Raw genomic sequence first — 144,179 nt, 5'->3', positions numbered from 1 at the left:
GCGCACATATAATACTGCAGAGAGTTCAACAGGGAGCGCGCAGCTCTTAAAGGGGCCACACCTTATTTACACTCTTACAGTCTGAAATAAAACAAGATGAGAAATTAAATATTCCCAGCGCTTTCTATGATGTAGTATGCTTGTTTATCAAAGGAAGTAATAAGAAATGACTCTTACATTAACAGGATGTTGGGGGAATCACTTTTTTTCTCTTTTTCATCAAACCGCAATTTTTGCAAGTTCCCTCAATTTTTGCAAATTCCTGCAATTTCATCGCATAAAATTGCATAAATATCCCGCATATTCCATCGCATATTTAAAGAAAACGGACCGCATAATCAATCAATTTTTGCCCTCAAAAAAAAAAAAAAAATCCAAGTTTTTCTGGAAGGACTGAATACTAGTATGGTAAATGTTAAATATAAATCGCACCTTTTTTCACAAATTTTTGGAAATTACCACCACAAAATCAGTCAATTTGATCGCAAAAATCACAAAAAAAAAATCGTGAAATCCTGGAGGGATTGACATGCATTTATTCAGAGCTTTTAACAATGTAGATTGTTTACAGTGATAATAGTAAAACAAAAAGCACCAGAGATGTTTTCCTGTCAGAAACGACACATGGCGCGGCCCTCCGTTCTTCTGTTCGGTCTTCCGGTTCCACCTCGAGGCTCGTTTAAGTCGGCTCATTTCCATGCCCTAAAGAGCTCAAGGCTGCTGGCCTGTAATGAATTATTTTCCTGCTTTCAATCATTTAAGGCCCAGATGCTTTAGGAACTGTTTTATTCAGCGCTGATTGATCTGCCCTTGGTCTCTCCATTCATTTCATGCTTTCTAGTTTTTAATATAACGGGGGGAGTAAACAGTATCGGCCCGACTTCGAGGCAACTAATCATTCTGTTAATCTGAAGGATATGAAGTCTGCCGAGGTAAATGCTGATGCATGACGGGTATTGTGTGGAGACTGAAAGAACAGAGCAAGACTGGCATTAAGAAAAGCCATTCAAACAGGAACATGGAAGATTGAGTGAGAAGGTCTCGCATCTGTTCTGTATGTGCATGTGTGTGTCAACGTCAACAGGAGAATAATAGCAGGTGCGTGTCTTGTTTTGTGAGAAACAAATATTTCAATAACACACATATTTCATTATGGCAGAGGCTATTAGAGCAAAGCGAATGAAAAACAGAACGTGACCGTGAGGTTGCTAACGGTGTCCTGACGTTAATTATAAAATGGTCATTTTTGGGTGGACATAAACTTCATTTCATCAAATACATTATTATAAACAAAAGTTGCATCTATAATCCATAAATAATCCCTTATATTATTTAATGGACCCATGCGATGAACGTTGTATTTTTATTCACTGTAAAAAAAAATAAAAAAAATCTTTTCATGATTAGTAATCATAACGTTTTTTCTTTTGTCAAATCAACTTAAATAATTTATTTAGTTCAGATAACATATCATTTTAAGTTTCTGATGATTAAATCATTTTCCTTCATTGTATTAACTCACTTTTTCCAGTTCAATGAACTTAAAATTTTAAGGCAACCAGGTTACTTACTTTTTTTAAGTTAAACTAACAATATTTTTTTTTGTACAGTGGTTAATTCTAAGATTATTAAATCCTGTAAAATAGTGAAAATTTTTAGTTATTGTTTGATTAACTTACATTAACTAATGGGACCTTGTTTTTAAAAAATATATATTTTTATGAAATTGTAAGCATTTTTTGACATACTTGCATGTAATAATCATATAATTATGTACTTACAATTAAATAAATTTAAAAAAATAGTTGCTGCCTTACAGTTAAGTACAATCAACTTGGATGTTTTTGTTTAATGGGTTGAATCTTTAATAACTTTAAAAACATGTTAACTTATTTTGATGAGTTGAAGCATTGTAAAAACCAACACATGTTCATGATTGTGGCAACATGATTGTACACTGTTAAAAAATAAATAAATAAATAAATAAAAAATATATGCATATATATATATATATATACAGTATATATCATGATTTGTTATCATAACTTTTTTTCCCTCTGTCAAATCAACTTATAGATAATTTATGTGGTTCAGATAACATAATATTTTGAGTTCCTGATGTTTAAATCAATCTCCTTCATTGCATTAACTCAATTTTTCAATTTCAATACACTTAAAGTTTTAAGGCAACCAGGTTACTTCATTTTTTTAGTTAAACAAACAATATCTTTTTACAGTGTGCCAACCCTACCCATCCCTGCAGTTTCTACACTGTAAAAAATATCTTCAAGATTTGTTATCACAACATATTTTCTTTTGTCAAATCAACTTTATAATAATTTATTTAGTTGAGATAACTTATTATTTTGAGTTTCTGATGGTTAAATTAATCTCCTTCATTGTATTAACTCACTTTTTCCAGTTCAATGAACTTAAAATTTTAAGGCAACCAGGTTACTTACATTTTTAAGTTAAACCATCAATATTTTTTTTACAGTGTACACAAAATGAACACTAGCATTAAAACAGCAAACACTTTTGATCATTTTTACACACAATTATGATCACAGGGATTAATAAAAGACTTTTTGATTAATAAAGACTGTAACCTCAAAACACTTTTTATGATTTGTAAACGAATATATTTTAGAGTTTTCATCACGTGCCAGGGATAAACAAAATTATTTACGCATGAAAGGAAGATATAGTAGATTTGTGTTTTGCAAAAATGTCGCCATATGTTATCATAACTTATTGTTCGTATTTTACATGTAGGCTACAGTATGTATGATACACTCTAAAAAATGCTGTTTTTTTTAACCCAATTTTGGGCCAAATATGGACAAACTCAAAAATGTATTGTTGTCCATAAAATGTCCATATTTGACCCAAAATTGGGTTAAAACAACCCAGCATTTTTGTGTGTATGGCGACATCAGTTCCATTTGTTTCTAAATTCCAGTGTAAGCTAAAAAGTAACAAATACACAACTTCCAATAATACCCTTTTAAAAGTAACGTCCCCTAATGCTGATCATACAGTATCGTGTGTGTGTGTGTGTGTGTGTGTGCCCTGCCCGCACAGGAACGAGTTTTGCTAGCAAAAGTGTTGCAGTGAAATCTTGATTGTGCTGACTTCCTCTGAGTCCCTGCTGAGTTTCTCAGTCCATGAACTAATTACTCTAAACCTATCCAGCTTCCACCGCTGCCGTATTATTCCACACACTACTGAGGCCGAGGTCTCCGGAGGCCTGACCGGGAGAGAGGAAAAATGAAATGGAGGAAAAATTCATGTTCGAGAGAGGACCTTTAGGAAGAGACTGGCTGATTTTATTACAGGCATTGAAAGGCTCAGACATTGATGGACAGAAGAAGAATCACATGTCCTCAGCATTGAGAACCAAGTCCCTGGTGTGGGTCATCACTTAAACAGCACACACACACACACGTCCAGACTAAACTGATGAGATAATTGCGGAATAGCCGGGTTGTTCCATCTAATTACTTCTGGGGGGAGTTCTTGGTCGAAGGGGATTAAACTGTTCGAAGACACTGGTTATTTGTGCAAAGCATGAAATCGATTGACTGATAACCAAAGTAGGACTGCCTCTCTGCGGTCTCTAGAGAAGTGAAACGTCAAACTCTGAATCTGGCCTGCAGACAGCACACATGAGTTCGCTAAATAGCTAAATGTTTTCCGTCACTGGCTTTGACAGACGGGCACAGACTGTCCCTGTGTTACTCCCAGTCCATTCGGTTTCATCGGATGCTTCTTTCTGGAGACGTTTATTTACGTAGCAATGCTGCTTGCCGAGGTTGAGCATCACTAGTAGCCTGATTAATATTCAGTAATATTATCCATTTGACTACACGATTGAGATCGACGGTGACGCCTTTGTTTTCTGGTTAGTTTCATAATTGACTATTTTGCAATGTTAAAGTGACTCAAGCTCAAGTTAAAAACGTAGCTAATTTAAAGCAGTCAATAATTGTATCGCTTAAATCTCATCTTGATCACCAAAATTACGTATTAAAGCATTATTTTCCTTGAAAATAAATTTCTTCATGCCTTAAAAGAGCTTGACTGCAACTCGACACCCTTGCCTCATTTAGTATGTGCGGTTCTATGAATATGCAAATGAGCCCCTCCTCCACTCACTCACTGACGATCCTACACGAATTCGTACGAGTGATTCAAAAGTGGCTAATTGGTACTAATTCATATGACCTCACTCGTACGAATTTGTACGATTTGTCTAAACCCACGTGATGGTTATGTTTAGGGGCGGGGTCAGGGGTAGGTCATTCGTACGAATTCATACGAATTGGCTAATTCGTAAAATATGTACGATTTAGCAAAATCGTACTAATTCGTACGAGTGAGGTCGTACGAATTGTTGCGAATTAGCCACCTCGTAAAATTCGTACGAATTCCCGTGAGATCGGGTTGGACGATCACACGTTGATCTGGGGTGCGTTTCCCGTACAACGACGTAGTTCACTGTTTCACTACCATAGTACGATACATCGTTAGAGAAATCAACTAGCTAGTCGCGACTGTTTCCCGAAACCCATTGTCGCAAATTATCGTTCAACCACGCTGGTTTCGTACGTGGTGGAGTAATAAATACTTTTAATGAAACTGTTTGAGATCCAATTAACGCAAGATTTGTTAATATAAATTACAGACATGTCATCTGAGGACTATTTCTGATTTTTCTCAGTTATTTTGCTTTATTACCAGGCTCGTTCTTACATAGTAGAGCACATTCGCACATGCGCTCTCTTCAAAATCGGTACTTTAAATCTTTTGACAAACTAAAAGACGTAAATTCAATTTGTATGTATTCTAAATAAAAGACACAGGTTGCACTGAATGTCAGCTTGCTTTTTTGCTCAAGATAAGGATTTATTACGTCCAAATGTGATGCAGTGTAGAAACGATGCCTCTAACAACACGGCGAGAGGTTCAAACCACACAACTTTGCGATGCTGTTTGCGAATGTTCGTTGGAATGATTGTTTCGGGAAACACGACTCGTTGAACTATGCCGATGACGACGGAACTTGCGACCATAGTTGGCTAACAATGCTTTCGGGATACGCACCCCTGATTGGTTACAAGGTCGTTTGTGACGTCAGAAACACCAGCGATTTCACACCGTGATTTTGAGACTTTCTTTGTAGAAAATACTCAGCAAAGCTGTCGACTTATGAACTTACACATGGTGTGTCTTTAAGCGTATTAAAAACACCACACACACAGTTAAAGCTGGATTTTCACCACAGGGGGACTTTAAGTGTTACAAAGAAGGATCAGAGAAAAATTTTGTTGTCAGAAAGATTGTCATGTCTGATTTATTTGAGAATATCAAACGTAGACGACGTACTTTTATGTGTCAGAATTAGTTTTCATTTTTGGTTTCATTAGTTAACCTTGTAATAGGAAAACAAAATTGGGTCTGAACCAATTACAGAACAAACAGGGCTTAAAAAAATCTCCTTTGAACACACAACAGAGTAAACGCACATCCCAACCATCACACAATGCAAACAGGCCTTCTCAGCTGAACATTTATGCATGTATGCTCTCGAAACACACTCAAACAAACAGTCTGTGCAAACTACTTTCATAATGCGGCTGAGAAGCCCATTAGCATTCAGAGCTGTTTGTCTATTCACCCATTGCCGGTCCAGGATAAACACCAGCTGGGCTTCGAGCTCAGGTGAAGAGAGAAAGGTAGAGAGATACTGAGCTAGAGAGTCACTGTCGCGGAGGGGAGCGCGAACGCAATCGATTTGAGCTCTGGAAGTCAGAATATGGACACAAAGAGACGGACCCCTGGAGGAAGATCCAGGACAGAAGCAAATGCAGAGCGGAAATGGGCATGAAAGGCACTCTATAACACCTTGAAAGAGTCCAGATCAAATGCGCCACTGTGGTTTTCTGTCAGCATTACCCCGGCACATGGCTTTCTGCTTCCCGTGAGCCTCCGGGCTCTAATATCTGTGCCGTGTGTGTTCGAAATGCTGCGTTTTGCTCTCTGTACTTGGAAAGTGCTATTTTCTGTCTCGAATGAGGCCGTAACATCAATAATGCAGGATCCGAATGGCCGGCGACCAGAAACTTGTTAGAGTAAAACTTTGACACATCATCAACGGGAAGAGTCTGCTCCCCCTCCAGAGGAACCTGAGGGATAATTACTGTATACTGTGTGGGCGGCAGTGGCTCAGTGGTTCATGTGGGTTGTCTACGAACCGAAAGGTTGGTGGTTCAATCCTCGGTTCCACCTGACCAAGTGTCGAGGTGTCCATGAGCAAGACACCTAACCCCAGCTGCTCCCGACGAGCTGGCTGGCGCCTTGCATGGCTGACACCGCCGTCGGTGTACGAATGAGTGTATGAATGGGTGAATGTGAGGCAAAATGTAAAGCGCTTTGGTGGCCATTAGGTCTATGAAGGCGCTATATAAATGCAGTCCATTTACCATTTACCATTTACTGGCAAGAGCTGGAGTTTCACAAGTCGTGGGATGACAGAAACTGCAACAATCTGTTCTTTATAAAGCCTCGCGGACACGTATAAACACAGCTGAATATTCCTGTTAGTTACTCCTGTGGAAACTGCACGATGAACAGATCTTTGGGTTGAGCTGGTACTAAACTAAACCATCTGGCTACAAAACGCATCTTTCTCCATTGACGGCCTTTGGAAAGTGGCTGTGTTTGTGAAATGCATTGTCTTACTCTGCACTGTAAACAAAATATTTTCATGATTTGTAATCACAACATTTTTCTTTTGTCAAATCAACTTATGTAAACTACAGAAATGATTTGAGTTCCTGATCTCCTTCATTTGTATTAACTCAATTCAATGAACTTAAAATTTTAAAGGCAACCAGGTTACTTCATTTTTTTAAGTTAAACCAAAAAAAAAATTTTTTTGTTGTTGTTTTTTTACAGTTTATTTCCCCATCATTGATGCAAATTCATGTTTTCACTGTCGTGAGTGTAATATTGCAGCTTATGAAAACCCCAAAGTCAAAATTAGGATATTGTGGAAAGGTTGTCATAAGCTGTAAGCCATCAAAATTAAACAAATAAAGGCTTGAAATATCTCACTTTGCAAGTCTATATAATATATTAGTTTCACCTTTTAAGTTCAGTTAGTGAAACGATATTGCACGATATTCTATTTTTTCGAGTTTCACCCGTATATAATCTCTGCACTGTAAAAAAAAATATTTTCATGATTTGTAATCACATTTTTTTCTTTTTTCAAATCAACTTAAATAATTTACGTAGTTCGGATAGCTTGATATTTTGAGTTTCTGATGATTAAATCAATCTCCATTGTATAAACTCAATTTTTTCATTTCAATGAACTTAAAGTTTTAAAGGCAACCAGGTTACTTCATTTTTTAACTTAAACCAACAAAATGTTTTTTTTTTTTTTTACAGACATGTTAGGAGAACGTTGTGCGCTTTTCCCGATGTGTGAAATGCAGATTTCACTGCAATAGATGTTTGATTGATCTATCATATTTTTGCTCCTCAATTAGTTGATTTGTTTGTACAATATGTTTTTAAATGATCTGTAGGCATTACAATTACAATTCAGCTCAATACTCAGTTCAACAGGTGGACCACACAAACATAAATTGTATGTTTAACTCTCCAAGTATTCTAGATCTCCTTTTTTTTGACCGTCAATCCAAACCCTTTCAGAGCGCCCTGAAGAAGACATATATAAACACATAGTAGTGCCATCGGAAGCCAGTGCTTGCTGAAGTGGAAAAGAGCGACAGTGTTTTCTTTCGGGTACTTGAGTTCCATCATCGCTCGTTTGTGTGAAGCGAGTCCAAACCCCGCAGTTCAGAAGGAACCGTCAGGTCAGAATAAGAGACGCACTCGTCTTCTTTACCTATCCATCCCATTCTCCATCCGATTCCACCTCTCTTCTAACCTTGGATTGATGTCTCTGTGTGTGTGTGTGTGTGTTTACACAGACACGGTGTGTGGATTGATGTGTGCTGTTGACTGCGTCGCAAGGTTCATTGCGGACAAGTTAATCCGGCAGCGGCAGGGCCAGGGAGAATCACCATTAATAACGCATGGAAGGAACAAATAATATATAATTCCACAGAGCGCTGGCTTTACTGCTGTCCTCCTCAAAGTCAACAGAGACCGGTGTCACTCAAACAGAGACTTTGTTTGGGGGTATAGGTTACGAAAACCGTGACAGAAAACAGTTTAGTTCATAGGGTTGTCAAACCTACACATACTAATGCTAAAACAGAACAAATTGTTGACCGTATCATCAAGAATTGGCTTTCAAATAGTCTCGTTTATGCTAGAAGTCTGTGAGCGTCAAATGTTTATTTACAGCATGTTACCCAGACAGCAAACTGACATTGAATCAACGTGGAAACGACGTCTCTTATGACATTGAAACAACGTTGATTTTGCTCATCGAATTAACGTTGAACCAACGTCAGACGCGGCATTCTTCAAAGCTAAACGAAAATCGAAAATTGGTTTGCTTTCATAACGTTGAAACAACGCGTTGATTTCAAGTTGATTTTCCGTTAGTTTTGAAAGAATGACGCGTCTGACGTTGGTCCAACGTTAATTCGATGAGCAAAACAATGTCAGATCAACGTTGTTTCTATGTCATATTTCCACGTTGATTCAATGTCAGTTTGCTATCTGGGTGAGCATTGTAGCCAATCACAATCATATCTGATGAGCATGTGAAAGCACTGGCCAATCAGGTGCTATCAGTAAATTAGTCAGAATCCTGTAAACTAGGCGTACCAAGGCATCATACACTCTCAGAAAAAAAAGGTACAAAAGCTGTCACTGGGGCTGTACCTTTTCAAAAGGTACACTTTTGTATCCAAAGGCATATTGGTACCTTAGTGTTATATATTAGCACCTAAAATGTACATATTAACACTTAAAATGACCATATTAACACCTAAAATGTACATATTAACATCTAAAATGTACATATTAGCATTTGAAATGGACATATTAACACTTAAAATGACCATATTAACACCTAAAATGTACATATTAACATCTAAAATGTACATATTAGCATTTGAAATGGACATATTAACACTTAAAATGTACATATTAGCACCTAAAATGTACATATTAGCTTTTGAAATGGACATATTAGCACCTAAAATGTACATATCAGCACCTAAAATGTACATATCAGCACCTAAAATGTACATATTAGTACCTACAATGTACACATTAACACTTAAAATTTACTTATTAGCACCTAAAATGTACATATTAACACTTAAATTGTACAAATCAGTACCTAAAATGGACATATTAGGACTTAAAATGGACATATTAACACTTAAAATTTACATATTAGCACCTAAAATGGACAAAAGTTTACCTTTTGAAAAAGGTACAGCCCCAGTGACAGCTTTTGTACCTTTTTTCTGAGAGTGTATACTGACGCTTTTGCCAATGTGTATACATCCAATGTACATCCACATGGCACCCTTTCGCGTCAATAACACACTTCGGTTATGGGTAGGTTTAGGTCTGGTGTAGTGTTAGGGTTAGACCACTAGGAGGCGCCTTCTGCCCCATATATATCTGCGTCTCATATTGACACTAAAGGGTGCCATGTGTGTTGGGTGTCTACGCATCGGCAAAAACGTCACCTATATGATGCCACGGGATGAGAACGGGCTGGTCTTCTAGTGTGTTGTAATCATCATTGAAGTTGAGCTTAACTTGACTAGTCTGTAAATATATTGATGTGTCAAACAATAATAAAATAAACTGTGGCTGTTTTGATTTCTAGATGTTTCCGAATGACCTGGACGTTTGAAAACAGAATTCACATTCACAATAGCCCCAAAAATAAACAGTTTTCCAGTGAATATCAGCATCACAACACTGTGAACACAGATGCCCTGGAGATTAGACACAGAGAAGAGGAGCAGCCATGAAAGAAAAGGAGAATTACAGAGAAAATCTTCTATTGTCTAAATTGTGTGATCTATGCTTACAAAAAAATGAGACAACAGTCATGCATGAGTCAGCAAAGAAAACCCTGTGACACATTTATGGAGGAGGAAAGTAAGAAAAGCAAGGAAAGAGAGCGAGAATACGCCGTGCATTAAAACGGATGACAGGTGAGATGAAACAAATATTTAGGAGATTATATTTTCATGGCGTTCCTTTCGTCAATGCCATTGAGAACAATTAGATTTTCAAACCTCTATTGCATGCCACCAACCTTCTCTCTCTCTCTCTCTCTCTCTAATAATCGTAAGAAGAGAGGGAATTTGACATACAGTACATGTCTATTCCCAGGAGAGATAATGGCATTCAGGTTTTCCTCTCTGAGAGGTTGAATTAATCTCCAAGGTGACACTGGGTATAAAAGCTGTCGATAGGTGGCCAGAGATACCCTGTATGAAGCATACTGAGTGGATGCCGTAAGCCCGGCGCATTCACTCTCTGAGAGACGGATCAATTTTTTACAAGGAGCCTGTAAACAAATCAGAGATTCACCTTAAGAAAAGAGCTGAATATAAGCGGGAATGAGGAGCCGAGGACATTCTGCCTTGATATAGTGTGAAGATATCATTCACTTAGTTGGCATGGCATAAAAGCGTTAGGCTTTGGACCGTATGAATATTTAAGTATGGATATATTCTCAAATAATGCGTTTCTGGACTGATTAAAAAAACACAGTGAAAGATAATATAGGATTTGTTTGCATTTCAGCATTTTTTATAATTTGCTGTTTATGATATTTTGGGACGAGTACGATTATTTGAATGTTTTTGAAGGAAGACTCTTATGCATATTTTATATTAAAATAGCTGTTTTCTACGGAGGCGTATTGCATTCACTTGAAGAAAAAAAATCTACTCTGTTTTTCTGAATTAACGAGTTAATTTTTCATGAGAAAAATTTTTTTGCTCTGTTTTTCTGAATTAATGAGTTAATTTTTCATGAGAAAATTTTTTTTTGCTCTGTTTTTCTGAATTAACGAGTTAATTTTTCATGAGAAAAAAATTTTTGCTCTGTTTTTCTGAATTAATGAGTTAATTTTTAATGGAATTTTTTTTTTTTTGCTCTGTTTTTCTGAATTGATGAGTTATTTCAGAAAAACAGCAAAAATAAATGTTCTCATTAAAAATTAACTCATTAATTCAGAAAAACAGAGCAAAATTTTTTTTCTCATGAAAAATTAACTTGTTAATTCAGAAAAACAGAGCAAAAATTTTTTTTTCTCATGAAAAATTAACTCATTAATTCAGAAAAACAGAGCAAAAACTTTTTTTCTCATGAAAAATTAACTCATTAATTCAGAAAAACAGAGCAAAAACTTTTTTCTCATGAAAAATTAACTCATTAATTCAGAAAAACAGAGCAAAAAAATTTTTCTCATGAAAAATTAACTCATTAATTCAGAAAAACAGAGCAAAAACTTTTTTTCTCATGAAAAATTAACTCATTAATTCAGAAAAACAGAGCAAAAACTTTTTTCTCATGAAAAATTAACTCATTAATTCAGAAAAACAGAGCAAAAAAATTTTTCTCATGAAAAATTAACTCATGAATTCAGAAAAACAGAGTAGATTTTTTTTCTTCAAGTGAATGCAATACGCCTCCGTAGTTTTCCATGTGAATCTATAGTAAAGTGTATTTTCAGTCTTCAGTGTCATGATCCTTCAGAAATCACTCTAATATGATGATTTGATGCTCAAGACGTAGAGGTTTTAATATGCTTACGGTGTCTCTATTTACACATTTACATCAGGCCAAAATGAATTGTTCATACGGCCACATTAAGGAAACATTTCATTTCGCTAGTGTCCGTGTTTAACTCATCCGTGAAAGCCCAGGGTGACAACTTCATAATCACATGCTTCACTAAAGCACATTTGAATGGAGCTTTAATCACGGCCTGTTAGACGATCCCTCTTAAGGGCATAATCATGCGCCATCCATTAGATGTCACAGGAATCCTGATGTACATTAGGTGCCGTCATTATGTAATTCGCAGATAAACCTGAGCCCGCGTTCGCTGGAAAACAGTGGCATTTGCGCTTAGACATTTTCACCCACTTCACCTCCTCTTGCCCGTCCGTGACACAGAACAAATTATTGTAATGCCCCCGACAGGGCACAATCACTATTTCTCGAGCTGCTGATTGGTGAAGTTATCTTTAATTGGTTTAAACTTTGCCCTAGCTGCCTGGGGATTGGCAAGCTTAATTTCAGCAAAAGGTCAACATCAATAAATCCAGCCGAAGAAGGGAAAGCGAGAAAGAGGGACGGGGAAAGAGATAAGAGAGATGGTGCCCATTACCTTAGGAGGCAGAAGAGCCAGCGAGTGAGAGTGTGACCTCTGACCCCACGTCAAAGTGCAGACGGAAGATTCGAATCTCCAGCTTAGTGGCTCCACCTCCGTGTCACCTGTTTATTGGCACTGACCCCTGGCAAGATGGGGTCATATTTTCATATAATGGCAAAGCTACTCCGACAGTGCCCATCGCCAGCCATATAATAAGGCTCAAATGAAAAGGACACAGGCACGGTGGAGGACAGGATCAAGAGACGAGCGAGCGACGGGTAGTTGACCCAGAGCTAAAAGGACAGCTCCGTTTATTTTGCACGGAGATATATGAGGGAGAAATTCAAGCCAACAAAGACATCACTTCTATTAACCAGCACGTACACATATGATTCCCCTGGACAAATCATTAGCATTCGTGCACACCCAAGTAGGCAAAACAGTTTGCCTTGATAATAGGCCTCGACTCGGGATGAGTGATGCCCCAGAATCGGCACAAATACACTCAACACAGTTATAAACAACCCGATCTCACGACCATGTCGTACGAGTTCGACGAATGATTAAAAAGTGGCTAATTCGTAACAATTCATACGACCTCACTCGTACGAATTTTGCTAAATCGTACATATTTTACGAATTGCCCAATTCGTATGAATTCGTACGGATGACCTACCCCTGACCCCGCCTCTAAACCTAACCATCACGTGGGTTTAGACAAATCGCACAAATTCGTACGAGTGAGGTCGTACGAATTAGACACTTTTTATTCATTCGTCAAATTCGTATGAATTGGGCATGAGATAGTGAATACACTTTCGTTTTTTCCCCCATTTTTCATGCGCTGAACTCAAAGATTTAAAGTTTCAGTACAGACACAAAACAGTCAGTGACAATATCATGTTGACTAAATATAAAGGCCCACTGAAATGCCTTTAACACTAGAAGTGCCAGAATTCCAAAACTACTAGAACGGCCACAAACGGTCATTTTGACCGTTAGATTCAAAACAGTGTTGATGAATAATTTTCGTAATTATTTTTGTCAACCACATTTTTTCAAAGACGAAAACGAGACAATAACTAAATAAAAACTAGGTTGAAAATGTTAGATAGTGACGATTTGCGACGCGGTCAAGGCTAATAATAATAATAGGACTCGCAGAACTAGTGAACAGCCAATGCAGCAAAACAAACAGCGCAGGACAGGGCAGCAGAGCTCACCACGATCATCCGACATGAATGGACCATCTGGATCGGCCGTGTCTGATGATAGCAGCCGTCTCTTTTTCCTTGATGTGGACTCTGACTCTGAATCACTCTCTGATGAGGAGGAAATGTTAACTTGCACCCAGGAAACGTCGCTGTCACTTTCCACCTCCGATTGTTCCCCTGCATCCGAATTATATAGATAACTGTAGTCCGGTTTTATTTGCTTATTTCTGATCAACAACTAATGTAGAAATTATTATATAGCAAACACTGCTACAGAGGTGATCGGACGGACGATTCTGTTGACAGTTGGGAGAGAACACGATCAACCGCGGGATATTTAACAAAAAAATACCGCAAAATTCAGTGCGGTCAATATGACCGTCTATGGCCGAAATAGGTAAATATGTTCATTTTTTTTTTGTTTTGCCTTACGTTTACATAACTTAATTTATATGAAAAGCATTTTAAATGAAAATACAGACAATTTTAGGAAAAGTCAGGTACCAGCAGGATTTTATTATTTTTTTCAACAAAGTTATTGTAGATATAAAATTCAAAACGGTCAAAATGACCGTTGTGGCCGTTCTAGTGTTAAAAGTGCAGCATCATTCAGTGTGTAGACGTGATGAGACAGGACGACAAGGCGGGACATATCGATCAGCTCCTCCCCTTTTTTAAATAGCCAATAGCTTTTTGTTTATATCACAGGTCGGCAAAGCCACATTTGACAGCTACACTCTTAGAAGAAAAGGTTCTATATAGAACCTTAAAAGGTTCTATCAGCGCTACGTATTTGGAACCCCTAAAAAGTTCAATACACTCTTAAAAAAGGGTTCCTCTGGGTTCTATATAGAACCCTGGGGTTCCATACTTGGCCAATAGAACTTTTTACCAAAAAAAAAAATGGTTCTGTATATAACCATTTCGGAGTTCCATATATGAAGCGGGGGATGGAACCATTTCTGGTTCGAGTGTAGAGTCTAATAGATCCTTTTAGTTTCACTATGAAACTGTTATTAAAGCAAATCATGCTGAGGATGTGTATTAAGTGTAAGTGTAATCTTATGTACTCATCAGTGTATGAATCGAATTGAATCGTTCCCTGCCCCCTATGTAGTGCACTATGTGCCATTCACCAAGTAGAAAACAGCAAACGTGTGAACCAGTGACCGATTTCATCCGCAGCTTCAGCGTCTGTTTATAGTGAAGGGGGCGGAGCTTCAGAATCTATAGAGCATTTGATTGGACAGGAAATCTGATGAGAAGCTGATGTCATTGATTCATATTGGCTGAAGTGAGAGACTGTGGGAGTTTTGAACGACTTCGAAATATGAATTTTGTCATTGTTTTGCAGCACGCCCTCTTATAGATAACTTTAAGGAGAACACATTCATGCTAGAAGCCAAAAAACCTTAAAGGAATAATTCACATCATGTCCTCAAACCTGTATGAGCTTCTGTAAGGAAGATGTTCTGAAGAGTGTTGGTAACCAAACCTCGGGGTCCATCAACGGTTTGGTTACCGACACCCTTCCCTTGTGTCATTCAGGTTTGAAACAACATGAGGGTGAGGACACTTTTAATCCTTTAACGGACAATTTCATTAAAAGACAAATACTAAAACTGTGTAAACTGCACGGCACCGCCTCAGAGCGTTTATGTAAGCGTTCCGACTTGCTTGAGTAGAACAATATGATTTTAACAAAACGTGAATCCTCTAATCAGCTTAAACGGGGCGGATCTCGTGGCCCGTCCTGCTTCGACCCGGAGCCTCTCTCCAATTCACCTGGAAACTAAAGAGGGATTTCTCTGTGATCTGCACGCCGCGGGGAACTGTCCCGTTTCAGTCGGCAGAGCGGCTGACAGAAATTCCCTCCAATTCGACGTGGCTTTTCAGATGAACCTGCCACATCAGTGCGATCCGACAGGTAGAGGGAACGAGAGGAATCCTCGCTCGCCCGGGATAATTCATCTCCTCACGCTACTCAGTCTACTCTCTTTACTTCACTTGTCCTCTCCCGCTTGTTTTCCTCCTCTTTTTTCATCATCTCCCTCCTCCTTGGTTAACTTCAATCAGAGTCCCTGTTTTAATCTGCATCTCACGTGTGCACTCACCTGTCTTTTCCAGGGGTGGATTTAGTGATTTGGGGGCCGCAGGCAAAATATAGGAATGGGGCCCTTTACTAACACATTTACACTTTATACTTTAAACCAAAGTGAATGTATGAAATAACTTGCCGTGCCTTACTCGGATCATCCTTGAGGTTTTCTCTGATGCTCGCTGCTGCACTGCGGTGTCCCATAGTTGCCCGATTTGTCATGTAGTTTACAGTATAAAGGCTTTTATTCTTGTTTTTAGAGCCTGAAATAGCATCAGTGAAATGGTGAAATCACACATGGAACTGTCCGGGTGTGTTTTGCCTTAAAATTGTCATATTGTAATCTTCCCCCCAGAGCAGTTACAGTATTCACGTTAAACAGGTTATATCAGTATTCACATACAGAGTGATCTCATGAAGTAGCGTTTGTATGACACGCCAATTCGTATTTCCATTTTTGGCGTGCTATCAACACGCATAATCGCTTTTCAGCGTGTTTATGAACGCCGTTGACTTAACGTTATTACTGTATATATAAATATATGACTTACCTCAACCCCGTCCCTAATCATACCCGTCACTGGGGTTAATGGCATTTATGAGTGGACATTTGACGGCGTGTACAGACACGGACGTTAATGGCGTAGACATACACGCGGATAGCTTAAAATGCGTAGAGATAACATGCCACTTGACTCGAAATTGGCGTGTATGTTTACGCTAAAGTCATGATGCCATGTTGTAGCATAGGTTGGGCAATCGGTGGTGCTTCCTTAGTTTACAATAAAAACAATTAAAATTAAATCGAAACGATCGTTTAACGCACTTAAAGAAGTAGTTCGCTTTAAATAAAAAAAAAACTTTTAATGACAATTTACTCACCCCCATGTCATCCAAGATGTCAATGTCTTTCTTTCTTGAGAACACATTTTCAGCAAAGGTTTATTTAAAAGTAAATTACTCCTTTAAATGATTATTCTAAGAAGTACAAATATGGGTTTCACTTTATTTGAATGGTCTCTTTAACACATTCAGTTAACGTTGCACCTACATCTCTACTAACTCTCACTAGAGTGTTAGTATGTATTAGTAGACTGGTGGGTTAGGGAATAAGTTGACATGTAGTTGCAACGTTACTTATAGTCTGTAGAATGTTTGATCATAACAATAAAGAGTTGGCAGATATTAAGCAGACAGTCTACTATGAGAGTTAGTTGACATGTAGTTGCTTATAGTCAACAGAATGTTCAAAAGGGACCATCAAAATAAAGTGTTACCCAAATATGTGTGCACATTCAATGGGGTGTCAGAGTTGGGGAAATATTGGGGGCCCAAATCGGTCGGCTACCTTTGCCTAGTGTGCGTCTGGTCTTATCAGTGCGTTCTTAGACATAGACCGAGACAGCGGAGTCAACGCCGCCGCTATTCTGAGGTGAAAGCAAAAAGATCTCTCAGCACTTCTACGTCGCTTTATTGTGATGAGGAGAAGTTTGCAAAGAGATAGAATCGCTCAACTATTTGCAAGCATGCAGACATCTAAACGTATCTATTTTACAGAGCTCGGATCTCCATTAAAGAGTTGTCGTTCCTGGCTTCTATCTCTTTTCCTCGCTCTCTTGTGTGGGCAGTCACCGCGGTCTTCTCTAACTCAGTCTGACATGAGAGAGCATTAGGCCAGGAGCTGTTGATGGAGTGGTTGATTGGACCTGTCACCTTTTATTGTGGCAGCGCAGCTGAGCCGCGGCAGAGCCGAACTGTCACCGACGCCGCACGCTTTCCAGCGCCTCATACCACGCGTGCACTTTAACCTTCGACCTCGGCCTTGCACAACCAGTCCCTGAAGCTCACAGTCAATGTGGATGACAATCAATCGATGGCTGAGGGACAAGCTTGAGAGGCAAGAGCAGGGTGCATGTTTGCTGAATCTGCTGTAGTGAAAATCGAAATGTTATGAGTTGCACGGTGATTAGCATGTGTCAGTTAGCCCCTTCTGGTGGATGCTATATATAAAAAAACTACTTTTTTTCTCCATTTACTGGCTTTCGAAAGTAGCGGTGTATACCAACCCGATCTCACAGGAAAAAGTGTCTATCTTACGAGGTGGGGATTTTGTGTAATTTCACAAAACGTACATTAAAACCACACTGGAGTCACCATTTGACAAAAGGATCTGGGTTACACAAAAACTAACCAAACACTGGGTAGTAATGTCTGACCCAGGATATTGGTTACACAAAAAACAACACAAACATTGGGTTGTTACCTCTAACCCAAGATCTGGGTAACACAAAAACTACCCAAATATTGGGTTGTTACGTCTGACCCAGGATCTGGGTAACACAAAGACAACACAAACATTGGTTTGTTATTTCTAACCCAAGATCTGGGTAACACAAAAACTACCCAAATATTGGGTTGTTACATCTGACCCAGCATCTGGATAACAAAAATACAACACAAACACTGGGTTGTTACGTCTGACCCAGGATATTGGTTACACAAAAACTACCCAAACATTGGGTTGTTACGTCTGACCCAGGATATTGGTTACACAAAAACTACCCAAACATTGGGTTGTTACGTCTGACCCAGGATATTGGTTACACAACAACTACCCAAACATTGGGTTGTTACGTCTGACCCAGGATATTGGTTACACAACAACTACCCAAACATTGGGTTGTTACGTCTGACCCAGGATCTGGGTTACACAAAAACTACCCAAACATTGGGTTGTTATGTCTGACCCAGGATATTGGTTACACAAAAACTACCCAAACACTGGGTTGTTACGTCTGACCCAGGATATTGGTTACACAAAAACTACCCAAACATTGGGTTGTTACGTCTGACCCAGGATCTGGGTAACACAAAAACTACCCAAACACTGGGTTGTTACGTCTGACCCAGGATCTGGGTAACACAAAAACTACCCAAACACTGGGTTGTTACGTCTGACCCAGGATCTGGGTTACACAAAAACTACCCAAATAGTGGGTTGTTACGTCTGACCCAGGATCTGGGTTACACAAAAACTACCCAAACATTGGCTTGTTACGTCTGACCCAGGATCTGGGTTACACAAAAACTACCCAAATATTGGGTTGTTATGTCTGACACAGAATATTGGTTACACAAAAACTACCCAAAATGTGGGTTGTTACGTCTGACACAGGATCTGGGTTACACAAAAACTACACAAACATTGGATTGTTACCTCTAACCCAAGATCTGGGTAACACAAAAACTACCCAAATATTGGGTTGTTACGTCTGACACAGGATATTGGTTACACAACAACTACCCAAAATTTGGGTTGTTACGTCTGACACAGGATCTGGGTTACACAAAAACTACACAAACACTGGGTTGTTACGTCTGACCCAGGATATTGGTTACACAACAACTACCCAAATATTGGGTTGTTAGGTCTGACCCAGTAGTTAGCTGACACAAAAACTACACAAACACAAAAAATACCTCAATGGCTCAACCCAGGATTCGGGTAGAAAAATATCCCAAGATTTTTAGTGTTTCTTCCCCTTACGGTGTGTGTGGTGATAGTGAAGGCCATGTTGGTGGGTTATTATCCCCCAGGTCAGGTTTCCCGTCCTCTGACTCGTGTGCACGAGGCGTTTTCTGTGTGCAGAGGTCAGTGAGACAAATGGATGTATTCTGCTGTGTTTTTCACAAACCTCTGACTGCACCCTAAATAGAGCACTCAGTTTCACAGAGGAACGACAGCAGCGCATTATGTGCTCTGTTACGAGGAAGGATTTTCCAGCGTGTGTGTGTGTTTGTGAGCACCTAAGCTGATGCTCAAGGCTACGGACAGAACTGGCTGACTGCGAGCGAACAGATGCATGCCTGTAGCAGCGATGACAGGCTTGGAGAAGCGCTGAAGGAACGCCTACTGAACACTTTCCTGTGAGAAAAGTGGGATGACTTCCCCTTCCTTCAGCCTGCATTACCAGGAATATCCTAGGGGGCAAAACAGCAGAATAAACCTGGAACCGCTATTGTTATGTGTGACCACTGGTATTTCACACACAGGGTTCTCCGTAACGTCGTGCACCTCTATAATTTGGAATCTGATTTGGTTTAGAGCACTGCTATTGGATTTCCAGATGCAAGCTGAAAGTAAAACTTTTCACCAGATATTATTCACCAAATATTTGGTATACGTTTTGCATTTGTTATTCATATTGATCCGCTAAGACAGGCTCTATGTGCACCCTGCGTGCATTTACAGTATTTCTAGATATTAAGTATTAAATTCTGTTTTGCATTTCTGTTATTCTATATTGATTCGCTGAGGCAGACTCCAAGGGCAAGGCCAACATGCATTCATTCCATTTCATTTCTGGAGTATAAAGAAAATGAGATTGAATAGTTAATTGAAAAGGGTCAAATTGAGTTGAGTCATCGTAGTTTATGAAAGGGATAGTTCACCCCAAAACTGTGGTTTCTAACCCAAATGAATTTCTATCTTCAATTTATTATTACAGTTTGTATTACATTTTTGAATGTGATTATTTATTATTGCGATTATATATTATACAAAAATTGTATTAAATTTGATGTGTTTTTGGTCATTTTTAAATCAAGTTAAATTAATTGAAAATGACAAATGATTGTTTGGCACTCATTTCAGTAAAATTAAATGTTATTTAAAGTAACAATAATATTTTTTGAAAAAAAAAAACAATAATAATAAAAACAGGAATGAGCCTTTAAACGCATTGAAAAGCCCTAACGGTCTCTATTGTTATGCGACGTCTAAAGGTAGCATATTCAATTTAAGAGCTTCAGAGGACAACAAGATTCCCAGTGGATAATATCGCTAAATATTGGACTATTAATATTTGAATAGTTCAATATCTTTATTTTTCATCGTCACACAAAGCTATCGTACGCATTGTGAAGACAAGAAATACAGTGCATAGAGCGCTAGCTCAACATAATGTGGAAAAGAGCAGCTAAGACAATGTTACAAATTTCTTCTTCTTTGTTGCGTTTGAGTATATCATATCATATCATATCATATCAATTATTTTATAGACCTATTCTGGAAAAGATACATGCACAAAGCATTAGACAATCCCCACTGCCTCCATTCCCCGAAATCTGTGTTTAGTTGCTGTAACACCAATGGCAGCTTCAGTCAAAAGCCGATCTAGCTCGTCTGTTTCCTTTATTTACTGAAGCCAAGCCAGGTAAAATGAGACGTTATCTAAGCGGAGAGTGCTAGAATGACACAGCATCCGCACTCGTCTCCATAGCGATGATATTGAGTGACACCTCGGCCTTGATTATGTTTGCTCGAGCTGCGAGTGAATCAAAAGATGCCGGCACCAGTAATCTGCACTTCTCAGTCAAACACCCCGTGTGTCAATCTCCACATCACATCCTATACATCATCATGCACTGACATTGCAGTCCGGTTTCTGAAGCATTACATAACTGGCGTAACGTTGAGTTTCCGGAAAGGTGCGTGGCTCTAAAGGAGGATCTGGCTGTGTTGGTGGGTCTCCTGCTGAATGAGGAATCAGGAGCTTCGGCTCGTTCGGGGAAGCCGAGGGTGATTGGTGATGCGCAGTTCGTCCTCGAGCTTCTCGGCATCAGGGCCAAGGGCAAACGAGGACCGTGAGGACAGGAGGACACACTGATTATCCATAAGGAAGAAGAGTGGCTGGGCGACCTCTCTTTCTCTCGCTCAGCTGCCAGTAAATGCTCCCAAATAATCACTTACATGTCTAACCGTCCTGCAGAGGCACTGAAATAACATCATGGCAAGCTACTCGCTCACACACACATCTGACGAATGAGGAAAATGAGCTCAAAAAATGTAAACTGTGAAGTTCAGGTCTATAAATGTGGGGAGGTGAAATAAAGCAATTAGTCACTTGATGTTGTGTGTTATAGTGATTTTATCATTGCTTGAGCTATTCTCAGTTCTGTAAAAAACATAATTGTGGTAAAGTCACTGTAATGCATATGGCTGCGGCCTTTTAGCTGGCTTAATGTGCAATGAAAAGTGAAATGTTATGGTCCCAATTTTATATTTCAAACCGTGCACTTATAGGTTTACATTCACAGCCAATCACAGCAGTGGGCGTTTACACTGAAGTCTCACAGCCAATCACAGCAGTGGGTGTTTACACTAGAGTCTCACAGCCAATCACAGCAGTGGGCGTTTACACTAGAGTCTCACAGCCAATCACAGCAGTGGGCGTTTACACTGAAGTCTCACAGCCAATCACAGCAGTGGGCATTTACACTGAAGTCTCACAGCCAATCACAGCAGTGGGCGTTTACACTGAAGTCTCACAGCCAATCACAGCAGTGGGTGTTTACACTGAAGTCTCATAGCCAATCACAGCAGTGGGCGTTCACACTGAAGTCTCACAGCCAATCACAGCAGTGGGCGTTTACACTGAAGTCTCACAGCCAATCACAGCAGTGGGCGTTCACACTGAAGTCTCACAGCCAATCACAGCAGTGGGCGTTTACACTGAAGTCTTACAGCAGCCAATCACAGCAGTGGGCGTTTACACTGAAGTCTCACAGCCAATCACAGCAGTGGGCGTTTACACTGAAGTATCACAGCCAATCACAGCAGTGGGCGTTTACACTGAAGTATCACAGCCAATCACAGCAGTGGGCGTTTACACTGAAGTATCACAGCCAATTGATTTTAGCCTCTGATTTGAACAGTCTGTTTGAAGAAAGTCTGTTAGTTTTTATTTATTTTTAATATTTTTTGTACTTTTAGTACATCACTAAATAAAAAAAAAATGCCAGCTAGTTGAAAAAAAGGTTTATTTCTATTATATTACAGCTGATTTATATATATATATATATATATAACCCTGCTTTATTTTTTGTTGATCTCATGTGTAAAATTAAAATGAAATAAAACACCTTCTCAAATGTTCTGAAAGACTCACGTCTTCATACTTCACATAAATATTGTGTTAATTTAATAATGATGTACTAACCCAACACTGCATATTTTCTGCAACAGAAATTCCAAATGTATTTCCAAAGCATTCTTGTAAATGCACAGCAGATGCTGATGCCACAGGTCCAGTGTTCTCTGTGTTGCTCTTTTGTGAGTTTCAGGGACTTCACTAACACACACTGCGCCACCTTGTGGAGAGGAGAATCACAGCTTTGCAATAAGAAAACATTATGTGTGCTTCATACGCGCTGTAAAAGAGCATGCAGTCGCTGGCGAATAGTGCGCTCTGGCTGTGATGGACGGCGGGCTGTATTTTGACAAGGAAACAGGAAGATCGACCGGCCGGGTCCCTCAAGTTTTGGTTTATGAGAAAAAATAAATCCTCACACACACTGAGACACGTTGGCTGTATCTTGGCGCGCAGCAAGCCAGCCAAACACTGACTCGTCTAATAAAAAGATACTTGATCTTGAAGTATCAAATAACTGGACTATGATTGCTCAATGCTGTGTAAACAGAAGTGGTCAAATAAACTCCCACTAGACTCTCGCTTTCTTCTTCTCCAACACTCTCTCTCTCTCTCTCTTTATTCCCTCGCCCTCTCTCTGTAGTACCACATTACCCGAGTGATTTCCTCTGGAGGTACACCTGTGAAAGCACCAGCGTGAGGCCCTGCTAGAAAAATATTGCGTTCTATAAAACTTCCCCATAATCGGGCCAGGTGCAATAAATCCGGGACAGAAATATTAAGTGGGGCTGATATTTCCTTGGCCTCGCTCCAGCTCCGCTAGTAAAAACCAGCAGTCAGAATGACCTTAGCGTTGAAGAAATATCATACCGACAGGAGAGGGACGACCAAGGCAGTCAAACCAGTGTGTGTGTGTGTGTGTGTCGATGATTCTTCAACGATTGCAAATGTGCTACAGCAGACTCCGTTATCAATGTTCATTAGACACCAAATTACGCTAAACAGGATTATGGATGACTGTAAAAGTGTTTAAGAGACTTTTAAAGGATCGCAAGGACATCTTTCTGTCATTCAGCACTACGAACACTTCTACACAGATCTGTGAGAATAATGCCACATCAGCCTCACACACACACAGCTACACACATTGGCATTACGTATAAGCGAATTCAAGCACCCGAAGCATTATAGATAATCTTATTTCACAGATACGTAGAGCCTTTGGAATGCATTTGCTTTTGGAAATGGAGAATTCACCCATCATCACACTCTTCATAGCTGTAGATCAATAATAGACCCTTAATTAACCCATTATACACCCGTCATAGCTACTGTAGATTAGAATTTCCTGAAGAGAATATCAGATGAAGCTCAAATGAGGTACGCTTTAAAAGGTAAGTTTAGGTTTCGAGCTTTTGTTCTGCTGGATGGTTAAATGAATACGAGAAAGAAAGACCTGCATATGAAATGTTACATTATCAACTAAAAAGGTTTTAAAAATCCCCAAATAAGCTGCAATGATCCCCAAAGCACAGGGTGAATTGAGTGATTGCAGTTGAAATGATTACAGAAGAACAAATACAGAGAAAGTCAATACAGAGCTCAGTGCGCCGACTCTAAACATATGTTTGATGCCAAGTGTGCACATTGTGTTAATGTGCAGAGGTTATGAAGGGGGAAATGTTTTATTGATCAAAGAGGAAGATACAAAAGGGAATATTTTACTCAGCATCATTTGTCGGTGCCTGTGAGTGGCTGGAGAACGAACATAACACCACAGAAACCCTCCCAGATTTGTGCATAATACATACTAGACAAAATATTCAAAACAGGAAGTTTATTATGTCTCAAAAACACTTTGTTTCAACCCAAATTTGGGTCAAATATGGACAAACCCAGCCAATGGGTTAATCTTTCATTGCATTTTTAACCCAACGTTTGTGTTTGTCCATATTTGACCCAAAATTGGGTTAAAACAACCCTCTATTTTAAAACGTTAAAGATGTTAGATGATGATGTTTTTATGAAAAAAAACAAAAAACAAAAAACAAACAGAAAATGTGTACTGTGTAAAAAGGGCTGTATACCATACACTAGGAGAGGGAAGGGTTATATGCACCCATAAATAAAATGGAGGGCTATGAATATACAGACTACAGTGTGAGTCTCGCTACTGTCTCTTTAAACCGGTCCCTCCTCTCACCCCCCCTCAGAGGCAGTGAGAGAGCCGTCTCCACTAGCAGCCAAAGCCTGTCCATAAACTCCAGCCTCTTCCTCCCTCCATCTGGCAGGAGGGACAGAGAGAGAGAGAGAGAGAGAGAGAGAGAGAGAGAGAGAGGGGACCAGTGTGCGTGTGAATCCACAAGGTTTCAAATCAGAGGCAAAGGCAGCATCCCTCCATCGTCACGGCGACAGGAGGTGTCAGCATCACCGGGGAGACGGAATGCGAGACGGAATCTAGTGATCGCCGCGGCAACAAGGAGTTCCAGGATTCCACGCAGGACTGAAGAAACCAGGGCTCCAGGAGAGAGGGGAACCGGGGCCAATCTCTCCTCCTCCTCCTCCTCCTCCCACTGAAGGACAGATCTGAACGAACCCTCCTTCTGACGGTGGGCGAGTGTGGCTGAACGGACAAGTGAAAGGAAAGACATAAAAGAGTGGGATTGTGTGTGGGAAAGGGAGAGAGAAGTGGGAGGGAGACTGATGACTGACGACAGGATGATCCGAAAACTGTGCTCCTGCCGTTCCTTCTCAGGAGCGAGGAAAGGCAAACCTGCACATCACTGACCAGCGGAGAGACCACTGTGATATGAAGACTATTTCCACTGGGGCTGGTGCGATTCAATTTGGTGAGCGTGTTCATTTGTATCTGTTCTTCTTGGTCTCTCTTTGCTGTCTGTAATTGATTCTGTGTAGTAAATTGAAGCCTGAGCACGGTTAAAAGAGAGACTCAAGATGTGTGTCTGAGAGAATATGACAGGGAGAGAGACGTGACCAGATACACAGAGAAATTGCTCTCCTTCCTGTCTTTCCAGGTGTTGTGAAAAATTGCCTCCTGCCAATTTTGTCAGCAGGAGAGGTTCTGAAGGGTCAAGTTGTCCTATTTCTTTCCCTCGGAGCAAAAAGACATGGAATTTACCTCTTCTGATGATTTCCATCCTTTTTGAGGAACAAAGCGCTATTCAAAAAGGGCATGAGAGATTGTGATCCGTCTCCATTTAAGGAAATGTGCGAGAAATGCGTCTCTGACCCGGAGCGAAGGATGCAGCGTTTCGTCTGACACCCCGTGGGGGGTTACGCGTGAAACATCTTCGCAACACTTATTTGTAAGTGTGGTTGTAATTTTGCCGAGCGCTCTGACAGCATTAAGTCGTTTGCCTTGGTTTATCAAATGCGCAAGGACAAACATACGTATAATGTAGAAGGACACTGTCTGATTTTGACTGGACTAACATGCCACCCCTCTCTCTCTCTCTGTCTCTCTCTGTGTCTCTCTCTCATTTTATTCCAGATCCAGTTCAAGGAAAATGAAAGTTGGAATATTTCATCTTTTGGTTTGACTTTTTTTTTGTTACTTCAAACCCAAGCAAAAAATACTTTTTAATGCAAAACAACTTTGGGAGTTTCCTTTTTCTTCCTAAATTGGATTTTATGAGAGTTTGCCGTGGATCAGCGGCTGAAAACAAGCATGTCTTCATGCAAAAGAGAAATTCTGCGTCATAGACCCCAGCTTTCCGTCCAGAATCGCCCGTAAGGACTACGATGAAATGAACCACGTTTTGTTTCTTCCCCCTGGAGTGTGTATTTCTCGGATATAGCGTCCTTCGATGATTCCAGCATCCCCCGTCCCATCCGCGCCGGTCTCCCGAAGATGCCCCGTCGTACACCTCAGGAGGAGGCTTGACCCCAGACCCAGCGAGGTCTCTCGGCTGCCCAGGCGTATTTAAGATGTTGAACCCTTCCCGTGTGTCCCGAGCCCCAGATCGGATCAGTAGCACTGCGGCTCCCGGAGGCCCCAGACATGGATCGTGGCTCGGCTCGGCCCTGCCCTCAGCGCTCCGTTCCCCGGCCCGTGAGAAGCCTGTGAAGGATGTCCCAGAGCGGAGCTCAAGCCCGGGAACCCTCTGAGACCCGCAGTCAGAGAGAACAGATCCGCTGCCACATGAAGATGGTGATCGAGCAGCTGGAAGGAATCCTCAAAGAGCTGAAAGATGTGGCACATGAACTGCGGGAGGTAAGGATCGCTACTCATTTCATCCTCAGATTCTAGTTCTGTCCTGCAGAGGAGATCGATAATCAATGCTTGAAATCCGGGTTTCCAGGCATACATGTAGCCTGATTGCACTGAAAACCAAAGCCTTAACCTGAGATTTGGGGTTTAGCTGCTCGATTTAGAAGATACAGTGGATGCACATGCTCATTACGGCTTCATGTTGAGGAGATTGTAGTATGATCCTGATGCTTTCCAGGTTTCCAGGCTTAAATGTAGCTTCATTGCACTGAAAACCAAAGCCTTAACCTGAGAATTGCGTAGCTTTTTCCGCTACAATGACGTGACACGTGTCCGGGATACTTTGCAATGACAAATGATGGAACAGTTGCAGTGATAAATAATAAATAAAGTACAGTAGCTTCTGAAAAGCAAAGCGAGCAACGGCCTTAATTTAAATTAGACCTTGATTTACTCACACTGAAGCCATCCTTATACAGTAGGTGTATACACTCTAAACAATGCTGGGTTGTTTCAACTCAAATTTGGGTCATATATGGACAAACCCAAATGCTGGGTTAAAAATGTAATTTAGTGATAGTTGAAGTTGGGTTCAATTTTTGAATGACATTTTTAACCCAACATTAGGGTTTGTCCATATTTGACCCAAATTTGGATTGAAACAACCCAGCAACGTTTAGAGCGTATGACTCTCTCAGGGTTATATAAAGAAATATCCTGGCTCTTTCCAAGCTTTATACTGAGAGTGACAATTTCACTTGAAAGTGCATCCATCCATCATGAAAGTAATCCATACAGCTATGGGAGTTTAATAAAGGCCTTCAGAATTAAGCGAAGCAATGCATTTGTGTAAGAAAAATATCCATATTTAAAACATTATAAACTATAATCACATCGATTGTGTTGAAAACCAAAGGCGAGTTTGGGACTGAAAGAGAGATACCCCGTGACAACGACGTGGCACCATTGCAATGCCTAATGATGGGACTGTTACAGAGGGGTCATGCTGGGAACATAGAAAGGGAACGCATACGTGAGAGGCAGAAGGAAAAGGGAAAGAGGTGTGCAAGGTAGGAGTCGGGCTTGGCAATGCAAGAGTTATGTAAGCACTTTGTTATCGGCTGGATTCCTACTGTATTCTACCAACTGCCATGGTTACAAGATGAAAAGATTCCTCTGTGTGTGTGTGTGTGTGTGTGTGTTCCTCTCTCAGTGTTTAGGAGTGAGTTGACGGCATTGAAAAAAAGACAAGTGTGTGTCTGCGTCAATGTCACATTTCAGCTGAATAGACTTGTGTGTATGGGCAATAATTTGTTTAGAATTGCGCTTGTATGAGAGAAAATAATGAATTCTGTGAGACTCGTGTCTCTCTCGCTCCATATGGACTTTGAATATTTCTAGGCTTGTACACCAGTTACAAATTCGCCCCTCATCTTCGGAGGCGCCGGCATCTGTTCCCCTCCAGATTAGCCCGTCCCGCTCAGAACTACACCCTCGAGTCTCTCCCTCGCGCCCGATGTGATTGATGATGTGGGAATAATGCTCGCTCCGGCTATTTATAAACACCAGGACTCGGAGTCGCCCGTAAACGGCTCTACGCCCACACTACATATGGATCAGGCTAAAAATAAAGTCAAATGTTTCAAAGCTGACGGAAGAGAGAGTGTGTGTTTGAGTATATAGGATGTCTGTAGAGGTTTACGTTAAGGAGTATTGATGATCAGTCCAGGGGAAGATGTGTAGATGCTGAATGTTGGATAAAATCTTTAATTCTTTTGGCTGTTTTAGAGGACTGCCTGATGGATGGCACTCAATGCTGAATGATACTTCAGGGATGCGCAATAATGGGGTCACATCGCACGTAATGAGACTGCCTGAGTGTGTGTGTGAGAGGTTTTGCCTACATTGTACGTTCCTATAAGCTGAGGTCACATACATTTCGAAGTTATGGCCGTTAAGAGGAAAATGGCTTACAAAATGTAAGGATTAATTGACGACAGGCCGTGGAAATGCGGTCACAAAGCTATCATTAGATTATTTTTCTAATAATTCAACGGTCTGAAGTCAATTATTCCGCTTAAACTACAGTTACCACACCTCAAAACATTGTTCGGATGATGCATTTCAAGACGTTTGTCAAGTTTTTGACTTTAAAGCGCTCTCGTATGTAGGACTCATTTCTTACGCATCTAATCCCATGCCTAATTCCAAAACGTCATTTTAGAGTTAGTAACGGAGGTTTGAGCCTCTGATAGTAGACTAATGATGGGGACAAACTTACGACTCGATGAAATATTCGAAGACCGACTGTTTCCCTCGACTGTAGCTGAACACAGACTGAACGCGCTGAACACACGCTTAGGCATGATCAGTCAGAAGCAGTGTTGTAGTACTCGAGACTCGGTCTCGAGACCATATTTTAATGGTCATGGTCTTGTCATGGACTCGTGTGCATTTGGACTCGGAATTGACTCGTACTCGAACATTTTTTTTTTAGGACTCGGACTTATTCCCGAGTCCACTCGAGTTCAATTCAAAATATTTTTCATGATTATTAATGTATGTTAATAAAATATTTCTTTAAATTGATTGACACGCCCAGTGATTGGTGATTTTCTAGTGCGCAACTGCGCATGACAAATTGTAATAAAATTACTTTTAACACCACCTACTATGTGGCCTTTTTACCCTAAAACTGATCACATTTTTTAAACTCTAAGTAAATTCAGTAAAAAAAAAAAGAGAAGGATTTCTCTAAGTAAATAAAAGTAAATTAGGTAATCAACCCTCACTGGTCTCGGTCTCGACTTGGACTCGACCGTCTCTGGTCTCGGACTCGACTCGGACTCGACTCTCTATGGACTCTGTCTTGACTCGGACTCGACTCTCTCTGGTCTCGGACTCGACTCGGACTCGACTCTCTCTGGTCTCGGTCTAGACTCGGACTCGAGTGAGGTGGTCTCGACTACAACACTGGTCAGAAGTATCAAATTACATTCATAATTCAGTTATTAATGCAGGTATTTGAGAGAGAGAGATGTTGAAATAATGAAAAAGAAAAGCATGTGCGTCAATATTATTATTTTACATTATCTACATTATTAAATTCGTTTTAATTAATTCGTTCATTCTTGTTTTCTATAATTGCAGACTGATCTCATGAAGTAGCGTGTGTATGACACGCCAATTCGTATTTCCATTTTTGCCGTGCTATCAAGACGCATAATCGCTTTTCAGTGTGTTTATGAACGCCGTTGACTTAACGTTATTACTGTATATATAAATATATGAACTACCTCAACCCCGTACCTAAACATACCCGTTCACACCAGCCTAGGAAAAAAAAGATCGCTCCCCAGATGTAGATCTACATTTTGCTTTGTTTCGCGCGGACTTTTGACGGCGTGTACAGACACGCGGAATCACTCAGACGTTAATGGCGTAGACATACGTGGATACACGCGGATAGCTCAAAATGGGTAGAGATAACACGCCACTTGACTCGAAAGTGGCGTGTATGTTTAGGCAACAGTCATGATGTCATGTCTCGCTGACGACTCGCTGAGATATTCGAAGACCGACTGTTTCCATCGACTGTAGCTGGTCTTACACACCGACTGTGAAAAGTCAGTCAGAAGTATCAAATTACATTCATAATTCAGTTATTTGAGAGAGAGAGATGTTGAAATAATGAGAAAGAAAAGCATGTGCGTCAATATTATTATTTATTTGTTAATTAAATTCGTTTTAAATAATTCGTTCATTCTTGTTTTCTATAATTGACAATAGAAAACCCAATAAATGAAAAACACAAAGCCCTTTTAACAAGTTGGCCGATCAAAAATTATTTATTTGTTATATTATGTGGAATAATTACGACAATCCGTGCAGCAGGACTATCAATTTATTTATATAGCCTATTCAGTTTAATATTCTATTTAGCCTATTATAGACAGGACAACATACTTTATTTATTAAATAAATAGTTATAAATAGTCTTCTCGTTATGAATTGTATCCTGTTTTCCGTTATTACATTTAACTACACGCAGTGATATGGAGTTGCCGGAACTACTTTTAACCTGCCGGAACTACTTTAGCCGCGCGTTTCCCTGAAAATAATCGCACGCCTTAGAACGTTCTCAACCAATCAGAATCCAGCATTCAACAGCCCTGTAGTATAAAATATCTTAATTGAGCTATTCAGATGAACTATTGAGATTTAGTCGGTTAGCTCTGTGTAAAAACCGCAGAAGTCAATGGAAAGTCCCTGCTGTGTGCGTGTTTGTTGTATTGACACATCAGCAAGTAGCTTTGCTTGTAGAAACATTTGCTTTTCTCCCGTTTGGGAGCGTTAGATCAAAAGCGTTTCAGTTAAACCATCTCTACAGGCCACAGAGAACTAATGCTCCTGGTGTTCGAGAGCATATGTGTGTGTGTGTGTGTGTGTGTTCGTACCCTTTAACCCTGTTCGACTTCAAAGTGCTGCAAGTTTGTGCTGAGATGGAAAAGACTTATGTAACTCCACCAGTAACTTACATAAAGCAGCACAAACAGCTCTGAATTAGTCATCAGTTCTGTCACTCTGCAGGAGTTTAGCATCTCACACGAGTCTGAGATCTTCTCACATCTCCTCCCATTCACTCCAACCCAAACTCAAGCCCTCGAGCTTTTGCTGCCGCACTTTTTAATTAATGCGAACCGCCTCAGGCTAAGATCATCCTTGCAAACAAACGCTGTCGCTCTTCTCCTCGATGCTCAAGTCGGATCACACTGCAGACGGAACGAGGGGTTTAGGCAATGATGGCTTTCATTGAGAATAAATACAACACTTTACCATGGGCAGTGGAATCACACTACATTTTTACATTTATTTGGAGGGAGCATGAATTCTAAAAATGTTAAATTACAACTGAACTTAAATTAGAGACAAAGTTGACAGCCAGTGATCATTGTTTGATCTTTTGATAATAGCGTCATGTGAGTTTGGAGCGACAGGTGATGCATTAAAGGAGTAGTTCACTTTAAAAAAAAAAAAAATGCTGATAATTTACTCACCCCCGTGTCATCCAAGATGTCCATGTCTTTCTTTCTTCAGTCGAAAAGAAATTAAGGTTTATAAGGTGAACCAAACGGTTCAAATGAGAGTTTCAGTGCAGCTTCAAAGAGCTTTAAACGAAACCAGACGATGAATAAGGGTCTTATCAAGGACCCTTCGATGACTCGAAGAAAAGATTTGTTCATTTTGATGAACAGGAGAGTCACGAACGCGCATCACAGAACAGAGCAAGGCGACCATTTGAGCTTATAAAACTTCAACTTTGTTATTTATTTATTAAATGAGCGATCGTTTCACTTGATAAAACCCTTATTCATCGTCTGGAATCGTTTGAACAGTTTGCACTGAAACTCTCATTTGGACTTTGAACCGTTTGGTTCCCATTGAAGTCCATTATATGGAGAAAATTGAATGTTTTCATCAAAAACCTTAATTTCTTTTCGCCTGAAGACTTTTTCGAGATTTTGACATTTTGGATGACATGGGGGCGAGTAAATTATCAGCAAAAGTTTTTTTTTTTTTTTTTTTTACTACTTTAATGAACTGTCTAAATATAGACATTAATTGATTTCAGACAAACACTTTCTACACTCTAAACAATGCTGGGTTGCTTTAATCCAAATTTTGGTAGAATATGGACAAACCCAAATGTTGGGATAAAAAATGTAATTTCTTACATTTCGTTAATCACTTTCAACTGTACATTTTTTAACTGCCTTTTTAACCCAACATGTGGGTTTGTCCATATTTGACCCAAATTTGGGTTGAAACAACCCAGCATTTTTTTGAGAGTGTATATGTGTGTGTCAACATCAATATAACAATGAACACACAGTACTATTACAGCATAATAATGCTTTACGTTTATATTTACATACTGACTCATTAATAAATGCTGTTAAAACGTTGGCAAGTTCTAATGTTCACAAAGTGAAATTTAATGCAATATTTATTTACTTTTATTAATGCAATGTGTGCATGCTTTTGAGCGTGTGTTGTTGTTTTTGCATTCAAAATCCACTCGGTTTACACTCATACACACTCACTTTGAATGGAAACGCCACTTGTGATGCTTACCTCGGTGAATTTGAGCAATTAGCGGTATCCTCGTTCAGTTTGCCGATGCTTTTAACGGAAAGCGGCAGGTTTGATCCCACTTAAAGTTGATCCATTAAATACAGACCCTGTTTCGGTCCTAGCGCCAGAGCAGAACACAACACTTAACCCATCGCCGCTCCAAAGGGACTCGTGCAATTGGCCTTCAGTAAATTGATTTGGATTAAACATCTATATGTATTAAGCACATTATATTATTCACAATATTGTTATAAGATCGCTTTTATTGGGCTTTGTTTAAGCGTTGCATTATCATGCTCACGCTCCCCCTAGTCGTATATTTCATTAATGAGCCGATCCCCGTCTGGGACGGAGAACAACATGCAAAAGCCATCGATAACATAAACACTCCCATCACGGGTCCGGTTAAAGGCCGACTCCAGCCGCCCATGGATCGTCATAAAACACAAGTGCTTGAAATTAAGTGTCAAGAAGAGAGTGAAAATTGGTTCTAGGGAAGAGCGAAAGAGAGAGAGAGTAAGTAGACAGAGACAGAAAGACACAATACCAAGAAGAGACTGTGTCTCGCAGCATGTAATGAGAGGGACGAGTGTCATTTGGACAAAGAGCACTTATCTTTGCTCCAGTGCAGTGTCTAACGCCTGGCGAAGTGTGTCTGCCGAGCTCAGTAATTTGAGAGACTGGTTTATCGCACAGAAGCAGAGCCGGTGATGCAACAGCAAACATGGCTTCCCGACCGTCCACATTTCACACCAAAACACACTCGGCCTGTTTTAATGTGCTCGCTAAAATAATAATGAGACACCGTATGCTCCATAGTGGACATTCTGTCATCATCGTTCACACTCGAGACGGTCAGTGCTCTTTCTTCTTTGAAACACACAAGTAGAGATTTTCAAGAATGGTGCAAAAACACCATATATTCTGAAAGGGTGTGTGTGTGTGTGTGTGTGAATGATTTCTGAAGGATCATGTGACACTGAAGACTGGAGTAATGATGCTGAAAATTCACTGGAATAAATGACTCTTTACTATATAGAGAACAGCTGATTTACATATTTAAAAATGTAACTATTCTACAAAATAAATGCAGCCTTGGGGAGCAGAAAATGCTGGGTTGTTTTAACCCATTTTTGGGTCAAATATGGACAAACCCAGCCACTGGGTTACATTTTTAAATCACATTTTTAACCCAATGTTTGAGTTTGTCCATATTTGACCCAAAATTGGGTTAAAACAACCCAGAGTGTATAACGAAAGCATTATAAGACTCTTTATTTGCCCTTTTCGATGCTTGAAAGCTCCCGTCATCATTAATTGTAATTAATAAAAAAAAAAAAAAACTGGCATTGTATGAGTTTGGATCAACATAAGTGGGATTAAATGATGGCAGAATTTTGATTATGTTGCATATATCCATCGCATGCTGTCTCTGTTCCCATGATGCAACAGATCTAGCACTTTTAAGGCACAATCAAGCCAGAAAACGACTCGACTGAAGCAGCGCTGATCAAATAACACCGACTGCGCCGCAGGCTCATTTCTCTTCAATACCACACAAAGCGTGTCCCGTTGAAAAGCGGCCTTTACAGTAACAGCATGTCAGCGGCTGCAGTCCGAACGAAGCGCTGTCGTCGACCCGTACGATACAGGATGTTCAACGGGAATGGATTTGATATCCATCCGGAATTGATTGGATTGTAAAAAGGAGGATTTCAGAGACATCGCAAGTTATTATTTTTTTAAGTAGTTGAAGGTAGTGCGTTTTGATGGAGATAAGGTCAATCGAGATTTTATGTTGATGTAGATAATGTAAAGTCACAGAAAAACGAAACTCTGCAAACTGTGAAAATGTGCTTGTGACCTTCAGGCGAGACACTAATAACATCGTCGTTTCATGCGCTGGCGAATTTATTTTTATTTATTTGTTTGTTTGTTGAAAGTCACTCTAAAAAAATGCTGTGTTCTTTTAACCCAATTTTTGGGTCAAATACAGACAAATTCAAACATTGGGTTAAAAATGTAATTTATTAATGTAACCCAATGGCTGGGTTTGTCCATATTTGACCCAAAATTGGGTTGAAACAACCCTGCATTTTTTAGAGTGTAGTTAGTCAAATAAATACTGAGTAATATTAGTTAATAATATTACTCAGTATTTATTTGACTGTAGTATTTATTTGACTGAGTAATATTAGTTAATAATAATACTCAGTATTTATTTGACTGTAACTACATCACCTTAAATTGACCACATCTGTCTTTACCCAAACTTCAGATTTCTGCTCAGCACATGTGATAAATAAATACTTACTTAGATATTGCCTAATTTGCATATTGAAACATAGCATTTTAGAAAACATGTAATACAAAATAAATGTTTGCGATTCCAAATGTGATCAATGAGCTGGGGAAGTATACGGTCATATGTATGAGTTATGTGTGGTGCTCTCTTCACCTGCGAATTTAGATATGATATGATCACATGAGGCACGACTCGAGGCCAGAGAAATGTAATTCTATTCCAGTGGGGTCGAACATCTGAAAACACACACACACACTCACACACACACACACATATACAGCAGTAGATAGATGGAGATGGAGAGAGTGTAAAAGAGAGTGATGAGTGATGGGAGGAGAGAGTGATGACGGATAAAGTCTCAGTCCCACGGCAGACAGAGCGAGTGTGTGTGTGTGTGTGTGTGTGTGTGTGACCGGAGCGTCTCTCAGCACGGGGGGATTAAACCCCCAATCAAAGACTGTTTACTCCGTCTCAGATCCCTTCTGCACGGCGTCTTCTACGGCTACGCTGCACGTCATTCACCAGAAGCAATGAAAGAAGACGAGGTCAACACCAAACCATGGCCCAAACTACACTGTGAAAAGATGTAAATAAAGCAAAGTTCAGTGGAGTTTGCTTTAAACACCATTTCAATCCTTCTACTTCAAAATGTCACGTTTAAGTCAATGTTACTTGCCATTTCTTTGTAATAATGCATGAAATTTTCTAGCAATTTCTGAGTGAACGTTCTCCACCGATGTTTGTCAGTGCATAAAATTGAAGAAATATAAATATCATTTTCAGTTTATAGCCTGTTAACAGAGCAAGGCGAGCATTTGAGCTTATAAAACTTAAACCTTTTTTATTAAACGAGCGATCGTTTCGCTTGATGAGACCCTTATTCATCGTCTGGAATCGTTTATTCCATTAAATCATCAGCAAAAGTTTTTTTTCCAAAGTGAACTACTCCTTTAATGATGTCACGCATGTGGTGGAGTAATAACTTTCGTAATGAATATGTTTAATTTTTATGTAGATGACAGACATGGCACCTGAGGACTATTAGTTTGGGCTTTATTCTTACTAGAGCTCGTTGCACTGAATGTCAGCTTGCTTATATTGCTTGATTTATCGAGTCCACATGTCATGCAAACAAGAAACTCTGCTTCTAACCACAGGTCGAGATCTGTCGCTCACACACACACAACTCGGCGATGGTTTCGGGACACACCGAATCGTTGATCTGATGACCATAGTTGGCTGTCGATCGATGCTTTTGGGAAACACACCAGCAGCCAAACCTCCGTCTTTATCCTCTTTCAAAGACCCATTTCCATTTTCTCTTGACCTCATTTCCCTTTCTCAAATTAATTTCTTAAATTAACGAGTCAGTCTTCAGAGAGGATGACGTTAGTGTTGGCCCCGTGTGATAAGATGGCGATTATAAGATATCAACAACCCCTCGACTTCAACAAAAAACAAACTTCAAAAGGCTTTTCGGTGAGATAACTGAAGGCCAACAGCAAACAAGCCCGCAGCTACGAAACACTGTGAGCTGCCAGCTTCATTACAGCTTCTCCAGACTTGTTGAGGGTGGTATTGACCGCCTCATCATGCTGGTAAAAGCCATGGATTAGCTCCCACTCCGGCTCGCACCGGGTCCTCCATCTCTAGTGGCCATTAGAGGCTTCCTGGACACCGAGGCAAAGATTTTCACTTGACTTATAGGAATAGTTCACCGAAAAAATGAAAATTCTCCCACCATTTACTCACTCTCATGTCAATTCTAAGCCCGTAGGCACTTTGTTTTCTTCCGTCTAACACCTTTTAAAGAAACAAAAAGCACTAAAAACAGCAAACACACACTGCAAGTGGTCCATATGACTCATGCACTTTATTCTTAATGTTCAATAGCTTCTGCTTCAGTACAAATTAACCTCAATCGAGAGTATTCGTCAGTGTTGATTACTACAAAAGAACTCGTCCCTCCTTAGATAGATGGATAGATAGATAGATAGATAGATAGATAGATAGATAGATAGATAGATAGATAGATAGATAGATAGATAGATAGATAGATAGATAGATAGATAGATAGATAGATAGATAGATAGCACTTTTATTGTGTTTTGTCCTATTTGGAGCTTCATAGCCATCGGCCATTGAACTTTGGCTTTGAAACTACATGAGGGTGAATAAATGGTAACTCTTCATATTGATGGCCCCTTATGAGTTGATTCTGTTGACTAATGTTAATGTTACACCGACGTGTCAACTAACTCTCATCACAGTATTAGTAGACTACTGCTTAATATCTGCTAACTCTTTATATTGATGGTCCTCGAACAGATAATCTATTGACTGTAAGTAACTTTGCCACTACATGTCAACTTATTCTAACCTTTCCAGTCTACTAAAACTCTACTAACACTTTAATGAGAGTTAGTAGACACGTACCAGTCTATTAATAATCAACTATGTAACGGTAGTTAGTAGACATGTACCAGTCTACTAATACTCTACTAACACTGTAACGAGAGTTAGTAGACATGTACTAGTCTACTAATACTCTACTAACACTGTGATGAGAGTTAGTAGACATTTAGTTGTCTACTAATACTCTACTAACACTGTAACAAGAGTTTGTAGACATGTACTAGTCTACTAATACTGTACTAACACTGTAACATGTACCAGTCTACTAATTCTCTACTAACACTGTAACGAGAGTTAGTAGACATGTACCAGTCTACTAATACTCTACTAACACTGTGATGAGAGTTAGTAGACATGTACCAGTCTACTAATACTCTACTAACACTGTAACAAGAGTTTGTAGACATGTACTAGTCTACTAATACTCTACTAACACTGTAACGAGAGTTAGTAGACATGTACCAGTCTACTAATACTCTACTAACACTGTGATGAGAGTTAGTAGACATTTAGTTGTCTACTAATTCTCTACTAACACTGTAACGAGAGTTAGTAGACATGTACCAGTCTACTAATACTCTACTAACACTGTGATGAGAGTTAGTAGACATTTAGTTGTCTACTAATACTCTACTAACACTGTAACAAGAGTTTGTAGACATGTACTAGTCTACTAATACTGTACTAACACTGTAACATGTACCAGTCTACTAATTCTCTACTAACACTTTAACGGGAGTTAGTAGACATGTACTAGTCTACTAATTTTCTACTAACACTGTAACATTTACCAGTCTACTAATACTCTACTAACACTGTGATGAGAGTTAGTAGACATTTAGTTGTCTACTAATTCTCTACTAACACTGTAACGAGAGTTAGTAGACATGTACCAGTCTACTAATACTCTACTAACACTGTGATGAGAGTTAGTAGACATTTAGTTGTCTACTAATACTCTACTAACACTGTAACAAGAGTTTGTAGACATGTACTAGTCTACTAATACTGTACTAACACTGTAACATGTACAAGTCTACTAATTCTCTACTAACACTTTAACGGGAGTTAGTAGACATGTACTAGTCTACTAATTTTCTACTAACACTGTAACATTTACCAGTCTACTAATACTCTACTAACACTGTAACGAGAGTTAGTACATATGTACTAGTCTACTAATACTCTACTAACACTATGATGAGAGTTAGTAGACATGTACCAGTCTACTAATACTATACTAACACTGTAACGAGAGTTAGTAGACATGTACTAGTCTACTAATACTGTACTAACACTGTAACATTTATCAGTCTACTAATACTCTACTAACACTGTAACGAGAGTTAGTACATATGTACTAGTCTACTAATACTCTACTAACACTATGATGAGAGTTAGTAGACATGTACTAGTCTACTAATACTCTACTAACACTGTAACGAGAGTTAGTAGACATGTACTAGTCTACTAATAGTGTACTAACACTGTAACATTTATCAGTCTACTAATACTCTACTAACACTGTAACTAAAGTTAGTAGACATGTACTAGTCTACTAATACTCTACTAATACTGTAACGAGAGTTAGTAGACATTTACCAGTCTACTAATACTCTACTAACACTGTAACTAAAGTTAGTAGACATGTACTAGTCTACTAATACTCTACTAATACTGTAACGAGAGTTAGTAGACATTTACCAGTCTACTAATACTCTACTAACACTGTAACTAAAGTTAGTAGACATGTACCAGTCTACTAATACTATACTAACACTGTAACGAGAGTTAGTAGACATGTACTAGTCTACTAATTCTCTACTAACACTGTAATATTTACCAGTCTACTAAAACTCTACTAACACTGTGATGAGAGTTACGTAGTAGACATGTACCAGTCTGCTAATACTATACTAACACTGTAACGAGAGTTAGTAGACATATACTAGTCTACTAATACTCTACTAACACTGTGAAGAGAGTTAGTAGACATTTAGTTGTCTACTAATACTCTACTAACACTGTAACGGGAGTAAGTAGACATGTACCAGTCTACTAATACTCTACTAACACTGTGACGAGAGTAAGTAGACTTGTAGGTGCAATGTTACGTATAATCAACAGAATGTTATGTTTGACATATATTATATTCCCGGTGAAGTGTGTTGACTTGTGATGTGATGCAATCCTCTCACAGAGATTTCAGGCTTCGTGTTTTGAAAGTCTTATTTGACTTGAGTGCTTATATAAATATGCCTGCTAAATATCTTTTCATTTTTTTTTTTTGCCTTATTAAACAGGACCTCAAACCTACACTATCCGTTAGTGAGGTATTTCATTGCACATCATTCTCTCCAGGTTGTTGCATTGAGAAAGCAGAGCAAAAACACTCGTCTCTCAAGCTATCGTCCTCTCGCTCTTCTGTCCTCTTGTCCTGGCCATCGCTCTCTCTCTCTCTCTCTCTCTCTCTCTCTCTTTACTCTGTTGGTTTGCTCTGACGGACACGCACGGGACGGGTCCTGGCGCGTCTTTACGCTATGAATTAAACCACTGGGCTGGACTTAATGGGGTGAGAAATGGCAGACTGACTCTTTACATGGGCTAATTGTTTTTCAAGCATGCTTAGCACACGGAGAGGCGCAAATGCTTTTATCAGCCTTAACTACAACAGGGACTGAATGCGTAATGGGATCCGGAGAGCAAACACATTTTTCAGAGCGTAATCTCGGAGCGTCCATCACGGACGATGACTGCGTGTCCCACGACTCCATGCGATGTCCTTGAAAATAAATAAGGCTCATTCTTAAAACAACCACAGCATCTCAGGACTGCAGTATGCCAGCGTGACCCAGTTTGCAATGATCTCGTAATGTTTCTGCTGATAGAATGAACTGGAATAGCCAGAGCTTAAGCAACAGGGCAGAGGCAGCCTTTGACCTTTAAAGCCTCTCGATCGGCTGCTTCGGTCTTTTATTGCATCTACGAATGGAAAGAGAAATGTGGTGGAGATTACTGCGCCGGAGCAGGTTGAATCGTGAAATGTAGAACAGATCTGAAGTGAATTTAAAACCAAAGACATTCGTGGAAAAACATTAGGATGAAATTGAGCATATTGTTATTATTATTTTGTTTATTACATGACATAAAATTATTATACTTACACATGTTATGATATAATACCATATTATATTATTATTTCGTCTGTAAAGAATGACATAGGAAACAGCTCTTCAATAATCGTTTGTAATGAAACTCGGATGCCCTTCTGACGGCCCTCACCTGTAACAGATCGAAGTCAGCGTGTGTGAGTGACCAGCTGGCCCTGAGTGTGTGTGTGTGTGTGTGTGTCCTGTCCTCGTTCCCCATCACAGGTGTCAGCTTCAGGCACACCGTGATCAAAGAGATGCTGACCAGAGCCAAGATTCATTATTCAAGCTGCATCATGGCAGAGAGAGAGAGAGAGAGAGAGAGAGAGAGAGAGAGAGACTGACAGTGTCATCAAACTATTAGACTTTCTACTTAAACATTTAGCAGAGAGCTGCATGTTTTTAGACACGTCACCGTGATAAGCTGGTAACATTATGGAATTCTTTATGTATTTTACAGTAAAAAGTGTTTTACAAATAAAAATAGTGCAAAGCAAAATGTCTTGTTTTACTATTTGCCTTTTTATTAAAAGGAAAAAAGACAAAATAACACATTTTTTATTATAAAGTAACAAAAAAGAGATAAGATTAAAGAATAAAGATTGATTAAAAATGGTCATGAATGTAAAATGGTTTATTGATGAAGTACAGTGTGTTAGATGTTGATTTGAGTGGTCAGATTGAACATTAATGTACTTTTTACAGATCAAAAAATTGTAAATTAAAAGCAACAAAAATAGTGCAAAACAATATATTTGTATTTACCATTTATTAAAAGGAAATGAAAACGACAAAATGACAGTACAATTTAAATATATTTATTTACTATGAAGAAAGACTAGAATAAATGCAAATTATTAAAGAAATTTAAATGCTAATGATAATAAATGGATGAATCGTTAATATTTATTGATAAAGACACAGATGGAAGCCTGCATGAACCGAGCAACACTCAATCCTGAAATTAAACACACACACACATACGTATATATGTATATATAGACCTTAGAATATGTCACCAGTAAACATTTCTAAAAAGCACAACGTGTTCTGACATCTGTATTTAACTGTACGTGTGTGTGAGATTCACCACAGCAACAGCTCTCTCAATGCTTTACTGTCCTCGACTCAACTGCCACACACACACACACACACACATCAGTCATCGGCGACTGTTTCTGACAGCATGCTGATTTACTGAGAACGAGACAGAATCGTTTCTGAACTTGACTGCGGAAATCCGGTGAGGTTTGCACCATTTCTGACAAGCCCAGTCCAAACAACAGCCGAATATTGATGTGCATCTATTACGCAAACCACGGCAATCTTCTCCAGGACAGAGGAGAGATGAAGTCGGTCCAACATTCGCTTTATTAGCAGTAGAGTTATTGGCTTTTTCAGTTTCGTGACTGTAGACTGTGATGTCTGGAACATTGGTTTTGCATTTGTTGTTTTAGTGTTATATAATAGTTAAGCATTTCATTTTATATTTGAGTAAAAAACCCTGAAAAAAAAACTGTTGTTTTCAATAAAAAAAATAAATAAATAAAAAAAACTGAAAAAAAATCAAGCCAATCCACTTTTCCATGTTGATAAGAGCATTAAAATGAGAAAAAAAACTATGAAATTAAAGCGATTAAATATTTTAATCGTTTGGCAGCACTAGTATTTATAAATGCAAAATAATTATGCACAAACTTTTATTTTGGATGCGATTAATTAGTGGCCAGGTCTTGGATAAACACTGCGTGGTCTTCTCATGGCTTCATCGCCGGTACAGGGATCATCTGTGAAGCACAAGGGCACGGCTTCGACTGACCTGAAGTCAGTGACGCACCGGCTAAAAGAGCGCGAGCGTAAAGGCCTCATCAGCTGCTGGAGCTCAAATGTTTCCGAAAGAAAGAGTTTAGCAACAATATTGTTTAAACCATTGCTATTTGAAGCAGGGAACGAGCCCCAATCTCATTAATTGCTGTAAATTCGTCCCCTCTGACCCTCCGTCCGTCTGTAGCTCTGCATGCATGTCACTCGTCCAGAGGCAATTAAACCGCTAATGGGAAAAGCCACTAATTCCTGAGCTCGTTTGACTAAAAGCCTGGGCTGGAACAATAAACTAAATGGCGGATGACTGCGACCTTCGGGTAAAAACCCAAGGTTGATGGGTTTAAACGTCTAAATATTAATGAAGAACTACTGTTAAACTCTATCTGTGTAGTTTTGTGTAATTATTATATTTATTCTTTTGTTGTTGTTTTTTATCCAGTGATTTTATATTGCCGTCTATTTGTCATCAACAGTTGGGGTTTGTAAACTGCTGTATAGTCTGTTATTATGAGGAAATTTCAAGCCTATTAAAGCATGAGCTGTATTGCTGTTTGTCAGTATAATGGCTTGTGAACTTGAAGAAGTGAATCATGATGTGAAAAGCATGGCTTGTTTCAACGAGAACATGATTCTGTGTGGCGAACATACTCTCCAATGGAGAATTATGTGTGATGATGTGCTTATATTTGCCACTTAATTAAAGTCTGCCTTAATAAGCTTTGATGTATATGCCACAACATTATCTCTCCCCATTGCTATGCAAATTACAGAAACGTCTTGCTACTTAACATATCAGTCCGGAAAGATCAGTGTCTCCGAGTGTGCGCTGTTGAAGACGGAGAAACGGCAGCTCTTGCTTTACACTCTTAGAAGAAATGGTTCTATTTAGAACCAGAAATGGTTCCATATATGGAACTCTAAAATGGTTCTATATAGAACCATTATTTTTTTTTGGTAAAAGGTTCTATTGGCCCAGTATGGAACCCCAGGGTTCTATATAGAACCCAGAGGAACCCTTTTAGGGGTTCCAAATACGTAGCGCTGATAGAACCTGTTAAGGTTCTATATAGAACCTTTTCTTCTAAGAGTGTAGAGCAGATGTGGTCTGGAATTGTCTGAGGAAACTAGATTATTCTTTTTATATTGTTCATGTGTTTCAGCCTCATTATCAACCCGTGATTGCTGGCCTATCGATGCAGTTATGAGACGGCTATGAAGCCTGTGTTTGTGAGATTCGTGCGGATGTTCCTCTTGATTCTGGAGCTGGAGGCTGTGGTCGATGTTCAGAAGCGATGAGAAACCTTCGTCTCGCTGAAAGAACACAGAGTCCAAACGCCACGGAGAGCAGAGATCCGATCATTATGTTCTGCTCTTTCCACTGGATTTCAGTTCACGGCACTCAACATGATTAGGGTTGTCTGTAGACTGAAAATATTGTGTTTTTGTGTGTGTTGCTATTTTTTTAGTATTGCTTTTGGCTAAGTAAAAAAGTTAGTTTACTTTGGCCAAGTGTGTTTTTTACGGAGACGTGAACTCTGTGCTGATTTCTGTTGAACAAAACCTCACTAAACGTTATTTGTGGCACTTCCCATCCAGTTATAACTAAGCTTTGTGCTTTATTACTTTAGATTTGAAACTAAAAGTCTCAGCTTTCAAATTCATGTCAATTTTATGACTAAATTCAAGCAATAAATGTGGGTTTGTGGTTAAAGCGGCATATCAACCGATCATCTCTTCCGCTTTACCAAATAAACATGAATTAACTTAAGAAGGTGTTAAAAAATGCAGTACAACTAGAAAAAATGACTGGAGTTATGCATTACATCACATGTGTGTCAGTAACAAAAAAATATTCCTTAATCATATAAACTGGGACTTATTCATCTAGAATGGATTGGATTGTGAAAAGTGGTCATACATAACATCACTTTCATTTCAGAAGTTAACTTTGGCAGCCTTAAATGGGTCATGGAGTGGCTTTTTAAATTTTATTATATTGTTGTCTGAGGTCAACTTATGACGTTCGCTTGGTTTTTGCGTTCAAAAACAACAAAATGAATAGGTAATAAGCTGTTTTCTACCCTAGTTTTGAGCCTAGCTGAAAACGCTCGGTTTTTATGGGCGTCTCGCACTGAAGACTTTGAAGTAAACGCACACTGCTGTGATTGGATAACAGTTTTGCATATTATAATGAGTTTCGACTCACCCGTCGATGCACTTGGGGAAAATTGTTTTGAAAACGTCCGATGTTGTAAAATGGCGACCGGAATGATTCGCCCATACATGTTCGACCCAGAGTCATTCCTGTCAGATCCAATATAGACGGTTCTTTACTCTTAATCGCTCTGCAAATCTTGTTTACAAAACAATCCTCAGTGAAATGAAGCGAACAGACGGACGATGTTTTACCTCATCAGCTGAACGTCATTAAAAATAAAGTTTATCCATGCAGTCCTATTGGAATCCAGAGGAAGCTTATGCAGCGACTGTCTTCTTCCACAATATTCTGTATCGCTCGGTAGATCAACCCGGTTTGTCATCACGAGGTAGGAATCTATGTTATTTAGCTATGCGTGTAATGCGCGAATCGGTGGGCGGGGCTAAACCGGCTGTGTTGAAGTAGGCGTTGATCTTCTTCTGCGGGGGTGGGGTTTTATCCTCTTTGACGTCATAGTTCCCCACTTAACTACGAGTCGTGTCAAGCTTTTATTGGACTAACAAGGACGTTTTCAGTTCTGAAACTTACAGGATATTCTTATAATATGATGACCGCTTAGATGTCAAAAGCTCAAGGAAAATTTGATTTCTCAGTTCAACACCCCTTTACAGGGTATTTATCTCAACTTATATACAGAAAAAAAAAGTAAAATGAAAATTGATTTAAACGATAATTAAATAACAGAAACATGTTCATTAAATCTCTCTGGGAAGTCATCGTGGTCCAGATGCATGCTTGGAATCTGCAGACACTGTTCTGGTTTGCTAAAAAGGGAATTATCAATCACCATAATCATAAAGTCTGGACATAACCGCCGTGTTGTGGATGTGTCTCCAACACTGCTCTGCACCAGCACTAATTGAAGCCTCCGGCTGAGGAAAACTGACCGTGTGTGTGTGTGTGTGTGTGTGACAGCTCAGTAACAGCCGCCGGACAGGGCAGGCCCAGGACAGGAGGGCTCCTGGACACACACACACTCGCTTAAACTGCTGGAGTTTAATGGCCTTGTTTACTGTAACTATACGAGAGCAAATACATGTTCCCTGTGTAAGAATAGCTGGACAGAAGACTATAAATACTCCAAATTGCCAGTGTGTGTTAGTGATATGGTGTTGGATTCATGGCCGAACTGTTAAAGCAAGAGCATGTTTGGGGAGATTGTGCTAGAGTAACTGTAACACAGTAATCATTACTACTAGAATGCATGTATGCACATAAATCATAGAAATACATATTATATAATGTGTGTATGCATGCAAAAGTGGCCAAAAGTGACGTCTGGCCAAAGGAAATTGAGATTTTCAACCTTTATTTAAATGTTATTACAACTTTGTTAAAGATTTTATCGGCATATTGTGCTTGGAGATTGATTGATTGATTGATTGATTGATTGATTGATTCGTACTAAATTGTGGAACCATAGTTTTTGGCCAGGTTGTCGTACAAAGAAACTATGAACGCATGTAAAAACAAGAGAAAACCCACAAAATATTAATAACATGAAGCGCTTTACGTTTTGCATTGAAAAATTGAAAACTTGTAGCTGTAGCTGTATTTTTTTTTTTACTAAAAAATTAACCAAATACATACCTTTAACCAAGTTAACAGAGTTTCTTTATAGTGTCATGTTTAAATAAATTAGTTTAAAAATATATAGTCAAACCAAAAATTTGTTAGACACCAGATATAAATATTTATATTGAGTGAGTGATGAGAGCAGAATAAAGCAAACGCACATATTACACCCAATAACTCTTCACACACACACTACCAGAGACATTCACACACATTTGAGGCCAAAGATTACTCACACACTTTGAGCTGATGGTGTTTTGCTCTTTTTACACACACACTGAACAACATGAAGCATTGCTTGGTCACTGGTTGAGCTAAACTGGTATTATCTAATTGTGGAGTTCAATTGAACAGATATTCAACATAATTCATGTGTGAGAGTCCAACAGAAGGACGGACTAAACCAGTCAAATATCAAACACTGATCTGAGACCTGAGATCTGCTCATATTTATAACCATTTCATCATTATATGAGGAACGAGGCTTCATATCACTGTCTCAGGGAATAGAAAAGTAGCAATTGTAAAGCCCCAAAACTGTAATAAAAACAGTCAGATGTGGACACAAACATCCATTTGTCATTGTTGGCCAACCGAAGGATCTGATTGGCTCCTCGAGCGCACTAATGCTGCAAGATTTGATTGACATGTGGCAATATGGGCCGGCAGCGTCCTCGAGGTTGCTCTGACTTTGAGTTTATGGTGTTGTGGACATTTGTTTAGCGACGGCAGGACAGATTGAGGTGTCGCTGCAGGGAACCGAGTGTGTGTGATGCAATATCACACACTCGCGCAATTAGGTAAAACCTATCCCTCTGATTCCCCCACCAAAACCTGTCTCCGGGTTTAATGAATATGTATGGCTTGTTGGAAAACATCCCTCACTTCCAGGTATTCCTGCCACAAAACTGTTGTTTTTCCGTCACGGATGTGTCGAAAAGATGTTTGAGCGACAGTCAGACTTGTCACATGAATCTATAGCTTTTTTTTGTACATAACAAGACTTTTTTTCACACACATAAAACAAGCAAAGCAAATCAATATGAGCTGCTATTCCATTCACAAAGAACCTCTTTTATGGAAACCTTGGGCAAGCAAAGGCTATAGTATTGATCTGTGACTGAACAACACTGCTGAATAACCTTGAGCGGGGGGAAACTAACTTTCTAGGGATGCCAAGAGCTGATCAACGATCTCTGCTGTGGAAAAAACCTCGTGTTACTTTAGATCCCGCTCAACCTTTTGTTAAAAAGTTCCCGCCTGAAATCTGAAGGATATAGACTACGAGCGTTGCCAATTAAACTGCCTTGCCTGTATACTCAGTCCATCTCGCCTGAATGCACTCAATGGGGTTCTATATAGAACTCTAGGGTTCTGGACTCATTCGAAAGAACACTTCATGCCAAAAAGGTTCTATATATATGAGGCGAAAGGTATTAAAAGATTGTCAAACTGTTTTTTTAGTGATACAGTAAAGTTTACTGCAGTGGTTCTCAATGATTTTGACTACATAACAATATTTAAAGGCCCATGACGTTTAAATTTTTTGTGATTTACTGGATTTTTTTTTACCTTGGAGTCACTGCACAGGAAAGCAACCTAGTGTCGGTCCAGATCCGGTCCACATCTGGTGCAGGATGTGGGCCTGATCTGTTGCTATATGGGTGTAATTTTGCCAAGTAAGTAGGGGAGTAGTGATGGTGAACTCCCGATTTGATATTATTACGATACTCCAAGACATATGGTGAAAGGTTAACAAAAAAATTACTGTTGATTAAAATGCAAAATTTGGTATTACATTGGGTGTGTAAATGAATAGACTTAGACTTGGTTCTGGAAACCCAAAGCACATGACAATAGAGACACCAGAATAACAATATTCATGATTCTGAAAACAGAAATATTTTAGACGAATATGATTGCGCTCTTTCACTATATTTAAAATAATGTAGGCCACTTTTTTTACTAAGAATATAACACAAATATCCCCCATTGCATTATTAGGTGTTCAAGCACAAAGTGTTGAAAACCTATTGTAATTTCTAGGAGAGAAAAGAAAAAATCCCCTAAAACGCATCGTGCAGCTCAAACCTAGACTTGAAACTGGTGGTAGGGCCTCAAATTGAGGAGAACCAATCAGAGTATGAGCCCGATTGGCCCATAGGTGGCGCTCCAGCAACCAAAAGTACTAAATTGCTCATAACTCCTAGACCGTTTGACTTAGCCTCAAGGTCTTTACACCACTGTAATCCGTGTCTCAAGACGGACAAGTTGTAGATTTAGGGCCAAAAAGAAAAAAAAGTTATGTGGAATTTTGTCCAAAACCTACTTTTGCAAACTAGTCCCTGTTTTTTCGCCCGATCGGAACCAAACTTTGGACTCTCTAGATCAATAATTATCAAAAAAAAGTTGAAATTTTGCATTTGGTTGACTAAAAGAGGGTCATTTAGAATGTAGTCCCCGGCAAAATACAGTCGAAAGCCAACGAATCCCAAAGAAAAAGTCAAAAGTTCACAAAAAAATTGATGAGCATATGTGTCATAACATGGTTAGGAAGCATGCAAGGTTTTGTGAGGATCGGACCATAGGTGGCGCTATAATCGTCAAAAAGGTCTCATTGTCTCACTGAAAACCTATTGTAATTGCTATTGTAAATTATATTTGTAAATTTGGATTTAGGGCTAAAAAAAAGCTTTTGTGCTTAAAGGCCTTAAATGTCTGAACACCAATAAATGTTGCGTGCAGCTTTAATTATACATTATATTCAACATTTTATATACTGACACTCTTTCATTTAGTTTTCATTTTGGGTGAATGCAAATTGTCACTATCAACGATACATATTGTTGCATATTTGTATTGTGATTTATTGTGACAAGTATGATCCTGGATCAGCACGTTAAAATCCGAGGGAAGTGACGGGAGAATAAACTTGACATAAACTGTAAACATGTCCCTCAAATTTGATTGATTGGTTGAAATGTTGTTCCAGGATCAACAATGACGTTGTGGCGAAACAAAAAAAAAAAAAAAAAAAATGTCCATTGAGTTTGCCTGATTTTTCCCGCAAAGCTTCGACATGTGAAACGCCTGACAGAACCCGTAATGGTTCCATAGAACATTTCCTTTCAGAGCGTATCTGACACGACATCACTTTAGCGGACAGCTCGCGCTCACGTGAGGAAACGAGCGAGCCGTGTTTTCCGGACCCCGAGACCTCCGCCAGTGTTTTAGCGGCGCTTTAAAGGCCAGCGAGGCGAGCGGCTCCCGCTGAGAGGATTTGTTTTGCACGTCTGCTGTCCGCAAACCTCCAGCCAACTGTAAAATGATCAATGCCAGCTCAGCCAATATGTGAGACGCAGCCTTTGGATGCGGACCATGCTGAGTCTGAGCCCATGCTTTTTTATATTTAACATTTTTAATGCGCTTTCATTGCGTTTGCTGTGGAACGCTCTAATCCGGGTGGCTTTCTGCATTGTGACTCTCTTTTATATTGTTGCTAATTCAAGGGAAGCCAGTTTGGTTTCTCTCAGCAGGTTCGCTTGTGGGAGAGAGAAAAACACTGGTCAGAGATGGAAAAAGAGAGACGGCTTCTGCCCAAGGCGTCGTCCCAGTAAGAGGCATTAAGCTATTAAACGTAGAAAAACGGTTTAGATAAATGGCACACAAACGCTTGAAAGGATGGCAGTGTTTTGTGAGATTGTCAGTAATGTCTCCTGCTGTAGGATGACTGACACAGAGCTGAGAAACGCCTAATGGGAAGCTGAGAACAAACACAGCGGACCGGGTAATGGGGCGTCACTTTAAGAGATGAAGACCTGATCCTGAGCCTGCTGAATCACAATGTGTGTGTGTGAACAGCTGAAGAGACTCACCACAGAAAACTAACACAAACTCTGAGGATGCATTTGGAAAAATGGCAAAATGCAAAACATATCAGTGCAGTTTCTGAAAGACATAAAACAGCAAACACTTTACAAATGCAGACGTTGCCATATTCACCGTCATCTGTAAAACAAAGCACTAATTTTACTTTGAAACTGTCATGAAACGTACATGACGCAACGTATTGTGAGCCTGGGCTGGGAATAGAGTGCCGAAGTGATGACGTCACTTTGTAGGACGACTCGGAAGCTAGCGGCCGGCGAATGGGTTCCCTCGGTCGAAAAGCAATGCATTTTCCCCATTGACTTTTGGAAAATCCCCAAAAAATAAGATCTGTGTTTAACAAAGAGTTGTGACCCTTACACGTTTTGTCTAGCAAGATAATCTTTACAAGTTAATACAAAATATACCCAGACAGCAAACTGACATTGAATCAACGTGGAAACGACGTCTCTCATGACATTGAAACAACGTTGATTTTGCTCATCGAATTAACGTTGAACCAACGTCAGACGCGGCATTCTTCAAAGCTAAATGAAAATCGAAAATTGGTTTGCTTTCATAACGTCGAAACAACGCGTTGATTTCAAGTTGATTTTCCGTTAGTTTTGAAAGAATGACGCGTCTGACGTTGGTTCAACGTTAATTCGATGAGCAAAACAATGTCAGATCAACGTTGTTTCTATGTCATATTTCCACGTTGATTCAATGTCAGTTTGCTATCTGGGTATACATTTTGAAGCCTATATAAAGATTTTAAAAAACACAATCAAACACAACAAAGTTTAAAAAACACAAGCAGGTTATAACTGTGTGTTCTATGTCATCGATCAAAACGTGAAAATATTTAGAGGCTTTGTTCACAGACCTTATTTCAGGCCATTTAGCAAAAACCCATTCAAAAATCCCATAGGCTTTAGAGCGAGGGAACCGTAATGCTAAAATGCTAACTCACTTCCGCGTTTTGGCCTACAGAGTGACGTCGTAACTTCGGCACTCTCATGTTATGGAGACTCGAATCTGTGTCCACCACAACGATTCGTTCGTTCAGTTGGAAGATTTGCATTTTTGCATGTTTGTATTTGTTCAAAGCACATGATTGTTTACTTTAATATGGGGACTTTTGGGGTAATATTCTGTTTGTGGCTTGAACTTTATTACACAATATTTAATTTTAAAATCCACAGAAAGAGAGAGAGACTTTTGCGTGCAGGGCTTTATTATTCCTGTGTTTCAGTCAACATATTTCATACACATTTGGTGACAAACAATGCTGGACTGAAACACCAGGATGCAAACGAGGATTTTATTTTATTTTAATGTATAAACGAGATAAGTATTCCATCACGAAAGAAACAACCTTGTTGATTCAGTTCATCTATGAAGAAGATTCCTTGTTCGTTCACGAACGAGTTCATTCACGAGAATCATTCGATTGACCAATACTCTGCCAGTGTGTTGAGTTTATATTTGTTTATTCACAAACTAAAGATATAATTCATTGGCTCTCTGGATCTTGTTCAGACACGTTCAGGAGTTCAGCAGACGTTCTGCGAGTCTCGAGAGCAGGAACATCCACAGAACTGAGAGAGACTCGGTTCAGTTACAAAAGATCAAGCCGGGAGCTGTCTATAATCTTTGTAGCTTAAATAACCAAAACACAAATCGACCTCTTGTTGTGTTTGTGCAGCTTTCCTTGTGTAAACCTTCAACCTCCGAAGCATGTGTGTGTGTAGTAACTGCAGTGTGTCAAATAAACTAGGACACCTCTACCATCTCTTCAACAGATTAACTGTGCCCTAGTTTGAGCTGTGTGCAGCGGCTGACGGGAACATTGAGTTTTGAGGCTGTAATTTAGCGTGTGTGTGTGTGTGTGTGTTTGCTAGTGTCTGTCTGTGCCATGCGAGGACATTACTGATGCGTCCTCTGTTCACAGGAGAGACAAATTACGCTCGTCTGGAAAGAGAGGGAGGGTTTATCCACTTTCAGGTCACCTTACAAATTGCAAATAGTCCAATGAATCCTCTTCCTCATCCTCTTCATCATCCTCATCCTCTTCCTCTTCCTATTCCTCTAGCTCTTCCTCGTCCTCATCCTGTTTGAGGATTTTATTGTTTTGATTTGTTTTATTATTTTTTAATCAATCCATGTATTTTATCTTAAACCAATTATTTACACCAATATAACAATTAAATTTTCAAAATGGCCAAATGCTTGTTTAAAATTTTTTATTTATTTTTTTTTATTTTAAAATACACAAAAAACAGCCACGAGAGAGACTTTTTTGAGTTAAATTATTTTATTAATAATAATAATAATAATAATGTTTTTTTTATCTTATTTTATTTTAGTCTAGTTTAGTTTACTTTATTTGATTGATTTATTTTATTTTATTTAGTTTAGTTTAAAATCCACAGAAACAGCAATAAAAGAGACTTTGTTCAGTTAAAAGGTTTTAATTATTATATATTTAATTTTATATTTTATATAAAATACTAAATGTTCAGACAACCAGACACAATCTGAAGTTCTACTGTCTTTGTAGTACAATTACACAAGACATGCATTCATGATTCACGAAGCATCAATGGACATGTAAAAGGCCAACATGGAGAATTGGAGAATGCATGATTATATAGATATAGATATAAATGACAGGATGCATTAAACATTCTGCAACATAGCATGATTTGTTTATTCTATTGATTATTTTAAGAGATTTGAATTTCAAAATAGTTGGAGAGATGAATTTGACCTGATTGCAAAGGTGAAGTGTGTAGACTTGTGTTACAATTGCCAAAGTACCTTTACTGTAAATCTCCTGAATTTCCTGATTGGTCAGACAGACAGATAGCCCCGCCCCCAAACCCACGCCATTGGTTGAGCCAGTTCTTCTGTCAACCTGAGCACAGCAATGTTCTGAAAGCTGCAGTTCCACACACTTCAGGTGAACCGGCCTACAAATGTCTATTTATAGTCATCTCTGCATATTAATGTGGGATAAGAGAAGGTATTTGCATAGACAAAAAAAACTGCATCCCTTTTAAAAGACAGTGTATTTTGAGCATATATGTGATCTGGTGAGCAGTCAGTGTTCCAGTGCTGGCAGTGTGATGCCACTGGTCTTGTTTTCATGGGCTATATTTAGCCCGTGGCCTGCTCCTCTGCAGAATACTAATCAGGACACGGCAAAGCCTCGGCGAGGGTTGAGCACTGAATCTCACGACAGCTCCAATGCTTCATCGGCTCGTGATCACCATCAAACTATCTGATCAGGGGAAACCATTGACTAGAAATAGCATTCAACACAACACTCTGAATATCTTTATTTTTTTCAATAATGTTTGCATAATAGCACTGAGACGTTTAATGGACACCTACTGTATGTAAACACGAGCAGCACCATTTGTTTTAGTTTTTTTTACAAATCTTTTCTTTCAGACGTGTTTGTTGTTCTCCTTATGGACATGCATCCTCATTAAAAAACATTTACAACACATTTCAGAGTCTGGCCTGCAACACATCTGGATTCTGGCGGCGAAAACATTGATATTAAAGGGGTCATGGTATACTTTTCATTAGTAGTATTTATTATTAATTAAATTTAATAAATTAGAATTGAGTAATAATTAATCAAAAGTTAACCAGTAATAAATAAAAGTTAACCAGTCAAATGATTGAGAAAAAAAAAATGATAACCAACACCATCAGATAACCTTTTCTATTTGTTCATCTGACTGTTATAACTCAGGTATATCAGCCAAACAAAACTTAAAGTGAATGACCCAACTAAAACAAACACTGATCATCACAATGGTGACTTACAATGATGGTTTTCTCCTTCAGCGATTCGGCTTGTTAACATCAGGTGTCTTCGATATTGGCTTCATTCATCTTTGACGTCCATCTGTCATTCAGATATTTTTGTTTATTTTTTGGTGTAAACTTTACTTATCTTAAATGGTTAACTTTTAAGAAATTAATTTGATTCATTATTACTCAGTTCTAATTTGTTAAATTTAATTACTAATATTGCTTGTATTCTGTTGTCACAATTTCATTGATTAGATATAGCGTATTCATTTTTACACTGTGTTCGGGTTCAGGTTAGAATACATTTGTATAAAACTTCCCTCTCAACTTATACTTCCAAATATTGACTATTGTGATGTTCTATATCAAAATGCATTTAACTTAGACCTTGTTCCATTTAACACACTAAATAATAGACGTTGCAGATTTGCAGAAACGTCCGTATCTCACATATCACTGTATAATGCACTTAAAATTAGTAGTAGAAGACACATTCTCTGGCTTCAATTTATATTTAAATATATTTCAATTATCCTCCTTATTTTAAACAGTATCTTGTACCTTATGCATCAGACTATGAAGTTCGGCACTCTTCGAGTTAAAAAAAAAACGGTTGGCAAACGAGCTTTTTATTAAAGCTTAAAGCTTCTTAACAATAAGCCGCTTGAAGCGTGTCTTACAGTGAGTGTAGAACAGCTGAGGGCCGTTGAGCGCCTAAAACTTCTATTTCATTCATAAAATAAACACCAGCAACCAAAAAAAAATACGCTATAATACATGCATTCCTCCGCCAAGCAATGTAGTTCCAGAGAGGTTGCCGAGCAACAAAAGCAGCAACAAAATATCACCAACGGCAGTCGCGCAGTAACACTGATGTAATGCGCTCACAGGTGTGTGTGTGTGAAGTAATTTACAACAGCTTTGAACATGGTTCAACCAATCAGAATCAAGGACCGGAACTATCCGTTTTATAATAACATGTATATAATCCTAAAATACTGCATTAATTGTGCCGCTCTATGCAACCAAAAACTACCGTGTGCAGATTGTGCGACTGATTTACCTCCTGCTTTTGGTGAATTAGGTGCTAAAACAACAGAAATCCGAGCAGACATCTCAGTGAGAGAGAGAGAGCTGTGCTTCACTGTATACGATTGAAGTGTAACAGGATTCATGAAAGAGAGAGAGAGAGAACGAGAGACAAGTGGAGCGTCCAGGTGCTTCATCATTCAAATGACAAGTGCACAGCGAGTGTGTGTATGTGTGCGTTGGAGCAACATGTCCGGCGGTCACCTCTGGCCGAGACCCATACATCCCCCCAGCTCTGGAGAGCGTCCAGACCTCGTCTCTGAACACTGTCTGCTCCTGCGATGACCACGTACGAGAGAACCAAAGCCATTCTGTCCTTCTAACCGGTGACTTTCATTCAGCTTCGAGGTTTTCATTCACCCTCATGAACCCGTCTCCATCTGTGTCACATCAGCCATCTGGAAGCGGCCAGTGGTGGAGGAAGTACTGAATCTCAGTACTTAAGTAAAAGTACAAATAAACAGATAAATATTTACTTTAGTAAACGTAAAAGTAACACAATTACAACCATACTTAAGTAAAAAGTAAAAAGTACCTGATTTTAAATGTACTTTAAGTATTAAAAGTAAAAGTACTTGCATAACAATTATTCTCTTAATGTCTATTTTTTTTCGCAAATTCATGTTTTTTTTTTGTTTACATAGAGACGATAATGGTATAGTTTTTAAAAATGTACATTTTGAAACCCGATTACAAAAGTTAGTATTTTCAGGCCACGAAAACGTTGAACATGTGAGTTTTCTTTTTTTTTTTTTTAGAAAATAATAGATGCACATATATGCATCCAATAGATTAATTATCCTTCAACTTACTGTAAAAAAAAAATAAAACAAAAAAACCCCGTAATTTTTATTGTAAAAAAACGGCATCTGTTGTTCCCAGAACTTTACCGTTAAAAGTACGGTAACGTTAATGGTTTTACAGACTTAACTTAAAATTTACAGTAATAAACCATATTTCATTATCAAAAAAAAATGTTGATTTATCAACCTTTCGTAAAATTTATATCTATTTTGTACCATTGTAAATAAAACCCACCTGTCTGTACTTGACACAAGTTAAGTCAAATTTAGTATAACACTTTATTTTGATTGTTCGCCAAAATGCCAAAACGTAACTTTGCAACTTATTCTACTAGCCTGAACCCTAACCAAACAGTCTACTAATACTCTAATGAGAGTTAGTTGACATGTAGTTGCAAATTAATGAGAGTTAGTTGAGTTAGTTATTTGTATTGCACTTTCACAATGCATAAAAAGTCATACTTGTCATGCAAGCGATTTTTATTACAGGGCGATTTATTTATATACAGGGCGATTTCATTACAGGGCGATTTATTACAGTATAATGATTACACTCGGGTTCACATCTGGGCATTAAAAGGCAATTAAGAGATTTGAATGTTTGTCGGTTTTATTCCAATAAGAGATTTGAATGTTTTTCATTTGTGTTCTGAGCGAGGGTGTACAATACTAAAACCAGTGAAGATATGACCAGTTGTTGTAAAGTCCCCGTTGAAACAATCATTTTATCCTTTAAAACTCATCTTTGATCACCAAAATTACATATTTAAGTGTTTTTTCCTTGAAAAAGTGTTTTTGAGACTTTCTTTGCAGAAAATACTCAGCAAAGCTGTCGACTTATAAACATACACATGCTTTGTCTTTAAGCGTATTAAAAACACCACACACACATATAAACAAGATTAAAAGCTGGATTTTCACCACAGGGGACTTTAAGCGAAAAATAGCCAACAATGAGTTTACATTTCATTAACAGACACTTAAGCGACGATGTTGAGAAATGATACAGCTTTAATATCTGATTTCAGGTTGAGAATGCTACTTGACATGCCTGTGATTATAGAGCAATACAGCCGTGACCATTAGACATGTTCGAGCATGTCTGGGGTGAGGTTTGTGGAAATGGGGTCTGAATATGAAGAATATGAGGAATGTCTTCAAGCACATTGTCATTGAAAGTTGAGAAGATGTGGGACGGCAGTCAGTAGGAGTAGTGACACTGTCCAACAGCAGGACACCCAGACAGCAAACTGACATCGAATCAACGTGGAAACGACGTCTCTCATGACATTGAAACAACGTTGATTTTGCTCATCGAATTAACGTTGAACCAACGTCAGACGCGGCATTCTTCAAAGCTAAATGAAAATCGAAAATTGGTTTGCTTTCATAACGTTGAAACAACGCGTTGATTTCAAGTTGATTTTCCGTTAGTTTTGAAAGACTGACGTTGGTTCAACGTTAATTCGATGAGCAAAACAATGTCAGATCAACGTTGTTTCGATGTCATATTTCCACGTTGATTCAATGTCAGTTTGCTATCTGGGCACACACTTCATGAATCTTGCTGGGAAAGTGTAGCATGAAGGGACCCATTGCTGAAAGATCTCATATCGCATCTAGCCTGCCCAAGGCGTGCGGGACTCGCCAATTTGTAAGAGTCGTCCGTGGCTGGATGAGACCGAAATTGAACTTCAAGCCTCAGTGCTGTAAGTGCTTTGTTTAGTGCAAAGATAACACTTTGTGATGGCGGCGTCGTCTCTGTGACTGAAACACAGAAAGATGGATGGATTGTCATTTGAAATCTTACAAAAAATATTCACTTAAATACACAGTAATTATGTGCAAAGCAATTGAATGCTCTGTAAACTCGGCAGCTTCAGTATAACTCTTTGGAGTCGCTTTTGCTTACAAACTATCAATCTATTTTCATCACGAATAAATGATCGTCGCTTGTCAAAGAGAGGGAAACCACTCTGCTGGATGTTAATAGAAAAGTTTCAGATGTCTTGCCCTGGGCTATCAGTGACAAAAGTTTGAGCAAATTAAGAAATGCAGCTTGATTATGTCTTGCTAATGCTAACATGCAAGAAAGCTAGAGGAGGTTGAAAACATCTTCATTTAGGAGTCATGAACCAAAGCAACCAGAGACGAGATGATGCACAACTTGAAGCTAAAAGTAACAAAAACACAAGCCAGCTTTAATGAAGCGAGGAATACAATGCCATAAAGTATGACTTAAAAACTATACATTTAAAACTATTGGTTTAATGATCTTGATTATGCATATAGAGAGCATATTTTACGTTTAATACAAAATGTGCATATTATGCACTGGATTATTCGCAGTGCTCTGATACCAAATCATTATGCAATTTTCACCAGGAGTTCTGCTGTTAAACTCAAATGAAATAAAAAGATGAAATAATGTGGTTTGATGGCTTCAACTGAAGCAGATATGGCTGAATAACATCCTCGTAGCTCACAGTAGGTACGTCTTTAACGCTTTTGTTGTTACAAATCAATCTCATATGGAGAAAATGAATGGGATTTCTACCTGAGGGCTGGAATGGACCCACCTTTCCCCTCTTTAAAGGTACAATATGCAAGATGGTTTCGCCACCAGGGGTTGCTAACCTCTTATAATAACAAAGGCGTATATTAATGACGTATATTCCGCATTAAGCGAAACTATGGATCTTGTCAAGCCATCTCAAGCTGATGGATCTTTTATGGATGAGTGAATAGAGTGATGTTTTTAACATGACTGTAGTATGAAGCAGGGCGCGATTGCTAGACGTATACCAGCGCCACACACAACGCGAGTCCCGCGGATATAAAGGAATGAGGACATTTAATTCTACCGAACGACACGCTGAATTACTCACACAGGTCAGTTTATTAGACGAATTAAACTTGAGGTAACGCAGCGCTGCTTCACTTGCTCTAACAGTTTCACTATCACACTAAACGGCATTTGAGTGTGTTGAATGTTGTTAGTTAGGTTGTTAGGTTGAGAATAACATACAGATCATATTCTAACTTTTCATCATGTGGAACTATATAACATTGATTCGTTTATATACATTGATTTGCTCACCTGTTTGCTCAAGTAACATTCAACACTCGCGTCTCTGTCAAGTTGAAGTTAGCCGCAGACGTGGAGCTCTCGGCATCTGGAAAGATGTTGATCTTCGTTCTTGTCTCAAAGTCTGCTTGCCATGGTCCATAATGTTTGAAAAAAACCCTGCTAGGGACGCTCACGCTGTTGAGCTCGCATAACGGGCATAACCGACCCAGTTGTCCACGTCTGTCGCCATGGTTACCACTGCAGTATGAGGTCAAACCTGGCGGAAAACAGGGGTAACGCGGATATTACATCATTGACTGGCGACTCCTCACCCCTGCTCACACGCCCCGTTTCCTTGGTTTAAAATCACAATTTTCTAACGATTTACAAAACATTTGTGATATTGTGAGTAATCAACTAAACAAAACATATAACATTGGCCTAGTGGTTTTGGGATATTTTACTGCAAAAATCCTGCATATTGTACCTTTAACCATGGCAAAATCATGTTTCATATTTTACATTGTCATTGAGAACTCCCAGTTTTTGTTTAATTTCTCATATTCAGCAACAAGTGTCACAAACTTATAATTCAGCCCCTAAAGCACATAAAAATCAGTGTTTGTTCATCTTGTTCTTTTTTGAAACAGTCCATTGTATGATTCATCAAAGATTGTGGGAACGTTACTTTTGAATAATCTCGAAACGTTTGGAAACAAGTAGCAACATTTGAAAAATGAAATATTTCAGAAAATATACATATATTTAAAATACATTGTTGTGTTAACATATTGACATTACCAGAAAACTTTGAACAAACATTCAATTAGTGTTACTGGAAGAACGTTTGTTCATAACCTTGAGTGAACCTTGCCAGAACGGTCCGTGTCAGCCGGTGTAGAGCTTGTTTGTCAATGTTGGCAGAAGGCTAAACCCACAAAAATCATGTGTGAGCAAGATAATGAAATATGCCTGAAGGGAGACAATCTAACGAACTCTGTTGTATACAGAAAGAAGCAAAAAATGTATTCGGTTTATGTGTTTGCAAACATCAACTGGTAATCTTCAATGGAGCTGAGCATCTGAATTTTGTCAAATTGTGTGTGTGTGTGTAGACACTTAACTATATTTTGGGGAGAAATTTACACCCAGAAGTGACCAAAACCTCCATTTAGGGACGTCCTTGTGTGTAAATCTGGTATAAAAATAAAGTAATTATTATTTTTTTTAATGCAGAATGTTTTGTGGTAAGGTTTAGATGTAGGTTTAGTGTAAGTATATAGTTTACAGGATAAACGTCTATGAAATGTTCCCATTACAATAGCTAAGTAAATGTGTGTGTGTGTTCTGTCATTGTGTACCTCATCCATTTATATACTGATGTAAATGAAATATAAAACGAGGGCTGTTTGGTGTTGTGTGAGCACTTTGGTGATGGCTGACCCATTCAGAATAGAAATGCCTGGCATATGGTCACGGTGGGCAAATTAAGGGCTCTGAGACTGAGGAATCACATGATTCAAAAAGATATGACAGGAAAAAGGCAATAACTGTTGTGGTTGTGAGAGTGCGTGTCATGTTGAATAGGCCATTGAGTACGGATGGGGATTGCGCTTCGAGCTGCTTCACAGACTCACACACCTTCGAGTGTCGAGGAAAGGTCAGCTTTTTTAACGTCCGTGCTGAGCTCTTCCTAAAATATCTCAGGCATGCACAGTAAGCACACATTTAGCTCCTGCCCTCGAAGTCTCCAGAATGGATACTTTAATAAGGCACAATCAGTTTCTATTACCCACAACCCAGCTAACAGGGAACGTTCCCAGAACATTCACTAACGTTCTTTAAAAGTTGTGTAAATGTTAGGACAAAACGTTATTAAAATATTGTTTTCGGAACGTTCATTTAACGTTATTTGTATTTGATGAACGTTCTCATTACGTTGATAAAAAACGTTCTTAGAACAACGTTATCGGAACGTCTTTATCAGGTTATTTGTGTTTGATAAATGTTCTCATAACGTTCCAGCAACATTATGCTAACCTTAGGATAACGTTCTAACAACATTATGCTAACGTTCCAGCAACGTTCTGCAAACATTAAGACACCGTTCCAGCAACGTTAAGCAAGCTGGACATTTCCACGTTTTTAGAACATTTTAAATTAACGTTCCCACAACCAAAATGGAAAAACGTTCTCAGAACCTAACTTTGTTAGCTGGGAACGTACAAAAGCGGTGACACCAACAACAAAACAAATATGTTTTAATCGCACATCAAGTTAAAAACTGTCAAGCACAACTAAAGGAAAAGTTCACCAGAAAAAACTAAATATACATGTGTGCCCTATTTTAAGTATCTGCATGGTCTACAAAACAAGTGCACTCAAGTGCGAGTTTAACAACGGGACAAATGGTCGGCGCTCCCAGCGCTGGTCGTTATTCTATCAATGACTAATGGGTGTGTTTTGGGTGTAACGTGCAATAAACCAATCAGTGTCTAAACACACATTCCCTTTAAAAGCCAGTTGAGAAACTAGCAACGCTTCAACACACACCTGGCTCTCGACCTGCCGCCCATGAGCGCACAAATGGACGCAAATGCATTTGCTATTTAAACAATGTGGCGCAGGACGAGAAAATGAAAGTTGCGTCAGGCTGAAACTAGCAAAACACACTAGCGTCCTATTGTATACAATATATTGCATATTTTAATAATTTCAGCTAGAGACTGAGAGACTTTTGCTCCATCCTGCTGGTTCATTTTGTATTTATTTTTTTTCAGTGCCGGTGAAGGACTTTGTGTGCGCGAAAGACGTTTATCCGTGTGTAAATACGTTGTTTGTGGGATGCTCGGCTAATGTGAGCTAAATTAGTCCCGAGGCAGGTGAGTCTGACTCACGGTCTCAGTCAAGCTTTACTCTGCGTCTGAGGCGAGCGCACAGCTGTGTTCAAGAGCGGTCCTCAGATTCATGTCTCGTGTTTCGGCACCGGCTGTTGACACTGTTTGTGCGCACGCGGCGTGTGAAAGATGCTCACTTCTGATCTCTGCTCTCGGGGCTCTGCAGGATGACGCAAAAATCAGAGATACACAAACTTGCTCCCACACTAACACACACACACAGCAGACATATTTATCTAAGCACACTTAAAAGACATTTTGACTTTGTGCAAGCACACGCTGAGTGTAAAGATTTCACCCTTGGCCTTCTTGCTAAGCACATCACGGGGTGAACCGTGTCAGAATCAGTCGTGCTTGGTCTCATCTCTGTGTTTGGGTTTTATGATAATTCATTTTCCAGTCCTTTTTTATGTTTTACATCAAGAAATCAGTACTGAAATAAATAATTACATATATATATATATATATATATATATATATATATATAATTTTTTTTTTCACGTGCCTCCAATAAAATAAACACTTAAATGTGCATGTGAGACCATATCTTGAATTTGACTTCATTTGTTTAAATATACTGTGTATATATATATATATATATATATATATATATATATATATATCGTGAAAAATATCGTAAAACATATTTCAAATATATTTTTATATTTTTAAAAAAATAAAAAAATATATTTTTTAAAAATATATCTTTTTTTACAAAATATATTTTTACGATTTTTTTCACTATATATATATATATATATATATTTCGTGAAAAATATCGTAAAAACATATTTAGTAAAAAAAGCCTATATTACGTAAAAAAATTATATATATATATATATATATATATATATATATATATATATATATACTAATAAACCAGCAGGCTTATTAGGGTTCTGTCCCTTTAAGACCTGACACATGGATCCATTATATTGTTACACATGAGTTTTATTTCTCAACTGTTTCATTTTAAACATAACTGTGCATTTTTACATTATTTTGTGCTTAAGCGCAATTACAAGTAAAAAATAACTCAACATAGTTCTGTGCGTGCACTTTGGGTGAGAGTTCAAAATATGCGGGAATGAGTAAAATTATGCAAAATCCCAAGCGAAAAATATGAGTTGAATAATAAATGGTGAGATGTGATTGAGAACTGAATGAAAGCAAAAGTGACACGGCCTCCATCTGAAACTTAGAGTCTTTTCTCATATATTGCTGTACTGTATATTAATTTTATATTTGTACGGTGACTTATGGCTTTCGTCATTCCTTGAAATAGGCATTGCATCCATTTTCTTAAGAGTAAACAGCCCTGATCATATGCAGAATACATCCAGATGATATGCACACAGACTTTTAAATGTGTATATATATAAAAAAAGAAAGAAAACGACCCATCTAAACCTTGGCGGTCACTTTCGCTCCAGCGAACTAAGACAACGGAAGCACAGAGATCATAATGAGAATAACGACAGTGTCACCAGACGGAAAGACGTGGCATGAAAAATGGAATAGCATGTGGTAAAGGGAGAGAGAGAAAGATGAGCGTGAGCAGGAAGCATGCGGGAATAGAGAGAGAGAGATAGAGAGAGAGAGAGAGAGAGAGAGAGAGAGAGAGAGAGAGAGAGAGAGAGAGGAGCTGACAGTAAACCCTGTAAATCCACTGGGTTTTCAGATGCAGACGCAGAGCAGAAGAGACAACGGCTTTAGGGGCCGGAGAGCAACGGTCAGAATACTAGAGAGAGAGAGAGAGAGAGAGAGAGAGAGAGAGAGAGAGAGAGAGAGAGAGAGAGAGAGAGAGAGAGAGAGAGAGAGAGAGAGAGAGAGAGAGAGAGAGAGAGAGAGAGAGAGAGAGAGAGAGAGAGAGAGAGAGAGAGAGAGAGAGAGAGAGAGAGAGAGAGAGAGAGAGAGAGAGAGAGAGAGAGAGAGAGAGAGAGAGAGAGAGAGAGAGAGAGAGAGAGAGAGAGAGAGAGAGAGAGAGAGAGAGAGAGAGAGAGAGAGAGAGAGAGAGAGAGAGAGAGAGAGAGAGAGAGAGAGAGAGAGAGAGAGAGAGAGAGGCAAACAGGCTGGAGCTGTCAGGAATGTTCTGTCAGGAGATTATAATCAGGGGCCATTTAATGCAAAACACACATTTCCCTCATACATACAAATAAACATACACAGAATGAACACTCACCGAGATCTTCAGAAACAATCGGCTTAGAACAGATAACGCACATATTGAATATTTTCCTGCATCAACATTCAAATAATATCAAAATATGCTGACAGTGAAAGACAAAACTGCATTCATTTTACTCCTGTGACATCATCATTAGTGTTCATGCCAGTCAACTGGTTATTTTTAAATCCCGAATGAAATCTCGATCATGTCCCAATTGTTTTATGTTATCAGACAAAAGCAAAATTAGATGTTTACTGCCTCGGATAATTATCTTCTCACGTGTGTATAACACACATATTATAACATAACATACTATTACATAACATTAGTATTACATAAAAATATACTGTAGCATAACATATAACATGTGTAAGAAATAACACTCCAAAAAAAACAAAAAAAAACAACAACAACGAAGCATTACAACAAATATTTAAAACAGTAACATCAACAAAAGAGAAATGCACCGTGACATTAACATAAAAATTTAACAACATATATATATACAACTAACTATTAACTAATATTAACACAACAGAACATATTAAAATTAGCATAACATTACATAACGTTAACATAATAACTAATGATAAGCAAACAGTTGATCCTTCATAGAAATATAGCTGAGATCTCCATTAACTCTATATCTCTGAGAATAACGTGTTCCTCAGGGGTTGATTGTCCATTTCTTTTTGGGAACACGGAGACTGAACACCAAGTTCACCTAAAGAGTCTTCTTGACGCATCGCAAGGTTAACACTTATTTTTCCAATCTATCATTATTTGCCATTATTGCCATAACCTGTATTGCATTATTGTTAACCTCCATCAAGTGCACTATTGTAAAAAGGCTGCCAAAAGGCTGCCATTTGGTTAATGGTTAACGATATTTTTCCTCAACCTCATTTGCAAAGAAACTTTGCAATAACGTGCACTGGGTCACAATAAACCCATGCAGCAACATGCAAAACACGGTACATTTTGATTTCACGGTGATTTGATGACTGTGTTGAGAGTGTTGTTCTGCGATAAGTTAAAGATAGATCATGTTTCCATGGGCGTCCCAGAGTGTCGAATGACATGCATGAGATCCTCATTCTCATATACCGTAAAATAGCATCACTATACCTCACTTAACTTCAATCTCATACACAATTAAATTACCTCAGACAGCAGATATGAGTTAAGGCGGCTCGTTTTCTATCCGCTGCCTGGTTACGACGAGGCATGATGTGTGTAAAACGAATCATGCTGGTTACTGGGAAAGCCATGCATGGGTGTATTTATCTGACTTTGCACGGATGTAGTGTGTGCTTATTGAGTGGCCATGATGTCACTGTACTGCTCAACACTGATTGGTTGGATGAAGGCATAAGCTTCACACTGGCTGCATGCATATTAATAAAAAGTGAAGACTGCTTTTACATTAAATCTGTTTTGTGTGTACAGAACCAAATGGAGATCATCTTAAAGGATTAGTTCACTTTAAAAAAAAACAACTTTTGCTTATAAATTACTCACCCCCATGTCATCCAAGATGTCCATGTCTTTCTTTCTTCAGTCGAAAAAAAAAAATTAAGGTTTTTGATGAAAACATTCCAGGGTTTTCTCCATATAATGGACTTCAATGGGGTCCAAACGGTTCAAAGAAAGACATGGACATCTTGGATGACATGGGGGTGAGTAAATTATCAGCAAAAGTGTTTTTTAAAAGTGAACTACTCCTTTAATGTAGTGACGCCACTGTCTTTTAAACATGTGTGTGTCCTGACTTGTGTACAGTTTTTGACAAGGGTCTATTTCTATTTCGTTTTAACTCCTATGGTGGCCAATGTAGTCCAAGATTAACATGGCTTCCAGTTCGACCTCGTCCATGAGTGTTAACCCAAACGTAAACGCGAAATTAATGGGTATGTCCCTCTTTGGCTAATGTACTTTCAAGATGGAGGGGCAACATGGCGACCGACATTAGAACCCCTTACCCGTGTGTATTTCCAATGGCATATTATAGACTCACGAGAATACTTTATTACTTAAACGAAGTAAATACATTAATGAGCACATATATTTTCGAAAGAACTAAGTGTTTTCAGCTAAGAATAAACTAAAAGAGTTACACGGTGTAGCTTTAATAAACCTGGAACATAGTGCATGAGTCATGTGACTTTATGGTCCTGTTTACACTATGGTCCTGTCGATGGGATCACACATGGACGATGCTAATACATGAGTAAACGGGGTCTCGTGACCCCATTTGACCACTTGTGATCCAATCGACCAAACTGCATCAGGGCCTATGGTGCTTCGCAGCCTTTCTGATGACAGCATTTTTTTTATATATAAATATTTGGGTGTACTGTCCCTTTAATTATAAATTATACACCCAAGAGAATAAATCTCTCTTCACCGTCTGTCTCGGCTTTCTGTGCTTATCATATCTTTCGTCCATGACACTGTATTTTCCTCTGTCAGGCCTGGCGTTTTCATTGACTCATCCAGTCTCTCTCCAATTCCCTGCTCTCTCTCTCTCTCTCTCTCGCGCTCGTTTTTCGTCTGTCAGGCCCATCCCATCCATTGACTCATCAGCACTAGTCACTTATCTCCTTCTCTCCATCCCTTTCCCGGAAGGATAGATCTCTCTTCTCTTCCCTTTGTTTTCCTCCATCTGGGTCTGGAACTGGCGATGGCACGCGGTGTCAGAGTATTGCAGCAGACGGCAGAGACACCGAGCTCAGACCCAGACACAGAGCTATTCATTATTCATAAAGCCCTTTCTAAGAGCGCTGAGGACCAGCGTCATGCAGGAGCTCGTCCCGGACATGTCCACACACACACACACTCACACACACACACACACTCACACACACACGCACTCGTCCGATGCATGAGAGGATCCACACCACGTTCAGGACAACTGTATTACTGAAGAGATTTAAATAGAGAATCATTCATCAAACTTTATCTTAACAGTTTCGTGGCTTCTATCTATCTATCTATCTATCTATCTATCTATCTATCTATCTATCTATCTATCTATCTATCTATCTATCTATCTATCTAAGTGTTGTTTAAGTTATGTATAGTTATATAACCAAACATTCATAAGAAGACGTCTGCGGTGCAGAATATACTGTGAGTTTCCACTGCAATGGTGAAGCGCATACAGAATATTTCTGAATATCTCTTTGCAGTTTCATTTCCTTTTTTCTCTGTACCATGATTCGGGGATATTGATAATTATTGCAATTACTCTGAAAATATGACTATTAAATGTACATGAATTTTAAGTTGTCCATGTTCCAGAGGCATTGTGAGATGCAGATCTATCATATAGACGTGTCATATTTCACATCTTTCAGCTCTAATAGTCGGCTCTAAAAGTCACTCTAATAACGGCACTGAAAGCATGTTTGGCAGAATGCCGATGCCATTGAAGATTTTCAGGGGTGATAACTAACTGTGAAAGCAGGGAGCAGATGTTCAGCTTTATAAAACTGATCTTATATTAGTGATCATTTGTTATTTTTGAAGCAAATCTCAACCTTTCTGGAAGCCGAGACAGAAGGAATGAATACGTAACACACACACACACACACACACTGTATAAAGACATTGTAAACAGACTGTGTGGTCACAGTTATGAATATGAGACTATTGACATCGTCTTCTTGTTTTGTATTATTATGTACAATAAACAGAATGATTGTGCAAAAAAAGTTGATTTAAGGATAACAGCATATACAAATAAATAAGTTAATAAATAACTTCCGAGTGATTCGTTACAAAAGTTTGCACTATTTTGCACTATATTGCACTGTGCACTATTTTGTGAATGCATTCATTTAAACATAAACAGCTCAGTTTATATAAATTAATATTTCTCAAAATATACTTTTCTCTGTTTTTAAGTTGTCTTAATTCTAATTAACTGCATTTTTTAATCATTTTATATATTTGAATCAAAAAAAGTCAGAGAAAGGTGTGAAAGTCCCGTTTGGTGAGCAAGAGGTACCGAGTTCAAATCCCGGACGAGCCCCCGATTCGGTTTCGGCTTCTCCTCCGTTACACCTTGTTTCGATAGATATTCTACTAACTGCATTTTTTAATCATTTTATATATTTGAATCAAAAAAAGTCATAGAAAGCTGTGAAAGTCCCGCTTGGTGAGCAAGAGGTCCCGAGTTCAGATCCCGGACGAGCCCCCGATTCGGTTTCGGCTTCTCCTCTGTTACACCTCGTTTCGATAGATATTCTACCAACTGCATTTTTTTATAATTTTATATATTTGAATCAAAAAAAGTCATAGAAAGCTGTGAAAGTCCCGCTTGGTGAGCAAGAGGTACCGAGTTCAGATCCCGGACGAGCCCCCGATTCGGTTCCGGCTTCTCCTCCGTTACACCTCGTTTCGATAGATATTCTACTAACTATAAGTAACTTTGCGAGTCAGTTAATTCTACTGTTGTGTTGTGTTCCTCTAATGAGAGTTAGTTGACATGTATAGTTTCAAATTAATGAGAATTAGTTGAAATGTAGTTGCAAAGTTGCTTATAGTTAGTAGAATATCTAAATAAAGTGTAACTAAGAATAATTATTTGCAATCCCACAATTAATTTGCATCCATATATAATAAAGATGAAATATTTACTTACTCCAGCGAGCACATTTTAGTGAAATTAGTGTTTGTGGAAATAGCCTTTTATATGGATCTACTGTAATGGGCTTTAGCAAATCATTAAATACTTCATAATTCACCACAAATCATTTAGCCATCATTAACCAGCCCACATTATAAATTAATAGCCCACTTCTAACCAGTGAAAAGTGAATCCGGACTTCATCTGACATGACATCTCTGTCTGAAAAAAGGTGGACGAGGCTAATAATATATAATTGCTGCACTGTTTGTACGGTCACACTGAGGTCTATAGAGTCAGAATGAGTTTCTGCTGTTATTGTACTGAGCAGAGCTGCTCTGAATCCAACTCTCTCAGCAACATCTATTGGCCCTGTACAATATGAGAAACTGAATCTGACTTTCTAGGATTCATAATCATAATCACCCACTAAAGCAATTCATGCTAGCTGGCTAATGTAAAAGGAATCAGGCTATTGAATCAGCTAATCTCACCGCACACATACAAAATTCTGAGTGAGTGAGTGAGTGAGTGAGTGAGTGAGAGACGGAGTTAGTGAGTGGGTAAGTGAGTGAGAGAGTGAGTGAGTATGTGTGTGTGTGTGTGTGTGAGAGAGAGAGTGAATCGATGAATCAATCAATGAATAAATCAATTAATCAATCAATGAATCATTTAATAAATAAATGAATAGCATATGTACACCATATATTGTCCCTTTTGGGTTTTAAATTCATTCAGATAGTTTGTTTGTAACGATAAAAGTTAAATATTACTGGATATCCCCAGTATTTTTTTTTCATGGAAGTGTTCCCGGTGACATTGACCCAAAACTAGTCACAGAGGGATAATTATAGATCACAAATGTACACAGGAGCCGAGCTCCTCCAGTGTCGTCAGTGGATCTGCGCCCAGTTGAAAACACGCCAGTGCGATGAGTGATTCTTCCGTTTGAAACCATGACGAGAATGAACCGTTGACTCGGAAACTCCTGACAGTTAATGACTGAATAAATCCTGTGACGCTAATAACCTGTCAGCATCTGCCATTTGTAGCTGCTGAATAGGCCCTCATGTAGAGTTAGTGTGTGTTTAGGAGGTTAAGCGGGCACACGGGTCCTCGGGGGACTCCTGGATATATTGTTGTGATTGTGTTTGCAAATAGACTCACCTTTGCGTCCGCTCCTCCATTCAGATTACACCGCATCCATTGATTCAGCAAACGAACAAGTCTGATAACGGTGTCACAGCCTCTCGAGGTCTTGCTAAAGAGGAAAAGGAAGGAATGGATCGAAAGGGAGAGGATGATGGAGGGATATTTATGTGTGTGACGAGTTATGTGCAAACACTGACAAATGGTTGTGATGTGTGACGTATGAGCGTCTCAATATTCAACAGCTGCATTATCTGACCTGAGGCTTTTAGATGCGACTATTTGTCGTGCAGAGTTCTTTATTTTCGGTTCATTTCTTCTTGAGAGGAATAAACGAGGCACGGCTAGTCTAAACTGTTCAATCTCAAACCTCCAGAGACACGCTGTAGCAAAATTGCAAGTTATTTAAAGCTATTAAATGATACATATCTTTCGCTACATATGTGTTGAAACTACAGTTCTGGCGGGGAAATGTTTATTGGATCTTTTTTTGATTATTTGATTATTTACTTTGCCAGAATTATGTAGTTCACTACCATATGAAAGTTCATGTATAGATATATGGTGTGTGCGTGTGTGTCAATTAATGCGGGGCAATGATTAATTGTGATTAATTGCATCCAAAATAAAAGTTTGTGTTTACATAATATATTTATGTGTACTGTGTATAATTATTTTGTATATATAATTACACATTTATGCATATATATACTTAAGAAATATTTGCACGTGCATATATATATATATATATATATATATATATATATATATATGAAGAGTTCAGATGCAAAAGCCTCTAAATGCCATTTGAAATTTTCTTCTTTAATGATGATTTTTGTCAAGCTTGTATATTTAAGTTCAGTAATTTCACTTAAATGGCAATGATAATTACCTATTAATTGTTATTTAAGTGAAATTACTGAACTTAAATATACAAGTTCAACAAAAATCATCATTAAAGAAGAAAATTTCAAATGGCATTTAGAGGCTTTTGCATCTGAACTCTTCATATATATAATTATACACCATACAATACACCCACATATTATGTAAATACAAACTTTTATTTTGGATGTGATTGATCACGATTAATCGTTTGAAAGCCCTAGTTTATATATATATATATATACAAATTGTGTTGCTTTATTAAAAATTATTACAAATATTTATATACACAGTACACACACACATACAGTATATTATGTAAACACAAACTTTTATTTTGTATGCGATTGGTCGTGATAAATCATTGCCTAGCCTAGCAGTAATTATATATGTATATATATATATATATGAATTTGTATAAACATATTGAAATTTTAGCCTTCGTGTTTCTCATGCGAGTCACACCCAGAATGTCGAAGCATTTTCAGTTCCATCCTTCATTTTGAAATGTTGCATCCTTGAAAACCCAACATAGCAACATTGCAATGTTTTTGTTGTTTTTCTAAAAAAATCACCCCAAAGCAAAATATGCATAAATATCCATATGATTTTAATAACCAATGACTCTAAAAAGAAAACACATCATCAATATCAAGGGTTTTTAAGGGTTAAGAATATTTTAATCTCCCTCTTAAGTCTTTTAACATCCTTTCAAACATGCATAAAAATTCATAACATAAACTGTGAATAATGTTCCACAACCCAGCTGATTTTAAATCGCAACACCCCCTGTGATTTATCTGAATACTAATACACAAAATCAAAAGCTTTGTTCTCTTGATTAAGCGAACTGAACAGCGTGACTCGTGTTTCTCAATTCAAGCAATTGAGTCGATGTGTTAGACGCCTGTCGAGGTGATCTGGCGACCGAGGCCTTGAAGAAGTCAGAAACAAAAAGGATGGAGAAATGGAAACAGATTTGCTGCTGCTTTGCTTCATGCCGTATAAAAGCAGCTCTGAGGGCAGAATAAAATAAATCACTGGCTTGCTTTTTTTCCTTATTTATTCAGAATGCTGGAGTTTTCACTTCAGTATGGCAGAGCAACTTACATTTGTTGGGTAATGATAAATGGGATTTGGGAAATGAGAAAGCGGAAGCTATTTAAACAGATGCGGCGTGGGCCAGAGAAACAAAGCTGAGTGCCAGAGATACATCGATCTGACGGCCTGCCGTATCACTGAGAGGACGAGAGTCTATGAACACGACAGAGAGAGAGAGAGAGAGAGAGAGACTTCCTCACATTCTCCCGCCCAATGCTATTTTAATCCCTGATTTTGCCCTACGAGTGACGAAGGTCTGGGAAATATATGATGTCTGGCAGAAAAGGACGCATAGAAACATGTGCTTTAAAAAAGAAAATGACAAGAGACTGATAGTTTCTCTATTCCATCCAAGACTTTGCATTTGATTTCTGGATGACGCTCAGTATCGTGTTTTATACGTACACTCTCAGAGAAAAAGGTAAAAAAGCTGTCACTGGGGCTGTACCTTTTCAAAAGTACCTAAAGGGTGCATATTGGTACCTAAAATGTACATAATAGCACCTAAAATGTATACATAATAGCACTTAACTGTCCATATTAGCGCCTAAAATGTACATATTAGCACCTGAAATATACATAATAGCACCTAAAATGTCCATATTAGCACCTCAAATGTACATACTAGCACCTGAAATGTACATATTAGCTCCTAAAATGTACATATTAGCTCCTAAATGTCCATATTAGCACCTAAAATGTACATAATAGTACCTAAAATGTACATATTAGCACCTAAAATATACTTATTAGTACCCAAAATGGACAAAAGTTTTCCCTTTTGAAAAGGTACAGCCTTAGTGACGGCTTTTGTATACCTTTTTTTTTTTCTGAGAGCGTAGTTATCGTACATATTCATGCATAAAGCATGGTTCTCTCTATTTGCATAGGTAAGGTACAAACTTTAATTACTGCTCAAGAAAACAACATTATTATTATTATTATTATTATTATTATTATTATTATTATTTTGATTAAGTAGAATCTAAATAAGATGCTGTCCAAGGACAAAATAAGTATGTTAGGCTACCTTGATAATCGTATTCAACCGTTCCCTCTCTCGTTGGGACTTTTCTTCTTGTGCAACGGTGAATGTTTTTAGCTTTTCTGATCGTTGTCTATGAATCCCTCATAAAATTTGCTCTCCATGTCAAAAGATGGATCTCAACATCACACAGTCCCCGTTGAAAACCTTCAAATATTGATGTAATGGTCACGATTGAAGTAAAATGTAACTATGCAAAAATATAATAATCATATGAATAGTTTAATGTAATGTTAACCAATAAAGCTAAGTGGTTTCTTAAGTTTGATAATGAATTTGCTATGTCATGTTTATGACAGGTTGTCATGACAAAGACACTGACAGGTTATGATGTATTGGTTTATTTCAAGGGGTCATAACAAAGAATCTTAAACAATGTCATATTTGCATTAAAAACTGTCTTAACCTGTCATAAACATGCATAAACTCTACTACATATTATGTATTGTATGGCATTTATTTAAAAATGGCATTTATATTGTATGGCACAAATTATGTATTGTATGGCATTGGGTTGTCGCGCAAATCTCTTTGAGCATCTTTAATTGCAGTACCTCCTGAAAGTCCAGCTTTCTATAAAGCTCAGTTGATAAAACAGTTTACAGTGTTGTCCATTTCCAGGTTCACATATAAACACAGCTTTCACACAGTAACACATGAAGGGATTTAACAGATGATGAATGTGTCAGGGGAAGAGAAAAATGCATGTGACTTAATTAGTGACTAATATGCTTCTATTATGTCTTTTCAAATGTGCATCCCTGTCTTACTTCCAATTATTGTGTCAGCCACCGAGAGCAGGCTGTGGGCTTCATCATCGTAATGCACAAATTACTCTCTTTAGTCTAAATAAACTACACACTGTTTCTTCAAAAAGTCGGCGATAAAAAAAGCGGTAGTTATACGGAGGATTTAGTATATTGCGAGCTGTATCATGAAGTCAATGTGAAAAATATTCAAATTTTGGAAAATACAGAGAACATCAGTTATGCGATGCAAGCCAAATTCAGATTACTCTGCTCTTTCTCTAAAGACCGCATAAGCAAATGCATCAACCGATGGAGTGCATGCTCCAAATCTGTTCAGTGAACACTTATTTCTCTGATGAAATGACTTCATTATATAATCATGAGGTTCAATCCGAGCACATGCTGACAGTATTAAGATGTCTTGAACCACCACTGAGTGCAAGAAAACAGCATCTTTGAGTAAGGCTGACTTTCGACAGTCATGCCATGGATTTGCTGTGCTTTAAAGTGTGTTTGCTGAGCCGTTTGTCGTCATCACTCAAGACAAATAGGATCTGCTGTGTTTTTAATGGGCAGAGCTGATTCACTGTATACCTAATTCACTGATGAATAGTGGTGCACACTGTCTCAGATGTTACGGTGAACTGATCTGGAAACCACAAACATATCATCTATTGCAAAAACACAACTATATGCATCATATTTCAGGCCTTAGTTAAGATATCTCCACAAAAGCTTCTCAGAGACTTTATAACACATGGAAATCATCATACACACCCAAACACATCATTTATAGACATAGAAAGAGATTGTTGAATAGTAGAATTTCTGCATAACCAAATATATTGAATATAATTCATTTATAACACATGTATAACATTATTATACAGTCAGAGATTAAAAAGTGAATGATTATTTCACTGTAAATTACCGGCTGTACTCAGGGACAGAGATAGCTGTTACATATTCTTCATCATACATGTTTTTTCTCTTCATATTTGTATTTATTTTCAAATTATTGCTTATAACAAATTTATAACACCAGTATAACATTATGATACGGTCAGAAATGCAAACGTGATTATTACAATGCAAATGTCTGGCAACACTTGGGGACAGAACAATCTTCACAGATGTTTTATATCTACATGACACACATTTATGATACATTTATGCATAACATTACTATTATAATGTCAAATACATCAGGAGCAAAGAGTTATGTTACACAATCATCAAGTTATTGCTATGGAATCTATTTTATTGCTTATAACATAGTTATTACACATGTATAGCATTATTACACTGTCAAAAATGCAAAAATACAGGATTTTTTTAGTACTCAATTTTTTTTCAATACTCATAGAGACCGAAAGACAATTTTGATGCAAACTCTATAAAGTAGATGTTTTATCTCTATATAATCAATGCTTATTATACACAACACATGTATAACATTATTATACAGTCAGAAATGCAACAATTTCATTTTGATTTAGTGACTGTACTCAGGGATGTACATAATCTTCATAGTAGTATCTCTTTTTGAGCAATGCACTGCTTATAACACATTAATAACACATGGATAACATCATACTGTCAGAAATGCAAAAGCGCATGATAATTTGGAACTCAGGGACATTGATGTACTGTAAGTAATTCTCATGTTCAACAATTAACGTGTGACTTGTTTGCAATGAATAATTCATGTATAGCCTAAAGAACCTGTGCAAGCCACCTGGTAATAACAACACAGCGAAAATGACATCAATTAAACTTAATTAACCCCATTTCAAACAGTGATGAATACGTGCTTATATCTGGATGTGCCTGATCAGGGAACGCAGTCAGCGAGTTATGTAAAGGGGATCCACAGAGCTGCCCAGTATCACAGAACTGCTCACGGTGCCATTAATAGCCAGCAAACCCACATCCCAACTTAGCCAAGCCTACATCTAAAGATAGCCGTAGCATATCTATAGCCGTGGCCCACATAATTCTTCAGCTCAGCCTTACTCAGAGAGTTTGACTACAGCCAAGCGTCTGTAAGAAGAGAGGAGAAATAATGACCGCTTTTGACAATTCCACTGCAATTAAGAGCCGAGGAATCACAGGAGCCGCTGACTGACACCCATTATCCAGCTGTGTGTGTGTGTGTGCTGATTATCCAGCTGTTGAGAGCCTCAGTCGTGGTGTTGGTGAATATGCAGCATGTGCTAAGGTCTGCTTGAAGTGTTATGGCGGAGTCTGGATGAAAAGGAGGGTGTTGTGTGCTTAATGAACGCCGGAGCCCGGGCTCCCATGTATGACGGGATAATTAGCCGCTAACGGTCGGGGGGAGCACTTCAAACACACACTTCATACACTCAGCACGGGATGAGTGACACATCGCACCAATCAGGTCTGCGTGACCCAGATCATCCGCTAAAGCTCTTGCGCGGATCCATGCAACTAAAAAAAAACATGCTCCTGCGTGATTGACAAAGGATTCATGTTTTCTCTCACACATATACAGTATTGTCCGTAATTTACTCGTGGACTCAGACAAGCTCTGACTGAATATCTAATATAGGCGTCATATAGTGACGCTTTTGAAATTGCGTCTAAATCCGATGCACATGGCACCCTTTAGCGTCAATATAACATACTTCGGTTATGGGTAGGTTTAGGTCTGGTGTAGTGTTAGGGTTAGACCACTAGGAGGCGCATTCTGGCCCATATATATCTGCGTCTCATATTGACGCTAAAGGGTGCCATGTGTGTCGGGTGTCTACGCATTGGCAAAAGCGTCACCTATATGATGCCACGGGATGAGAAAGGGGTGAAATATCCCTGCTTTAGTTAAAGACACATAGGTTTGAGTTGCATTGAGTTTTATTAGATGCACTTTTGTAAGAAAATAAAACTTGACCATGGATGTCACTAAAATCTCATCTCAACATTTTATTGATTGGTTATGATCTTTATTAATCTACACATCAACATTTGTGGACAATTAATCTGAGAAACATTTTAAATGTCAATTATAAAATGAATTGTAATAACATGGAACAGAAGGCTATACTTCATTATTTTTTTTGTATATCCAATTTGTGGTTGCGTTGCTTTTGTTGTTTGTTTTTTTTCTTTCTTTTTTTTTCCCGTGAATATTTGTGACTGGATCATTGTGAAGAATTTTTGAAAAAATGTATATAAAATGTTTTTATTATATATATATATTTGGGCAAAATATGGACCCAAATGTTGGGTTAAAAATGTAATTAAAAAATGTATAGTTGAAAGGGAAAGTTGAACTTGGGTTAAAATTTTAAACGAAATTTTCCATATTTGACCCAAATTCGGGTTAAAACAACCCAGCCCCGTTTAGAGTGTGTGTATATATATATATATATATATATATATATATATATATATATATATATGCGTGATTTGATTGTGACGAACCATTCATGACTACCATTATTTGGTTTCTCATTTTCTTTTAACATGCCACAATATTGTGTTATCTATTTCATAACCCCCTAAAAGCTGCAGTGAGGCTTTATTTGACTTTATTTTTTGCCGGCAGCCGAGCGTCTGACTACACAAGACTCGATAACCTGTGAAAGCACGCTCTCGTAGCGAGCTGTGATTATCTCCTCGTAGACTCTTTTCTTGCTCTATGACATCACCTTTAATATCCATTTACAGTATCAGCTGAACTGAGTGTCTGAAGCCTTTGCTGAAATGATTTTTTTTTCTTAAGCGAATTTCATAACGATAAGGATGATGATGATGATGATGAATCCGCCAGCAGAATGTAATAAAAAGGCCGGAGCAGGATAGCACAACTAAACAGAGCGAACGATGAATTGATTTCTCTGTGCTGAATCGCTGCTTGAGCGAAATACATTAAGGAAATATTTACCAACGGTTCACTTTGAAATCAGCGTGTGACGCTGTTGCAGTAATTGTTTGCAGTTCCTAATCATCACATTCGGCCTCTAACTATGGAGAGGCGGTTTTAATAGCTCTGTTACCATAGTGCTCACATTTCAGTCAGATTCTGGGGATTCATGCTAGAGGCTGGAGATTATATAATGGATCATTCAACGGGCCTGAAAAGTTTTGCCTCACAAACTTTTTTTTTTTTTTTTCAAAAGCTATTTAGAGTTGATAGAAATTATTATTATTATTCTTTTTGGTGTGTATACTGTTACGTAATTTAGACTGATTGTGCTAGTTGTTTGAGACATGAAAACAACACTCAAAGACTTTGTACTGAAGAACTTCATAAATGCACACAATTACCAGAGCGCAGGATTTCGGGATTCAGCAGAAGTTAAACTAGGACAGCAGTTTCACTGTAATATCTCTCAGCAGGACATTATTGGAAAAAAAACACATTCAGTGATAGCGATCACAACTCACATCCGCCTTTATTTCAGATGAAATGAGAAGCACAAATACTGCACATCAACAATTGTGAAAAGTTTTGAGGTAGTCAATGAAAATAATATACATTTAAAAATAAATATTTTTATATTTTATAGACACAGTAGTGGCCAACAGTTTTGGCCATTTCTTTTTAATGAAGTTTAATAAAACAACCAAAATATGACGTAACTATTTAAATATGAGCGACCTCACTTGTACATATTTTACGAGTTTCCCAATTCTTATGAATTTGTACGAACGACCTACCCGTTACCCCACCCCTAAACCTACCCGTGACCCCGCCCCTAAACCTAACCCCGCCCCTGAACCTACACGTTACCCGCCCCTAAACCCTTCTTATGAACAGTGTGTGGTTTCTGCTAAATTGCAACATATATTATAAAATTCTATAAACTCTATTCCATTAATTCTATATTTTAAATTATTCAAGTGTCAGACACAGCTGTGATTACCTGCTGATATATATATATATATATATATATATATATATGTATACAGTATACTCTATTTAATAAATTGTGCATATATTTTTATACAGTTGCAATTATATATTTATTACTTACAATTAAAGTGATCTTTTTAGTTAGGTATGAATACAGCAGGGAATCGTCCTGCTGTAAACATATTCAATACAAATGAAAGTGACCCCAAAGCAGGACAGAGTTCAGCTGAAACACACAGAACAACAGCGGCACGTGTTTCTGTGCCTTTGCATCGCCGTTCCAGTGTGTGTTCTTCACGGACCAGTGCCACCGATGACATTTAGCGGAGGCTCTGGCGGCGAGTCAGCTGTCACTCGCAGGAATGCTAACCTCTACATGCTAACTCGCGCTATACCTGCACTTCCTCATAGACGGGGAGAGGTGTCCTGCGGTTCCCCGTACACATCATGCCTGCGCGTGTAGCCTACCTCACAGATCTCAAAAGATGTCAGTGCTTGGATAGAGATAACTCTCCGAGCACTGATCGACACTCCATAAACATAGTGAAATGATGTCATAGTGAATGTGGTTTTTTTATTTGACTAAATCCCATCTCAGCAATTTATTAAACAGTTATGCTTTTATTAATGCCTATACATCAACATTTCCCAACTATGGAAGCTTGTTTCCGCCACAGAAGGAATAATAAAAAATATAATTGCAACTTTTTATCTCACAATTGCGTGATATAAAGTCACAATTCTGAGAAATAAAGTCGTAATTGCGAGATATAAAGTCAGAATTGTGAGAAATAAAGTCGCAATTGCGAGATATAAAGTCAGAATTGTGAGTTATAAAGTCAGAATTGCGAGATATAAAGTCAGAATTGTGAGAAATAAAGTCGCAATTGCGAGATATAAAGTCAGAATTGCGTGATATAAAGTCGCAATTGCGTGAAAGTCAGAATTGCGAGACAAAGTCAGAATTGCAAGATGTAAAGTCAGAATTGCGTGATATAAAGTCGTAATTGCGTGAAAGTCAGAATTACGAGATATAAGTCAGAATTGTGAGTTAGAAAGTCAGAATTGCGAGATATAAAGTCAGAATTGCGAGATATAAAGTCGAAATTGCATGTTTTAAAGTCAGAATTGCGAGAAATAAAGTCAGAAATGCGAGATAAAGTCATAATTGAGAGATAAAGTCATAATTGAGAGATATAAATTCAGAAATGCATGATAGAAAGTCGAAAATGCGTGTTGTAAAGTCAGAATTGTGAGATATAAACTATTCTGAGGGGGGATTTTTTTTTTGTTTTTTCCCTTATAATTGGCCTGATAACTTGCAATTGCGAGTTTATATCTCACAATTCTGAGAAAAGATGTCAGAATTTTGAGATAAACCTTGCAATTATGTGTTATAAAGTCATAATTGCGAGATGTAAACTCGCATTTGTGAGAAAAAAGTCAGAATTGTGAGATAAAAAGTCTCAATTCTGTCTCTTTTTCTCACAATTACGACTTTATTTCTCAGAATTCAGACTTTATTTCTCAGAATTGTGACTTTATATCTCAGAATTGCGACTTTATATCTCGCAATTGCGACTTTATATCTCGCAATTACGACTTTATTTCTCAGAATTCGGACTTTATTTCTCAGAATTGTGACTTTATATCTCAGAATTGCGACTTTATATCTTGCAATTGCGACTTTATTTCTCAGAATTCTGACTTTATATCTCGCAATTGCGACTTTATTTCTCACAATTCTGACTTTATTTCTTGCAATTGCGACTTTATTTCTCAGAATTGTGACTTTATATCTCGCAATTGCGACTTTATTTCTCACAATTCTGACTTTATATCTCGCAATTACGACTTTATTTCTCACAATTCTGACTTTATTTCTTGCAATTGCGACTTTATTTCTCAGAATTGTGACTTTATATCTCGCAATTGCGACTTTATTTCTCACAATTCTGACTTTATATCTCGCAATTACGACTTTATTTCTCACAATTCTGACTTTATATCTCGCAATTACGACTTTATTTCTCACAATTCTGACTTTATTTCTCAGAATTGCAACTTTATATCTCAGAATTGCGACTTTATTTGTCACAATTCTGACTTTAATTCTCACAATTGTGACTTTATATCTCGCAATTGCTACTTTATTTCTCAGAATTGCGACTTTATATCTCGTAATTGTGACTTTATATCTCGCAATTGCGACTTTATTTCTCACAATTCTGACTTCATATCTCACAATTGTGAGATAAAAAGTCGCAATTATTATAATAATTTTTTTATTCAGTGGCGGAAACAAGCTTCCATACGCAACAGTTAATCTGTGAATGATTTAAACATACGTTTAGCGTTTCTAGGATTTATATAAGTTGCAATTTAGCAGTAAACACACACTGTTAAAGTACTGTGATTCAGTCCTACCAAACCATATGTTATTGTGCCATTATTTGATTTATATATTCCAATATAGTGTAGTATAATCTATTAGAAACACTTTATAATAGACTATTGAGTGAATGATTCAATGACTTTCTCATAAAGAATCTCTCATCTGTGTTTTTTACTGAATTATTTGGTGTGTTTGAAGCAATCAGATTATTGAAGATTCAGGGAGCTTATTTTTGTATCTAAAATGTATCTCAATATTAACTTGCTTATTATAAACATATTGTTTTTCAGAAATGCAGAAAGGCCAGTTTGGTGTCATTTGCAATACCAGATATAATCGTTGCAAACTGCAGGTCTTTCAGCCCACAACGTGCAGTTTTCCTGGAGCTGGAGCCGGTGTGTAATTTATCCGAGCGTCAGCTGAAAGCGCCGGAGTGGGAAGAGGAATCTTTCCTGAGATGAATAATCCAGCTGCAATCTCTGCCATTATGAGGGCCGAGGCCGACAAAAGGATGTGATTTTTACCCTATAGACTGTAATTACTATCGCAGGTTCTCATTGTGCTCCTTCCATTTAAAACGCAATGTGTCCCAACGCTAATGACTTCTTCCTGATGTGTTCATTCATCCTTTACACTTAGGCAATCTGTTTACCCAATAATTTACTCCATAGCTGCGCATCTCGGAGGAAAGGCTCGGGGATTACTGCTCATTGTGGCTGCGTCGAGCCCATCTGTGACCTAGAAAGGTTTCGCAGACCCTTTAAGCTTGCGCTGCTATAGTTAAATTGCTTCAGGAGCTGTTGTGGGGTGAGGGCATCGCTCATTTGAATGATTTTGTTTACCCCGAGGAATGCCAGCGAGCCGCGGGAACGGAGGCGGCTGCTTCCATGATTACGCCGCGCAACGGACATTATCAGCAAAATTAGCCGTTTTCTGTTTCTGTTAGCACTTTGTGTTGTTCTTTGAAGGGGGGTAATTTGTGCAGTGTTAACACACTTTCTTCTGCCTGTGTTAAATGTAGATAGACATCCGGGCCGACACAGCAGGTAAGGGCTCAAACTATGGATTTAGATGGCTAAACGGGACTATGCTGTATTAAAATATGTGAAATAAGCATGCATTGAATAATATACATCAAATATGAGCTGTGATACAGTGTTTGTTTTGGAATAAAAAAATAAGTCAAGTGCCAATGACCCAAATAAACTGTACATTTCCCAGCATGGGAGTAATAAATCAGGATTTATTTTTGACCAGATCTGACCTGCGCTATCTCACGACCAATTCGTACGAATTCGTACGAGTGATTCAAAAGCGGCTAATTCGTACTAATTCATATGACCTCACTCGTACGAATTTGTACGATTTGTCTAAATCCACGTGACGGTTATGTTTAGGGGCGGGGTCAGGGGTAGGTCATTCGTACAAATTCATACGAATAAAATAAAATAATGTACTAAATAATGTAATAAAATATGTACGATTTAGCAAAATCGAGTGAGGTCGTACGAATTGTTACGAATTAGCCATCTCGTAAAATTCGTACGAATTCCCGTGAGATCGGGTTGTATCTGACCTATTAAACGACTTGTGCTCGATTGCATAGCATGTTTAAACCTGTTAATTTAGAAGTTATCAGAAGAAGCACTGTTTGATGACCAGTAGCAGACGGGGAGTGTTCAAGAAACCTTTTATTCTTAAAAAAATAAAGGTTATTTATTTGTCATTATGGTGGATCTATGGAACCTCTTATAATGCCAAAAAAAAATTGTTATTTATAGTGAATATACAAGTCTTGATGTTGTAGAACAGGTTTTCCTGCTTGAATGTTGATTATTCTCCTCATATTCTCCATTGTTGCGGCTCCTCTCTTCCCAGTCTGTCAGTAACGCTCTGTTTACTTGAAGCCCCTCCTTCTGAAAGCCACACTGTGCTCTGATTGGTCGGCTGGAGCGGTGTGTTGTGATTGGTCGAACGCTTCGAGTGTGTTTGGGAAATGACAATAACCACCAGTTTAACACACTACTAACTAACTCAACCAGGCCCCGCCCCTTTATTCTGCGCATGAATTATTATAATGAGGAATATTGTGACGTGTTCGTTCCAGCAACTCAAGACAGATACACAAAAGCACAATAGGTCATCTCTAAGAACTGTTCACTAAAGGATTATTTCGGGAACTAAAAATGTTCTTCTGCGGCATCACTGTGAAAAAAACAAAAACTCTCTTGCAAACTTTAGATTTAAGAGTGTACGTGTGGTGCCTCTAGAGGCTCAGAAATTACACACTTCAGCTTTCAATTGGAATTGGAAATATCTTTTACTGACAGTGTACTTGTTCCTGTGAGGATGTGCTGCACTTCCAATTAATATTAAAAATGGCATGAGTCATAACGGACATAATATTGATAAAATTATGCTCCTCTCTTGGATGACAGGGGTTTGTGAAATGTGTCTATCCGTGCCAGACTATCCGGAAAACATTGATTGAATTAAATCCTGCTTTTGCGGGACGAGTAATCTAGTAAACAAAGCTATCTCATCCGCCCTTGGGCCAGCAATTCATCTCCCATGCTCGGCACCTCTGTGTGTGTTTTTAAGCTTCCCAGCCTTCATCCATACGGTACACTGCTCAGGCAAAGACGTGATTATTATGTGCATAGACTGAAACCCAAAGGGGTTTAAACATTTCTGATTAACATCAATGTTAAAAACAGCTGTAAGTTATCATAACTAGTCGTTATATGATTTATTTGGACAATGACAGACAGCGTTGGACAACTATTGGGTGGCAGTGATGATGGGAACATTATTAAAAATGTCACTCAATCCAAAAACCTTGTTTCTGAGCCAATTCATCATTTGATTGGTCTAATAAATGTGCAATCTCTCACTAACGAGGTTTTGTGAGTGGTTTCAATCATGCAGGACATCATGTTTCTCCTTTCATGCACAATATTGGGTGGGAAAACATCTTAAAACAAAGGGAGGTCCAATAACACAGTAAACGAAGCAATTATGTGAAGTCAAGCTGTCGTGGTCCATACAAACTCAACAGCAAACTCGTGCTTAAATATAGTATCACCCGTTCAGTCAGTGATTACAGATAGAGATGAGAAAAAGTGTCTCAGGCAACTCGTCTGTTAAATCAGTGAGCGGATCACGGAAACACGGGCCCTCCTCTGGCTTTCACTGCGGTGTAATCAGGGATTTAGAGCTCCTAATTGCTCCTTTGGAGTCATTGTGCCGGATAAATGAATTAGATTTTTAATCCCTCATGCCAGCAGGGCATTTTCATCTGATCCTTCTGTGTTTATGCCACAAAGTGACAGCAAAAATGCACACCTAAACCAAGAAACCGTGTTACACAGGTCTGAAGAACATTTAGATGCAATTATCCTCATTTTTAGGGCCACAGAAATAGCCTTTATTCAGATCGGAAGTGGAATGAGGAGACCAACATTGGGGAAGAAATGCATGATTTCAGCATGCACATCTGAACCGTTTGGACCGATATTACAGAGTTTCTCATTTGTAGGCCGATTTTTGATTGATTGGAAATGTATTGTTATCTAAAGTTAATGATTTCATAATATTGTTATCTTTTGCAAATCTCAAAATTAAAATCTATTTTTCATACTGTGCATATCTGAACAAGTATGGGATGCCTAAACTCACCTGTGTTTATTTATGTATGTATTTAATTATGATCTATTCAGATTTTGCTTAAAAAAAGGTTTGAATAACATTCACTGGTTATCTGCCATGACATAAAAAAATATAATTGTTGTGTCAGTATGTGCAATAAATTTATCTTGAACACAATTTAAACACCATTATATATTAGTTCAAACGTGTGTTTTTTAAGGGAAAAATATTCAATAAAGGAAAGATCCCAAATGTGCTGTATGTTTGTGTGTAGATAGATAGATAGATGATGGATAGACAGATAGATAGATAGATAGATAGATAGACAGACAGACAGACAGACAGACAGACAGACAGACAGATAGATAGATAGATAGCTAGATAGATAGATAGATAGATAGATAGATAGATAGATAGATAGATAGATAGATAGATAGATAGATAGATAGATAGATAGATAGATAGATAGATAGATAGATAGATAGATTGATTGATTCTGAGCGAATCATGAAAGCCCACGCTGGGAATCACAAAATAATTGTGAAAAGTAATTTCATATACTGACACTTCCATCGAGTATTGTGTTGGACAACGAGGGCCCTGTGAGTCAACTCAATTCCATTTTTGTTCAAACAGTTTAATAAAATGAATCATGATCCGAGGATCACTTTCCGAGAGGAACTGAAGTTGACCAAAGTTAAATTAGACTGACCTTCGGGGTGATGCTAATGCATCTTTGATGATCAAGGAAGGAAAACCCATTATTTCATCACTCTCTCTCTCTCTCTCTCGCTCGCGCAGGTGGTGGGTCAGATCGACAAACTCACATCTGATTTCGACTTGGACCTGGAGCCGGACGACTGGACGGTGGCGACGGCGAGCAGCACTTCGAGTAGCGAGCGAGGTTTGGGTGAGGCCTTCAGACTGGACTTCCTCGGCCAGGACATGCTCTCGGACGGCTGGGACTTCTGCAACTTCTTGGAGTCGGTGAACCGGAAAGCGCACAGGGATGAGCCGGACGAGGCCCGGACGAGGCCCGCGACGGCAAGCGTTTACTCGCAGATGAACGGGGGTCTTCCCATCCCTAACGGACCTTTAATCATCACACCGGACTCCTCCAGCGAAGAGGCGTCGAGCTCAACGCACAGCCAGAAAACCTCCCGAACCTCCGGGACTCGAGAACGGGTCCGCTTCAGCGACAAGATCCTCTACCACGCCTTGTGCTGCGACGATGACGAAGACGAGGAGGAGGACGGCGAGGAGGACGACAAAGGCGAGTGCGGGACGCCGGATACGGACAGCGAGCCGAGTCCGTTGGCCAGTTCTCCGATCCCGCCGCTGTCCTCCTCCGATCTCTACAACTGTCGGGAAACGGCGTCCGCGGACCCGTCGCCGGTAAAGCGCTCTCTGATCGGCTCTCACACGCTTCCGAGGAAAGGTCTTCTAAACCCGGGCTGCCGGAAAAAACTCTTACGCAACAGCAGCACACAGACGGTTTCGGATAAGAGCACGCAGACTGTCCTGCCGTACGTCCCCGCCAAACTGAAGAGCAAGGACCTCTGAGAGAACACACACGTTTGCTTATACGAAAACAAGACTGAACTGAGGCAGGATTACGAAGAACTATATACTATTTAATATTAAATACATAGATAATAGATTAAAAAAAAAACACTAATGAATTACTTAATAAATTATATATGGGAAAATTTCAAGACTTTTGTCCTGCATGAAACGCTCTCGTCTCTTTCTTCTTACATTATCAGAGATGGCCTTTGCTTGAAATGTATTAATAATCAGCTCACACGACAACTTCGGTACGTTTCACAACTACACCGCTGACCAAGGCTGCATTTATTTGATCAAAAATACAGCAAAAACAGTAATATTGTGAAATAATATTACAATTTCGAAAAGAAATTAAGGTTTTTGAGGAAAACATTCCAGGATTTTCTTTTTTCAGGACCAAACGGTTCAAAGTCCAAAAGACACTTTCAGTGCAAACTGTTTAAAGGGCTTTAAACGACTCTCCTATTCCAACTTGTTTATAAAAATGATCAAATCCTTTCTCGAGTAAACTCGTTCATTTCGTTCATTGAACGAACCAAATGACTCTAAAAAAGATTCGTTCATTTTGACGAACAGGAGAGTCACGAACGCGCATCACAGAACAGAGCAAGGCGAGCATTTGAGCTTATAAAACTTAAACTTAGTTATTTATTCATTAAATGAGTGATCGTTTCGCTAGATAAGACCCTTATTCGTTTAAATCCCTTTGAACAGTTTGCACTGAAACTCCCAGTTTGGACCCCATTGAAGTCCATTATATGGAGAAAAATCCTGGAATGTTTTCATCAAAAACCTTAATTTCTTTTCGACTGAAGAAAGAAAGACATGGACATCTTGAATGACATGGGGGTGAGTAAATTATCAGCAAAAGTTTTTTTTTTAAAGTGAACTACTGCTTTATAGTGATGTAAAGATTTAAAAATGTAAAGATTTATATTTCAAATAAACTGTTTTTGTGAACTTTCGATTCCTCAAAAAATCCTGCAAACATTGTATGAACTGTTTTAATGTATTTTTGATCAAACAAATGTAGATGTCTCACATTAAAAGAAATCTTAATCATTCCAAACATTTGTAAAACCTAAAATCTGGCGTTTTTGAGGGTCGCTCTCACGGTTCAGAGCCTTTGGTTCGGCCGGATGAGGGAAGAGATAAAGCGGCGTGTTTTGAAGTGCCTGCGTTCCTCTCTGACATTTACTCTGCTTCTCTCCTCTCGGCGGGGAGGTCGGGGCCGTCGGGGGGACGACTCGAAGCTCGGCGCACAAAGCCCCGATGCGAAAGGTTATGTCTCCCCATTCTTGTGCCCAGTGGGGATTGTGAACTCAATAGTGCTGTGTTTTATTCAAAGGGATGTTGCCAATAGCGCAGCCGATCGATCCTCGGCCCTCGTCTCTCGGCTTGGAGGGTCTTTAACAAAAACCTGCCTCTCTGTTAGAGCTCCTGGTATTTACTCTACAGAGCAAAACAATCCTGTGGTGGGAAGAAATGTGTGAGTGGGTGGAGAGAGAGAGAAATTATACATTAGAGGCAAACGAAGGGCAAAGTAGCCCAGCAAAATGAGTGTTTGAAGACAGATTGTTGTTAATTACCCTCTCAGAGTAATCATTTACTCGGACTCATCTCCCGTGGGAGTAGAGACGGTCAGGCCGATGGATCCCGAACGAAAACCTCCGTCAACAAACACACTTCTTCCTTTTCGACACAAGACGTTCTCGATCTCGTGGATCCTGAAGGCGGGTCGTGAGGTCAGGTCGATTGATCGATGCGGATTCTGTAGGTTCCCAAACCGGGGTATGTGAACAAAATGCTACGTTTAGGTTCATTCAATTCAATCCCACCTTAAAATAGCATTCAAACTATTTCTAACACGCAAACCGTCACTTCGACTGACGAAAAGCAAAATGGTAGTGCCGTAAAAGGTCAAATACGTGACGTCCAATCAAATTACCTCATCTTTAGCGGTCAAAACTGAGTGAAGGCTGAGTGCAGATATACTGGACATAAAGCACTTATGACTGACACGGAGATCAGCTTCAGACAAACTCTCTTCGCTACAGAAACCCTGTGTGAGTTCTTGTTTTTTACACGAGCAAGAATGCAATTTTCCCGAATATCCACATGATTGCAAATGTGACATTGATTTTAAACAACAGCTCGAACAAACTAAAAGGAAATGTTAAATAGTGTTCCTTTATAAAGTATTGTTTTCTTTATTTTGCTGCTAAATAATAGCTGAAACCAAAGACAACGGTCAACACATCGATCAACACACAGCGCCGTTTCGTCAATGATTCAACGACTCATTCGTTACTGAATGAATGAATGACTCGATGACTCACTCATTAAGACTTAGTATTAGTTTAATATTTAAAAAGTGTCACTTTGTTTTTGCCATCATTTCATATTTCTCTGTTGAACATTTTTATTTAACACATTATCTTATACCATTGTAATTCTCTAAGCAGGATTAAACGCCTCTGATTCATTCGATTTAGTTTAATGCATTGCTTTATTTCATTAATAATTAAATTAATGGAGTTTTAATAATTTGACATAGAACATGACATACATTTAATAGGGTTAGAAAAACTTTGCCTTTATAAAGGTAATGAATGCACTGAAAATCAATTTAAGGGGAATAATATCGTCTTTTAATGGAAAAGGTGTGTCATGTCGAGATGTTTAAGGAATCGCGATGCATGTTTTAAACAGCAGGGGCGCTGAAGCTCAATACTGTGACACGATAGCAGCGAGTTACACAGCAAACAAGCTTAGATCGGTCAAATCTGAGGTGTCTAAACACTACAAATGAAAGCGGTGAGGTGGTAACAGACTAAACAAATACTCTGGGCGTATTTATTACGAACAAACGAATGTAAACCGTCCCCAAAGCTCGGGTCATCCGTCTGCGCGGAGAACACGTTACAGGACGAATCACACTGACCACAGCCATTGAGATCACAAAGTGTTTTTCGTGGCTAAAACATATGAGGTTGTTCTCTGTCATAGCAAATGAATCCTCATGTAGAGGATACGGAGGGGACATGGTGTGGAGTATGAAAAAATATGACATGGGAGGAAAAATAAGCCTTTTGCGTTCTCGAGCAAATTGTCTGTGTTCCCCCAAGAAACTTTGTGTTTGTTTATAGAGAAAGTTCAAAGTTTCTTGGGGGAACGCAAAAGCTTTGCCAACTAATGTTTCCTCCAATCTCTTTTTTTTTTTTTTTTTGTCACATTGTCCCTTTGGGGCCTCCGTAAGAGAAAGACCAGCGGAGAAAGGAGAACACACAACACCACATGTTGCGAGGACCAGGTATGGTATTAATTTTACCATCTCTTTCTCTAAATGTGTACATGCAATGTAGCCCTCAAACCGTATTCACTTTATAGCCCTTTAACCTGCTATGTAATTGTGGACAAATGTGGGCACAGAGGACAGAGGTGTGATCCTAATTTGTATTTATTATAAATGTTATATCAATGTCTTCGATAAAGTTTTGTCTATCCATTTATGGTTTTTTATCCATTTTTTATATTTTGGGGGTATTTTTGAATTTATTTACTTAAAAAAGTACCATATTTTCTATGTAAATTATGTTTATTTTATGTTTTTTTTTAACTACATTAAAATATCATTCCAATAAGTTCTTAGAGCTAAAACCTAAAGATGAAGTGACTTTGCCATCACCTGGTGTCTTATTTTGGCTTATTTTAGAATGCTCTAAATTAAAGTTTTTCCCATTCATTTCTATGGGTGCCCATTTTTGACCCAAAACAAGATTAAGGAGGTTTTTTTTTTTTTTTTCACCCACTTAACATTGTAGAATTGAGTCAAAAAAATTGTGTGTGTTCAGGAGGAAAACTTAGGAAAAGTAGCCAAGACTTGTACTGCTCAGATCAAGGGAAGTATTTTGTAAAAATAAATCAACTTTCAACAAAATAAATCAAAAAAAAAAAACTATTTTGCCCACATTTGTCCAGAATACGGTTTTAGGGTTAAAAAAAATTGTTGATTAATATGGCAAATTTTTCTAAATGTGTTGCATTTTTCTAACTCTTGCAAGTGTAATGATACAAATAATGTTTAAACCTAAATACGTGAAACCACAGTCACTGTTGTCACTTTTTTTGTATTTCTGCTGAGCGGGAAGCGGGTGAAATTTCAATTTAGTTGTATCTATTTTATTTGGCATAAAAGAAAAGAAATGTGCGGCAATGTTTTATTAAACTGGGAAATAATAAAAGGAAACCTTTTCATTTATAATATGTCTTAAATCTGATTTTGTTGTGAGACTGTTGTATTGTTAAACCAGTGTTGTGAGAGTTTGGGAAACGGCTTGTTTAAAGGTACGAGCGCTAAAGCGAATGAGAGGTTATCAAGAAACCTGCAATTTCAGTCTGCAATAATAAAAGAAAACCGGCATCTAAATAATTCCTTGCCAACGTCTATCATAAAACTTTATTACCAATGTCTAGTTGTACCATGGTTTTTGAATTTGCCAAAATGATTGTCGATCTAATAAAACTTGGTGGAACTTTAACTTTCATGTAATGGATCATTCGTAACGTGCATTAAATATTTTCAGAAAGAATTGCAACCAAACTTAAAATGCATTCATGAGGTCATATACGTAATTATTAATGCATTAAAATGTTCAAATGTTTATTTCAAATAATATATATATATATATATATATATATATATATACAGACTCTGTAAAGTGTTACCAAAAACTCCAGTAACTTGCTATTCAACAGGACTCACATCATACATTGTGTTGAATTTGCATTAACTATGGTATTATGGTATTTTGGTAGACTTTGGGATTTAATTAATGTAAAGCACATTAATATGAACGAATCAGCGTAGATTTGTGGATTGCAGTCGAGACACTGATGTCAAATAATCATCAAGCAACGGCAGTAAATAGACACGGCTCACGCTGGCAAACTCAGCTCGACGTTTTGCGCACATTTCCATTCATCTTGTGTGTTTAATGTTGGTGAGGCTCTGTGGTGAAGGACGCATTGAATAACAATCGAAGGATCACACCCCGCTGCTCCGTCTGCCATTTCCTCCAGTTAGATTGAAGACCAACAGGTCATCAGACACATTAACATAAACAAGCAAAGCCCGGCTGCGAGAGCGAGCCATCTATCAGGAGGAAAACCAACCACCTTTACAGCTGATCTCTCTTGCCTTTTTCTGCCTCGTCTTTTCAAAGGGCTGAAGCGCTGCGAGTGAAGATCCCTCTCTGTTTCACTAACACACCATCAGCTGATCAGATCGGCATCGACAGCGCTCTTTTAATGAACGAGCTCGGGTTGGTAATTGACGCGATCCAACGACTACAGAGCTGTTGCTCCCCGAAGTGAAATGTGGATGAGTTTATTTTAAACTGGGCTGTATGATGTATGACAGTGTGTCTCTTTGTTTCATTTCTCCGTGTGTGTGTGTGTGTGTAAAACTGGACTGGATCTTCTCCAGTCAGCCATAAAGCGCCAGTCTGCCCACCAACAAACAAGTTCAGTGGGGAGCGAGAGGGATTATTTAGCCAATTAAAGAGGATAATGAAGTGGATTTGCTGATACAGTCTTATTGGAGACTGCAGTCCAAGAGACGGGAACTAATAAGCCTTCAATCTGAGAGGGTAGCAGAAAAGTGGAGAACATTTTTAACTACTAGCAGACAGGCTTTCAAACGAGAGCATTGTACTGCCTCCAGGCCATCATTACTTCATCCCTAAACAGAACAGGGACGTTTCATTAGTGTTAAGACTTGTGTGTGTGATACACTCGACGTCCACAAGCATGCGTCCTGGACAATCTCTGAGGCTTGCCGTAATAAAATAATTTTGGTCATTAACTGGATTTTAAAAGCTTTGATGAATAATTTACCGTGCTTTGGACACATAAAAAATACAACAAGTCCTTCCTGCTCAACTCTGTACAGCCTGACATATAAAATAATAGTCACAAAACACAATTCGTTTTTTTTTTTTTTTTTTGCTAGTTTTTTTTTTAATGGAACAGTTTATTGAACCTTTAGAAAACAAATTTATGAGGTGGCTAATTTGTGTGAATTCATACGACCTCACTTGTACGAATTTGTGCGATTTTTGCTAATTCATACATAATTTACGACTTACCAAATTCGTAAGAATTCGTATGAATGACCTAAATCTGACACCACCCCAAACCTACCTGTGACCCCACCCCTAAACATACCCCTGACCCCACCCCTAAACCTACCTGTGACTCCACCCCTAAACTTACCCGTGAGCCCGCCCCAAAACATACCCCTGACCCCGCCCCTAAGCCTGCCTGTGACTCCACCCCTAAACTTACCCGTGAGCCCGCCCCAAAACATACCCCTGACCCCGCCCCTAAACCTACCCGTGACCCCGCCCCTAAACCTACCTTGATTTTGACTAAATCCAAATCTCCCATCATACCCAAAATGTCGATACCCAAAATCGCTTCACACTTTTGTCCTTGTTCTTATAATTTTTGTTTTTAAATGCAAGAGATGTGACAAACAAGGCTGCAGTAGTGAATGGAGACAGTTGTGTGATCTGGAGGAAAATCAGGGTCCGTACGGAGAAGAGCTCAATACAGTCACACTGATTACTACGAATCGGCTCACTCAGAGAAGCTACTCAGACTTGATTTGTTTCATCTCTGTCATTTACTTCCTGCCGCAACCAGAACAAACTATTTCTCTTCCCTCAGCCTTTCTAATATGTTCTCTCTACAAAGTGGTTGGTGTGATTTTTATTCATGTGTGATATCTGTCCGTGAAAACATCTTTGATGTTTCAATGAAGGCGACTAAATAGACAATACAGCACTGACTGACCCCTGACTAACATCTGAGTATTAGCGCTCCTATTTGAAAAAGTACTCACTATGCCTACCGCAGGTACATTAAAAATCACATTTAAAGGGGACACACACACCTTTACATACTGGGCAGGAACATTAAAGATGGACCATATTATAATGTATCCTTTCTATATGATAAACAATACTGTCTTAACAAGGGGAAATTCATCTAAATGTTTTTTGCAGGTTTGAATATAGTAAGTATAAATATAAAAAAACAACAACATATGTTTAAAAAATCCTGTAAGTAATTAATATACTGTATTTCCACATTTTGGACTGAATGTGCACAACACTGTGGCTAATCATATGAACAATTAAACATGTAAAATGAGGTTTGACAAACCACAGAACCATTTTGAGTGTGTGTTGAGAACAAGACAAGACCAAGAATGTATGTTGAGACCAAGACAAGGCCAAGACCAGTGTATGTTGAGACCAAGATCAGTGTATGTTGAGACCAAGATCAGTGTATGTTGAGACCAAGACCAGACCAAGACCAGTGTATGTTGAGACCAAGACAAGGCCAAGAGTCTATGTTGAGACCAAGACCAGACCAAGACCAGTGTATGTTGAGACCAAGACAAGACCAAGAGTGTATGTTGAGACCAAGACCAGTATGTTGAGATCAAGACCAGTGTATGTTGAGACCAAGACCAGTATGTTGAGACCAAGACCAGACTAAGACCAGTGTATGTTGAGACCAAGACAAGACTAAGACCAGTGTATGTTGAGACCAAGACCAGTGTGTGTTGAGACCAAGACAAGACCAAGAGTGTATGTTGAGACCAAGACCAGACTAAGACCAGTGTATGTTGAGACCAAGACAAGGCCAAGACCAGTGTATGTTGAGACCAAGACCAGACCAAGACCAGTGTATGTTGAGACCAAGACCAGTGTGTGTTGAGACCAAGACCAGTATGTTGAGACCAAGACCAGACTAAGACCAGTGTATGTTGAGACCAAGACAAGACCAAGAGTGTATGTTGAGACCAAGACCAGACCAAGACCAGTGTATGTTGAGACCAAGACCAGACTAAGACCAGTGTATGTTGAGACCAAGACAAGGCCAAGACCAGTGTATGTTGAGACCAAGACCAGTGTGTGTTGAGAACAAGACAAGACCAAGAATGTATGTTGAGACCAAGACAAGACCAAGAGTGTATGTTGAGACCAAGACCAGACTAAGACCAGTGTATGTTGAGACCAAGACGAGGCCAAGACCAGTGTATGTTGAGACCAAGACCAGTGTATGTTGAGACCAAGACCAGTGTATGTTGAGACCAAGACCAGACTAAGACCAGTGTATGTTGAGACCAAGAAAAGGCCAAGACCAGTGTGTGTTGAGAACAAATAACTAAAAATAAAAATAATGATTAAAATAATAATTTGTATATGTACGTAGATAAGTATATAAGTTACCTGCATAAGTATATGCAGGTAAGTTAATCTCTGTATCTATCTTAAATCTATACCTAAATGTGCATGATTTAGCTGCATTAAATCAGACTCAAACACAATGACAATGACTCAATTCTGGCCGTCACTTGAAGCACAGTCTCTGAATAGAAACACTTTTAGCGTTTGGAAAGCTGTTGGTTTGGGAAAATGTAATGCTTGATGTGTCTAGCAAACACTTTTCTGACAGAGCACGATAAGGTTGAAAGAAAAACACAACATTATTATTTTCCTTTAAGCGTATGTTGTCAGCTTGTCAGCACTTCAGTGGCAATCACAGGTGAGGGTCAGCAGGGCTCGCTTTCGCTGACAGATCAGTTCAACATGTAAATAAGAGAGGGAAATAAGAGCCAGAAACATCTGTTAAGGTGGATAGATAGATCGATTTATGTCATTTGACTTTTTTAAAGATAATTATATTGATATCACAGATACGACAGTAAACTCTATTATTGAACGTATTCAGTGTTCAGGGAGAGGCAGAGACAGATATACAATCTCGTAAATGAGTAAGATTTTCCTGTTGTTTTTTCCTGTTGTAAAGAAAAAGAGGTAACACTTTAGATTACAGAACTGGGTAATTAAGAGGAATTTACAGTGTAATTTTCTGTAATTATAATGAACATATAAAATACTTACATGAAACAATATGTAAAGTTTGGGGAATAAAGGGGTAACAACCAGGAAAAGGTTAAATATTGATTAAATGAATTAAACAAATATTTATACTCTAAGTAATTAATATTTACAGTATGATACAACAATCTTACATTTGGGAGCAATTTAGCGATAAATGTGTACCTTTTTTGTAATAATTGTGTACCACTACATATTGGCTTTTTAAAAATGACATATCTGGCACATTTATGCATTTATAAAACTTTCTTTTTTAATATTATTATTTTTTTATTATTATTATTTTTGATAGCAAAAGTGCAGATGTTTATGTTTGGGCTTACATGTATCAAGGCAAGAACAGCTAAGATTATTGCAATTTGTTTAAATATACTGGGAAATATATCTGGTTTGCTGTGGTTAGAGGGTAAGTGGTGCTTGTATAATAAATAAAGGTTTCTGAGTCAGTGATATAAGATTGTGTGTATGCATTTTTATTGTACCCTGCAACTACATGGAACAAGAGGGTAACAACAAGCACCACTACATGAAATAACAGTATCTTACCCCAATATTCAAGCAAAAGTTGCAATAGTTTTCGTTTTCAGTGCACTTTTGTTAAAAATATTACTTTTTTTACTAAATGCATCGATACCCTGCAATATTAAAAAGCCTATACAGTACGTACTGGTTCACCATTATTTCAAAAAGGTACGTTCTTGCTTAATTGCTCCCAAATGTAAGATTGTTATATCGTAAATAGTAGAATAAGTTCCCCTTAGTTCTATAATATAAAATTTGTTAATTTTAATTATTCCCCAAATTCTAAATATTGTTCTCTTATACTTATATTGTAAGTAGGTTATAGGTACACTACACTATAATTACTGATGCTGTTAAATCGCTTTAATTACTTTCCAGGCTGTAATCTAAAGCGTTACCGAAAAATACAAGAAAAGGCTGTGATATTTGAAGGCGTTGAGCGCTGGCACGGGTTAATTATGAGCCTGAAAGTGTGTGGTGGACTATATTCCATAATATGAATTTGTTTAATCAGTGCGATCCACCCACATGTTTCCTGAGGTGGACGTTTGCAGGAGCAAGATAATCTAGTTCACATTACTTCAGTGTGTTAGTTGCTGAAATACATTTACCTTTGTTTTGTCTAGTCTAATGCATCATTCTCCTGTTTTGCATGTGTACTGAGCACATACTCTTGCCCACATATATGTATATTGTAAAATATTATTGTTACTTGATAATGAGCGTACTGTTTAATAGCACTTGTATCAAGCATGCAGTTCAGTCTTTAAGGGGTTAAAATTTCATGAACTTTTTATGATTTTCCACGGTGCAGAAAAAATCGCAAAATCTAGTCATAGAAATAGAATTTAATCATTTGATAAAACTGTTGTCAGATATACACACAGAAACTCAAAGACCAAATTAAAAGTTTGGTTTAACTTCAAGAAATGATTACAGAAATACAATATTATTGTACAGTGCAATGTAAAACTAATAATAAGATCAACTTACTTGTTTGATAATTAAACTGTAAAGCACAGAAAAAAAAAGTTTTATGTAATCCTATTATTGTAAAAACTATTATATTAAATTCAATTGATTACACATGCTTTTGGAATCTAAAAAAAAAAAATGTAAACCGAGAAAAATAAAATGGAATTTAGGAACAAATGAAATGGAATTAATGGGCGCTAATAATGGAGAATGACCATATGGTGAAGTTTTCTTCATGATTTGATGGTTTATATTTACAGTGAGCCTAAAGAACTGAAGTGTGAGTATGAAGACTATATCTCGAGTCTCTGTTCGAGTCAAGGCCACATGTTGAGAAGGCTCAATCAATATTATTTCATGTCCCACACACTCTCAAAAATCAGGCAATAATGATTCCCTGGACGTCCTGTTGTTCAATCACTCCCGAGAGCATCCGTTCGAGTGTCCGTGGAATCGCTGAGTTTAACGCCGGGCTTGCTCCGGATCTTGGTTTATTGGCCGGTTGGAAAGCACTTCAGTTCTATTCATAAAAGGACATGCCAAGATTCTGTCATTGTGAAGAATTGGAGAGCTAAAAATGAACTTTAGTGCAAGACTACTAGCAGTCCTTTAAAAAAGTCCACAGGTCCACAAATCTGTCCGCTCGTAACAGAGAGGGAAGACTGTTAGTCAACGGATCGCACACGATGGCCCAGTCATGCTGATGAGCTTGTGGAGCAATATGTCAATCATTTAAACCAAGTCATGTTACTATCAGTATAAATCAGTATTTCCTTTGTGTGAAGACACATACATAACAAATATGTCATGATATTAAAAAGGTTTGGCCTAATTGCACTGAGGATGCACTTGTACTGTACTTGCAGAAAATATAGAGAGCACACTTTCATGACTGGTAATAACACATCTAAACATCTGCAAAAATTCAATTTAGCATTAAAGTTCATTTTAAATGGTCGTGTTGTAATAATCTTTTGTTGCGCTTTTAAGTAGAGCTCTTATTTTGACATGTTGACTTAAGCACATGTGAAGCACTTGATTATAATTTCAGCCCTAGTGTGTTGTTTGATATTTAATATATTTTAAATGTTCTAAATTGCAACTTCATCATTAAAAATGTGTAAATACATTCAAATAAATGACATTTAAGATTCAATAAGGATGGCATTAAATTATATTTTAGATTACCATAAGTCCTCATCACATTGGGATTTATACTTGGCAACATTTTCTTTTTAACAAAAGAATTATGCAACTACATGTAAAGATCATACTTGAGTGAGTGAAAAGCACTCTAAAGTTAAACTAATTGCATTTAATGTACAAATAAACTATAACGCATTTTCATTTAATTGTAAATTGTATGCAATTAAGGTTTCAAAAAACACTTATTTCCATATGTTTAATTATTTTTAAACGTATGCTAAAGTGTACTTCTTTTCCAGAAGGTTGTTCATAACCTCTTTTGTCCCACATATATTCTTTTTATTTTATAACAGAATGAACTTGGCTATGGAATATGGCCTATTTCTGCATAATTAATCCCGATCCTCACTTAGGTTTTAAAAGCCAATGGTCTGTTTCACAACTTTCTACGACACTAAACAGGCAATTAGTCACAGCCAAATCATTTTTCATAGGTTTTATGGATATGTCCAGAACGCACTAGCGCTGGAGGGGTCCAGTTTTACAGCGGCGCTGCTCGTCTCCCCGCGGGATTATACCATTCCTCATCATTAGCGTTATTCAGTGTGAGATCAGTGGTGAATGAGTCGCACCAAAGACACGCTAACACTGCAGTCCACAAGACATGCTAACACTGCAGTCCACACTCTTATAGACACGCTAACACTGCAGTCCACGCTCTTATAGACACGGTAACACTGCAGTCCACACTCTTATAGACACGCTAACACTGCAGTCCACGCTCTTATAGACACGCTAACACTGCAGTCCACACTCTTATAGACACGCTAACACTGCAGTCCGCACTCTTATAGACACGCTAACACTGCAGTCTACGCTCTTATAGACACACTAACACTGCAGTCCAAGCTCTTAAAGAAATGCTAACACTGCAGTCCAAGCTCTTATAGACACGCTAACACTGCAGTCCAAGCTCTTATAGACACGCTAACACTGCAGTCTACGCTCTTATAGACACGCTAACACTGCAGTCCACGCTCTTAAAGAAATGCTAACACTGCAGTCCAAGCTCTTATAGACACGCTAACACTGCAGTCCACGCTCTTATAGAAATGCTAACACTGCAGTCCACTGGGCATGCTAACACTGCAGTCCACGTTCTTATAGAAATGCTAACACTGCAGTCTACGCTCTTATAGAAACGCTAACACTGCAGTCCACTGGACATGCTAACACTGCAGTCCACGCTCTTATAGAAACGCTAACACTGCAGTCCACTGGACATGCTAACACTGCAGTCCACGCTCTTATAGAAATGCTAACACTGCAGTCCACTGGGCATGCTAACACTGCAGTCCACGTTCTTATAGAAATGCTAACACTGCAGTCTACGCTCTTATAGAAACGCTAACACTGCAGTCCACTGGACATGCTAACACTGCAGTCCACGCTCTTATAGAAACGCTAACACTGCAGTCCACGCTCTTAAAGAAATGCTAACACTGCAGTCTACGCTCTTATAGACACGCTAACACTGCAGTCCAAGCTCTTATAGACACGCTAACACTGCAGTCCACGCTCTTATAGAAACGCTAACACTGCAGTCCACTGGACATGCTAACACTGCAGTCCGCTGGACATGCTAACACTGCAGTCTACGCTCTTATAGAAACGCTAACACTGCAGTCCACTGGACATGCTAACACTGCAGTCCGCTGGACATGCTAACACTGCAGTCTACACTCTTATAGAAATGCTAACACTGCAGTCCACTGGACATGCTAACACTGCAGTCCGCTGGACATGCTCAACCCGGTCTCATCCCAAGACGTCATATAACTGACGTTTTGGGACGTCTTTTGACCATACGTCAATATTCGCCTTTTTAGGGCCCCCTTAAACGTCGGTAGATGAGGTTATGGGATCCTAACTCTACCCCAGACCTAAACTTAACCCTAAACCAAACCCGTCACCTAACTGACGTTAAAGGTAAAGCGTCAGTTGTATGACGGCCCGGGATCGCCATCTACCGACGTTTAAGGGGGCCCTAAAAAGGCGGATATTGACGTACGGTCAAAAAACGTCCCAAGACGTCAGTTATATGACTTTTTGGGATGAGACTGTGTTAACATGCTAACACTGCAGTCTACGCTCTTATAGAAACGCTAACACTGCAGTCCACTGGACATGCTAACACTGCAGTCCGCACTCTTATAGAAACGCTAACACTGCAGTCCACTAGACATGCTAACAATGCAGTCCACGTTCTTATAGAAACGCTAACACTGCAGTCCACACTCTTATAGACACGCTAACACTGCAGTCCACGCTCGTATGACCGTATGAACATCCCCTCAGCTTTGTCCGCTTCTCACATTAGCCCATGGCATCGCGTGTAGAACTGAAATCCACTGTTATGGGAACAAATAGAGACTTTCTGCATCCATAAGCACACAAAACTATGGAAGCTTGTGTCCGCGAACCTAATTGCGACTTTATATCAACCAATTTTGATTTCTGACTTTATAACACACAATTGAGACTTTAAATCACGCAATTCTGACTTTATGACTTCCAATTGCGACCTCATATCACACAATTCTGAGATGTAAACTGGCAATTGTGAGAAAAAAGGTCAGAATTGTGAGATAAAAAGTCGCAGTTAATTTTTTTTATGTTTTATTCGGTCGGAAACCTGCAAATCTGCATCGCCAACCACGTTTGACCTCTTGACCTCTTGCCCTCTCGGTCTTTGGGAAAAGCTGGCTGGTTTGCAGTGTTGCAGGTCCGAAGTAATCGTGTATCATCAGAGTCTAGTGACCACAACTCCAGCAGAAACTTCTCCAGTATGTCTACAAGTTTGACTTCTCATTAAAATGCAGCCAATAATGGGAAAAAAAACACATCATCTTATTGAGGTTATTAAAGATTCTGAATTTAATAAAAGAAATGATGGTTTTGATAAGATATGGATTTGGAAATACTGATATTCACCTTCATATAGATTAATGAAAATGATGAAAGATTAATACTATGGCATTGCATGTGATTTAAGGTTGGAAGCTGTTTTAGGTGGAAACTTCACTTAGAACTTGCATAAAACTTACAGAAATTACAAAAATAGTCTCAAAAGAAACACTTTTTCTCAAATATATTGTACAATTATTGTCACAGCAAAAAAAGAAGTACACTTTAGCATACGAGTCTTTATTTTTTTAGTGTGAACTGCTTGTAATGTTTTTGGACACCTAATTGTATGTTATTTATGACAAAATGAAAATGTATTATAATTAGAATTTAGAATAAATGCAATCATTTAAGAGTGCTGTTTTATCCACTTAAATAGGACTCAGGTCCATCTTTATGTAATTTCATGATTACTACCATTGTCTTAGAAATATGGTTAAAGTGCAATGCCGAATGTACTGACAAGCATTTATGATTACACTGATTTTAATATGTACTTTAAAGTAAAACTTTTAATTTGACGTTTTTAATTTTTTCAAAGTATCAGTTGTGGAAGTGTTCTTGGCCTTTTATTTCATTAATATTATATTTTTGTATCGTTTTTTTTAAGTGTAAAAGTACACTACAAGTGAAAATTCAGTACAATCATGCGCATTTTGTTTGCAATGATGAAAATGCATTAATATATTTTATGAAGTGGCTTTTGTCTGCAATAAACTGAAAGCAAGGACAGGATCTGTTAAGTTGCACACAAGTGGTCCGAGGCTCTCGTTAAATACAAAGGTTTGTACATGTTACTCGGATGACGGTGTTTTAGAAAACATGTTGCATACATGCAGCTAACATTCGGGTGTGTGTTTTCCGTACAGTGACGTAACTCGCTGCTTTACTAGCTAGAAATCCATTAGCTAGTCACGACTGTTTCCCGTAACCATATTGTCGCAAACTGGTCGTTCAACCACGTTCCCCAGACAGCAAACTGACATTGAAACAACGTTGATTTTGCTCATCGAATTAACGTTGAACCAACTTCAGACGCGGCATTCTTCAAAGCTAAATGAAAATCGAAAATTGGTTTGCTTTCATAACGTTGAAACAACGCGTTGATTTCAAGTTGATTTTCCGTTAGTTTTGAAAGAATGACGCATCTGACGTTGGTTCAACGTTAATTCGATGAGCAAAACAATGTCAGATCAACGTTGTTTCGATGTCATATTTCCACGTTGATTCAATGTCAGTTTGCTATCTGGGTCGTTAATGATGTCACGCAGGTGGTAAAGTAATGATTTCTTTCAACAAATCTTTTTTGAGATTTAATTAACATGTTTTGCTATAAATTACAGACATGCATCTGAGGACTATTTCTCATTTTTCTCAGTTATTTTTTCTCTATTCCCAGATTCACTCATAGTCTCGTTCTCACACACTCGAGCTCGTTCACACGCGCACTCTTCAAAAACGACACTTGAAATATCTTGACAAACTCAAAGTCGTAAATGACATTAGTGTTTGTTGTGTTGCACTGAATGTCAGTTTGCTTATTTTGCTTCAGATCAGGATTTATTGAGCAAACTAGAGACTCTTCTTCAAACCACAGGTCGAGATCTGTCGCTCACACACACAACTCTGCGACGCTGTTTGCGGTTGTTCATCGGAACGATGGTTTCGGGAAACACGACTCGATGAACTACGATGACAACGACAGAACTACAGTTGGCTGATGATGCCTTTATAAAACACAACCCTGCTTGATTTGGTTAACCCAGCCTGTGTGAGTGAGCTTTCTGTCCCCGAAGAGACACGTGCGCCAAAGTGTGTGTTCAGGATGCTAATTAAAAGTTTGGAGAAGAGTCGTCAAGAGCAGTCGTACACGTCTGTGTTGAGGAGTGTTTCATTCTCTCGTGACATTCTGGAGTCTGTGTGAACAGCTTTCTCTGATGAGGCTCTTCTGATATCCGGATGTCGTGTCGATGCTGAGGAGCGAGGTGAGTACCGGTCAACGCAAAATAACTAATGATGTGTTTATAAGTGTCTGTTTGCAGACGGTTTGAGAGCCTGAAAAACAAAACCCTTCTGCTTTGTTTTCAAACAGGCAGAAAATGAAGCCCACTTTGGCGGAGAGCAACACCTACTTCACAAGTGATGATTGAGTTCTATTAACATTGTGTATTTCAGCAACTAAAGCTGTCTCTTGGCCAGGACTGGAGGGCTGTGATCATGAACGCTGCAGTTTGTTCTGAATCACACACGGATCAAACACAAGCCCCCGGGTCAGATCACTCGCTGTGCTCCTGGCCTACATGGAGACTAGCGTTGACTTGAAAGTAATGGCGCATAACGCACATAATGATGAACTTTGTTGTGTTGCTAATATATTCCGGCACCTACCCGTAGAGCGGAGACTCCAAATAGTAGACATTTAACACAACTGCAAGTCTTATAGAGGCAACTGTGAAATCCATCTGTGAAATAACAATCTGTTAAATATCCTGTATTCAGAGGCGCTCATGCATGCAAAACACCATTAATAATCTCCGCTGGTGTAATGTGCTGTTTTGTTCCTTTCATTGTCTAATCTGAAACTCCAGCATTTGCCAAAAGTTTTACAGATGACTCTTTTGTCCTTCGCTAACTTGCAATTAGTTTGTAGCGCTGACCCAGACAGCAAACTGACATTGAATCAACGTGGAAACGACGTCTCTCATGACATTGAAACAACGTTGATTTTGCTCATCGAATTAACGTTGAACCAACGTCAGACGCGGCATTCTTCAAAGCTAAATGAAAATCGAAAATTGGTTTGCTTTCATAACGTTGAAACAACGCGTTGATTTCAAGTTGATTTTCCGTTAGTTTTGAAAGAATGACGCGTCTGACGTTGGTTCAACGTTAATTCGATGAGCAAAACAATGTCGGATCAACGTTGTTTCTATGTCATATTTCCACGTTGATTCAATGTCAGTTTGCTTTCTGGGGAGTCTGATTCGCATGTATTGGCCTCATGGCCGACGCTTCTGCCTTCGTGAGATCAGGGGCTGGAGACGCTTCACCTGACAGCCTTCAACATGCACGCGTCGATGCTTTTAAACCTTTCTTTCGAGGATTGATAGAATGATATGCAAGTGTTACGGCCTTAGCTTTATGGGTGTTGCCTATGTATTTTTGTGTGTATGTTTGTCTTGTAATCTAATTAATGTTTCTTCTTAAGTGTAGGCTCTTCCCTTGCGCACCTGTGGTTCGTTGCTCTGATGGCTCGTGCTGAGCATATAAGCGGCGTGTGCAGCGGTGAACTCAAGACTGTGTTCTTTGAATTGTGCCACTGTTCTGTTTTATTTTGTTAGTGTTTGGTATGTCTAGTGTAGAGTAAATGTGAGTTTTCTGTGGGAAGAGTGAGAAGTTGAGAGACGTGAGATTGTGCAGTCATTTATTAGTCTAAATAAATGTCTAAACCGGTTTTTGCCTTGCGTCTCCTTTTATGTTATTGAACCCTTGCAAAACGAGCATTTTTAACAACAGGATTCGTAACACAAGAAAAACAGGATATATTTATCATTGGATGGGATGTGGATGGATGGGTTGACTGGACCGAGACAATGATAGAGCGACAGAGAGAACAATGGATGGATGGATTTGACAGAGAATGGTGGATGGATGGATGGATGGATGGATGGATGTATTGGACACAGGGAATGATGGATGGATGGATTGGACAGAGAATGGTGGATGGATGGATGGATGGATGGATGGATGGATGGATGTATTGGAAACAGGGAATGATGGATGGATGGATTGGACAGAAAATGATGGATGGATGGATGGATGGATGGATGGATGGATGGATGTATTGGACACAGGGAATGATGGATGGATGGATGGATAGATGGATGGATTGATTGGACAGAGAATGATGGATGGATGGATGTATTGGACACAGGGAATGATAGATGGATGGATGGATGGATGGATGTATTGGACACAGAGAATGATAGATGGATGGATGTATTGGACACAGGGAATGATAGATGGATGGATGGATGGATTGGACAGAAAATGATGGATGGATCGATGTATTGGACACAGAGAATGATGGATGGATGGATGTATTGGACACAGGGAATGATAGATGGATGGATGGATGGATTGGACAGAAAATGATGGACGGATGGATGTACTGGACACAGGGAATGATGGATGGATGGATGGATGGATTGGACAGAAAATGATGGATGGATCGATGTATTGGACACAGAGAATGAAGGATGGATGGATGGATGGATTGGACAGAAAATGATGGACGGATGGATGTACTGGACACAGGGAATGATGGATGGATGGATGGATGGATGGATTGGACAGAAAATGATGGTTGGATGGATGTATTGGACACAGAGAATGATGGATGGATGGATGGATGGATGGATGGATGGATGGATTGGACAGAAAATGATGGATGGATCGATGTATTGGACACAGAGAATGAAGGATGGATGGATGGATGGATTGGACAGAAAATGATGGTTGGATGGATGTATTGGATACAAGGAATGATGGATGGATGGATGGATTGGACAGAAAATAATGGATGGATGGATGGATGGATGGATGGATGGGACAGAGAATGATGGATGGATGGATGGTTGGATGGATGTATTGGACACAGGGAATGATGGATGGATGGATGGAACAGAGAATGATGGATGGATGGATGGATGGATGGATTGGACAGAAAATGATGGATGGATGGATGTACTGGACACAGGGAATGATGGATGGATGGATGGATGGATGGATTGGACAGAAAATGATGGATGGATCGATGTATTGGACACAGAGAATGAAGGATGGATGGATGGATGGATTGGACAGAAAATGATGGTTGGATGGATGTATTGGATACAAGGAATGATGGATGGCTGGATGGATTGGACACAGAGAATGATGGATGGATGGATTGGACAGAAAATAATGGATGGATGGATGGATGGATGGATGGGACAGAGAATGATGGATGGATGGATGGTTGGATGGATGTATTGGACACAGGGAATGATGGATGGATGGATGGAACAGAGAATGATGGATGGATGGATGGGACAGAGAATGATGGATTGATGGATAGATGGATGGATGGATGGATTGGACAGAAAATGATGGCTGGATGGATGTATTGGACACAAAGAATGATGGATGGATGGATGGATGGATGGATGGATGGATGGATGGATGGATTAGACAGGAAATGGTGGCTGGATGGATGTATTGGACACAGGGAATGATGGATGGATGGATGGATGGATGGATGGGACAGAGAATGATGGATAGATGGATGTATTGGACACAGGGAATGAAGGATGGATGGATGGATGGATTGGACAGAAAATGATGGTTGGATGGATGTATTGGATACAAGGAATGATGGATGGCTGGATGGATTGGACACAGAGAATGATGGATGGATGGATTGGACAGAAAATAATGGATGGATGGATGGATGGATGGATGGGACAGAGAATGATGGATGGATGGATGGTTGGATGGATGTATTGGACACAGGGAATGATGGATGGATGGATGGAACAGAGAATGATGGATGGATGGATGGGACAGAGAATGATGGATTGATGGATAGATGGATGGATGGATGGATTGGACAGAAAATGATGGCTGGATGGATGTATTGGACACAAAGAATGATGGATGGATGGATGGATGGATGGATGGATGGATGGATTAGACAGGAAATGGTGGCTGGATGGATGTATTGGACACAGGGAATGATGGATGGATGGATGGATGGATGGATGGGACAGAGAATGATGGATAGATGGATGGATGGATGGATGGATTAGACAGGAAATGGTGGCTGGATGGATGTATTGGACACAGAGAATGATGGATCTATCTATCTATCTGTTGAAAGTATCTTCATGTCATTGCATAAATGCCAATAAAAGGACAGTGTGTTGATCATCTAAATCGGCCCGTCTCATTGTGTTAACAAATGCTAAATCAATTGAGTGCATCAGTCAGCAGGAGCTGGTTTTCCCCCACAGCTCCGTCACACACACACACACACACACACACACACACACCAGGCAGCAGATGGGATGTGCCACTTCAGTGATGTTCCACCAGTATAGACATGCAAAATGTGCCTTGACTAGCGGACAGATTAAGGTAACTCGAGGAACGAAAGCCAACATGTAAACATTGTACATTTTTGTACAATCCAAGTCGAATGATATCATACAAATTTGCCATCTCTTAAATCTCATATATTTAGGGGCCAAGCCCTGAAGTGGAGAGCCCCTCTTGTAACACAAAACTGTTGGAATAATGAGCGATTGCTGAATTGCAATTCATTTTCCTTCAAATACAAATTCAGTCGATGTTGATATGGTGTTTCCAGTTTCATTCAAATTCCCACTCATAAATTTCATTACAAAACAACCATAGAAGTGTGACTGATTCACATTTTCATAGTAATGAGTCGCCCGTACATATTTAACCACTTTTCATATATAGTAATATTATAGATTTGACTGCACTGACAATATCAGATGCAAAACTTGAGCAGAATAATGACACTATTGTCATCTCTGTGATGATATTATCTAAATCAAATTTGTTTCATAATTGAAGAATTTTGCAACATCGACCCTGTTATTGAACTGAACTGAATCAACATTGAACTGAATTAAGCTGAATAGCGTATTAGTTTCTGTTATGTTGATTACCGTGAGGCTGCTTGGAAACAATCGCTATGAAGCGCCTTATAAATAAATGTGAATTGACATATGCTAGAATATGATTAAGTAGATATTGGTTTTCTTCAACCAAAAAAGATGAGTTCCCATGAAACACACACAGCAGTTCTATTCAGCATCGCTCAGACCTTATCTAACCTGTGCAGGTACAAGCCTCTCTCTCTCTCTCTCTCTCTCTCTCTCTCTCTCTCTCTCTCTCTCTCTCTCTCTCTCTCTCTCTCTCTCTCTCTCTCTCTCTCTCTCTCTCTCTCTCTCTCTCTCTCTCTCTCTCTCTCTCTCTCTCTCTCTCTCTCTCTCTCTCTCTCTCTCTCTCTCTCTCTCTCTCTCTCTCTCTCTCTCTCTCTCTCTCTCTCTGTTGTTATTAATGCACAGTATTTCCGAGGGATTCCTCACACTCTGGCTGTGACGCACATCCGCGCCCACACACACTTTCTCCTGTCGAACTGTGGAGTCACGGAGGATGATGATGCACAGCTACGTCACGTTCACCCTCATCTTCCTCCTCCTCCTCCACACTCATCTTTGAGAAAAGAGGAGATCGATGCCTTTGAGACGGCAATCATGCGCCCATCATCCACTGCAGTGTATAATCTCACTGCCCAATCACTTGCTCTGTGTGTTTTAGACAAGACCACAGCATGATAAGAAAACCCCAGCACATGTCCACATCCAACACACTCGCACGCGTGTGGGTGCTTTTCAACATGCAGTGCTGGATTGCTCTCAGTTGTTTTCCCAATGCATTATACCAACATGCATTTCTTTTTTTTTCTTTCTTTTTTTGCATGCATTTGTAAAAGTAGAAATTATTTTATAAGTATTACTTTAATATTTTGTAGACCTAACCCAACCCCTACCCTAAAGCGCACTGTTCAGCAATATAAACACATAACAGGCAAAGAAACGTACAGTCACGGGTATTTATTGCAATAACTGACCAAAGAAAAGTATTACAAACAACTCGTGTTGCATTCCAAGTCTTCTGAAGCCATATGACGTGTGGAATCCACATGTACCAGATGTGAGCCGGATCTGGGCCGACACTATGTTGCTGTCTGGGATAAGATCTTAGTGCTGGGCGGTTTGACCAAAAATTTATATCATGTTTTTTTGTTTTTTTTTGTTTGTTTTTTAAATTAAGCCGGTTTTCTGGGTTATGACATTTTCTTTTTTTTGATGCATAATTAGGCATTCTAAGCATTTTCTACTGGTTGAGAGAGGAATTACTGAGGATTGACTTAGAATGGTCTATTTTATTGTCATTGGTTAATATTGTAGAATAGAATAGCGCCCAGTATAACCTAAAATTGTCATTTCTTGACGTTCTAATAACATTCTTATTAGGGCTGGGTATTGACACAAATTTCACAATTCGATTCGATTTCGATTCACAAGCTTGCAATTCAATTCGACTTCGATTCAATATTGATTATTTTGGATATCAGTTACAATAAATGGAACATTTTCTCAAGGGAATCAAATCTCTTAACTAATGGGAGTCTAGTTGTAGCCTATAGGCTTCATTAGCCTAATATGATGGTAATAATGAACTGTTTTGTAGCTACACAAATACTTAAATTACACTTTTATTAAGAACATTATATGAAATATAAACATTTAAATGGTGACTGTCATAAAAACTTGCCAAATTTATTCAAATATGCATTAAATATTGAAGAAGATTAAGATTATAATGCATATGTAATATCCCAGACAGCAAACTGACATTGAATCAACGTGGAAACGACGTCTCTCATGACATTGAAACAACGTTGATTTTGCTCATCGAATTATGTAACGTTGAACCAACGTCAGACGCGGCATTCTTCAAAGCTAAATGAAAATCGAAAATTGGTTTGCTTTCATAACGTTGAAACAACGCGTTGATTTCAAGTTGATTTTCCGTTAGTTTTGAAAGAATGACGCGTCTGACGTTGGTCCAACGTTAATTCGATGAGCAAAACAATGTCAGATCAACGTTGTTTCGATGTCATATTTCCACGTTGATTCAATGTCAGTTTGCTATCTGGGATGGTGTATATATTTAGCAAAATGTTCCTCTCTAGAGTTATTTTTTCCAGCTGACTAATGAGTTTATGTGGGTTTTCTGATTTAAATATAACGATACATGACATTGATTTAAAAGCTGTTTAACTGACGTCTTTCCACGGTTCTGTATTGTTTCATGTTAAGTAGTTCCCCGTTATGTCTATTAGTCTGTCACAGGTGTTTCCTATTAGCCACACCCTCTTGTTAGCTCGTTTTCTCTTGTATTTAAGCCTGTATGTCTAGTCTTTGTGGGTCCTTAATGTTGTTTACTGGTTTTACTGGTCCTGATTCCTGTTTCTTGATTCTTGTCTTTGTATAGTTTGAGTGGTATAAATAAAGTCAGTCTGCAAATGGATCCTACCCTGTCTGCTTCAACCTCGCGTGACAATTTTGCGCTGACTGGTATTTGAAGCCGGAAGAGAGATCAGCGCTGCTGCTTCTCCAGAGCGATCTCACGCCACAGCGCCAAAACGCTATTTATGTTTTTGAATTTGTAAAGGAAATGGACGTAATTTGAAAACTGAGACTTTGTTTCATATCAATAGTAACAAAGGACAAAGATTATTGCGATTATTATTATTTTTTATTTATTTTTTTTGGATGCGCGCAGCCGCGATACAATGTTCCATTCATTCAAATGAAACAGGATGACTTGAGATTTAAGAATCGATATCGGTTTGTAAAAATGAGAATGGATTAATATTGAGAATTCGATATTTATTACCCAGCCAACCAAGCAAGAACGTTAATACAACGTCTAAAAAAACTGGACGTTTTGAATGTTCCTAGAACGTTCAGAAATAACGTTTTTATTAATTAATGGGAACATTATGAAAACGTTCTTATAACTGAAAATTGTTAGCTGGGGAAGAGGAGAGATTCGCGATCGCACTGAACACGTTTTAAGTGCAGGATTCTCTGAGCGAGCCCAGAGGAAATAGACCTGTTCTTACAAGAGCAGCATGTATCTGATATTCCACATGCGAGCAGAGATATTATATTAATTTCCTTCCGCGCTACATTAGTGCGCTCTCGACATTTGACAGGAAATAACGGCATCGTTCTGCAGCCGCGTCCACCTTCCCTGTACCGTAACACCAGAGCACTGCTGTTTGATTCGCCTCACCGTCACTTAGAAGTGCACTATTGTAAAGGGTCCGTCTGGAAGAGTGTCGGCGGCGCAGCGTAACTCTCGTTCCGAACGTAGTGTAATTAAATACATCGGTATGGAGGTATATTAAAAATTGACATCAATAACAAAAATATACAGCGGTTTTCTGTATGAACCGGTGTACCGCCCAGGCATCCCTGTGAAAAACCTTTATTTTTAAGAGTTTGCTATATGCTCATACTAAAGCCTCTCCATAAGTCAGCCTTTTGGAAGATGATTGCTGTTTATAGCTCAACAAGTGTTTCTTGTGCTTAATCCTCTTGATTTTAATTAACTTAGCAAAAAAAAAATATTAATGGATCCTTTTTATCTCTGCCATTGTGAGGCAAATCCCTTTAGTTGCAGAGAAGCGTGTATAATTTTAAGGAAATGGGTTGTGATGTTTGGTGTCATCTCGCTTTTGTTCTACATCAGCTGCAGCTAAATAAGCAAATAATTAAAGTCAGTAGGGGTACGGTGGCCTGTTGGTACATTACACAAGTCACAGAATACGAGCACGAGGGAAAATCTTGTCGACAAATTAGGGAGATAGAGAAATGTGTTGCGGCAACATTTACCGTGATCTCAAGGGAGAAACAATTACTGTTATTCCACGGCTATGTGTTTTATTTTTTGCGTTCACTTTAGCATGAGAGTTTTTACGCAGTTCGTAATTGTGCGCAGTTACAAATCTGCCATCTTTGCTCATTGGAACCAGGATTTTGAGCCAATCACGTGAATCAAGAAAGAGTCGACTAAATATCCCCAGGCCTAATCTTTGACTGAAAAAAACAATGATGTTTCTTATGTTATGACCCTTTTAGTGCTGTATGTCTTCATGCATACACTCATACATACTGTGAAGATAATCCAGTTTATTTCACGAGTCTATTCATCACCGCTGCTGATGCATGGCCTCGTTTCTTCAGTGTGAGCAGAGAAAGTTGCAAACGGTGCATCTGAGAAACCGTGGAGTGTGTTAAGAGCTAAATGGGTTTGTAGCACAAACGGACGTGCAAACACACAAACAAGAGCCTGACGTGATGAAGCGATTATAATTGATTAAACATTGCCTTGTTGTTTTCTTCCTTAGTGCATACTAATGGAATTCATTAACTAAAAGAGGAGCGGTTAATAGAGTTGGAGCTTACTATAACTCACACCGAGACACAATACTGATACCGTGTATATCGCGAGTTCCCAGCGGCTTTGACCAATATGGAAAACTGTTACTGGCGAGTTAAGCAATGCAGTATTATGCTACCATTCCAAAGTCTAGGGATGGAAAGACATTTTAATGGTTTTGAAAGATGTCTCTTCCTGTTAAAAAATCCTGTTAAAAAACGGTAAACTACTGGCAGCTGTGATTGCCAGAATCATATCGTAACTATACGGTGTGTTACTGTTTTTGTGTTAGAGCATATAGCGGTTAAATTGAAGTTTTATACTGTAGCTGAGAATACGGTATTTTATGTTCATTTCAAAAACAGTAACACACCGTATTTTTACGGTATAACCACAGCTGCCAGTAATTTACCGTTTTCTTACAGGATTATTTTTTACAGTGAAGGATGAAGAATAGAAGCAAATCATATGTAAATCATATGTTCATATGTTTTCTATGTGAATACAGTATATTCCTGTGATCAAAGCTGAATTTTCAGCATGATTACTCCAGAAATCATTATAATATGATGATTTAATGATATTTTAGCGGAAAATGTCATGCATTTTATTTTATTGTTATTATCAGGTTTCTTAGATGAACAAAAAGTGAAACGAGCAGCACTGATTTGAAATATAATCTTTTTTAGCATTATAAATGCCTTTACTGTCACTTTACATCCATGTTTATGAATAAAAGTGAAGAGTTCAGATGCAAAACCCTCTAAATGCCATTTGAAATTTTCTTCTTTAATGATGATTTTTATCAAACTTGTATATTTAAGTTCAGTAATTTCACTTAAATAACAATTAATAGGTAATCTTCATTGCCATTTAAGTGAAATCACTGAACTTAAATATACAAGCTTGATAAAAATGATCATTCTAGAAGAAAATTTCAAATGGTACTTAGAGGCTTTTGCATCTGAACTCTTCAAGTATTAATTTATGTTACAAAATGTTACTATAAACTCTCACTTTATATCTCTTTTTATATTTCAATTGTGACAATCATATATATCCATCAATGTCACAATGTGACTTTACAACTTGCAAATGTATTTCTTTGATTCCCTTACAAAAAATAATAGGTTTATTCTAGTGTGCTGTTAAAACTAAAAATAAGAAAATACTTGTTATATCCTTCTCATTAAAAACAGTTGTGACTACTGTTTACTAAAGTTACACTTAAAGGGATACTCCACTTTTTTGGGGGAAATAGACTCATTACAGTGGAGTTTTACCGTTTTCGAATCCATTCAGCCGATTTTCTGACATTTAGAAGAATATCAGTAACCAGACAGTTTCTGGTCCCATTGACTTGACGTCAATGGGACCAGAAACTGTCTGGTTACTGATATTCTTCTAAATATCAGAAAATCGGCTGAAAGGATTCGAAAACGGTAAAACCCTACTGTTTAACTCAGTTGTAAAATGAGCCTATTTCCAAAAAAAGGGGAGTATCCCTTTACTTCAAAATGTACTCAACCTTCTTTGAAGAGGTCTGTCTATAATGGTGATTTTTCCTTGTAAAACATCTCAATAATCTTTGTTTCATATACAACTAAAAAAACAATAATTTCTTACAGCGTTTACAGAATATGCACATATAAGTGTAGGTGTAAGATTCATAAAAACAAACAAACTACTCATTTGAAATCCCAGAATAACCCTTAGACAATTGCACGCCGTTTTGTTTCTCTTTGCTCGGATGAATATTGCTCGGCTGGCGTCTGAGACCGAAGTGAGCTGTAGAAGAAGCACTAAATGGATTCTCTGCGATAACCTCAGACTCGCTCCATTCCAAAATAAACCTAAATGTCAATCTGCGCTTGCCTGCGATGACAGCCGGCAGGCTAAGCCTATTTCCTCCAGGGTGAGGAACGCTTTCCTAATGCTTTCAATTTCCCTCAGCCTTGGAAAGAGACAGGACAGTACACAATGCTGCAATGACCTTGAGACAGACTGTCATGAAAGGAGATGCTTATATCATGCAAGCATTCAAGAGTGTGCTTCTCCGTTCTCCGTAATGACGTTAGCACGCTGTGAGGGTCTGAAATGCAGCAGTCTGGTAATACGATATCATGTTAATTGTGTGCCGGCGCATCAATATAGTTAAAAGCATCATCACTCCGTCAGTGATTTCCCTGCGGACACTAATGGAGGGTTTTATGACACGTTTTGAAAGCCTCAGCACACAGTTTCCGTCTCACGCTCACGTGACCACGCTGCCAAACAAATAGTGTCATTCGTTTGTAATTGATGAGCGTAAGATTTGAACTTTGAACCTGTCGCATGAACTCATCCCAAAAGAGCAAGAGGGAAAATGTTGTTTCCACAATCTAAAAAATGCTGGGTTGTTTTAACCCAATTTTGGCTCAAATATGGGCAAACTCAAACAAAGGGTTAAAAATGTAATGTAATGTAACCCAATGGCTGGGTTTGTCCATATCTGACCCAAAATTGGGTTAAAACAACCGTCTGAGACCACAGTTTTGAATGAATTATATTATATGCTTGGGGAACGTATAATCAAAAAAAATGCAATTTGAATCGACTGACATGTCAACGGGATCTCATTAATATTCATAAGTATTCAAATGTAAAGTTGTTCACATTTGATTGGACGCTGTAGAATATGAGTGACAGCGCACACCCTCTGCTTATGTGCAACATAAATGTCTACAAATCCTTTGAGGCTAATAGAATATTCATATTTATAATACATGAGATTTAATTAAATATATTTAATTTATTTGATGATAATTATATCCAGACATGCAATGCAAATGACTGGTTTGATTAGTCCCGTCTGGATTTTAAAAAGGTCGATCTTGGATATTTTTAAAGAAGTCTCTCCATCATTTATTGCCGAATGAGACTTTGGTCACTTTTCCTTTCAAAGGTTGTGTCAATAATCGTTTCATTTTAAAACATATTGACTTTCGCACAAGCTAAGTAAGTAAATGCATAATTCAAATACAGAAATTTTAAATTTAGTCAATTTAAATGTGGCCATGTATTGATATCATACAATGCACATGTATGAGATCCTCTAAAGCCTCAGTGCAATTCTCATCATCACCACACTTTCATTTCTAACAGTAAATTACTGTGATGTCAGATACTTTGATTTTCCTCACGGTCATCACTTTTTTCCAGGCTACTTTGATAGGTATAAAATATTCAGAAGCCAGGCCCATGCAAAAGACAGCATTGATTGTGTCTTACAAGATGATGTATGACTGGGCTTTATGGTTTATTCATTAGCAAACACAGGTCTACCTCGACGCGTATCCAAAGACGTGTGCGTCACACTATCGCTGCGTGTCAAGCGCGCTCAATTCACTGAGAGCTTCGCATTATTCTCTCGTTGCACAGTTCAGTACCTTCATTAAACTTTCACGAATGCAATGGTGTTTGGAATTAGCTTGCTTTTAGCCAGAGCGATCTGATCCATTTGTGCCGAGGGCCCGTACGCAGAAGGTCAAGACAACATATTGAGTGCTCCACCAAATATGATGAGAAACCCAACGGGGGAGACTGGCGTATTAGAGAGCTGGGGATCTGATGCAGCGAAAGAGACAGGCATTAAGTGGAGAGAATTAGCCGCAGCAAACAATGCGCTTCCTGGAACAGAGATGGTCTAATCAAATCAATTTAACATAGAAACTCTGCTGCCGCTAGACACAAACACACTGCCTTCAAATCAGCCGAACACACTCTCATTCGGTTTGGGGAATATGTTGTGTAGCTAATGTCTCAACACAATCTCATGGCAACTATTTCACTCTTTGCCAAATTGGTGGCCGATTCGTGTGAATTTGTTCAATCTCAGTCATGACAACTCAAATAGAAATGGACAGTGTTTATATGTTTGATCTTGACGGAATAGATGTGATGCTGCTCTTAGTTATTGTCAATACATGCATGACACGCTCCCTTATTATTATCATATATAAATAAACCAATAAATACATAATTAGGCAACGCTTTACTTGAAGGCGTGTGCATACGCCTGACACATGTCATGAAGATGAAGGAGGGTTCATGCATGTTTATGACAACGTGGTGGCAAGGTTATGAATGAACATTATCCCAGTGACATTAAAGGTGGAATACCTAAGATTTTTGCATTAAAATATATCCCAAAATCACAAGGCCAGTGTTCTATATTTAGTTAAGATGATAACTTACAATATTACAAATGTTTCAAACAATGTTTAAATCGCGAGAAAATTTAGATTTTAACCAAGGAAACGAGGCGTGTGAGCAGGGGTGAGCTGGGAGTCGCGAGTCAATCGCGTCATATCCGCTTACCTCGGTTTCCTCTCGTACTGCGTGTAGTCCTGGACAAATGCGGTAGTTGTAGTTGTGCGTTAGCATCTATCAAGCAACAAACGTCAGCACAATTATTCTTTTCATTTATTCTCGGAATGTGAACTGTTTGAAATGAAAAACAAGCATGTCATTAAACGCAACATTTATAGAAATCGAACTTTTCGATTCCCGTCTGACTGATTTATCCACGGTGGAGTTGAAAACAACAGTTCCCATCATTCCGCGTTCCTCCACATCGTCATCAAGCAAAGCCGTTGTTGTTGTTTTGAATGTAGCGCCCTCTAGCGGCATCTAAATCTTAGGTATTGTAGCTTTAATAGAAAGTCATCTGGCCTAACATTGTTTAAAAAAATGTCTAATACATTATTCATGGAATAGTTTTACCTGAAACGTTTAGTTGGAAATTAACACTTGCTAGAATATTCAAAAGTAACGTTCCCAAAATGTTCGCAAAATGATAAAATGGTTGTTCCCTTACCTTTTGAATAACCAAGAAAAAATGTTGATAGAACATTTAAAGTATGATTTCACTTTTCTGACTAGTGAGTTAGTGTCTAATGTTGCTGTTTGAGCATAAACAACATTATCGAAGTTACAACGCTCAAAGTTCAAAGCAAAGGAAGATATTTGCTTTTAAAGAGAAGGACTACAACAAATGGCTGGTGTGGACTACACAAAATTCCTCCGGGGTTAGTGACATCACCAATCCTAAAATACAGTTCGCTTCGTGTATACAGATAGGAGCCATCTTAGAAAATAGTCTCGATAAGTCGATCCCCGAACGCCGTTCACACAGTTCAGCTGACTCAGCGCGACGTTCGTGGTTCGACTTGTCGTGACTGTTTTCTAAGATGGCTCCTGTCTGTATACACGAAGTGAACTCTCTTCATATTAAACGGTCTGTACTTTTACAAAGTTCTCAATGCTTCGTTTTGCATGTATGGACCCTCATTATTACTGTGTTAGTGTGGGGCTATTTTGAGCCTTGTTAGTGGTATAAACTAGCGATTTCTTTTTACTTAGTAAATCCCCCTATTACTAGCATTATATGCTAAACAGTTTTTAGAGATAAATACAATTCTTTACATTCGATTGTCATGAAAACAAATCGACTAGCTATCGATGTGTAATTAGACCAATGGTTCATTTTGCGCCGGAGTTCTCCTTTAAAAAGACAGACGTTTTGAACGTTCAAAGATAGCGTTTTTAATGGGAACGGTAGCAAAACATATTTTTTTTCTCTAATACAGCACTCTAAAAACTGCTGGGTTGTTTTGAGTCAAATATGGACAAACTCAAATGTTGGGTTAAACATTTTACTTTAAAAATATTTCAATTGAATTTAAAAAATGTGACTGCCATTGGGTTTGTCCATATTTGACCCAAAGTTGGGTTGAAACAACAGCATTTTTGAGAGTGAGTTATAATCTCGATAGGTTATAAACCAACTTCAAATGTATCAAAACACATACACATTTGTGTTAAACAGGATCAAGCAGCGCAGTCTCATCCCAAGACGTCATATAACTGACGTTTTGGGACGTCTTTTGACCATACGTCAATATCCGCCTTTTTAGGGCCCCCTTAAACGTCGGTAGATGAGGTTATGGGATCCTAACTCTACCCCAGACCTAAACCTAACCCTAAACCTAACCCGTCACCTGTGTATGACGGCCCGGGATCGCCATCTACCGATGTTTAAGGGGGCCCTAAAAAGGCGGATATTGACGTATGGTCAAAAGACGTCCCAAGACGTCAGTTATATGACTTTTTGGGATGAGACCGTGTTGGATCAAGCATTAGCTTCATCTCATTGATATTAGCAGGAGTCCAGACCTGAAAACGCTTGTTCCAGCGGCAGCATATGCATTTGGCGTAGTGTTGTAATTTCTGTCTGGCTGTGCATCTGTGCTCCGACTCCAACGCCACGCCAGCCCATTAGAGCCCGCTCTTCCCAGCTCGGATCCAGCCGAACTAATGGCTGAGGAGAAGCTAACACATCACAGCGTCTGACACTTGCAGTCAGTGTGTTACATTAGAAAGAACTGGTTAGTGCAGATTTCATTTAGTCCTTTCACATCGAATACTCTTTGCCACACCGGGAGGGGAAATATATCATGCACATTTCATGCTACATTGGTTAAAAACGAAGCCTCGCTATGACTGTGCCATGCCTTTCCTCTAACTAAAACAGATCTTTATGACTCCAGATAAAATAGAGGAGCTATTAGATAAATGTCCTTTATGTTAGCTGGCGTATGAAATGGTGTATTCACTGCAAGAACATCATCTTTACCTACGAGGCGTTCTTCATCCAGGGCTTAACTCTCACTTTATGGCTTGCAGATGAAAAACAGAATTGTTTTGACCGAGAGGGTAATCAGGGCGATGATGGAGACGTGGATGTCCAATGGGTTAAAAGAGCCAAAACAAGGGTCTGATGTGACGCTTTTGGGGAAAAATCAGATAAATTAAAGTCACTTACAGACTGTGAACCTTGTCTTTTCTTGGCAAATCGTTGAGGGACAAACTTACTGCCAAAACCTGTTCATTAATCTATTTATTTATAGAAGCACCGCATTGGCATTGATAGCATTATGGACATTATCTCATTGACTGCATTCAGACTTCTGATTTCATTCTGAACTGTAACAAATCATTTTTGTAATGGTGTAGATATTAAATATGTGCAGCTTTGACTTTGTCCACCTGGTCTTATTTAATTTTGGCCATGCTTGATGAAAAACGTGAGGGCATTTCTGCAATGATAACACATTGCTTCTTACTTCCAAAGTGAAAATGCTAAAAGTGCGTTCGGTTTACACATGAACGTGAATCTGGAAATGCTTTAATATGTCGGTTGTTGTATATATCGTGGCATTTCTGGAATGAAATGTCCAGTGAGCGGTGATATAAGGATAATGCTCTTTTGCATTTGAAAATATCGTCTGAAACATCTGAAAGTGTGTTAAAGATAGAGTACAACTTATCCAAATCCGTATCATGTCACATTGATTCGCTCAATCAGCGTTTCAACCGTGGAAAGACGTCAGTTAAACAGCTTGTAAATCAATGTCATCGTCATATTTACCTCAGAAAACCCACATAAACTCGTTAGTCCACACTCGTTAGTGTTCTTCAATATTTAATGCATATTTGAATACATATGGCAAGTTTTTTATGACAGCCACCATTTAAATGTTTATATTTCATATAATCTTCTTATTATAAAAATAAATAAAAGTGTAATTTAAGTGTTTGTATAGCTACAAAACAGTTCATTATTAGCTTCATATTAGACTAATGAAGCCTATAGGCTACAACTAGACTATATATATAGACCATAGTTTACAGCATTTAAGAGATTTGATTCCCTTGAGAAAAATTGCCATTTATTGTAACTGATATCCAAAATAATCGATATTGAATCGAATCGAATGTAATCGAAATCGAATCGAATTGCAAGCTTGTGAATCGAAATCGAATCGAATTGTGAAATTTGTCTCAATACCCAGCCCTACTGTGCAAGGAACCACACAAAATAAGTATTTCTTAATCAACAAACTGCTGCATTCACAAAAAGGAATACAAGTTGGGTAAAACTTTACTTGAAAGGATGTGCATAAGACTGACATGACACCTTCATAATCATGACATGACATCTTGAATATGAGGTAGGGTTTATGCATGTTTATGACAAGTGTCATTAATTAAGTGTCTTTCGCTCAATAATGACATTTTGAATGAAATAATGATATTGTTTAAGCTGTCTTTGTTGTGACCCCTTGACGTGTTTGGGTTTGACATTGGCTGAAAAGACTGAATAATTTTTTATTTAGTGATAAATAACCAACACAAAATATAGTCACTATCTCACGACCAATTCGTACGAATTCGACGCATGATTAAAAGGTGTCTAATTCATACGATTTGTCTAAACCCACGTGATGGTTAGGTTTAGGGGCGGGGTCAGGGGTAGGTCATTCGTACGAATTCATACGAATTGGCCAATTCGTAAAATGTACGATTTAGCAAAATCGTACTAATTCGTGCGAGTGAGGTCGTATGAATTGTTACGAATTAGCTACTTTTTAATCATTCGTCGAATTCGTACCACTTGAGATCGGGTTGTCTTTTCAGAAGCCACATAAAATACTGTAGTGGACTATATTCATGTCTTTCCTGCTGACTGAATCAAGTCAATTTAAGCAGTTAATAGCCACACTTTGGGGTTTGGATTATGTTCAGTGTAGATTAATGTCCATTTGGATGTAAATGTGATCTCCATTCTCATGTAAATTAGATTTCACAACAATGCACATGAAATTCAATGGCCCATGACCATTTTACAGTTATTAAAAGAAACAGTGATAACGCAGAAATGTGGCTGCTGTGTCCCTCGTGCATGCAGTGATACTGTCCAAGTGTCTAATTATTTATTTGTACTTGTAATATGGACACGGTGATATATGTGTTAATGTATACCAGTTCAGTCTTGAAAATATTCTTCTGAAGTTTTGTCTTAAGAATAAAAGTAAGACTTTTTGGGAATAGGAAATATTTAACTTTATTCTATTTATGCACTGTATTCATGCTGTATATGACATCAAACCCCTGCATCGGTGATCCGCCGCGAGTTCTGGAATTAACCCCTGATTTTTCGGCCATCTTCATCCTCTCGATCCGCTGGATAAGGACTCGAGGCGTGTGATTGGCCGGAGCGTTTTATTCAACATATTGGAAGCACAAACTAGCCGTGCTTTATGAGTCCGGCTCTCCCCAGAATATGATGTTCACTTGTGCATGTGCTGAATTATCCTCGTCACATTTAAATCTGCATTATTAGCACATCTCTCTCCAGCCAAATGTTGATGTCACAGATCGGTTTCTTCTATTTCAGGTTGGTTTGTTAATGAAACCGCACTAATCCGCAGGTTAAAGGGCAGAAAGTTGCGTGATCTTCCCCTCGACACACACTGCCCAGCTAATTACTCCGACTCGCGATATTCCCATCCAGCTGGCCTATGACATCATTAAGCATTAATTCAGCACTTCCTCTCTAATGTAAGCGCCAACACAACGCCTGCAATGGCGGGGTAATTTACGCAGGTGCACGGCCATTAGAGGGTAATTGTGAAAAGCTTTTCAATGAAAGTTGTGGTCAGGTGAGACGCCATGGTGTGTAAACAAATCAGTGTAATGTTAATGGCCCGGCTGATTAAAACAGCCCCAGGACACTGGAACGACTGGACGTTTGTTGGGAAAATACTCAGGGAAAGGTGGCATCTTCCTTGAAAAGAAACAGAAGTTTGTTATCATTTACTCAAACTGTTCCAAACCTGTCAGACTATCTTCTGTTACACAGAGACAATATGGTTACAAGATTAACACTTTTTTAGAATTTGATATATATACATTTTTCAAGTGTAGTCTTTTAAAAAGACATCTGATATAATAAACTAAGCACAATGTAGTGTTGTAAAAAATGTAATTTGTTTTAAATGCTTGGTGAGTATTCACGAAAACGCATGTGTAACGGTCTATTGGATCATGCGTCAGGTCTTAAAGTGACAGCAGCCTAATAAATCTGCTGCCAATTATGAGATAATATTCAAATGTGGTTTTCCCCATGATAGCGATGTCAAAATTGTGGATTTGTTATCACAACATTTTTTTCTTTTGTCAAATCAAAAAATTTATTAAATAATTAAATAATTAACTTTAACTTAAAAAATTTATTTAGTTCAGATAACATATAATTTTTTAGTTTCTGATGATTAAATCATTTTCCTTCATTTTATTAACTCACTTTTTCAAGTTCAATGAACTTAAAATTGTAAGGCAACCAGGTTACTTGCTTTTTTAAGTTAAACCAACAATATTTTTTTACAGTGTAGTAATCACAACATTTTTTCTTTTGTCAAATCAACTTAAATAATTCATTTAGTTCAGATAACATATTATTTTGAGTTTCTGATGATTAAATTAATCTCCTTCATTGTATTAACTCACTTTTTCAAGTTCAATGAACTTAAAATTTTAAAGCAACCAGGTTACTTACTTTTTTTAAGTTAAACCATCAATATTTTTTACAGTGCAGTGGCGTGTAACACAGTCTCTCCAATTAGCCACTTTTTTTAGAATTTGATATATACAAACTTTCAATTGTAGTCTTCTAAAAAGACATCCGATATAATAAACATCTGACTAAGTGCAATGTAGTGTTGTCAAAAAATGTAATTTGTTTTAAATGCTTGGTGAGTATTCACAAAAACCCATGTGTAACATTCTATTGGGTCGTGTGTCAGGTTTTAAAGTGACAGCAGCCTAATAAATCTGCTTCCAATTATGAGATAATATTCAAATGTGGTTTTCCCCACGATATCGATGTCAAAATTGGGGCCAGTGAAAATGCTGAGTGGCTCGTAACTTTGTAAAAACCACTAGAGACTGTGGCTGGTGAGTAAACAAGTTAGTGTCAAGCTCTGGTTGTTACGATAAATGTACTGAAGACTTTAAGGTCTAAAACCATAAATGTGGTGGATGAAGTCAAACCCAAAAAACCAAAGGCATTATTTGCTGAATTTACATGATACTCATGTTCTAAATCATTTTGAGTCAAATCATGAATCAGTTGATCTGGTTCATAAAGCTGGTGTAAATGATTCATCCACAGTTAGATTTAAAATCTTAACTGCAATTTCTGTAATTTCTTCTTTTTTCTGTTTGTTTATGTGTATTCCTGTGTGTACAATATTAGTTCTCATAAAAAAAAAAAAAAGATTAATTCGTAGATTCATTGAACTGATCACTGGAACTCATTGATTTAATGAAGCGGTCACAGCGTTTAACAGCTCAATGGAGGGGGAAATTCATACAATGTTCAGAAAATTAAAAACATTGGCTAAATATAATTATTTCACAAAGTTATTTTTCAGTTCATGATAATTACTTTGCAGAATAATAAAATCAGCACAAAAAGTCTATATTTGCTGAGCGAGTCTGTTCAAAGATTTCAAAGCAAAGAGAGACATTGCATTGATCAAATTTATATGGCAGATACATAATGAACACATCACTGTTCCTCCTCCACAATACGGCATGATTAAAGATGCAGAAACAGAAATATGTGTTTCTACATGAGCCTAGTATTGTGAACACAAGAACTTTTAATAAGGCAACTAATTATTGAGTGTAAAGAGCCAAGCTGTAGATTAAACGATACTGTACGATTGTGCTTATTTTTCACAGCACTAGACGCTGGACAAATAGGTCTATGATTGCTTTTCTGTCACTGCTTTCTCATTGCTTTTCATCTATGAAAACCCATTTGAAGAGTACACTTGTCATCATTGTTGTGAATGGTTGAGGTCTCTCTCTCTCTCTCTGTCTGGTGGAAATGAGGTGTGCAGATTTCCGAATCCTCCTCTACTTTTCGGGACAGACACCTCTGAACAGCCGTTGTCATGGAAACGCTTTCACGGTCCGTGATGGTGTGTGTCATGAATCAGCGTAATCCAATAGAAAGTGACCACTAAAGAAATAAAGGGAGCGGTAGCATGCATAAACTTGATTTTGAGATGGGCTCTCTTCTTCTATCAGGCGTGTCCAACACGGTCTGCTGGATATTAAAACTGCAAATCGATGTTGTTTTTGTTTTGACATTTGCGATGACCGTTCCACAGCGCTGGGATATCAGTGGACATGAAAGCACCCTCAAAGAAGCATCCCAGTGTTAATGTCACCCGAATCAGACATGATCGCTGAGCAACGTCTCAGTTCTCTGTGATGTTTCTGGGTGATCATGCAATTAGGAGATTCGTTTCTGTCCTCAGTAGAGCAATTTTAAAGGAATAGGAGCCATTCTAATAGCTTCAAATGTTTTTATTGGGCCTCTTGTATTTCCTACATTGTATGAGTTAGGTTTTTGTCAGAATTTAATTATGTTGTGATAATTTGGGATCGCCTCAGTCACCTTTAAAACTCAGCAGGGTTCGACTCATCCCCGTATCTGAGTTTGCGTTATATCTGCAGCAACACCAGGTTGTCACCAATATGTGTGCATTTATTGATAGATGGTTATGATATCTGCATCTGTGCGGTGCTTTGTCACAAATGTAGTTTACATAATATGATGCAGGAGTAATTCAAAACGGGTTTCCCATCTACTGTAAAAATTGCTTGCTTGCTTTGTTTATTTATTTTTTATGAAATTCCTTCCTTCCAAATGGCTTGAGACTTTTCCTACTTTTGCTATACCTCATATTTCACTGCAATAAAATTGCAAGAATGTGTCATCATATCTATTTTATATTAAATCCAAAAGCAAAACACATGAAAAGAACTATAAAAGGAAGTGACAGTAGTAAATGAGTAAATGAATCATCTACTGGTTATAGTGGTAATTTCCTTTCATTTTCATGTTAAAAGTGTTAAATCCTCCACTAAATCATGCCATATCTTCCATGTTAACTCCATGAATAAAAATGAAAATTTTTTTTACTTTACAAAAGTAGTTTAAAAATAATGTTTTAAACATTGTGTTGAAAAAAATATCTAAAAACATATTCCCAGTCCAGACAAGTAATATAAAGTTTGTCTGTATGTATTGTCTAAATGAATATTAGCTGATTATTTTAAATGATTTGAAGTTGATTCAACATTGACTCGATGGGTAGTGTAGAACCAACGATGCTGTTCATGTCAGCCCTAGTAAACAATCAATACATTATTTATTTTTTTAAATCATACCCTCAATGCGGACTGAGCCTAAATCCTGATATTGAAAGCCCTGATTGAGACACACTGCCGGTCTAAAGTATCCAGATAGATAGAAATGCATTGCCCATTCTCAATGGGAAAGCGGCCAAGCAACATCGCTCGGCACCCATTGCTCAAAAAGGTGTATCACCACCTTTAGTTTCATTTTTCACGACAACATGCACTCAAAAGTGTCCGTAATTGAAGAATCACCCGTTTACGGTCTGTGTTGGGAAAGACGGATGGGAACAGGAACGCTTAGCATTGCACTATCAAAGGCAAATGCTCTAACAGCCTGAAGGGACTTTTATATTAGCAGCCTGCGAGATTTATACAACATTTTATGAGGCCATTTCATTGCTTTCTTATTAGACAGGAACAGGTGGAGACATGGCGGCGTTCCTGTCTAACGTCGAAGGTGTTGTGTGCCGAACAGGGAATTAAGATTGTGTGACGAGAATCACTAATAGATCTAGTCTTGTCAGTAATTACCATCCACTGCTAAATGTGATGATGTTTATCCTGGCCTCAGCAGATAAGAGTCTCTCTCTCTCTCTCTCTCTCTCTCTCTCTCTCTCTCTCTCTCTCTCTCTCTCTATCCTACAAACAATTCTATCACAACCACAAAACCCATTTTATCCCTTGATTCAATATTTACTTCAACGTTCTGATATTCGCTTTAGCTGTGAATTCTCTGAGAGCGGATTATTTAGTATTCATGTTCGACGGAATTGGGTGTATATAGTGTGGCTTATCTAAACTAGTGCTGTTTTGTCTAAATTGGGAGCTGAGCAGTGACAGCAGTGACGGTTCTGTGTCGACAGCAGTGACGGTTCTGTGTGTCGACGGCAGTGACGGTTCTGTGTGTCGACAGCAGTGACGGTTCTGTGTGTCGACGGCAGTGACGGTTCTGTGTGTCGACGGCAGTGACGGTTCTGTGTGTCGACGGCAGTGACGGTTCTGTGTGTCGACGGCAGTGACGGTTGTGTGTGTCGACGGCAGTGACGGTTGTGTGTGTCGACGGCAGTGACGGTTCTGTGTGTCGACAGCAGTGACGGTTCTGTGTGTCGACAGCAGTGACGGTTCTGTGTGTCGACAGCAGTGACGGTTCTGTGTGTCGACGGCAGTGACGGTTCTGTGTGTCGACGGCAGTGACGGTTCTGTGTGTCGACGGCAGTGACGGTTCTGTGTGTCGACGGCAGTGACGGTTGTGTGTGTCGACGGCAGTGACGGTTCTGTGTGTCGACGGCAGTGACGGTTCTGTGTGTCGACGGCAGTGACGGTTCTGTGTGTCGACGGCAGTGACGGTTCTGTGTGTCGACGGCAGTGATGGTTCTGTGTGTCGACGGCAGTGACGGTTGTGTGTGTCGACGGCAGTGACGGTTCTGTGTGTCGACGGCAGTGACGGTTCTGTGTGTCGACGGCAGTGACGGTTCTGTGTGTCGACGGCAGTGACGGTTCTGTGTGTCGACAGTAGCGACGGTTCTGTGTGTCGACAGCAGTGACGATTCTGTGTGTCGACAGCAGTGACGGTTCTGTGTGTCGACAGCAGTGACGATTCTGTGTGTCGACGGCACTGACGGTTCTGTGTGTCGATGGCAGTGACGATTCTGTGTGTCGACGGCACTGACGGTTCTGTGTGTCGATGGCAGTGACGGTTCTGTGTGTCGACAGCAGCGACGGTTCTGTGTGTCGATGGCAGTGACGGTTCTGTGTGTCGACGGCACTGACGGTTCTGTGTGTCGACAGCAGTGACGGTTCTGTTTGTCGACGGCAGTGACGGTTCTGTGTGTCGACGGCACTGACGGTTCTGTGTGTCGACGGCAGTGACGGTTCTGTGTGTCGACGGCACTGACGGTTCTGTGTGTCGACGGCAGTGACGGTTCTGTGTGTCGACGGCAGTGACGGTTCTGTGTGTCGACGGCACTGACGGTTCTGTGTGTCGACGGCAGTGACGGTTCTGTGTGTCGACGGCAGTGACGGTTCTGTGTGTCGACAGCAGGCCTGCGAGACCCGATTAGACTCGGTCCACGGGCCAGAGATCTGAGGATTCTGGGACACTTTTACCGACACACACTAATGTGCCACCGCGTTCTGACATCATCTGTCACGAGGGAGGAGAACACGTTTAATTTGATGAGATAATTACATGGAGTAATTAATCATTGGCTCCTGAATGGGAAACTTCCCCTTGAAACTCTCTCCTGCTCTTTCTCAGACGGTCTGATTATAAACTTGTCTAAATTATGGAATTTTATCTCTCATTTCTGATGTTTCTGATGTTTTTTTTCTGATTTAATTCTTAGTTTATTTATTCTAATTATTTTTTGGTTTGTTTGTTTCTGCAACTTTTTAAAAATCTCGTGGCCCTCATATTTCTGAGAAAACATAATTGCACGTTTATAACTAGCACTTGTGAGTTTATTACAAACAAAAGGAAGAAATGTGATCCCTATTCAGAGAAAAAAAAATCAAAATGCTGAGATGTAAACCACGAGCCCCTAGAGGGACATGATGATGGTAGAAAATATGAAAAATGAAATTTCTCTGCTTTTGCATTTTGTTCTTTGGGGAACAAACACATTTTGAGAACAAAAGCATTGACAAATATTTGTTTTTTCTCATCTCATTTTTTTGTGAAGAAAATTCACAATTGTGAGATAAAAAAATGCAATTACTTTCTTTAAACAAAAGTTCATGCAAAAGTTCATGTATTTCAGTAATTCAAATTAAAAGAATTAACTAATATGTTAAGTATATAGACCCCTTTTGCGCCGACGTCATAGGTACGTCACGGCGCTAGCTGGAGGCAAAACAAAGTGAAAACTGCAGACGGCCAATGCAAAACAGCACAGATTCGGCTACATAATAAGGAGCTTTAATAATTTGTTATTATTATTAAATGTCATCTTGTTGTGTTGTTTGGTGCAAGAATTGATGAAAAATGAATTGCTGTATCTGGAACTTTTATTTCTAGAAAATATTCACATCATTAAAATCGCACTGTAATGTCACTCTTTACATTGTCGTGTTCTCGGCGCTGGCTCGGCAGAACTGCGGATCATACACACAAGTCTTGTACAGGACCATATAGGCATCTAAAGATTTATATGCCTCAGTTTCTCTTTACGATCGTTTTCTCTATAAGGTAGGTGTAGAAGTCAGGCCACTCAACCGAGGTAACGTACGTTAATCCTGTCAGATCGTCCATGAGTGAGCGTGTAGGCGGCTACAGGTCGGCCAATCTGGTTCCGTCCGTTAAAAATAACTTTTGGAAATAACAATCGCGGTCCTGGACACTGAGTACCTTACACATTAAGATAATATCGGATTTTCTCCAGTCATTGTTAAAAAACAAGCTAACAATCCTTGCTAACTAGCGTTAGTGAAGTGGCCAGATGGAACTTTTTGCCTCCACCTAAGCTCCGCCCACAAAAAAACGTCACCATGTTTACCAACTGTAAAAGGGTCTATATAACTATATACATATGCATGATTATATTTTTCAGTGGGCCAACATTTCTGTATTTAAAATCCTTTTTTCATTGATTTCATGTAATATTCAAAATTTTAACTTATGATCTACTTAATCTACTACTAAGTGAATAAACAGCCTTTAAATCCTTCCTTTAAAAACGTCCTCTGATCTGCATCGTCACTTCTAGCAGAACTATAAGATTTTGTGCAAACAATCCATCACTATAATTAACTAGTTATTGTTTTATTAATGCCCAACAGACAATCTGGAGTACGTGGCGCTCACGGGTAGGCCTAAGGTCAAATGGGACAGAGCTTGTTTTGCTATAATGTGCAATGAGCCCTGTCCATCGCAATTAATTATGGGTTGTGATTTACCTCTGCTATAATCAGGCAGCACTTTATCTACACTACATCTAGAATGACCAATTAAAGTCACCACAAGGCAACAAAGTGATACAAAAGTAGAGAAAAATGCTTGTAACTAAATGCAAAACTTGTTTTGGTGCGTTGGATATAATAACACTCGAGTTTGCAATATCACCTTCCTCTTACAAACACAAAACACACACGTCATGCACATTTGAGAATGCGTCGTTTAAAGTGAAATAAAATACCGTGATGTTTTTTTAAGATTTAACCCTTAAAAACAATTGTGCATAAATGAATGTGTTTAGGTTCAAGACAGTAGAATTTGGTGTTTTGGAGCCAGAAACTGGTTAGATGTGATGTACGTCTGCTTGACTTACATCGTGTTAAAGTTGTAAAAGTGAAGGTCTGAACAAGCATGTTGTCCCATTAAAATGTTTTGAAAAACAACTAATTCCAAAGGACTTCTCGCAGGGACAAAAAAAATAAAAAATAACTTTACAAGCTACAAAGAGTGGGTGGTTATACATTAATGATGAGTCTTTTGTTTCATATTTCATGACAACGCACTGCCATTACAGAGGCTAGCAGAGGACCATTAGCCCAACATGATCAGACACAAATCTTCAGAACAACATCCCTATCAACCGTGCTCCAAATTAGTCACGAAGAAACGGGGGAGTCGTTCCAATAAGAGCATCTGGACGAGTGTTCGCACTACGGGGTGAGCGAACACTCACACAAACTAATCCAGCCAAAACAGAAAGTGTCATCGTAAACTCATCCCTCATGTTGTTTCAAACCTGTGTGACTTTCTTTCTTGCATGAAACTGGAAAGAAGTTTAATTGCACTGACATTGCTAGTTTTAGAGGGCCGAAAGAGTTAGCGCTGCTTCTCCGATGGCAGAGACTAAAAACATGGGTAGACTACACGAGATTTGACAACATTGATTTCTCGTTATTAATTGATAATGATACACTCTATCATTACCGAATATGGACAAACCCAAAAGTTTGGTTAAAATGTAATCAGAAAATTTAAAAAAATAACCCAAAGGCTGGGTTCGTCCATATTTGACCCAAATTTGGGTTAAAACAACCCAGCATTTTTTTAGAGTGTAAGGATTCTTAAATTTCATGATCGATTTCTGAATGCTATTTTCTGTTGATCATAAACTTCACTAAACATTATTTGTAGCGCAACTGCCATCCAATAATCACAATTAAAAACTTTTAAAATGAAACCGTAAATTTTATCATGAAACTCAAACGAAAAATGTGGTTTTGTGGCTCTTCGTTTTTCATGTCATCATTGTAAATGTTTCAATCGCGGATTGAAGACGTCAATAAATTTGTTCAATACAATATTTTTCGTAACATCACATTTACCCCAGAAAAGCCATTCAATGACAATAAACTTGTTAGTTAGCACACAAAAAATACTTTAGAAAAAGCATTTTTTTTTTTAAATATAAGCAAAATTTTATTTTTTTGTTATATTGTTACTGTGAATATGAATATTTAAATATATCTGCCATGAAAGCATTTTTTTACAGTCATCATTTAAATGTTTAATTTAAGGACAAATAGGTACATCACTAATTATTTTCCAAAAGTTTTCACCACATGAAATTTTACAAGCTGAACTAACATTGTCATAACAAGTTCAAAGCATCTGATATTTAACTAAGGTTTGCTATGATAGCAAGACATTTGTATTGTATTTTATAATTTTTTTGTATTTAAATTATCATAATTACTTTTAACTCATCAATTAAAAGTATTCTCATCATGAGCAGAGGTCATTATGTGCATATTTCATTTTTGATTTTGAATGATTTTCTGTTTCGTTTGAGGAACAGACCCAATTCCCTGTTAAACGTTTCAGGTCATCAGATGTTGAAAACTTGAACTCCAATTTCTTGTACGCCAATCAAACAAGCGTGAAGAAAGACCAGCGTTCTCCAAAAACACAAAATGAGAGTCTTATTCTAAAATATGATGAATTCAGACTGGCACGAGGAACACATAATGACAAGATGAATGAATCACTCCTTCCCTAATCCATTAACATGCATATCACACTGCTTAAAAAGCTGGTTTTCAGTGAGCGGATGTCAGAGAGACGGGAACATTTAACGACGGGTCAATAACAGCGAGTCTGGGAAGAATCAAGAACCAAACAGGAATCCCATTGAACTGTCATCGCTGGCTCGGATCAGTCGGATCTCCTCCAGTTGGAACGGATCAGATTGCGATCACTGTCAGAGGATATAAACACGCATTACTGTCTACATGTGTGATTACCCTCAGGCCAGGAGCGATGATGTGTGGATGCATATCAGTAAATCGAGTCGATTGGGGCCGTGTCATTAGTAGAACTACGAAGTTGATGCCGAACTCCACATTGGGAACTGACAATTTAGTCTGTCACGCGAAGCTGTAGAGTTGGCCTTTTTCCCCATTAAAATGTCATTGATTGGCAGAGTCAGCCGGGAGTCGCTGCTATTAAGAGTGACATGAGAAACTACACTTTCATTTCAAGCAGCAAAACACGCAAGAAACTCACTCGCACCGTTTTACTTTCCATCCGCATTATTAATAAATTACAGAACAATACGGCTCAACGAACATGGAGTTTACAACAGTTGATCCAGGCTTCTTCAGGGACCAACTCAGGCCCGTTCACCCTGAGAATGATAAAGATAACGATAAAGATAACAACAACTATAAAGATAACAATAACTATAAGATAACAATAACTATAAAGATAATTATAAAGATAACTATAAGATAACAATAACTATAAAGATAACGATAACTATAAGATAGCGCTAACTATAAAGTTTACAATAACGAAAACTACAAAGATAATGATAACTATAAAGATAACGATAACTTTAACGATACCGATACCGATAACTATAAAGATAACAATAACTATAAAGATAACGATAACTATAAAGATAATGATAACTATAACGATAACGATAACTATAAAGATAAATATAACGATAACTATAACTATAAAGATAAATATAATGCTAACTATAAAGATAACGGTAACGATAACTATAAATATAATGATAACTATAAAGATAAAGATAACGATAACTATAACGATACCAATACCGATACCGATAACTATAAGGATAACGATAAAGATAACGATAACTATAAATATAATGATAACTTTAACGATAAAGATAACGATACCGACAAATCTAAGGTTTTTTTGTTGTTATTGTTATAGTTGTGACGTGGACTAAATAAAGGATATCTTTATCATAATCATTATTGATATTTTAACAGTTCTGTTTAGTTCATGTCATGGACTTTTAGTTTGTTATTTTCAGTCACATGTGCTCCTTTGTTCAGTTTCCCGCCACTTTTTAGTTGTCATGGAGATTCGTTTATCATCACAGGTGTTTGTCTTTATTTCCCTCGTTAGCTTTGTGTATGAGTTCCAGCCTTTTCAGTTCATTTGAAGAAGTCACGTCTATGTTAGAGGTTGTGTTTTGTTTGGATTAGCTTCAAAGTGGACAATTACAGACTTTTGAAACTTCATCATCTTCTTCTTCTTGTTCTTCCTTCAACCTTGTATGATGGATATAAACAGGCCTTGGTCTGGAATCAAAGCAAATGAAAAATATCCCAAGAAAACTATCATATATATCTTTAACACTGATCAAAAGTCATCATCCGCAAAGCTTCAATGAAATTTGTCTTTTTGCAAATTTTGTGATTGCATTTTGCCACCCGAAAAGAATAAACTTTTATCTGGAAAGAAGACATACATGTGAAATACGATAGAAAAACTTTTTTAGTATAAATTAAAATATCCACTTTGCCTCATAAGTGAAGAAATGAAGGTTCTCATAACTTTGTTAACATTCTTAAGTTATGAACAAATGTTCTTCCAGTAACATTAATAGAACATTCATTCAAAGTTATCTGGTCTTTAATCATGTTCTCAAAAAATCAGAACAAAAACATTATTTATACATTATTCATGGAACTATTAGTATTGTTGTTTTTTAACCCACTGAACATTGGAGGTCGAATAGACGTGCAGATCATGTCTATGTTGGGTCCGTCGGTCCATGACCAATTCTGGACATCCATTCGACGTCCAAACTACGTCCACTTTTTGGCCCAACTTTATATTGACATTTGACCTTTGGACCTCATTTGGACATCTATGACAGGTGCAGGAAATTTACATGATTAATATGTAATATTTTATCATTTACAAATATCAACGTTGTTATCAACATGATTAAGATCATGTTCCAAAAACTCCCATGATTGTCTCAGCAGCGGGTGATAACTGGAGACACACACACAGGTGTAATGCTGGAGCTCAAACAGGAGAGCGTATGCGCTTGCTACACCAAGATCATGGGTTTGATTCTGAAGCGGAATGTAAATGTGTAATGCGATGTAAGTCACTTTGGATAAAAGCGTCTGCCAAATGCATATATGTAAATACACTGTTCAGAAAACATGTCCTCCACCCTTTAGAAACATGGCACTACAGTTATGGAAAGTTTGTCCACATCTGGACTATAAATAGCCCTTACACGGAGGTCTCACGGACGTCAACATTAGACGTGTGGTAGACGTCGTCTCCTAGCATTACAAACAACACTTCAGTGGACCGAAACTGGACGTCCACAAATGACACAGAAAACACGTCCCTCCGACGGGTAAAATGTTTCTACTTGTTTCAGAACGTTCAGGGAATGGCATAATGATGAAATTGAATGTTTCCTTAACGTCACATAACAAAGATATATTTTTGACATTTTTAAAAACTGGGCGTCTTGAACATTCAGAGAACATTCTGAAAACAACATAATAGTAACGTTAGCGAAATGTTCATTATTTGTGTCAGCTGGTTAGAGACACTAGCCCAAAAGATAACATCTAAGTGGAAAGCGAACGAGGCCCGGCCTGTAGAAGTGAAGTCCACACGAGCGGATCTGCTCTCTTTGTCTTCACCAGAGAAAGAGTGTCTCTAATCACACTTTTCCACAGCGGCCCCCCGTTTTACAATGTAATCTGCGTCTGATTCAGATCAGCACATCTGCAGTTTTATTAACACGGAAAGATGCTGAAGTGTGGGGTATGCCAAGCAAACCCTCGCTCGGGCCGAATCCATCACTCGGACGGCTGACGGGACGTCGTGCGCCAGTTTATGGGCTCAAATACACTGTTGCAACTTGATAGAAACCCAAATAAAAGCCCGATAACCTAAGCGTCACACAAATACGAGAAGTTTATTTGACATCAAAGATGATGGGTGTGAAAGCCAGGCCCGGTTGCGATCGGTGCCAGTGTTTTGGAAGGGGATTCGAGGGAAGAGAGACTGTTATTTGACGTTCTCTTGAGGAATATGAAATGGTGAACAGGCGTTGTGCGAGTGTGTATCGCTTTGATGGCTGCCAAGATCAAAGACGGGGGATTTGCTGCAATCTGCAGTCATTTCTGTAGTCACCCCCAGATCTGCTTTTTAATATATATTTTCCCAGAACATGAATGCTTTTTTGTGATCAGAGAAAGGCTCAGTGTGTGCCTCTAATGCGTGCAGACTGAACCACGCGCCGTTATCACCAGTCATTGGGCGAAGCCAATAATCTGCTCATGATACTGTAGCGAATTTGATGAGAAATCTTTGAGTATGCACTATAAAGACTGGTGAAATACTGCGCAAATGCTACAGTATAAAAATGTTAATTGGTTATCGGCAAGTCCCTTAATTACCCATATGCTTGCATAGTTAGGGACACTTGATATTCAACACTATTATTGCATTGACAGCATTATATGAGAACTGAACCGAGCTGGACGATAACATCACTGTTTTTTTTTTCCAGAGCGGCTACATATATAAATACATAACTTTTTTACAACAAAAATTAACCATTACTGAACTTACTTAACCCTCAGGGGTCTGAGGTGTTCTCTGGGTCCTGGAGGTTTGTGACATTTTCATGGCTAAAGTATTATTCCACTGTATTCAGCACAAACTCTGTTACAATAATATGTCAGCAGCATGTATGTAAATTTTTGTAGTTTTGAGATAATGACGTTTATGCGTGGTTTGTGAAAAAAAATGTCACTGAAATAAGGTCATAAAACCCATACTGATTATTCCTCACAAGACTTTTGAAAATTGAATCACATATACTAGAGTTTTTGGTCCAAAACTATGTGAAAATCTTCCTGAGTACTCATTCGGGTGAGACAATAAAGTCTTTTAAAAATTGTTTGACGTGTTTTGAGGAAGATAGCGTTAACCACCCATTAATATTACTGCTTTCCACACCTGAGAAAGACAAAGACCCTATTAGGTGCTCTGGGGCCCTACATCATAATAAGGAGCCTTGCACAAACAATGAGATTTAAAAAATAATGGCTTTTAGATTGTTTGGATTTATTTACAACACAACATAATCCAAAAATACACATCAGCTGGACTGTGACGTTATTCTCTTCAAGATCTGTACAGAAGGAATATTATTTTCCTGTTATCTCTGTAAAGCTGCTTTGAAACACTCTGTTTTATAAAAAGTGCTGTAGAAATAAAGGGGACATGACTTGATGATAAAAACCTGTAATAGATCTAATGGGATATTTAAGTCATTTTACAGTAAAATACTGTAGACTTTGAAGTAAAAACTTATAATGTACAATAAACAAAATCTCACAGTTCCACACGTGATACTTGGTTGATTGTACTTTGTTTAAATAGTTATGGTTTTATTATCAATTATGTACATTTGGGTTTCATTGCATTATTGTAATGTCGTGTGTTAGCATGATACTGTTCAGTGTTTGACTTCTGTACACTGGAAATGCTATTTTCAACATTCATTAGGTAATTTTTAGTATTATAAGGACAAACAAAAACAGAGGATGTTAATTAAATATAACTTATACAGAAAATATAAGTTCAGTCCAGTTAAACCTAAAAAGTTGCTACTGTGTTTTTTTACGGTGAAGTTCTGCCAACCACAGCTGATGTTTTTACAACGAAATTGTAACCAATCAGATCAACGTGTGATCGCCAACCAGTGGGTCTCTGAGTGAGTGACTGGAGGCGGGGTTCATTTGCATATTCATATAACCACGCATACTAAATGTGGCAAGGGTGTCGAATTACATTCAAGATACGGAAAAAAAAAGTCAAAATAAGTCATTTTGGTGATCAAAAATTAGTTTTAAGGGATACAATTAAGAATAATTCTGTCTGTTGCCTTGATTTCGGTTTCGACGTCACCACTGGGAAATCTTAGTTTTATCACGTTGACGAGTTGCTGGTTTGCATTGTAACCGGTAAAACGGGTTATTTCAATAAACAGTTCCCAGCGTGTTGGTTTGCATGTAAACATGTTCAATTTGAAGTCTATTTGCTCTTTAGTGAACCTCACTGATGTCAAGGAGGAACGTTAAAGAAATCTCAATTTTTATTTTTCTTACCTATGAGTTCTATAAACATCTTTATGCATAATGAAATGTTTTTCAGACATGAGAATAAATGTTTAATCTAATTAAAAACATTACCAGCTTGCATTGCATCCATCACACCATAAAACAATTTTGCATTTTAATATTTCAGCGTGTTTTTAGTGGCTCTGCTGTGTGTCGTCCGAGTCATCCGGCATTTTGACACACGCCGAGGGTCTCTTTCAGAGCATGCAATCTGTGAGCCCGCACGAAACGAGCAGATGTCATCGTGCCATCAAGCCTGGCGCTAAGCATTTACAAGTCACCGGCGTCCGTGCCAGAGCCCGCCAACACGTGAGGGTCAGCACTTTCCCTTTCTTTAATCGATGTTTGATGGATTTGGCACATGTTTATCTGACTTCATTCCAGCTGATGTTTTTAGCAGTTAGCACTGACCTGCAATAACACGAAGGACTGGGAGTCAGTGCAATGCTTTCACCGGCACCGGGAATCCATCTTATGGATCGACAGCATTACTTTAGATGGACATTATAGCTTATTATGGCCAACAACCTTTCATTCAGATAAGACCAGAGACAGGATAAGACAGGTGTTACAGTATGTGGCGTTTAGGGGGCGGGTAAAAGACTGGCATGGATCAAAAGTGGTGTGTAACATTTGGGATAGGGGGCTAGTTGTAACACACATGGTTTAAAACTTCCCACACATGCTAGCATGATCAAAATTGGTGTATTTACTAGTTGCATTATCAACACTATATAGAGAAAATACTATACCAAAATTAAAAAAAAAAAAATTATACCTGGTTTTGATGGGTTTTTTTAAAAAATGTTTTTTATTAGACAAATCTGATATTATTTTATTCTTTTATCTGTTCTTTAACAGTTAAAATAGTTCTTTAATGCTGGTCTAACCAGCAGAGACACTCAGGCGGGGCATGTTGTCACACTGCATTTCAATGAGCTCCAATTAGAACTATTCTGTACTTTTATGAATTCTATTGAGAATGAGTCAATGTTCAGAATTTATTATTATGTTTTGAACTGTATAGATGTGTGTTGGGGTGTTTTTGTTGTCAAACGCAAACATTACTTTTTTAATGATTAAAAAATTCCATTATTTTATATGAAAAAGTGAATAATTGCATATTTTAGTTTGTCTTGCATATTTTTTGATTAGATCAGAGAACACTTTAAGCTGTGATCTGGTCATGGTACAATATAATGAATCCCACCTATGGGGCATGTTGTCACAGTTCACTTCCATTCTTTCAGGGTAAATCAAGAAAAACATATACACTGTATTAATGAAACAAAAACCGAATTTTAACTAGGCTCAGAACCCAAGTGAATTTACATAAAATGAGAATGTCAAAAAGTGTTAGGTTTCTCCCCTAAGCATATCTGGTTTACTTCCAACTAACAAACTTATATCTTCAAACTTTTTGTATATATCTAAAGTATTTGAAGGTATTAACCTCTCACTGTAAATGTTGGCAAATTAAGCAAGTAGTTTATCACCATCGCACTATTCATGGAAGGTTTTTTCTGAAACGGTTTAGTTGGATGTTATTCTAACATTTGTTAAATGTCACAGAGAGCATTCAAAAGTTAAACATTTCCATAACCAAGAAGAAGAAAAAAACGATGTATGTTTAGACGTTCAACATTGACTTCTGAATAGAGGTTTTCATAACTTAATGGGAACATATGTGTATATATTATGGCGGTCAGTATATTCAAATAATTATTAGGAATCTTAAGCTTAACTCAGTAAAGAATTGTATTTTTTTAATTCCGTCTGCTTTAGCATCTCCTCTTAGCGAACGAAACAAAGAATATAAATAAATAAACAAACAAGCAAATAATTGTGCATCATAAGTGCAGACCACCCGCAATTTCTCTTCATTGTTCAGGCAGAATAGAGATCTCATTTCAAAATCACGGATGGAAAGATGAGGCTGGTCATTGACAGGCTTCTTTCAGTGTGGGGTTACAGAGAGAAATCAGTCACACAATTACATTGACATCCACAAACTGCACCGCACGGGTGCCTCCATAATTGGATCCATTTTGAGGAGGTTTGAAGGGCCGAAGAAAGAAATTTGCTTTGTGTCTACCTTTTACTTCCTTGTTCGCTTCTTCCTCACTCGAAAGCGTTGCTTTAGCAAAGGGAAGAACAGCAGCGGTGTTAAAAGGCTTGTCACATACGATTCACACAAAGCTGAGCAGAAATGACACCGCGTCTCTAAAAACACACTCAGCCCTTAGCCTCCTGCTAACATATAACGCTCTCGTCTCTCAGTGCTGACACACAGGCCAGGCGGGAGTCTGACAGCGGATCATAGACATCAGCTCACACACGTCTGGGAGACGCTGAGAGTTTCATTGTAGTGTGAGATGCTGTATATCTGCCAGCACTGATACTGTACTGCAGGAGCAATCATCATCATCAGGTCTTATAAACAGGCATAATGCAAAAGAAAAAGTGTCAAACAGTCAATTACAAGATGTCTGGATTTTGGACCAATGAGGCTTCAGGGTGGGCGGGGCTTCTGAAACCTGACAAAACGCACCGTCGCTCAATGCTTGTTTAGGAGCAAAAGCCACATTTACACCGAAAACATTGCTTTTACTGCTTGTCGCTTCATTGCGCATGGTTGGGAAACCGTGTTGCCTGTCAGAGAAAGAGATGGTGGAGGGAAACTTTGGGAAAGGCAGAGCTGATACTCCTCTGGGACGGTCATTCGGAGAGCTTTTTGATATTTTTTCAGCTCCAATAAGTCCTATGAAGCAAAGACAGATGTTTAAAGCTTGAGAGAGATGCCTCAGCATGTAGCCGGCGGACTAAATCTCATCCTGTGTTCACTTTACTGTAGGACTTCACTGAAATCTCAACAGGACTGCGAGCTGAGCATTACGGGAAAGCCATAAGCAGAAACGAGAGAGATGGAGAACAAAGCACTGTATATCATGCATCGCTAAATTCAGAGGTTCTACACTTCATCCGAATGCTAAATATGCAATATTACCCATATGTTTATGGATGCACAGTATATTGGTACCATATCGGTTGTCAAATAATATTACAGATTTTTTCTTTTACATATCGTATCTGCAAATATTGAATATTTAATTGTGCATGCTCAATCCCATCTATAACCATATCAGTTACTAACTAAATGTTACAGTTTTTTAATGTATCATATTGGCCCATATTGAATATTTAATTGTGCATGCTCATGCCTGTCTTTAAGCATATCGGTTATCGACTAATTTTGCAGTTTTTTTATTTTTTATTTATTTTTTTTATTTATCATGTCGTTTATCGACTAATGTTGTAGTTTTTTAATTTATCATATCGTTCCATATTAAATATTTGATTGTGCATGTTCATTCCCATCTTTAAACATATCAGTTGCATGTATCTTATCGGCCTGTCTTGAATGTTTAATTGTGTTTATTCATCCCCATCTTTAACCATATTAGTTACGGACTAATATACAGTATATTTATTGTTAATGTTACACATTGGGTATTGCATATTTCATTATGCATGTTCAATCCCATCTATAACCATATCGGTTACTAACTAAATGTTAAAGTTTTTGTAATGTATCGTATTGGCCCACATTAAATATTTAATTGTGCATTGTCATGCCTGTCTTTAACCATATCGGTTATCGACTAATGTTGTGGTTTTTTAATTTATCATATCGGTCGATTTTAAATATTTAATTGTGCATGCTCACTCCTATCTTTTTAATGTATTGCATCAATGCCATATTGAATATTTAATTGTGCATGCTCATGCCTGTCTTTAACCATGTCGGTTATCGACTGATATTATATAACTTTTTAATGTATTGCATCAATGTAATATTGAATATTTAATTGTGCATGCTCATGCCAGTCTAATTTATTTTAAAATGTCTTTTGTTTGTCACCAAAATGTATCTTGAAAATGCAATAATTCAATAACAATCTTTAAATGAATATACATTTTTCACGTTTTAATGCCTAATTTAGTTTAAAAAAAAAAGATTTTATTTTTACAAAATAGCATATAATTTGAATATCAGACATGAATCTGTTGTCAGCCGTATCATGAATTAAGTGTATGCTACGGTGTGTTTTGACACGACGTGTCTGCTAAAAGTGTTTTGAAGTGTGTTATAGTGAGAAAGAGTAAGATTGTAAATGTATGCGAGACAGACATTAGAGTAAGCATTAGTGTGTGTGTAGGCTGACAGCGCTGCCAGGCTCAGTGAACGGGCTGTTTGCGTGCGTGCCGGTGGTCAGGTTGATTAATGGGGGGGCTGTGAAGCAGGACTGTGCTGTGATTAATTGGGCTCAAGACCTCATCTGCAATGTTTGATGAGAATGAAGAGAGGAGAAACCGGCTGGGCCGCACAAGTGAAGGTGCCACAGCACCCTAATGAAGCTCGGCAACGTGTGTGTGTGTGTGTGTGTGTGTGTGTGAACGCATCCTTTCTCGATGGATGTTTGGATGAAACATTACAAATACTTTAGCAATCTCAACCTCATTAGGATTCAAAGTCTGCCCTAAGACCCTGGGAGACAACACGAACAAAAAACATCTACACATCCCATAATGCACTGAAAAAAAGTTTGATTTTCTCCAGGCCTGAAGTATTTCATTAAATTCAAGTTGTTTTTCTACTTGGTATAGATCATGCTGTGGGCTCTCACGTGGGAGTCGATGATTTTATAGGTGATAGAAAAATGTTTGCAGCCGTAATAGAGCGGAGCTGAGGCTCTGGTCTCCAATCCCGATCCGGCACACAGCTATTTTCACCCAGCATGACCTGGGAACGATACGCGCCAAAAGCCGAATCAGAGACGAGTGCTTAAGGTCATCTGTGAAATAATATCACCCACTCCCACACCTCTTCATTTCAGATTTACATGCAAAGGCTTTATTCACTAGACAGCACTAGTAAACTATCTTTTATCAGTCCGTCTTAAAGGAACAGTTCACACACACTTTGTAATTTTTTCATCATTTGCTTAACAAAATGTGGTTACACTTTATTTTATGGTGTCATTGTTACAGTGAAAATGTAGTCTTGAACCGCTCCATTGAAAGTTAATGGGCACGAATTAATAATAATAATAATACATTTTATTTATAGGCGCCTTACATGACACTAAAGGACACCTTACAGACACAATAAAACAAATAAACAATAATCAAATAATCATTCTTTCAACCTTGTATACAAGTAAAATAAAATCAAAATTATTTTAATTTTATGTTTTAAAACAAAGAATTAAAATAAATCATCACCAACAATCACATTAAAGTATTGCATGCACTATATTCAAAGTCTTCTAAAGTCATTCCTCAACTTTTTGCTAGAAACCCATAAAATTTAACACTTGGAGTGCATATGAGTTGTGACTATCAGGTGTGTTTGACTTAATGCTGCGCTGTGTCCATTCACAACTGGAATATCGCATAAAACGTTTATGAACAAAGAGACATTTGCCATCCCATGTGTTCAAGAAAACAAAATGGACGCTTCCTGTGAAACTTCTAATAAAAATCAAAGTTGCTGCAATTGAGGGAGTTTGATTGACAGGTGATCCGACCAATCATAATCCACCATCCGCCGAATCCGCCATTTTTGTCCGACAAAGCAGTCGGAGAGTTAGTAGATTAATTTCGGAGGATTTGAACTCGAAAAACGGCGTGTACTGACGTCTTTCTGTGGTTAAAACAATATACCTTCTGATGTTCATTCATGTTTATTTGATGCTATGAAGGAACTAGAAGGAAGAGATGATCGGTTCACGAGCGGCTTTAACTGAGCGATCTGTCAGACACATTAAAGAGACACAAAATGGTATTTATTGGTATTTAAATCAAGAAAATTTCTTTAAAAAACGACGAAATTTGAAACTTTGTTTCATATCATAAGTCCTGTCTGTCGGCGCGTTGTTAGTGTCTTCTCTTCTCTGTTCCACTGCGTGAGAACATGGTGTGTGTGTGTTTGTGAGAGAGAGAGCGTTGTGGCTTGATGGACCTAGCAACAGTAACTAAAGGGGGCGTGTCTTCGCGAACGGTCAATTGATGAAAAAATTGGGTTGTTGAGTTGTGTCTCCGATTAAAAACAGTGTTCTTTGGCGTTCGGGAACTGGTGTTCGGGAACACACTCGTGTGTGTGAGACGCTTCCGGGGGGAATTAAACCAAAACATCCTGGTCACACACTTTGACTAACACCAAACCAACATCCGAGACGCTGCGATGCCATTGGTCCACTGGTTACTCCAGTTATCCAATCACAGCCTCTGTTAAAAAAGAGTTTTTTTTGTCGTAAATTCAGTAAATGTGTTTCCATCATAGTTCATGCACATGTCTTCCTATTGGATAAACAAAAATATTTGAAAATCATGAGTTTGCACCACTGAGATTAGCCTGAATCACTAATTGGTCTCAAGGGAGCGATTAGGCCGGTTTTAGGATCACTCTGCTGTTTCCACCTTGACATCTGTCAGAAAACATCCAAACCAATGGACATCCTCAAGCCCTTTTCGGACAAACTTTTCCTTTACGTCATTCTCCAGGCCCAAAGGAACAAAGAGAGAAATCAGAGAGAAGTTGTTCACTGATGTACGCATCACAGGCCCTTAATATAAGACATGCTGAATGTGTAATTCTGCTGCTCTTCTCATTTAAATACGTCCCAGGAGAAGCGAATTAAGTCATTCTTCTGTGCGCTTCTGGTCGGTGCTTGGGTCAGTTTTATGTGCGGGTTGTTTGAGGTGAGATTAGCCATGCAGACTTCTGGATCCTATTCCTTTTGAATAGACTCTGAATAATTTAACAAATGGTATGTATGTATTATTTCACGGCTTCCTTTGCCTTTAATGTCGGGGTAGAAGCGGCGCTCCTCCGGGTCCCGTTCCAGAGACTCGGGATCTGCGTCTTTAATCACGGCTCGATCGGATCCTCATCCTCCACCTCTAAAGTCCTGACGGCACACAAACATTGAGCATTTTACATCTGCAATGCCTTTCACACACACACACACACACACACACACCAATGATTTGTGTACAAAAACAATATATTGTGGGATTGTACGCCGGTTCAGTAAATACGCCTATTTTTCCCGCCATTCAAAGAGGTTTTTACATGTAAGCAAATCTTGAAAAGTGTATCACTCAGCTTCAGTCTCAGACAGAATTGTTTTTGCATTTTTGGTTGTTTGTGATAACAAAAAGTTTATAGTTTAAAATTTAGCTACCGCCTTTCTTTCAAATAATGAAAACTGGTTCCAAGAATATTCAAAGACATATATAAACTTGCGAAAGCTGAAATGAATGCAAGTTTGTTCACCGCAGCGTCACAGATTATGCGTTTGTGTTTGTATGAAAAAGGAACAGCATTTGTTTGTTTTGGACTGAAAAGGACTAGAAATGAGATTTCTGTGTGTTTGAGGCGTATTATTATGCGTTCATCGGCGTAACCCAGACAAAAGACACATCAGGACCCCTCGAATTCAGGGAAATAAAAAGTAGAAATAGTTTCTATGGCACGATTGACACATTTTTATGAACATTTGAAAAGAAAAAGAAAAACTCATCTTATTCGATCAAAGGAGGTCTATAATATCTTGAAAAACGTTATCTATTAGCGTTCCCATTCGTCTCGATGACACTTAGATCTGTGTCTGTTTCGGTACGTGATAACATCTTTAAATGTTACTACAGAACTGTCAGAGAACATTGAAAAGTAACGTTCCCATAATGTTTGAAGAACGATACATTAAAATGAACAAATCTTTTTTCG

General features: G+C 38.4%; 1 protein-coding gene across 1 annotated transcript; it reads left to right on the top strand.

Annotated features, from left to right (window-relative positions):
- The first annotated feature begins 24,852 nt into the window (after positions 1-24,852).
- On the top strand, positions 24,853-86,325 carry insyn1 (inhibitory synaptic factor 1). Its single transcript, XM_039647663.2, has 4 exons — positions 24,853-25,439; positions 25,626-25,916; positions 26,102-26,824; positions 85,455-86,325. The coding sequence occupies exons 3-4, from the start codon at positions 26,681-26,683 to the stop codon at positions 86,214-86,216; spliced, it is 906 nt and encodes a 301-aa protein (XP_039503597.1). The 5' UTR covers positions 24,853-25,439; positions 25,626-25,916; positions 26,102-26,680; the 3' UTR covers positions 86,217-86,325.
- Positions 86,326-144,179: the final 57,854 nt, after the last annotated feature.

This window comes from Pimephales promelas, chromosome 10 (genome assembly GCF_988280905.1).
Source record: "Pimephales promelas chromosome 10, fPimPro1.hap1.1, whole genome shotgun sequence".
In the NCBI taxonomy this organism is placed as follows: Eukaryota; Metazoa; Chordata; class Actinopteri; order Cypriniformes; family Leuciscidae; genus Pimephales; species Pimephales promelas.
Note: the sequence above shows the minus strand (reverse complement) of the source record. Positions and strands in the feature narration are given on the sequence as shown.

Coding starts and splice junctions, on each gene's coding strand:
- insyn1 (XM_039647663.2), top strand. CDS start 26,681: ATGTCCCAGAGCGGAGCTCAAGCCCGGGAACCCTCTGAGACCCGCAGT. Junction 26,825..85,454: donor TGGCACATGAACTGCGGGAG/GTAAGGATCGCT, acceptor TCGCTCGCGCAG/GTGGTGGGTCAGATCGACAA.